This window comes from Pan paniscus, chromosome 16, assembly GCF_029289425.2.
Source record: "Pan paniscus chromosome 16, NHGRI_mPanPan1-v2.0_pri, whole genome shotgun sequence".
Taxonomy (NCBI): Eukaryota; Metazoa; Chordata; class Mammalia; order Primates; family Hominidae; genus Pan; species Pan paniscus.
In genome coordinates, this window is record NC_073265.2 from 19,807,120 (window position 1) to 19,951,298 (window position 144,179).

General features: G+C 43.3%; 1 protein-coding gene across 1 annotated transcript; it reads right to left on the reverse strand.

Annotated features, from left to right (window-relative positions):
• Positions 1–1,117: 1,117 nt before the first annotated feature.
• On the reverse strand, positions 1,118–79,015 carry TRPM1 (transient receptor potential cation channel subfamily M member 1). Its single transcript, XM_063596969.1, has 26 exons — positions 78,653–79,015; positions 77,587–77,666; positions 70,722–70,917; positions 68,566–68,779; positions 67,745–67,869; positions 66,758–66,929; positions 63,807–63,981; positions 63,268–63,391; positions 62,129–62,201; positions 61,228–61,328; positions 51,070–51,243; positions 50,035–50,169; positions 48,560–48,610; positions 47,782–47,922; positions 46,875–46,904; positions 42,607–42,899; positions 40,773–41,001; positions 38,707–38,829; positions 38,374–38,505; positions 36,212–36,340; positions 33,360–33,611; positions 31,643–31,835; positions 29,006–29,150; positions 27,588–27,790; positions 26,812–26,944; positions 1,118–3,743 (listed from the first exon to the last, which is right to left on the reverse strand). The coding sequence occupies exons 1-26, from the start codon at positions 79,013–79,015 to the stop codon at positions 2,495–2,497; spliced, it is 5,235 nt and encodes a 1,744-aa protein (XP_063453039.1). The 3' UTR covers positions 1,118–2,494.
• Positions 79,016–144,179: the final 65,164 nt, after the last annotated feature.

Here is a 144,179-nt window from a genome sequence, read left to right on the forward strand (position 1 = left end):
TAAAAGCCTTCTTATGTTACTATGTTTTACATAGCACAGAAATATAATTCTTATTCATTTACTAAGATAGTTCTATATTAAATGATTTGACCATATGCAGTATTCTTATTTTAATGTATTAAATACCGCTAGATTTGATTAGATTGGGTATTAGTTCTCAATATTTGGTTGTCCATATTTAGACAAAATTGTAATGACATTGGGAATAATAATGTAATCATTAATAATGTAATACCAAGCGGTCTGGCATTGTGTCCTACATAGAACACTGTCAATATTTGAGTTGTGCTGGGTTGGTAAAGTACTAATCCACTATATGGTATGATTTAAGGTATACAAGAAAGGTCTCAAGAATAGTCGGCCCAGTCACAGGTTCTGAAATCACACTGTTAGAATTCATCCATTTGGATCCGTAAGACAAACATCCTTAGAAAATCCTACATCAGCTGACACCTTGGCATAAGACAGGAGTCACAGATCTTAGTGAGACTTAAGGAAATGGAACTTGAGTCCCACTCCTGAGGCACGGTGGGATGGACCTTGGTAAAGGGAGACTGTGTAATGAACAGATATGGGGAGAATTCCAAAGACAGGCTTTATCTTCTGCAGACCAGCTCTGCTGAGGTGTTATAGATTCCCCAGCTTATTCTGAGACATCTCTTTTCTAGGATATGGTAAAAGGCCGAAAGTTTTTTGACACTCAAAGGAAAGACTTAGGAGTGAGATAAAATGTAATAGGTTAAGTATTGAGTCAAATAAACAAATGTGGCAGGATAGATTAAATAGTCTTAATATAGCAATATGCATATAAGTAATAGTTTATGTTAAATAAATGTTATCACTTTTGAAATATTAAAGCCCTACCCCACAACCCAGGCAATGGTATATCAGTCTTTTTTGATAAATTCAGCCCAGTTCAAGAGTTCTAATCTGACTATTACAATCTCAGTCGTATTTTGAGGAAAAAGATGCAAAATCACATTTTGGTATTGTCACCTCTGATCACTACCTTTGGCATAACTGCAATGAGCCTCTGTTGTAGAACAGGCTACAATCTTCCTCTATCTGTTTCTGGGTCTCCCTCTGTGTGTTTCTGTCTTTCTGTCTCTTCCTGTACTCCTTTGCCAGTTTCTGGCAGTGCTACAGTCTACACCTCAGATGAGAATGGGGATGGCGGTCTCATTTTTTGTGATCATCACCCATTTCTGTCTGACACATCTCCCAACCCTACCACCACCAATTCCTGGTTACTCTACCCAGTGGTCCTTTCTGGGTATGAGGCACTTTGCTTCATGACGTATCAGCTGCCAGTAACTCGAGGCTGGCCCTCTCTCTGTGCATCAGAGACCTCCTGAGATCTGAGTACCCTGAGGTTCTCTTGGGGGATGGTGAGGGGCTAGAGTCTAACTCTAACTTCTGCTCTAGCCGGAGAAGACCTCTTTCTGCCACCTCTGTTTCTTTTTGTATAGTTAAGAGTGGTGATGGTGGGGTGGCCTTCAGGGTTCCTAGACAGTGGCCCCTCTTGGAAGCCTCGCATGGGGGTCCTGTTACTCTTGTGGGTATTTGTTTGAACTTTGAGGTGAAGCACAACACCTGGTATTCTCAGCTAAGAGCAGTCTCTGTGACTTGTGAACATATATCCTTTAGGTTTTAGCTACAGCTTTGTACAAAGCATTGCATAGACAGGTACAACTAATTTGTATTTGCTATTAAGGACTCTATGACAACAAGAAAATGCATACTGGATACTTTATTTTTGCACATTAACAAAACTCTAGGTCACCCTAAATTATTAGAGTATGATGTTTGATATAATTGTGTACTTTTTTCCCCATTGTGTAGTTTAAAATAAAACATTAAAACAGAAAACAAAGACCTCATAAAAACATATTTGTGGCTCCTTCCCACTTATCGTGCCTCATAATTTTATTTTTCTTCTTTCCACCCCTCCCTTTTTTCATGTTTGCTTTCTCTTTAGTTTCTCTTTCTTACACAGTTGCTTACTTTTTTTTTTTTTTTTTTTTAAGAGATGGGGTATCACCATGTTGCCCAGGCTGGTCTCAAACTCCTGGACTCAAGCTATCTTTCTGCCTTGGCCTCCCAAAGTGCTAGGATTACAGGCATGAGCCACTGTGCCCAGCTAGTTGCTTACTTCTTAAGTGACCTAATGGTGACTTCAGTGCTTGAGGGCACTTCCTAGGCTATTTGGTGGCCCTCAGTAATAAAGAGATTGTATAATCTTGTATACTGATTAGCCAATTTATCTTCGTTATAGTATCGTCACTTTCATTTGATACTACTCCAAGTGAAAAAACTAAGCCTACTAACATATGCTAACAAAATACTACTTTTAGTGCATTAAATTGTAAATCAAGTCTGAATTTCCAAAATTTTTTAAGGAAAATGTTTTTAGAAATTGATGATGTTTAGATGGCCAAGATGACACCCATTAGTGGTTCTGACTGTTAAAAAAAAATTAAAGAAACAAAACAGACTAGCATTCAGTTTCTGTGGAAGCTTTCTCTTTCTTAACCTTTTTTTCTTCTGCTGTCATTCTGGACACAATTACTAAGCTGCTTACACTACTGGCATGTCCAGATCTGTCTAACTTTCCCTGAATGGATTTCACATTCCTAGGATGTCCATGTAAACTTTTTGACCTGAGAGATGGGAATCCCAAAGTTTGATCTGGCTTCACAGACAGTAAGTTTTCCATCCCATTTCTGTCAGTAATGGTTAGGGACAAGCGAGGGATTCGAGGAATTGCTTCAGCGACATGGTGTTCATCTTGCATATCTGCAAACTGCTCTTTATGCTCAGCTTGCACTGCAGCTTCCGACACAATGTAAGGAATATCTGTGCTATGAGAGCGCGTGATCTTTTGAACTTGGCATTGCCATTCCGTCGTCCATTGCTGGTCCGTGATTGAACTGTACTCTACATCCTGGTTAACCCCACCGACCAGCTTTCTTCCCCGGGAATAGACGAAGCTTCTGGACTTCATTGTTTTACAAGCATTGATCGTTTCATCTGGGAAATAGCGTGTAATTTTGGTTTCTTCCAGGGGATAGGAAATAGTGCCTTCTATATTTGTCGTTTCCACTGTTAGCTGAGTGTTTTGAACATCTGATTTGTCCTGTCCATGTATCACATCTGTTTTATTTAAACTTGGGGAAATAGTTTCTTCTTTTTTAGAGTCTGTCTGTCTTTCATCATCTTCCTTTGAAATCCCAATATCTGGACCTAATTTTGACTCTTCAGCGTTCTTTAAGTCATCTACTGCAAGGTGACTGCCATCTGGGGTTGCGGATGTGCTTGTGCCCAGTGAAAGGTGAAGGCTGTTCTGACATTCTGGGACTAGGTGCGTTTTCACGTCCTTCTCTTCCTTTATACGGAAGGAACAGGTTTTTTTCCTGACTCCTGTCCCTGGTGACATGGAGAGAGATGTATCCTCAAACAATAACTCTTCTCCGTTAAAATGATATCGATACAAGCTGTAGCCATCAGCGCTATTGATGCTGCTTTGCCGGAGAAGATACGTTGCCTCACATTCAGAAGAAGCCCGGGACCGTGCCTGGATGAGGTCAGACCTGTCGATTCCTGCAAGATTTTCAAGAGCATTCACCATTCTGTTAGATAATTCTTCTAGCTGAGCAAGTCGAAGGTCAACAGTCTGCAGGGAAGTTTTCATAAAAGTTTCTCTTTCATTGATTTCTTCCAACCTCATTGACATATTTTCAACTCTGGTGAATATAAAGGGATAGATTTATTAAACTGAGATTAAGTGGATATTAAAAATCAAAAGATAATGTCATTGCTATGTGATTTTTCAGAATTTTAATACATATGGAACTGTTTGAGTATATTTACAAGCTTCACAATCCCCTAACATGACTACTCGAATTACCATGAGGAGCCACCAGAAAATAATGGAAATAAATAGTTAATGCATATAGTACTTACTGTTCAGTCATTGTTCTAAGAGCATAATGTTCTCACTAACAGGTACTTACTGAGGTTCAATCCTAGGCTTATTTAATCTTCAGAGCAGTCCTTGGAAGTAGGTCTATTATTATCATCTCCATTTTACAGGTGAGGAAATTAAGTCATGGAGCGTATAAGTAATTTCCCCAAAGGTAGGAAGCAGTGGAGCAGGAATTTGAGCACACGCAGCCTAGCTCCAGCACTCACTCCGGTGCCTGTCTCTTAGCTGGTACATCATGCTGCCTGTAGTAATAACAGAAGCTACTAGTGCTTAGTTTTTAGAGCTTTGACTATGGCTGTCAGCAGTGAATGGTTATAACAAAATAAATAAAATTAAAATCCTTATTGAGGTTCAAGGGATTCAGAAAATAAACTGTTAATAATTAAGTTCAGATTATCAGATAGTTTGCTTAAAGGATAGTAGGTGATTTAATTGTCTGAAGAATACCAAAACTTTAAATTATTCTTTATATTTAATAATTAGTATTTCCTTAAGGTTACACACAAAAAAGAGCATGGGAGATTATAAATGCCTGCTATTAGTTTTTTTTTTTTCAGTTCTTAGAAGATCAGGCAACAGCCTATGAAACCATAATGTTGCCTGGCCTAAAATCCACTGGTACAGACTTTGTTTTATATTTTACTACATACACTATGAATTATTTCAATAGGAATTTAACTCTAAGAGGCAAGGTATGCCCAGGATTGAGGATTGCTTTCTAAAAGTTGAATTTGTCCCCAGGATGGAGCTAGGAGTCCTGGCTACTCTGTTCTGGCTGGTTCATCCCTGTGTGATGGCAAACACTTAGGTCTGATTCCATTATTCTTTTATTTTCTCCCAGCTTTCTTAAAAACGTAGGGAGACTTGGCTTGCATTGCAGTCTGTATGACCTACGAAGGTCTTTGCTACCTTCTCTGCACATCCTTATACATGTCCTCACTCGTACTGCTGGCTCTCCTCTTATCCATCCATTTCATGGTGGTCAGCCACCCCGCTCTTTTGTCTTCTGAGCAGATTGCCTGCCACTGTTTGCATCGCTAAGTCAGCTCTGTGCTTGACTGCATCTCCTGAACTCCACCCCCACCCTGCTGCTTCTGTGGCTACCTTGCCCCACCTCCTCCCAGAGTTTTTTTTTTGCTAATGCCACTCTTCTGTTGGCCACATTGACAGCTGTGCTCTGATGTGTCTGTGTTTGTATGTGTGGTTCCTTGGCTTCTATTCTTAACTCTTTTCTTGGGGTGAGAACTATTTATATGTACTATAGGAAACCACATCATTTGAGCAGGAAGGGTCTGGCTTCCTGGAAGTTTGCCACCAGGGAGACCAAATTCACCATGTATGAGAAGTCCTGGCTTCCTTTTTTTAAAGCCTCTGTATCACAGGCACTGTAGGTTCTAAGGGTTCTCTCTCCTCTTGCATTTCAGAGACCAACAGAAGAATTTTTCACTATTAACTTTCCATTACTTCTGAGTAAGACTTGGTGTTCTTCATTAAAAATAATGGCTCCTGGCCGCACGCAGTGGCTCACACCAGTAATCCCAGCACTTTGGGAGGCCAAGGCGGGTGGATCACCTGAGGCCAGGAGTTCAAGACCAGCCTGGCCAATATGGTGAAACCCTGTCTCTACTGAAAACACAAAACTTAGCTGGGCACGGTGGTGTGTGCCTGTAATCCCAGCTACTTGGGAGGCTGAGGCACGAGAATTGCTTGCACCCAGGAGGCGGAGGTTGCAGTGAGCCGAGATCGCACCACTGCACTCCAGCCTGGATGACAGAGTGAGACTCCATCTCAAAAAATAAATAAATAAATAAATAAACAAATAAATAAAGGCTCCCTACTCCGTTCAGTTCTATTATCCTGATGATTCCTTTTGTATCAAAAAAAAAACCCCACATTGCCCTAGTCAAACTTGAGTTCCTTTACAAACATACAGTAAGAGATACTGCCGCTGTGCAAACTTTTCTAAATAAATACACTGGTGAAATGAAGATGAATATCTTTCCTTTCAAATCTTTTATAGTTTTACCTATTTTCCCCTTTATTACCTAATTCAGATAACAGCACTCTCAGCCACTCATATGAAAAACAAACCTCAAAGTCATTGGATTCTTTGGTCTCCCTTATACTAACTCCCTCCCCTCACTTCTCTCCTCTCCCCTCCCCTCTGCATTGAATCAGTTACCAAGCTCCTTTTTTGGTGTCTCAAATCTCCCATCCCTACTGCTGCTCCCTTCATTGAAGCTACGGAAGAAACAATGCTTAATGATGTGCCCTGGGTTCAGAGAAATTGTCAGTTGCTTGTTTGGAGCTTGTGAACAGCTACAACGTGGATACAGCAAATTTTAAACAGCTATGCCAAACGATGGGAAGCTGCATTGAGTTTTATAGTACGTATGAAAGAAGAAAGATAAAAATGAGTTTAAGTTCACTTACATCTGAAATGATTAACATAAAGGACAAATAAATGAGGATCTATCTCCTTTGTTAACCATGGTTGGTGACTTCCCATAATTATTTAAAACATGTTTCACAAACCTTGACACCCACACAAAGAGTGGTTTCCATTTCAGACAGAGAAAGGCTATCTAGGAATCAATTTGACAAGAGCCCCACATCTATTTACACATTGAATGGCATAAAAACACAAGAGAATCCATCATTCATGATAGAGCTCATAGTGAGATATGATTAATCAGCAAAGAAGTTATTTGTGTAGCTTTCTAAGTCTTAATCCAGCTTTCCTTTCAGCACAGAGTGAAAAATATTTTTCAGCACATCACAGAATACAGAAGCATTCCAGATCCAAGTAATTCACTTGGCTTTCCCTTTAATTAAGGTTGATGCTCTCTTAAAGATTTCTTTTCTTTTCTTTTTTTTTTTTTGAGACGGAGTCTTGCTCTGTTGCCCAGACTAGAGTACAGTGGCGCAATTTCCGCTCACTGCAACCTCTGTCTCCCAGGTTCAAGCAATTCTCCTGCCTCAGCCTCCCAAGTAGCTGGGATCACAGGCGCCCGCCACCATGCCTGACTAATTTTTGTATTTTTAGTAGAGACGGGGTTTTGCCATGTTGGCCAGGCTGGCCTCGAACTCCTGACCTCAGGTGATCCACCTGCCTCAGCCTCCCAAAGTGCTGGGATTACAGGCATGAGCCACCAAGCCCGGCAAAGATATATTTCTAATATGGATGTGCCACAGCACCTGTTGAAGGACATTTGGGTTGTTTCCATTATTTGGCAAGTATGAAAAGAGCTGCTATAAACATTCATGTACAGGTTTTGTGTGAACATGTTTTCATTTCTGTAGGATAAATACCTAGGAGTTAAATAGCTGAGATTGCTGATTCATAGGGTAAATGTATGTTTAACTTTATAAGCAACTGCCCAACCATTTTTCAGAGTGGCTGTACAATTTTTTATTCCTACTAGCAGTGTATGCAAATTCCAGTTGCTCAGCATCCTTCTTGGCTATTGTTATTTTTAATTTTTTTTATTTTTAGCTCTTGTATTCGGTGTGTAGATATATCTCATTCAGGTTTTAATTTTCATTTCACTGACAGCTAATGATGTTGAGCATCTTTTTATGTACATATTTAACAACCTTATGTCCTCTCTGGTGTGTCTAGTCTAATCCTTAGCTCATTTTTTTATTGGGCCATTTTTTCCCATATTATGGGTTTTAGAGTTCTTTAGATATTTTGTATAAAAGTCTTTTGTCAGATATATGATTGACATGATTATGCTTTTGGTGTTGCATTGAAGAATCCTTTGTCTATTCCCAAGTTGTGAAGATTTTCTCTTATGTTTTCTTCCAAACATTTTATAGTTTTGTGTTTTATGTTTAGATCTATGATCCATTTTAGTTAATTTTTGTATGTGGTGAGATCATTTTTTGCATAAGAATGTCCAACTGTCCTAACACCATTAGTTGAAAAGATGATCCATTCGTCGTTGAATTAGTTTTGCACCTTTGGGGAAAGAAATCAATTGTCTCTATTTGGGTAGATCTACTCCCGGACTCTTTATTCTGTTCCATTTATGTATGTGTTGGACCCTTCACCAAGACCACACTGTCTTCATTACTATAGCTTCACAGTAAGCCTTAAAACTGGATAGTTTGATTCCTCTAATGTTATTCTTCTTTTTCAAAATTGTTTTACATAGTCTAGTTCCTTGGCCTTTCCATTTAATTTTCAAAATAAGTTGACATAGCTGGGCACAGTGGCTCATGCCTACAATCCCAGTGCTTCGGGAGACTGAGGTAGGAGGATTGCTTGAGCTCAGGAGTTTGAGACCAGCCTGGGAAACATAGGGAGACCTCGTCTATAACAACAGCAGCAACAACAACAACAACAACAACAACAACAACAACAACAGTTGACCTATATCTACAAAATATCCTGCTGGGATTTTGATTGGTATTGTGTTAAATCTACAGATAAACTTGGGGAGAACTGACATCTGTGCCACGTTGAGTCTTCCAATACATGAATATGGTATATCCTCCTATTTATTTAAGTGATCTTTGATTTCTTTCATCAGCACTTTGTAGTTTTCTGCATATAGATCCCATACGTATTTTATGAGATTTATACCTAAGTATTTCATTTTTGTTGGAGCTCTGTGAGAATGGTATTATTTTAAAAATTCCAATGTTCAATTACACACTGATGGTATATAGAAATAAGATTAATTTTTGTTGGCTTTGTACTCTGTAGCCTTGTTAAATTCACTTATTAATTCTAGGATGTTTTCATTTGTTTCATTTTGTTTTTTAAAGATTTTATGTGATTTTCTACATAGATAATCATCTATAAATAGGAATGGTTTTATGTATTTATGTATTTCTCTCCAAGACAGAAGACTTTTTTTCCTTGCCTTATTGCATGGCCTAAGACTTCCAGTACACTGTTGAAGTGGTGAGAGTGGCCATCCTTCCTTGTTCCCAGTTTTAGGGAGAAAGCAGTCTGTCTTTCACCATGTTAGCTATAGATTTTATGTAAATGCCATTTGTCAGATTAAGGAGGTTCTCTTCTGTTCTTAGTTTGCTGAGAGACTTTTAGAAAATGTATTTTTATCATCATGATGTTGAATTTCATCAAATGCTTTTTCTGCACCAATTGCTAGAAACATATAGGGTTTTTTCCTTTAAATCATTAATATGGTGGATTACATTGATTGTTTTCAAATATTGACCTAGCCTTTTATTCCTGGGATAAACTACCTGATCGTGGCTAGACTCAATTTGCTAGTATTTTGTTGTGAATTTTTGTGTCTATGTTCATGAGGAATATTGGTCTGTAGTTTTCTTTTTTCAATTGTCTTTGTCTGGTTTTGGTATCATGGTGATGATGGCCTCAGGAAATGAGGTGGGAAGTGACTACAGCATTTACTATACATTTTACAGTGGTTGTTTTAGGGATTACAAATAGATAGCAACATTTCACAGTATACATAGCATCAGTATTTTACCACTTCAATTTGAATGTAGGAACATTACTACCATACAGGTCCCTTTCCCATAGCCCTTTGTGCTGCAGTTGTCATATATTGTATCCACATATATTGAAAATGCCATCAGACAGTATGGCAATTTTTGCTTTTGACTGTCAAATATACTTTAAAGAACTCAGAAAGAGAAGACTCATCTTTATGTTTATCAACATATTTATTATTTCTGATGCTCTTCTTTCATTTTTGATGTTCCAAGTTCAATTCTGGTATCATTTCCTTCTGTCTGAAGAATTTCCTATAGTTATTCTTTTAGAATTGGTCTGCTAGCAATGAATTCTTTGTCTGATTTTTTTTTTCACTTTCATTTTTGAAGAATGTTTTTGTTGAGTATGTAATTCTGGGTTGATCATTTTTTTCTTTCAGCACTTTAAAAAACATAATGCAGGCCATGGTGACCTGTGCCTGTAATCCCAGCTACTCGGGAGGTTGTGGTGGGAGGGTTGCTTGAGCCCAGGTGTTTGAGTTCAGTCTGGGCAACATAGGAGACCTCGGCTCAAAAAATAAATAAAATTGAAAATTAAAAACATAGTGCTACTTCCTTCTGACCTCCAAGGTTTCTGATGAGAAATCTGCCATCATTCAAATCACTGTTCTCCAGTAAGTAATGTATCATTTTTCTCTGGTCAATTTTTTTCTTTGCTGTCAATTTTTTTCCCTCTGTCTTTAGTTTGTGGCCCTTCATTTGATATGGATTCATTTGAGTTAGTCCTGTTTAGCATTCTCTACATTTATTTAATCTGTGGGTTTACGTCTTTGATCAAACTTGGGAGGTTTTCAGTGATTTCTTCAAGTAGTTTTTCTGCATCATGCTCTTTCTCTTCTGGGACTCTTATAATACAAATGTTATACCTTTTGTTATTGCCCCACACTTCTCTGAGGCTTTGGGCTTTTTCTTTAGCCCATTTACTCTCTTGTTCAAATTGAGTAATTTTCTGTTGAAATATCTTCAAGTTTACTCTCTCCTCTGTAATCCCTGTTTTGCTATTGAGCCTATCCAATGAATTTTTCATTACACTTACTGTATTTTTTGGTAAAATTTTCTTTGAATTTTCTTAATATCTTCTATTCTTTCTCTGAGACTTTCTAGTTTTCTATTAGTTTCCAGAGCCTTTGCAATTTTGTTAAAGCATTTTCCTAATAGCTGCTTTAAAGCCTTTGTCAGATAATTTCAACATCTGTGTTATCTTGACATTGACATTTACTGATTGTCTTTTTTTCCCAGGTGAGTTGAGATTTTCTAGATTCTGCATACTCCAAATGATTTTGGATTGTAGCCTGACATTTTGAATATTATACCACATGACTCTGAATCTTGTTTAATTTTCATGGAGAATGTTGATTTGTTTTGTTTTAGCAGGTGATCAACCTGGTTAGTTTCAGGCTGCAAGTTCTGACATGCTTTCTGTGGACTGTGATTCCAATGCCAGTTCAGTTTTCAAAGTCTTTGTAGTGCTATTGAGATCTGACCTATGTGCGTGCAGCCCAGTAGTCAGTCTGGGACCTTGGTAGCAGTCTGGTCATTACTTCAGTTCTTACTGTCTTTGAGATCTTTCTTCTTTTTACATGTGGGTCTTTATAGTTATAAATATCCTTCTGAATACTGCTTTTACTATATCCCATAAATTTTGGTATATTGTGTTTTCATTTTGTTAGCCTTGAAGTATTTTCTAATTTCTCTTGTGATTTCTTCTTTGATCTATTGATTATTTAAGAGTATATTGTTTAATTGTCACATATTTGTAAATTTTCCAAATTTTCATTTGTTATTAATTTATCGTTTTATTTTGTTGTGGCCTGAGAATACACTTTGTTTAACTTTAATCTTTTTAAAACTTATTAAGACTTGTTTTATGGCCTAACAGATGATGTATCTTGGAAAATGTTCCATATGCTTATAAAATGAATATATATTTTGCTGTCGTTGAGTGTTCTATTGATGTCTGTTACCTTGAGTTGGCATATAGTATTGGCCAAGGCTTCTATTTTCTTAATGAACTTCTGTCTAGTTCTAATATTAGTGAAAGTTGAATATTAGAGCCTACAACTATTATTTGAGAACTATTTGCTTCTCCCTTCAATTCTGTCAGTTTTTGCTTCATATCTTATGAGGCTCTGCTATTGGGTGCATATATGTTTATAATTGTTATATCTTTTTGATATCATTACCTTTTTAATCATTATATCATGTCTATCATGTCCTTCTTTGTCTCTAGTAACAATATTTGTCTTAGAGTCTATTTTACCTGATAGGTGTAGCCACTCCAACTATTTTTTTATTACTGTTTGCATGAAATGTCTTTATCCATCCTTTTACTTTAAAACTTTAAAAATCTTTGAATCTGAAGTGAGTGTCTGCAGACAGCATGTAATTACACCATATTTTAAATATTCATTGTGCTAGTCTCTGTCTTAGAGAGCTTTATCTATTTACATTTAATATAATTACTGGTAAGGAAGAACTTACCTCTGCCATACTGCTATTTATTTTCTATATGTTATGTCTTTTTTTTTGTCCCTCAACTCCATCATTACTGCTTTCTTCTGTGTTAAATAGGTATTTTCTAGTGTATCATTTTAATTCACTTAATATTTCTTTTCTTTTTTAAGATATGGGGCCCTGCTATGTTTCCTAGGCTGGCCTTGAACTCCTGGGCTTAAGTGATCTTCCTGCCTTAACCTCTTGAGTGGCTGGGACTACAGGCATGCACTACCACACCTGGCTCTTGTTCTTTCTTTTATCATATGTTTTTGAGTTATTTTCTTAGTGCTTGCCCTGGGGATTATCAGTAACATCTGAATTTATAACAGTCTACTTTAATTTAATGCCAATTACTTTTTTTTTTTTTTTTGAGATGGAGTGTCACTCTGTTGCCCAGGCTGAAGAGCAGTGGCAAGATCTCAGCTCACTGCAACCTCTGCCTCCTAGGTTCAAGTGATTCTCATGCCTCAGCCTCCTGAGTAGCTGGGATTACAGGCATGTGCCACCACACAGGCTAATTTTTGTATTTTCAATAGAGATGGGGTTTCACTATGTTGGCCAGGCTGGTCTCGAACTCTCGACCTCAGGTGATCCACCTGCCTTCGCCTCCCAAAGTGCTGGGATTAGAGGTGTGAGCCCTTGCATCTGGCCTAACACCAATTATTTTCAATAATATACACAAAGTTTACTCTTATAAAGCTCCATCCTCCCCCCAAGTTATTCTGTTATTATCACAAATTACAACTTTGCACATTGTGTACCCATCAACATAGATTTGTAATGATTGCTTTATGTGGTTGTCTTGTAAATCATGTAGAAAATAAAAAGTAGTTACAAACAAAAAATACATTTATAATGCCTTTTATATTTACCTATGTAGTTACATTTACTGGTCCTCTTTATTTCTTCATGTGGATCTTAGGTTATTGTCTTATGTCTTTTCATTTCTGCCTGAAAAACTATCTTTAGTATCCCTCGTAGTAGGTTTGCTAGTAATGAATTCTCTCAGTTCTTGGTTATCTGGGAATATCTTAATTTATCCTTCATTTTTAAAGGATAGTTTTGCTGCATATATAATTTTTAGTGGACATTGTTTTGCTTTCAGCACATTGGCTATGTCATCCCAAGGTCCTCTGGTCTTCCTGGCTGCTGATGAGAGGTCAGCTTTTTTTATCTAATTAAGCATCCTTTGCATGTGATGAGTTGCTTCTCTCTTGCTGCTTTCAAGATTCTTTTCCTTTGGCTTTTAACAGTTTGACTATAATGTTAATTGGTATGGATCTCCTTGAGTTTATCCTACTTGGAGTTCATTGAGCTTCTTGGATATGTAGATTCATATCTTTCATTAAATTTGTAAAATTTTGGCCATTATTTCTTTAAATATTGTTTCTGCCAGTTTCCCTTCTCTCCTTCTATAACTCTCATGATGCCTATGTTGTTCTGCTGGATGGTGTTCTACAGGTTTCAGACTGTTCAATTTCTCTTCATTTCTTCCCCCTGTTCCTTAGACTGGGTAATTTTTAACTGATTTATCTTCCAGTTTGCTGATTCTTTAATCTACCTGCTCAAATGTGCTATTGGGCCTCTAGAGTGAATTTTTCATTTCAGTTATTGTACTTTCCAATGTCAGAATTTCCTTCCCTTCCTTCATTTCTTTCTTTTTCTTCTCTTTCTTTTTTTTTTTTTTTTTTTTTTGACACTGTCTTGCTCTATTGTCCAGGCTGGAATGCAGTGGCAAGATCACAGCTCACTGCAGCCTTGAATTCCTGGGCTCAAGCAATCCTCCCACCTCAGCCTCCCAAGTAGCTAGGACTACCGGCACCACCATGCTCTGCCAGTTGCCATGATATGCACCACCATGCCTGTCCAGTTTTAAAAATGATTTTATGTAGATGGTGTCTTGCTCTGTTGCACAGGCTGGTCCTGAACTCCTAGCTTCAAGCAATCCTCCCTCCTTGGTCTCCCAAAGCTCTGGGATTACAGGCATGAGTCACTGTGCCTGACCTATTTTTTTAAAAAAATATATAATTTCTACCTCTTTTTTTTTGAGACCTCGTCTACTACTTGATATAATTTCCACCTCTTTATTGATAGTCCCTTATTTGGTGAAAAATCCTTCTCATACTTTCCTTTAGTTCTTTAGAGATGATTTCCTTTAGGTCTTTAAATCTATTTAAAATAGCTAAAATAGTTGAGTTAAACTCTTTGCTAAAACGTCTAATATCCAGGTTTCCTAAGGGATGGTTTTTAAGGTTGTCCTTTTTCCTGTGTGTGGACCATAGTTTCTTATTTCTTTGCATGTTTTGTCATTTTTATTTAAAAGTGGACATGTTGAGTATTATAATGTGGCAATTCTAGAAATCAGATTCTCTCCCCTCTCAGGCTTGTTGTTATTGCTTAGTGTAGTTGTTGTTTGTTTAGTGTAGTTGTTGGTTGTTGTTTGTTTAGTGATTTTTGTAGTTGTTGTTTGTTTAGTGATTTTTCTGAAATAATATTGTAAAGTCTATATTCTTTATGTTGTGTGGCCACTAAAGTTTGTATTTTATTAGCTTAGTGGTCAGTTAATACTTAGAGATTTCCTTAAATGTGTGGAACAAAAACAACAAAATCTTCTAGTCTTTTCTGAGAAGCTGTATGTGTATATAGGGGCACATCTTCAACACTCAGGCAGTTTACATCTTTGCCTTAGCTTTCACTTCCTGCTTGCACAGAGCCTCAAGATCAAGTCAGCCAGAAATGAGCTTATAGCCTTCTCAGGTCTTCCTGAGTATACACACAGCCCTATGCATGCACATAGCTTTCTAAATTCCCAGGAATGTGTTAGAGCTTTTCAAAGCTCTTATGGACATCAGTTTTTCTCCCTAGTTTTTTGGTTAGTCTATTGTTTGCCCCAGCTGTCATCTGTCACCTGAGGGAGCAAGCACTAAACCCTTTGCCTGTAAATGTTTTTGACAACCCTTCCTCCACCCCTTCTAACTAGAAGCTTTAGTACTGGGCCTGTTCCAACTCAGGTGAAATACCGACGAACCTTTCAGCTAGACTTTCAAGGAGCTGCCCTGTAATTACAAAACAAGTAATTATAATTCTTTGCATATGAGATTCTTTCTGCTCCTACTGGTACTAGGAATGCAGGTTGTTGTTTTCAAGGTGACTACTCAACTGGAGAGCAGAGGATAGGACAGGGCTAAATTAAAATGTCACAAAGCTCACTTTTCTTATCAAGATCCAGCCATTTTGTTTAAATAAGAATGCCCTAGGTTTCTTAATAAGCCATTGCTTAATTTCCAGAGTGCCACAAAATATAGACTCTGACAGTTTTTGCCAACTTTGTTGTTGCTTTTATGGTGGGGCAGAATTCCAGAGTTCCTTACTCTACCTGCTTTTGTTCATGTCACCCCATTCAATGCCTTTGGTATGTGAATAAGGAGCAGACTCCTCCACCCCTGACAGACACAGTCTGCAGGTGAGCTCTGGAGTTCATAACTTTATGGCATTACTTTTCCAAGTTCCCCCCTCTCACTATCTCCCTGATATCTCCAGTTCCTCAGAGCTTCCGTTTTCTATCCTCCAACCAGAAAGCTGGGGCTCAAATCAAAGCAAAGAGCAACGATTGACTTCACCCTCTTGAATTTTGATGCAGTGGGTAGGGACTTCACCAGACCACTGGATTTCCTGCACCTGACTTGAGGCAGGGGGTGGGGGGTGGGGCTATGGGACAATAGAAAGGGAAAAAGGTGCTCTTGGAATAAACAGATGAGATTATAAGCAGATGAGATGAGGTCAAAGAATAATTTCATTTAATATTAAAAGATATATAACCTTGGCTGGGCACGGTGGCTCATGCCTGTAATCCCAGCACTTTGGGAGGCAGAGGCAGGTGGATCACCTGAGGTCAGGAGTTCCAGACCAGTCTGAACAACGTGGCAAAACCCCATCTCTACTAAAAAATAAAAATAATAAATTAGCTGGGCATGGTGGCATGCGCCTGTAATCCCAGCCACTTGGGGGCTGAGGCAGGAGAATTGCTTGAACCCGGGAGGCGGAGGTTGCAGTGAGCCGAGATCGTGCCATTGCCCTCCAGCCTGGGTGACAGAGCGAGACTCCATCTTAAAAAAAAAAAAAAAAAAAAAAAAAGAAGAGAAAAAGAAAAAAGATATATGACCTCATGTTGTACCCCAAGCTGATAAAGCAAAAAATGTTAGTTATAAGGAACAGCCTCTTTGCCTCCAATGTCTTCTCACTCCAAAAAGATAACACAGAAACACAAGCACGTCAATCTTTGATTTAAAACAATAGCAGCTTCCCATCACACTTAAGATAAAAACACAATTTCATTGCAGTGTTGAATGCAATGAACAAACCAAAGAGTATATTAAAGGAAAACCTTATAATCTCCATTGGCAACCCTATTCTACAATTTGGACATTGACACTTCCTCATACTATGTAAAGTGCTATGAGAATGTAGCTTTAACTCTTTCCTTCCATCCATGGCAGCCCTTAATCTTAACACCCTATAGAGATTTCTGTTCCTCATATACATTCAAAGCTCTTGAGAATCTGCCCTCATCTTCCCATCCTGTCTCATCTTGTTCTTCATCCCCACATTTCCTCAAGGACCCTTTGCAAACATGCCGTCATCATCAAAATTAAAAAATAAAATAATCTTAGAACTTGAGAACCCCAAATGCCAAGGCATTTGATGACCCCAGCTGTGAGAAAACCTGTCCTAGAGCTTTCAGCTACCTCTGATGTTTGTGGAAGAACTAGATGAATGAAAGCTGTCTTGGTGATGTCAGGGACCTCAGCCATTGCATGGAAACATATGTTACTATCCTGGCTTTAGGCATGATTTAATTAGATTATCATGGCTGTGTTATTTATTATAGGGTTTGCAAAATTTTTCAAAATAATATTCACTTTACAAAATATGCCAATACCCTCAAATATTTCAAATCACATAGTGAAATAACTTATAACTATGTTTTTAGTATAACAAGTATTCAGCACTAATAAATGATTTCTTTGAATAGTGGTACTTTTGTGATGCAAAGTGTGCTTTCTTACACACGGTGACACTGATTTCTGATCAGGTTGATTATCTTCCTTTCCCTCCAATTGAAGTTTGTGGCTTCTGTAACTATTTCTGGGTTTGGATTTACTTGTAGATGCTATAAATAGCTCCACTAGGTTTTTATTTTTCACATTATGGTAGCACTGACTTCACAGAAAAAAATTCCACTTATGAATACTTTTGAAAAGGGCATTAATGAGGCCATTTTTCTAACCACCAAATACATGATTTCTTAACTGGCAGGCCTAAGAGCAATTCCTAAGGGCCACCCTCCATCCTTTTGTATCAAAAGAAACTATAAACAAATGAAATCTATAAACTGTCTGGGCCCCAATTAATCATTCTCCTGACTTTGAATAGAAATTTAAGCTGCACTTGATTTATTACAATATTTGCTCTGTCCTTAACTGCATCATGTGTACTGCTACTAAAGTCACGAGGAGCCCAGAACCGCATGTGCTTAATCAGTCATGATTAATAATAGCTGTGATCCTCCACGCCCATATTTATCTTTTGACTCACAGATTAAATCTTTGGGCTTTTCTGTTAAAAGGATACACCTGAATGCCCTAATCAGTCTCAAAACCTGGCGTACACACACACACACACACACACACACACACAAAACTTGTTTTTTAAATTAAGAAATTCGGCCGGTTGTGGTGGTTCACGCCTGTAATCCTAGCACTTTGGGAGGCTGAGGTGGGCAGATCACCTGAGGTCAGGAGTTCGAGACCAGCCTGACCAACATGGTGAAACCCCCATCTCTACTAAAACTACAAAAATTAGCCGGACATGGTGGCGTGCGTCTGTAGTCCCAGCTACTCGGGAGGCTGAGGCAGGACAAAGGTTGCTTGAACCCGGGAGGCGGAGGTTGCAGTGAGCCGAGATCACGCCACTGCACTCCAGCCTGGGCGACAGAGCAAGACTCTGTCTCAAAATACATAAATAAAATAAAGTAAAAGATTGTACCAGATTAACAACTGATATTACATGTCATGACTCTTTTTGTTTAATTTGGTTTTGAGAAAAAACAAAAGCCGTTTCCGATTAACATGTGGCCAGTGTCAGTGTTCCCTTTGAGATGTGCCCATCCACATTTGCATTCGGGATGAAGCTACTCCACCAGCCCCTCTTTATTGTACTTCTGTCCCTGGGGAGTGATTTATCAAACATTAACAACAGTTGCAGCATGATAGCAACTAAATTAAATGAATTAAATGAAACTGTGTGCTCTGTGAACTGTAAATGCTACACAAGTGTCAAAGGACATGGCTGTGTGAATATCATTGCAAATCTTCTCTATATTGGGGTATATCTATTATTAAGGATATTTGATTTTGAACATGATGCCACTAAGCCTGAAGGTGGTTAAATGAAAACATACTTTTTGTTAAGGGGTTGTACATAATGTGTTCTGTTTCATTCAAATAATAGGTATGACAATACATGAATTTGTGGAACTTTTGCATTAACTTCCAAGAGAATACCTATGTATGGCATAACTTTATTGGACTTTGCATAGACTCTTGTCTATTAAACATAAGGTCCAAACTCATGTCCCTGTGGTAAGAGTCCCTGTGTGTCTTTCCTAGGAAGGACTGAAACATCTGGAGTTCTGTAGTAAGCCAGTTGTTAAAAACTGTTTTATTTAATTTTATTTATTTATTTATTTATTTATTATTTTATTTTATTTTTGAGATGGAGTTTCGCTCTATCGCCCAGGCTGGAGTGCAGTGGTGCGATCTCAGCTCACTGCAACCTCTGCCTCTCGAGTTCAAGCAACTCTCCTGCCTCAGCCTCCCAAATAGCTGGGACTTCAGGCATGTGCCACCACGCCCGGCAATTTTTGAATTTTTAGTAGAGATGGAGTTTCACCATGTTGGTCAGGCTGGTCTCGAACTCCTGACCTCAGGTGATCTGCCCGCCTCGGCCTCCCAAAGTGCTGGGATTACAGGCGTGAGCCACCACACTTGGCCTTTTAAATTTTAGATTTATTTTATTTTTCATTTTATTTTTGAGACAGACTTTCACTTTTGTTGCCCAGGCTGGAGTGCAATGGTGCAATCTCGGTTCACTGCAACCTATGCCTCCTGGGTTCAAACAATTCTCCTGCCTCAGCCTCCCAAGTAGCTGGGATTACAGGCATGCGCCACCATGCCCAGCTAATTTTTTGTATTTAGTAGAGACGGGGTTTCACCATGTTGGTCAGGCTGCTCTCTAACTCCTGACCTCAGGTGATCCACCTGCCTCAGCACCCAAAGTGCTGGATTACAGGGATGAACCACCACACCTGGCCTTTTTAAATTTTTGAGACAGAGTCTCACTCTGTTGCCCAGGCTGGAGTGCAGGGGTGCAATCTTGGCTCACTGCAAACTCCGCCTCTCCGGTTCAAGTGATTCTCGTGCCTCAGTAGCTGGGATTACTGGCATGTGCCACTACACCCGGCTAATTTTGTAATTTTAGTAGAGATGGAGTTTTGCCATGTTGGCCAAGCTGAACTCGAACTCCTGGCCCCAAGCAGTCAGCCCACCTTGGCCTCCCAAAGTGCTGAGATTACAGGCGTGAGCCACTGTGCCCAGCCTAAAACTTGTTTTATATGCAGTTATCTTTTCATGGGAAACAGTTGCCCTTCACCTGCAAGGAATCTCATAAATTATATGGGAACATTTCCTTAATGATAGAGTTAAATGTTAACATAAAGACATGATGTTAGTGGAGCTAGGTCCAGTTCATACTTGAAGAAACCCCTGTTTCAAGATCCCATGGTATTCTATACTTGAGTTCTAAAACTATTCCTACCCTATAATTTAATTCCAGAACTACTGATCATAAAGTTATCTTATCCACTCTAAATTTTACATCCAGCTATTTTAATTTCCATCCACTTCTTCATACAGGGCTGGCTGCCTTTTACATTTAGTAGTTACAGGAAGAACACCAGGATAGAACCTTGTTGTGCTTACTTACAGAGTTTTTATGTGTGAAAGACTAAATGAAGACTAATCATAAAAGAACAAGACTCACGTCTTTCTTTTTTTTGTTTGTTTTTGAGAGGGAGTCTCTGTCACCCAGGCTGGAGTGCAATCAGTGGCACTATCTCGGCTCAGTGCAACCTTCGCCTCTCGGGTTCAAGAGATTCTCCTGCCTCAGCCTCCCGAGTGGCTGGGATTACAGATGCTTACCACCACTCCCAGTTAATTTTTGTATTTTTAGTAGAGACAGGATTTCACCATATTGGTCAGGTTGGTCTTGAACTCCTGACCTCAAGTGATCTGCCCACCTCGGCCTCCCAAAGTGCTGGGATTACAGGCTTTCGCCACCATGCCTGGCTAATTTTTGTATTTTTAGTAGAAACGGGGTTTCACCATGTTGACCAGGTTGGTCTTGAACTCCTGACCTCAAGTGATCCACCTTGGCCTCCCAAAGTGCTGGGATTACAGGCTTTTGCCGCCACGCCTGGCTAATTTTTGCATTTTTAGTAGAAAAGGGGTTGCACCATGTTGACCAGGTTGGTCTTGAACTCCTGACCTCAAGCGATCCGCCCACCTCGGCCTCCCAAAGTGCTAGGATTACAGGTGTGAGCCACTGCTCCCGGCCAAGACTCATGTCTTTCTTCTGGCTTTTTCATTCTCTGTAATAAACAGTATACTGAATAGTTACTAAAAGAACATTAAGCTTTCTGGGATTCTAGCTGTATGCTGCCTCATTTAAATATACCCCAGACTTCCTGGGTTTATAGAATTCAAGTCATCTAATCATTAGCCTTTTCTGGTTATGTTCTGTTTTCTATTCAGGCCAGATTCTGTGGTTGGCCATGAAGTTAAGCACTCATTAATAACCTATGTTCTTTCTCCCTTACTTGCAACACGTTAGTGCCAATCCCTAACCCCCCACCTATTGCTACCAGGACTCCAGGACTAAGCAAGGATATTTGGTGCCTGGAGGCAATGTCGTATGTTTATGCTGCCATTTGCAAACACTAGCATCTTTGAGGTCTCTCCGCAGACTGGTTTTTGGGCGCATGGCCTCCTTCAGCATCCATGCCGTATGTACAGTTGTCTTTCTGTATCCCTGCCTTTCGGCTGTACGGTGTCACCGATGAAGGTCATGGGAACCACACTGACCTGGCCCAGTACAAAGCCATGTTATCTAATTTAACTTGCATCTTTGTTATTCCTGCCAAGCAATCCTGGTTATCTCCTTTCCTGCCATATTTCCCCTAAAAGTGAACTCACTTGACTTGAATCCTTCCTACTGACTTTAAGTCAGTGATGTTGATTGTTGGAGAGGTACACTTTGCCCATGCCCAGTTTTTCTTTCTATGTGTGTGGACTTTTCATTAGTAATGCTCTGACATCATTCCAGGCCTTTATTTATTTTGGAGGAGGACTGCTCATTTGGTTGGAGATTGGGGACCAGGACACCGCATGCTTGTCTCTCTGTCTTGGTCTTCTGGTAGGCTTAGCGCGCAGGCTAAACTCTGCCTGTGGGAAGCAAGGCCTGCGGTGGCTGGTGCTGCCTGTGGCTAAGTGGGTATTCCTAATTCTGGGTGAGTAGTAGGCAAGAATGAAGCCACACCCTCCAGTACAACTTTTATTACTAATAAAACTGATTTTTTTTCTCTATCCTCCTGAAGTCTGCATCTGTCTCTGAATTGGCTTTCAAAGTCAGATCAGGAACAAGGGTGTCATCCACTGGCACATCAAAATTTCAACATTTAATGCCATCTCCTTCCTATTATCCAAGCAACCTTGAACCCTATGAATTTAGAAGATTAAGGTATTCAGACAGGATCATCCCCAAACATCTTCCCCATCACTGCGCATTTGCCATTCTACAACCTTCTCTACATTCAAAGAATCCCCCACCTCCTTCCTAAGACTGATCTCTCTTTCAGTTCCTCTAGTTACTATCTTGTTTCTTCTAGGAAGGTCTCCATTACCAGCCATTTCTCTTTCTGGTCACATGGGAAGAGGATGCCAAATAAAAAGATTTCAAAGCCACAAATTGCTGATTTCCCATCAAGCCTGCAGGCAATCCAGGATGGGGCATGATGTCTCATGCCTGTAATCCCAGCACTTTGGGAGGCTAAGGTGGGAGGACTGCTTGAGGCCAGGAGTTCCAGACCAGCCTGGGCAACATAGTGAGATCCTGTATCTACAAAATATGCAAAAATTAGCTGGGTGTGGTGGTGCACGCCTGTAGCCTCAGCTACTCAGGAAGCTGAGGCAGTAGACTCACTTGAGCCCAGGAATTGGAGGCTGTAGTGAGCTATGATCATCCCACTGTACTCCAGCCTGGGCAACAAAGCAGTACCCTGTCTCTAGAATTAAAAAAAAAAAAAAAAAAAGACAAAACACTTTAATCCATATCCACAAATCTGACAAGAAACCACTTAATCCAGAAAGTTTTGGGGGAATCAGAAAATGCTATTATATGTTTAGCTCATCTAAGACCCATAGCTTCTTAAGTACAAGGCCAACTACACTTAAAATGTATAATTTATGAGTTATATCCTGCATATTGTGAAATGTCAGACATTAATAAAATGTATGTAAATGGAGGTAGACGATATAAAAAAAGCAGAGAAGAGGCAACGTACCCCACATATTTCAAAATCCTATAGTAATATATTTGATAATTTAATATTAAGTTTGGTGTTAGGCTTCCTTGAAGCCATGGAAAAAAGGAAAACACACTGGATAACATAATTCTCATTGAGAAAAGGAAGTTGGGTCTCTGACAAAATTTTGTCAGGAAAGATTCTTTCTAGCCCAATTGCTCTTGAACCTGTGAACCTGTGATAAGGGATGCTGAACCACAAAGAGAACAGTGTGCTCCGTAGTGGATGTGCAGAAGACACAGATAGCCTCAAATCTCCCAATGATAAGGACTCATGTTGCCAAATATTCTCCCGGAGCAATGAGGACAGAACACATGGGTTGACGAGGTCTACTTTGGCCATGCTGCCAGAAGTTGACCAGACATGGTGGCCCATGCCTGTAATCCCAGCATTTTGGAAGGCTGAGGCAGGAGGATAGCTTGAGCCCAGGAGCTTGAGATCAGCCTGGGCAACATAGTGAGACCTTGTTTCTACAAATAATAAAGGAGTTGTTTATAAAATGTTCTTATCCCACCAGCCCTCATGGCTCTTTGATGTTATCCCTTTGAGCAAAAAGATGGTGCCAACACCAACACTTGTTATCCTTCCTATGGCACAATCCTTTGGCTCTTGAGTCTGCTCCTACTTCCTTATAGTAAAACCAGTGTCTTGAACCTGGAGGGAGCATAGCTGGTTTCCTTTTTGATATTCCACGAGGGAACTCATTAAGGATGGGATAGAAATTTATATTCGAATCAGGAGAAAAGCTTTTAAGTCATCCATTCATTCAAAAAAATCTCGAGGCTGAGGCAGGATTGCTGAGGCCAGGAGTTTGAGACCTGCCTGGGCAACACAGTGAGACTTCCTCTCTACTAAAATAAAAAATAAAAAAAATTAGCTGGGCGTGGTGGCACATACATGTATTCCCAGCTACTTCAGAGGCTGATGCAGAAGGCTCGCTTGAGCCCAGGAGGTTAAGGCTGTGGTGAGACCTGATTGTGCCACTGCACTGGGCACAGAGCGAGACCTTGTCTCAAAAACAAAAACAAAAACAAAAACAGAAACAAAAGTCTGGCTCTTACTATGTGGAGATGTGCAGGCTCTAGGTATATCATGGTGGACCAAACCCAGACATGGCCCTGCCTTCATGCAGCTTAAGGCCTGAGGGTCCTGACCTGGTCTAAGGTGTGAAGTGGTGAAGTTTTCCATAAGGAATTGGCATTTGGGCAGAGATCCAAGGAAGAGGAGCAGGGAAGGAGGGTGAGGTGCATCAGACAGAGGGCACAGCCCATGCAGAGCCCCTGTGGCAGGAAGGAAGCAGTGCTTTGAGGAAATGAAAGAGAAATCGAATACAGAGCATGAAGGAGAAGATAGTGCATGGCAAAGCCGGAGAGAGGGCAGGGCCTTGCAGGCCTGAGGACAGTGGGGGCCACAGAGGGTTTTTCAGGAAAGCCAGTGCAGGAGGGAACAGGACCCCATGAGAGCTGACAGTGCAACATGGATTGAAACAGCAGAAACAAATATGGAGAGCTCAGGTAGGGGCAGCTACAGGAATGGAAGTAGAAAATGATGGAAGCCTGTACTAGGTGCGTTGGGGTAGGGATGAAAAAAATAAGTGGATCAGGATGTATTCACGAGGGGAAGTAAACAGAACTTGATGATTGTTAGTGAAGAATAGGGAGGTGCCACAATGATTTTCCAGTTTGCTAACTGAGCTTAAAGGTGATGCCATTCACAGAGACTGGAGTGCAAGTTTGGGAGGAGAACCCTGAGAGCAGGGCCCCTATGACATCTAAGTGGGAGTGGTTGGTAGGACTGACCCAGTGTTGTGTCAATCAATGCTGAATCGTATTGCAAATCTCGTTGCAGGACTGAATGTTGGATCTTACAAAATGTTGGAACTTTATGAGAAAAAATAAATGGTTAAATTGTTAGCATTTTATAGGTAAATTTCCAAACATTAGGAGAGAACCATGAATTTGGTTTCTGCACAGAAGCACTAAAAGCACCCTGCGTGGAGGAGAATGATTAATGGGTACCCATCCTGTGTGAACACGCCTGTAAAACTGAGTCATGAGAATCGGTAGCTCAGCTCTGAAAGCTACCAAGACAACAGGGAGACAAGGCAGGGGCTGACATGCTCCTAACCAGACCCTACAGACTGAATAGTGCTGGCGAAGACACGACCGAGAGAAGAGCAGGAAAATCATCAAATGGGAAATGGTGATGCAGAAAATAAAACTAATTTTATATAGAAAGAATATTAAAGAAATGGCAGAAATGCTTGAGTACTTCAAGTGTGATTTTTAAAGTAGTCACAGGTGCCCAAATAACTACTTTTATTTCCATCCTCCCACCTTATCCCTTGCTTCTCAGCTGGCTTGGCTAAGAGGGAAGGAAAACTCCCTTCTCCTCAAGCCTTCTCCTCTTTCTGTCTTGGGCATTCACCTGTGAGTCAGCCTGACAAGGCCAAGGGAAATGGAGGGGCAAGAATGTGCTCCCGTCGCTCCTGGGATCTCAGCCGAGGGAAACAGGAAGCAGCATGTTTTCTCTGCCCTACACACTTTCATCCCTATTACGTGTGCACAGAGCCCCCAGAGAAAAACGCAATTTGGTAGTGACCTGATAACCACATTCTTGCAGCTTTGGTCCAAGAATGGTAAAAATCCAAGGAATGCCGGGGAAGGGAGAGGGGGAGGCAGAGCAAAACAAAACACAATCTCCATTGTAAATGACTGGTTAAAATTACGTTCAAGTTAATGTCTAACTAAAAAGTGGAAATTTGATTACATGGGGTACCTTAACTTTCTCATGAAGAAATAATTTTTATACCTTGAAAGTTTAGCAATTACTGTTAAAGCATCAAAGAAACATTTCAAAGTTTTATTAAAAATTCACCTTGGTAAGGAAGAAAGGTGGTGCAGGTAACCCTAGAGTTTAGCTGGTTGGATTTGGTTGGGTCACAAGGTGACTGGGTCTAGGAGGGAACCGGGGCCAGGGACCCACAGTTGCCATCTCCCCTCCTGTGGGCTGGGGCAGAGTTTACTGGCCTCAACATGCACCAGGGAGACCTAAGGTGCATCTGTGAATTCTGTTGTAATTGTTTGGGAACTGTCAGCTGCAATATCTTTTTGAAGTCCCACCCTGTTTTTATGGCTCTCAATGTGTCTATTAGGAAACTTTAATTCTGTGTACTCAAGGATAGAAAGCAGAGCTAGGCATGGCTCCTCTGAGCTCATCCTTCTGGCCACATTGTTAGTGAAACCCTTTGGAACAGTGTGTTATCAGTCACCAAGATCTTTAGCAGGCTGAAAATGCTTTTAGTACATGATAAAGGCTCTCAAAACTTATGTGATAAAAAGTGCAGACAGTGAAGGTCTATTGCTCCTGTCTACCCTTTGCCAGTTGCTCTTTCCCAGCTTAGGGTAGAGCAATACTACGAAGTTTGGAAAATGTCACCATTTCTGTCCCTCGCGACCTGACTTCATTTACTCATTCACTGGTTCACACATCCTGCATTCATTCACTCTGCATTTATTAAGCATCACTGCGGAGATGAGGCTGACCTTGCTGGGTACTGCGGATGTGAAGGTGTCTGAAAGACACACCCTGCCCTAGTTTAGCGGATCCCACCCTCATGGGGCCAGACACCTCATCCCCCACCCTGCACCCCACCCCTCCCAGTTCCCACTCTCAGGGGAGCCCCAGGAGGGAGCCTTTTCCTCTGCCCTGTGAGGCTGGGAAAGGTGTTGCCAAGGTGCAGCAAGCAGCTAGGCCGGATGAGGACAGTCCCCTGGGGAGGACCATACTCGCAAAGGGAAGTTAGGAACAAGAGCTGGGAGAAAGATGGCTTTCTGTAGCTTCCATTAACCTTGCGGAAACACCCCCACTTTGGGGTAGGGGGTGAAGGTAGTCAAAACTGTTAGGTTTTCTTTCGGCCCAGGATAAATAAATGTCATTCCCTTCTATATCCAATGCACAGTTATTGCCTAGTAACTTTCTCACTATTTCGTGGGAACCCCGTTAAAACGTAAAGTTTAAATAAAACAGGAGAACTCGGAGTGCATGTTTAAATGAACTCTGGCATCCCCCACAGAGTGGGGCGCCCGAGTCAGCAAACCCTTGGCTCACGGGCCCGCGGTGGGGACGCTACACGTACCTCTCAGAAGTGACCCGGATGCGCTCGTCGCTGGACGACTGCTGCTCATCCTCCTTCTCCCGGAAGTGCTCCTGCACGCACTGCTCCTCGAACTCATGCAGCCTCTTTAGCTCCTCGTCGCTAAGGAAGAGCTCTGTGTGAAGGGAGAAGTGTCGGCCACGTGAAAAACAAGAAGAATCAGTTTCGTGGCGTCAATGAGAATTTCACAGCCCCACTTTAATTAAGCTCTCTTCTCCGCCACTCCTAAGGCAGTTCGCCACTACTCCAACTGATTTTTATCTAAAAAGGGGTTGTCATACGCCCCAACCCTCTATCAGTTGGAGTCAAACGGCCCGCTTTTAAACATAAAAAACAACATTACATTTACTGGGAAAGTAAAGCCAAGTAATATTTCCTGGAAAACTTTTTGCACTTATTTTTATGAATAGAGTCAAACGTATAGCATTATTTTCTCATTTTCTTTAGATGCAACAAATTAAGACGTTTTGAAAGGAGCATTGAATTTATATAGAAATTTATAGAGTAGAGTTATTTTAGAGAATTAGCTCAACTTCTGGTCTCTATGAGCTGGCTTTCCTAATATTAATTACTAACAAATTAACGAAACTAGAATAAAATGGGTACAAAATGAGAAGCCTTTTGAAAAGAACAGCAGTTGGACTGAGTGTGGTGCTTTTCTCACGAGCAAGTAGTTGAGTGAGATTTCTGTGAGGATGTCCAATTTGAACACTATTTTGAAATCAGCGCAACTTAGAAATGAAGAGCCCTGCACATACTCAATCCACGATCCCGTTCCTCTTGGTCCCCTTCTCTCTTTTTCCTGCAGCGGCCGCTGAGACGCATAATGATGATGTAGATGTGGCTTAAAATGATCATCGGTGGGGGCAGGACTGGCCTGTCATGAAATGTCATAATCAGCTGATATCGCTGGAACTTCCACACCTGGTTGGATATTGATTTTACTTCAAAGAAGGTATTGCTTTAAAAAGAAGACATTTTTTACAGTTAGTTATATTACTTTTTATAGTGATTTCCCAGAGCAGTCAAAGTTACTCACATGTAAGTGAAAATACTCAATGAGATGGCCTTTTAGTGCCCTTTAGTACTGATTCCTTGATTATCCAATCTTTTGGTTTATCCATCAATGTGGATTATCTGTGCTTAAGGACATTGTATTCATAAATAGCTAAGTGTAATAAATTGCTATGTACTGCTTTCTTGAAAAACCACACCACAATCTACTCATATACTCAGGAAATTTAATTTCCTATGTGTAGCGGTATAAGCCATTTAACTAAATGCTTTCACATGTTTAAACTTTCAATTCTGTCTAACAAGTAGATGACTACTTTTTTTTCAACTGAATTAATTAGTTATTGAACTCATTTGATTGAAGGTTCGTTATTTTGGACATGGGGTAGGTACAATCTTTGTCTTATTTTAGCTTCCAACAGGAAGCAGTAAGTGCACGATTTCATTGTCTACCAATACTGGGACCTTAGGAAAACCAGTTACCTTCCCTGACCTTAGTTTTCTCATCTCTCAAGCCAGAAGTTTGGACCAGGTTTTCTCCAATGCCCTGTTCAATTCTAAGATTGCATATTTCTGTGAAGGATTTTTCCCTCTATGTTTTTCATCTTAGAAGCTAAAATCATTTTTTCCAATATTTATTGAGCATGGTCAACATACTCAACACAACATGCCAAATAGGCAGGTTTTATAAGAAACTCGATTTAACCCTTTAAGCCATTTTTTTCTTAGGCCATTTTATCTTGTATTCTATAAATGATCAGAAAAAAATGCTTTACTTGTATTACAGTAATTGTAACAGCTTATGAAACTCATATTGCTTTTTACACCTCTGCTGATGAATAAAAAGCATGACTTAATCAAATATTCTGTACCCCAGGAGACTTTCATCTAAGAAAATATTTTCATTAGATTAAAATACACGCTAAAGTGTTAAAATACTAACCAAGATTAAATTTAAATGTATTTAAGTGTCAACTCTTGATTTATGAATACATTAAGACTGATTAAGTTTGAACAAAGAGACTGCAAAAATTGGATCTACTTAAAAACCCTAATGAAATTATCTGCAAATATATTAGTATCTTGGGAGAGTTCTGAGATTAAATGGAAAATCTGTACAGTAATAAATAATAAGCATGTGGTCATCGGCTGTGACACGTACTTGAACACAGCAATCAGCAGGTTCACCAGCAGGATGTTGGCGACCAGTAGATAGCACGCCATGAGTGCTGGAGTGAGCCAGGCGCCGGGGATACAGGGAGGAAGCCGCTTGCCCTCCTCATCATATAGGTTCTCACCACAAGGAGCTGAAAGAAAAAAATAGTTTTGTCTTTGCTTTTTACATATAATGAAAAGGATAAATATCTCTTACATATGTTTTTCAATACCTATTTCTTTTTTTAATATGATTCTTTCTTATTTCATAAGCAATATTTTTTCCATGGGAAAAAATAAACTCTGTAGCCCCAGCTACTCGGGAGGCTGAGGCAGGAGAATGGCGTGAACCCGGGAGGCAGAGCTTGCAGTGAGCCGAGATCGAGCCACTGTACTCCAGCCTGGGTGACTGAGCGAGACTCCGTCTCAAAAAAAAAAACAACTCACACAAAGAAAAAAGTCAGAAACTCATATCTGCGCTCAGAGATAGTCATTATTTGTCATATTTCTAAACATTTTCCCATTTCTTTATTGTGGCTTTCAAATATAAAAGTCTTCATTTTTAAGCAGACAAATGTATCTTTATGTTTTTTCCCTTTATCGTTATCCATTTGAAAGTCATTGTGGCTTCTAATTATTTAACATCAGCTTATGTTGTCTTCTGGTTGTTTTCTTGGTTTCATTGATACATTAAATTTGAAAATATTTTTGTTATGTTGTATGGGTTAGGGATTTCCTCTACTTCCCAAATTGTTTAATCAACTGTTTTGGTGCCATGTTTGAAAAATAATCTTTTCTCCCTCTGCTCATTTGAAATGCAACTTTTTATCATAGGGGGTCTATTTCTCCCCTAAAAAAGTTAGGGTGATCCCAACAGTGAATTTATGGTTCTCTTTACTTTTTACTGACAGCTTAAAAAGTACTGGCACCAAAAAACAAGAGAAGTATTTGAAAACAGTTTAAGACTACTAGTAATCAGCTAAGGAAAAGGTAATTGAAAAACACATTCCATAGACTAGAATAATCAATTCCATGTAAACTTACGATTAATTTCCATGGCGTAGACTACATAACGATTGGAAAGCAGGATTTTTGTTTTGTTTTGTTTTGACAGGAGGGGAGGAAAGAAAATAAGATGATGGTTGAGAGAAAAGTAAAACAAGTGGTTTAACAACATAACTGTTTTGCTGTGAAGAAATGCAAATATTTTAAGCTTGGGAAATATTGATTCACACTTAGAAACAGTGATCTATTTAGAAGAATTACATACATTAATCATTCTAGAAAATATATATCATGGATATTTATTTTACCCTGTGTCATAAGCAAGAGCAAAAGCTCACTAGTTAAAAATACTGTGAAAAAGACATGATGTTACTGGCAGATGATCAGGTTAACCAATCATGCGCTCCCTATATTCCAACACAAACACCTCATAAGCACAAATAACTACAAAATTATTAGTTAATAGATCAAGAATCAAAAACCTACATTTAATTATGTTACTGAGAATAGCACAGCCTAAAGTTTACCTCTTTACCTTCTCTCATAACCCAATTTAATTTAAAAAAAAAGAGCTCAACAATAAAAATACTACAGTTTATGCCTGGAATCCAGGAACTTTTAACGTGTACGTATATCTACCTAAACTAATATTCTTTTGAAATCAAATTAGATTTTTATGTTCTGGCTTACCAAGCTACTAACACACTTCAATAGTTGACTTTGTGATACTTGCAATAATGATATGGTCAGAATGACATTATAAAAGTTAGAAAGAAGCTACTGCATGAGCTGGTTATTGTCTAACCTAGAGGCAGTAGATATACACTGACAGCCCTACATTCTATATGAGAGGAAGATGATAAAAACTTTCTATTCCCAAATAGCAGAGCTCTGGAAGCAGCAGACATGCTATTATAGCTGATGCTTTATGATAAATCACAACATGCAAATGAAAATGTTGGTCCTGAAATGGAAATGGGACTAAAAGTGCCTCCTTCACTGGTGGAACATTTATTCAACTGTCCTGGTGAAATAGTGTACAAGAACATTTGAGCTTTACATTCCTTCAATCCAGAAGACACCAGCTCAGCCTGCAGAGGGGCTGGGCCTACATTCCCCAGAAATCTGTGCAGGATCATAGCCCATTTCCTCTACTAACATCCAGATTATTTTTGATAATACAAAATAGCACTCTAGTAGTGAAGATGAAATGGGTAGCTATGTGGAAAATGGGCTCTGATGGCTTTAAGAAGAGGATGGTGGGACGTATCAGTTACTCTGCTCTGTTCACTAGTTCATTCTACTGGAAAACACTACCAGCCTTATCCTGGGGTGGGGAGATACTGGGTTGAAGAAAAACTAGGCTATTGGCATTAGAACTGCATTCATGTGACAGGATGTCCATCAGGTCCAGCTCAAGGGAAGTGAGACTCTTTTGGAATTCTAGTGAATTATTTTTAGAATAAAAGAAATGACTGATGTCTGAAAATCCATGTTCCATAATTTGTTCTTATTTCTTTGTAAAATAATTTGATGCCTATGGTGGAGTGACAAATATTTTTTATTTCCAAATTAATACATGTTCTTCCATTAATTTGGAACTGATCATCTGCCTCAGAAGCAGGGAAGAGAATCTTACTATGAATTCTACTCTTACGGTCTATCTGGTCTGCAAACACCTCTCCATAGATCATCCAGTAGGGCATGTAGAAGATGTTTCGGGCCAGTTTCCAAGAAGGCTTCTCCTCTGGATGCAGAATGGCTTGACGGGCTACTCCGAAACTCATGAGCACGACCAGCATGATGACCACAAAGTACAGCATGTCGATCATCTGAGTAAGGAGAACATTTGTCTCTCACTGTCTTGGCTTGTGGGCCAAGTTCACCCTGGCTCATTATATTGCTCTCTCCAATTAAGCACTTCACGAGTGCTTAATTAGGATGAAGAAAGCCTCTTTCCCTTCCTTCCTTCCCATCCCTGGGAAGGCTTTTTCCTACTCCATGCAATGCTTTATGCCTAGAATGTCTTCTAGAACATTGCTATCTTCATCTGCTCTTCATCCTTCTTGCTTCTTCTCTGTTGTTGCCCATAAACACATGTCCCTTAGTAACTACAACTGCAAATGGAGAAAGGGAAGAATTATAAGAAAAGATGGGAGTTTGTAAGGGATACTAAGGAGTAAGAGGAGCAGATACCTAAGGAAATAAAACGATAATGAATTGAGAGTATAGACCAACATTTATTCATTCACTACACAAGTGCTGAGCAATGCCCTGGTTACTGTGGATACTAAACTGGTATAATTCCTAATTTTGAACATCCCTGAAGATGGAGGCCCTTGCTGGAATTTACTAAAGCATACTTCCCTTAGCTCAAAACCACTTGCCCTATAAAGAGTCCTTCCTAAATGTAGGAGGCTTGCTTTCTTCTTGTACCAGTCTAACACTGAAGCTCTTTTAGGTAATGTAAGGATGACCTGCTGGTTCATTTTCAGTTTCATATTCTCTGGCCTGTTCTGGAGTATAAGTCATCATGGTCTAATCACATGGACTTCCTGTGTTCACTCCAGGCCAGGCCAGAATAAATAAGCTGAAGATCATCTGGAGTACAGGTTGGGGATTGGCCCTGGGCTCCCTTTGTCTCCGGCTTCTACCACATGTTAGGAGGTTATAAATCAGGCGAGGTTTTTTTTTTTTTTGGCCTTATATACATTCTGAAGTGGATGTAGTCTCATAGAACATCAAATCCATGTCCCTGTACTAAAGAATGCTGAAAATATGTTTCCAGCCATCAAGAAGTAAATATTTTGAGACATCTATTTTGCTACTGAATTCCTATTGCATCAAAAATTGATGTTCTCTTATGTCTTGGGAAAGTGAAGTAAGCTCTTATAAAAAAAGAGGCTATTTTCTTTTATATTGCTGTCAAAATAGACTCATTAATAATAAATCAGAAGGAATAAAAAACAAGTGTAATTAGTCACCCTACAGTTGAAATATGGTATGGAAGAAGGGAGACAGTATATATTGAGTACCTGAAATATATTGAGAGATATATATATGTGTACGTGTGTATGTATACACACATATATACAGTGTATGTATATACACTATATATGTATATATGTTATGTATATATACACAGTAGGCCCTCAACTCATGTTTTTCTATTGGATTTTATTAAGTTATCAACATGTAGGAGAACTGTGTATCTTAAAGCAAAGAATATTTCCTTTAAAAAGCCAACTGCAAAAGAAAAACCAAATGAAATTGAAGGAAGCCATGCCCAAGGCCTGTTCTTATGTCCTAACCACAGCCAAAGTCTCTCTGGATACCCACAGGATGCCACTACTAACCATCTTTCCAATCATCATCACGTATGGCCCCAGATACTTGTTGACACCAAAGATGTCCAGGACACGGATGTACCAGAAGATGATATCCACACAGTAGATCACCCGGCCATAGCCCATGTAGGGCTGGTTCTGTAGGCGAAGAATTGCTCCAATCATGAATGTGGAAATGGCCACGAGATCTGTGATGTTCCAGTACTCCTGAAGCCAAACTTTGATTTTCTGGCTGAGTTTGCCTGGTTCTGACATGAGGATCTGAAAACAAACCCCAAAGAACAATAAACTGAGATGCCGTATTAGAAGTCTTGTCTTAGAATCTTGGAACAATAAGACTGGTGGAACATTCCAGGTCATCTGGCCCCTTTCCTACTCAAAACGTTTAAACACTCTTCTTCTCAGGCAGGGAGAGATATCTAGAAAGGGAAATTCCACGGAATCCTCCCTATTCTTAGATTCAGGGTTTTACAAACTCAGGAAATGCCTTCTAAATTATGTCCTTCTGGCTGTAATTAAAGCAGCTGCATTTTGATTTCTTTTTTAATTTTCTGGACACGTGCCTGTTACTCCACATTCCAGAGTCACACAGGATGAAAACTCTAGAGCATAGATGAGCCCCACGTGGCCCCACAGAGGGGCAGTCCACCCAGTGGAGATGGCAGAATAGCACTAGGAAATGTTTTGATTTGGCAAAATTCCTTTGCAACTTAGACATGAGAAATTAGGGGAAAGTTAGACCAGGTTTTCCCCTACTTGAGATATTATCCTTTCAAAATCACTGCTGCTTAAGGGGAGACTTCCACAGAGTAAAATGGAAGATATTTAGCAAGCAGCATGCACAGGCATGCACAGAGCCTTCCCAATGGCACAGCTGTCTGTGGTGCCACACTGGGGTGGAGGGTTGCCATGCCAGGTGGTACCCCTTCAGTTGCAGAGGTCTTGGGGATCTCTGTGGTAGGATGGGGCAGTGGCTATCTGTCAGCCCACACAGAAGGGATTCACTAGTTTAACAACCCATGCACACTAGCTGATGGCCACCCTCTCTCTCCTATAACTGGGGGCAGGTTTCTGGAATAAAGAACAGTGTCTCGGTGTATGGTGGACCCTCAGCAAGGTCAGGACAGCACAGCGATGGTAAAGCAGGCCCCTCAGGAAATACCAGTTGCAGCACCTGCAGAATTTGAATGAAGCCCAGCTAGAAAAGGAACAGTAGTAGAAGGTGGCATGTATAATTTTGGATTCAGTGCTCTTTTGGTTTTTCAGGCTCTCATTAGACCGATGCCATCAGATTCCCTCTATCTGGACTAGGTTAATAATGTTTTTCAGTTCAGTGAAAGGGTCAACAGTTACTGCAAAATAATAGTATTGGTTGTATATCAGTTGGAGAAAGGATATGAAATGATGCTGTGGGCTTTTTCAGCTCAAGTTGCTTTTTTGCTTGGATACATGCTTTCTCTTTATAAGCAAATTTAGTGAATTAAAACTTCTGAATCATATTGGAAAGGAAAGTATCCGGCCTATCTTTCCTCTGCTGTCTGCAGAGATTGCTTACTGGGAGTTACATTTTCACTCGAGCCCTCTGGGATAATGAGTCATGTGTGAGATGGTATCTGTTCTTTTGCAATACTGAGTTGAAAATCCTGTTCCCTCTGTTTGCAGCAAATGCTCTAGGCCCCTCCCATATCCCCTGGAGCTTTTCCCCAGGTGGGCTTGCCCACCCCATCTGCTGCAGGTGCTGCTGTTAGGCCCACACCTGCCCCCTTCTGGGAGGCTTGCTCTTAGACGCTTGGAGCCATGTCTCTGGTGGGTACCAATGACAAATTGAGGTGGGGCCCAAAGGTGACACAGACTCCACAGTGTCCAGTCCACTCAGAGCCCCCTACAGGATTAGGCCAAGGACAGGGTCCACCTGAAGCCACACCTCATTTAGCTCCTTTTCCTCCTGACTGGGAGCCCTCCCTTCATAAATCTCTTGCACAAGAGTCCAGAGATAAAAGAGATGACATTTTTCCTGTAACTTTGGGCTTTGGACCACACTGTGCAAGTGTCCCTTCTATCTCTCTTTCTCCCTTCTGATCCCAAATAACTAAGCCAAAATTTGTACCCAGTTGTGGTAATTGGTTTATCTCAGGTCGCTGGCAGCATTTGCTGATGCTTTCCTATGCATTCAAACCTGTTTTCATTATTAAATATCTTTATTTTGCCTAGTGGTTTGATTTGCAAGTTCAAGTTCATTCAAGATGTATACATCTTAAATAAAGAAATGGAATAAACTTGGGATTGTGATACCTCCAAAAAAAGTCCCACAGCATGTGTAATTTGTTTTTTTGTTTTTGTTTTCGAGATGGACTCTCACTCTGTCGCTCAGGCTGGAGTGCAGTGGCGCAATCTCGGCTCATTGCAACTTCTGCCTCCAGGGTTCAAGTGATCCTTCCACCTCAGCCTCCTGAGTAGCCGAAATTACAGGCAACTGCCACACGACCGGCTAATTTTTGTATTTTTAGTTGAGACAGGGTTTCACCATGTTGGCCAGGCTGGTTTCGAATTACTGATCTCAAGTGATCCTCACACCTCAGCCTCCCTAGTAGCTGGCATTACAGGCGTGCACCACCACGACTGGCTATTTTTTTTTATTTTTAGTAGAGGCAGTGTTTCACCCTGTTGGCCAGGCTGGTTTCAAATTCCTGACCTCAAGTGATCCATCCGCCTCAGCCTCCCAGAGTGCTGGGATTACAGGCATGAGCCACCACGCCTGGCCCAACATGCATAATTTGCATGAAACGTTTTTTCAGTAAGGAGCCATATCTGCATTTGCAGTCAGTGGTTAGTGGGCTGGGGGAGGCCTTTGGAGTAGCCACCTCTCGTATCTTCTCTAACGCCAGGCTCACGATGTAGGAGATGACGATCCACTCCTGGAGGGATGGCCAGCCATCCATCCGCACCAGGATGACGTAGTTAAACAGCAGCAGGTAGCCCAAGTATGATATCTGAAAGAAAGACAAGCTGTTAGCCGTGTTTGGGGGAATCACATAGCAATCAAATTTTGAAACGCTGTTTTCTTTCAGGTTGACACATCTAAAAGAATCTTTGTTTCCAACTGGACTGACTCATTGAGAGGAAACCTTCACTGCACCTCACCAGTGCAGACAGAAGACCTGGAGGCAGGACGGGAGGCATTTTATACTTCAGCACGATATGGGCCCTGACTTTTCATTTTCTACATGGAGACATATTTGTTGGTGCTGTCATCCTCATGGGGAAACTATGAAGTTGCAAACATTATGATAACGGGAAACTTTTAATAGTTTGCTGGAGTGTCTTCTACATTCCTGGAAATTGGAAAATGTTACTTACTCCTCCCTGCCTCAGAAATTTCCTTCCTGATTCTTTCCACAACTGGGAAGTTAGATGAGAGGACATGTGGACGAGTTGCCCACCCAGACATGCGAGCTGACCCTACAGTCCCCTCAGTTACTGGTGGCATGTCCAGGATTTGCTGTGGCCACAGCAGGGCCCCTATCTCTGTGGCAGGGAAAGAGGCAGAGCTGGAGGTGGCAGTGGGTGAGGCAAAAGCGGGGAGTTAAGGGGTTGGGGGAGGACGTCTGAAGTGGATCACCTGTCCCCAGTGATTCACCATGACGCCAAGGAAACTTAAGCTTCTGGGTCCCTCACTGGCACAGGCCCCTATGGAAGGCTTGGGGGAGGGGTGCTAAAAGCTGAGTATTTGTAACTGGGCAGTTTGTTTTTTTTTTCTTTTTTTTCAAGATCCTGCCTCCCAATCCTATAAGCTTTACCAGGAGAGAGGCAGGCCCCTGCCAAGATCCACTATCCACTCTTTGAAGAAAGATTAGAGCCATGTTCTCAGACTTTGGGCTGCATCCTAATCCCTGCGAAGCTGTACAATGTGTGATGACTCCACCCTCCACCCGATCCAGAGGGTCTGGGGTGAGACCCAAGGCTGAGAGGCCTCGATGGCTTCCTGGCCCCATCTCCGGCAGCAGCCTCTATGGCTGGGCTCTCCTGCAGGCTGGGTGCACCCCAGGCGCTCAGATGGTTCTAACCAGAATCGATGGGCAGCAGTGACTTCGACTGTATCATCAATCTTGGCTGCCACAAGGTTGGGTGTCCAGGCCCTCAGCTGACCCTTGAGGTGGGCCCCCACACAGAGCTTTGCTCTGCCCCCAGCCCACCCTCATTCATCGCCCAGACCACGGCCAGGGACCCAGCTCCTCATGTCCCATACCCTGCTCCCACCTCATCACCAGTGCAACCACAGCACCAAGGCCTGCCTGGCGGGGGCTGTGGCTTGATGCTTGGGATTTCATGAGAAGTCTCTCTCCTCCCGACTGACATGGTTGCACAAGCCACAGTTTGCCTGGCCACCCCCGCTGGGACCGCCTGCAGCTCGGCCATTTCCCCCAGAGGCGCTCTGATCTGCCCTCCTGCCTCCTCTCCTGCTCTTGTTAGCAGAGAGCCACACTCTGGGAGCTGTGTAGACCCAGGCCTCAGAGAGGGCTGGAGGATGGCTTGCCAGCCAAGCGGGTCAGTTTGGTGAGCACTTCAGAATGAGATGCCTTGTTTGTTTCCCTATTCCAAGAGTTTACCATCTGGATTTAGCCATGCCCTTGTAATGACCCCACCAATTTCATGAAAAATGGAATCTGTGAATTTGCTCTTTAAATCACTAGTCATCTCTGTTCATTTAAAAATAAAATTATAGTTCCTTAAGTTTGTATTGCTAAAGGCATCAGAAGAATTCATCTTAAGCAAATAGCATGTGACTATTTTGCCTTATGAGATGGTGTATTTGGGACTAGGATGGCCATATATCAATATATGACAGGATATCGAGATCCAATGTTAGCCAGAGATCTCAATTAGTCCCAGTTTTGTTCTCATAATTCATTTTAATTCAGTGAATTTTTAGATACTTTTTTAAGCCCTTGAAGTTTTTCTTGATTCCAACATATCAAAGCATTCAAAATATACTGAATGTCAAATGTTCAGGAGGAGGCCTCACTGTGTAAAACCAGAACTTGACAATAGGCGCATTATAGAATTCACAGATCTTTGTTCCGACGGGAATACTTCTCTGTTTTTTGTGCTCGTTCTCCTCATCCCCCTTTCTTGAGCCAGCATCTGCATTTGCATCCTGGAAAACAGAGCACAGCACATGACAGGCAGGTGGCTAAAGGGGAAATGCAAGGCACTCCGGCACACAGGCACCATTAGAAAAACACAATTCCAAAAATACCTTTAACCAGTGAGATTTCTCAATCTGTGGTACAAGAAATCTCAACAATTTTGAAAACAAGATTACACTGATATTCTTAGGGTCAAGTGTGTCACTGACCGTATTTTCCTCTTCTTTTTCTTTGCCATCCTCGTTTTCCTTGGATGTTTGATACGAGAAATCATCATATGTGCGAAATTCCAAAAACAAGATGGTGGGGGGTAGAAGAATCCCCATGATAACCTACAGAACATAAATTGATTTTTTAAGCTGTGGCAATTCTAGAAAAATGTCCCAGCATAGTTAAAATTTTTAAATTATGACCTTCAACATTATTCAATAACCTAGGAGCCCTGGAATGTTATCCCTGGTCTGACGTTCTGTGACATGTGCTTGGTAAATTAGTAGAATTGCAGGCAGTAAAACAATTTAAGAACATACACTAAATTTTTTAGATGAATGGCAAACAGCACTGTTGGTGATCCTAACTTTAAAAAGAAAAGTCCTGGCTGGCATGGTAGCTCACACCTGTAATCCCAGCACTTTTGGGAGGCCAAGGTTGGTGGCTCATACGAGGCCAGGAGTTTGAGACCAGCCTGGCCAACATGGTGAAACCCCATCTCTACTAAAATACAAAAATTAACTGGGCATGGTGGTGCATGTCTGTAATACCAGCTACTTGGGAGGCTGAGGCACAAGAATCACTTGAACCCAGGAGGCGGAGCTTGCAGTGAGGCGAGATCGCGCCACTGCACTCCAGCCTGGGTGACAGAGAAAGACCCTGTCTCAAAAATAAAATAAAATAAAATAAAATAAAAGTCCTTACATGAAATTTCGAGGAAGGCAAATCTTTAAATTAAAATAGAATAATATAAATAAAATATAATACCTCTAGTGAAGTAGGCCCAAAGTATTTTATATAGAAATAACTTTGATATAAATGAGATTATGTGAACTAAGAGTTGCAAGGCTAATGTGACTCACAAAAGAAGGACTAACATGGGCTCAGCCTAGACAACAAAAGGATGCCCAGATGCCCAGGCTCATAGATAGAAAACATGCTTCCCCCTTTTTTTTTTTTTTTCTTGGACTACCTGCTAAACTAATTCTTCTGCATGGGAGGTTGAAGGTGTATAGTTTGAGTCTTTGCCTGTCTTAAACAGATATTCTTTTCTCGTGCTTTTGAATAGTTGGCCTGGGTAGAAAATATTCCAGGCTCCAAATGCTTTCCCTTCAGAACCGTGAAGGCCTTACTCCAGTGCTGCCTTCTGGGTTTCAGTGTTGTTGATGAAAAGTCTGATGCCAATTTGATGTTCATCCCCATGTAGGCGATCTACTTTAGTTTCCTTAAAACCTTGAAGAGCTCTTTATTCTTGGAATTCTGAAAACTGTTTATTAATATCCTAAGTTATGTATAACATCAGCTTAGCATATTATATAGAATTAGACAGTTAAGCATAACATTCACATTTCTAAGAAACAAAGTGCCCTCTATTTGCCAGAACCATACTACACAGTGTAACTCGTATAGTCTTTTCTTTATCCTCATGGAGAGCTCTAAAATAGATATAATACTGCCATTAGATTGCTAGGTTATCTGCAGATTAGAATCTCTTCTCAAGATAACCTAGTAGTTAACAGCAGTAAACCCCAGAGTTAGGGTTTGATTGCAATATAATTTTCCCCCACTATATCTTTTTCAAACCCTTTCGTAGCTTCCTATTTTCTTGTAATTTTCTCCCATGTCATGAAAACATCACTAGTTAAAATAATACACGATTTCAGAGTTATAAGGGAATCTAGAAACAGAGTTCCAGTCCCTCCTTTAATGGTGGGTAGACGACCCAACCAGGGTGCGTGTGCATACTGAGTTATGGGGGGCTCCATTAGGAGACTCTGACTGTGGCAGGGGTTTGTGCAGCCTGGTGGGCTGGTCAGGTGGGGCTCTGGAGTTAGAGCACCTGGATGTAGGTTCTGATCCCATGCTGACCAGCTAAGATCCTAGGCATGTCACTTCATCTCAAAGCTTCAGATTCCTCATCTATAAGACAATGATTGTCATGGCATCTCTCTCAGGGGGTTGCTAGAAGGAATAAATGAAATAAGCCACAGAAAGTGCTCAGTTCAGCCTGGCAGAGTCACTTGTCACTGTCACCCTGGCCTGCCTCGCAGCACGTTGCACGCACCTTTAGGCCGGGGTTCTTCCGCATCCGCAGTCTTCCCATCCACATATCGGTCAGCAGCATCTGGCTGCAAGTGTGAGCAATGAAGTCCCGGTGTTTGGCTGCCACGGCCAGTTTGAGGCAGGTCGAGTTGCTCCAGTTTTTCAGCTCGTAGGTCAGGAGTTTCATGGCGATCTGCTCGTCGTGCTTATAGGACTGGTCTAATAACTCCAAAGCAAGCTGGCCGAAGTCTCTGGGGGGAAAGAGAAGGGACCAGGGTGAAGCCACAGTGGCCGCAAGCTGTTTCTTAGACAGGCATAACCACCAAGGACTTATGGAGCCACGGGACACAGTATCCTTCACTGGAGGGGCTCTGAGGTTCTCTGCAAGCAAGAAGCTCCAGGGATGTGTCCCCAAAGGGGGAAGGCCAGGGACAGTGGCTGGGAGCTCAGTCAGGAGGTGGGCTGACTGCTACTGCTGCAAATGGAGCTGTAGGTTGAGACCACATCTGCCCCTCAGACCCCAGGGACATAGAGACGAGAAGACAAAGTCCCTTCCCTCAAGTTGTGCACAGATCAGGGAGGCAGATAGAAAAGACAGCAAAAGTGACTTCAAATGCAGCACCTGTGGAGTTGGAGGCCACAGTAGCGGGGCTGCTGGTGGTGATAGTGGGGGGAGGTGGACACTGAAAGGAGTCACAGGAGGGCTGGTGGGTGCCGGCTAGGTTCTTAGTTGATCTGGGTGCTGGTGGTGCCGGCATGTCCCACCTGTGGACTGTCACCAGCTGGACATTTCGGATGTACGCCTTTCTCTGCCCGTGTAACACTTCACCATCACAGTGATTACAGAGAAGCCAACATTCTCAGTGCTATGACAGGGATGAGGCATAGTTGTCATAGGGCCCAGGCCAGAGGGTGTCTAATGACTGATGGGGACAGTGATAGAAGTTGGGGGGCATGGAGAAGGTGGCACAAGCTGAATTTTGAGCATAAAGTTTACTGCCTTCCCCACATGATCCAGATTCAAATATTTGGCAATAACCATAAACGTTCCAAGTTCCTTCAACTTTTTTTTTTTTTTTTTTGAGATGGAGTCTCACTCTATCACCCAGGCTGGAGTGCAGTGGGGCAATCTCGGCTCACTGCAAGTTCCACTTCCTGGGTTCACGCCATTCTCCTGCCTCAGCCTCCCGAGTAGCTGGGACTACAGGCGCCCGCCACTACGCCCGGCTAAAATACATTTTAGTAGAGACGGGGTTTCACCATGTTAGCCAGGATGGTCTCGATCTCCTGACCTTGTGATCCGCCCACCTCGGCCTCCCAAAGTGCTGGGATTACAGGCATGAGCCACCGTGCCCAGCCAGGAGAACCAATTTTACCAGAGCCTCACCTGCTGGTTTGATCAGAGCCTGACTGACCCAGGGGAAGCACGCCCAACTCCAGCCCCCTCTAGCCATCCTGTCCCACCTAAGCACGGAGCAAAATCAGAAACACCTGTGAAGGTCACAGTCCAGGTCACAGTCCAGGGCACAGGCTCATTAATGTTGTATTCCTTGTTAGTGTGTGTTTCCCTATGGAAATTAATTTCACCATCTTTGCATTAAAATTGTGTTTCAAGGAAAGGAAAAAAAATTGTGTTTCAATTTTGATGCAGAGAAGGCAGTACACGAAAACGACAGTCTAAAAAAACCTCTGAGAGACAGAAAGAAAAATGCTGACATGACAGACGAAGTGATTTGTGAACAAGCTTTAACCACCATTGTCCTTAAGTGAGAAGTACATTGGCCACCCCTCCCTGCAGAGACAAGTACTCAGGATGGTCATCTCTCCTGGCCTTTAAATCCCCACTAGACACTAACTTGGAATTGTTATCCAAGTCCTGGGAGATGTCATCCACCAGATCACTCTCGGAGGACTCGTGGGCCATGGCCTTGTAGAGCTTGCAGGCCACCAGGGCCTTGGCCATGCTCTCTTCCCCTCGCTGCCAGAGGAACACTGCCATTTTCTGGCGTTTCATCAGCACTGCCCACACCATCAGCTCGTGGAAGGGATACTGGAACCGACTCACGGCAGGGTCGTCCACATCAATGTCGATCTCTTCCTCCTTTTTCTTCTTTTTCTTTTTCTTCCCTTTAGCTGGAGGCTCATCATCCTGAGGGGAGAAACATGGATTTCATGGTTTTGCCATAAAAGTATGCAACAAAGAGTTCCAGAACTCCTGGAGAAAGGGAACCCTTTCTGTCAGAGGTAATAAAGAGACTTCTGAAGTACATCTTACATTTCCAGTCCGCATATGAATTCTTTTGAAAAGATGCACACGTTTATTATGATAAGTAAACTATCTAAAACCAAATGAACTGAGAAGGCATACTACTGTTTGGATAACTTGCACCCCTGGGTCAGCAGTTTTACTTAGAAGCCTTTAACTGAGGCGACGCTGCAAAACTAAAACAAACAAGCAAAACCTCCCCCAAAACTAAACACAAATAACATCATGGAAGAGGGAAGGTCTACAGTTTATTTCCTCAGGGAAGTCTTCCAATGTAGCAAAAATAACACTCGTTTGCCAGACGTAGCTGAACCAGAAATTAACAGGAAACATGCAAAAGGGGCTAGAGAAAAATGTTTTAGGTTTCCCTCCAGTGTTTTAAGAAAGCAAACATTCCTCTTTTAGTGAGCACTGTCCTTTTCCCCATATGGTGCAAAAAGGAAGGTCAACCTTTCCCAGTTCCTAAAGGGGTTATGAGAACTGTTCTGTGAATGGATCAGGATTCATAAGAAAGGCAGATCGTGATTGGGAAAATTGGCATGAAATATGTGGGTCTCAGACCACTCCAGGCTAATACTTTAGTATTCAATGGAATAACAGAAACAGATGTTTGTTCTTTTGCAAACAGCGTTCCCATCAATTATCTTCTTTTATTCTTACAAGGACTCTGAGAGGTTGTGAATTCCTTCCATTCCCTCAGATTAGGAAGTTGTGGCTCAGTCTGAATAACTCAGCCACATTCACAGAGTTGGAGTGGTCTGGAGCATGGGGGGTTATAGGGGGTATCATGGCTCTCCAATTCCTATCTCAGGTTGTTCACTACTGACCCAATTTTTTTTGTTTTGTTTTGTTTTTGAGACGGAGTCTCACTGTGTCGCCCAGGCTGGAGTGCAGTGGCACCATCTCGGCTCACTGCAAGCTCTGCCTCCCGGGTTCACACCATTCTCCTGCCTCACCTCTGGAGTAGCTGGGACTACAGGTGCCCGCCACCATGCCCGGCTAATTTTTTGTATTTTTAGTAGAGACGGGGTTTCACCGTGTTAGCCAGGATGGTCTCGATCTCCTGACCTCGTGGTCCTCCCGCCTCGGCCTCCCAAAGTGCTGGGATTATAGCCGTGAGCCACCACGCCCGGCCACGACTGACCCAATTTTTATAATATCATAATGAACTGTGATAACATTTTAATGGAAAATATAGTATCTTGACTCCAATTTAAATATCTTTGTTCTAATTTTCTAATTTTGTCACAGTGAAGCTACAGTCACAGTGATATGGGAAAGGTTCATCTACACAGGTTAAAAATGAACATTGTAGAAATGTTTAGATAAACATAGATTTTCAAGAATGTATAAGATAAAATAAAAATTAACTAATGACTAATGAAATGTTATAAAACAGAAGTCCTTTTAAGCCTACCTTTCAATAACATCTAATATTATTAAAATATTAATTGCATGTAAATTCTTTTTAAAAGCTGCCAGAGAGAGAATATGAGAAACAAAGAGTTAATTTTCCTAAAATGCAAAGGCCTGTCACAAATCAATGAGGAAAAGGGAAAAAAACCAATAAAATAACAAAGGATCTGAACTGGGAGTGTAAGGAAAAATTGACATATTACTATAGTTGATTAAGTAACACACCTTACTTAGCAATGAATTTGAAAAAAAATTACAGGATATTTCTATACAAGGAATAAACTTTGAAATCAATAACAGTAGTGTGACAACAACAAAAGTCTGTATCTGGGAAATTTGAAATACACTTCTAAATAACTCTTGGATTGAAAAGGAAATAATAAATGCCTTAGAAAAAACGACAGTGAAGGTTCTACTTATCCAAACCTGTAGAATACCATGAAACAATGCTCAGAACAATTTATACCTTTAATGCATTTATAGGAATACAGTGAGGATGGAAAATGAGTGAATTTTCCTTTCAAACTGAGTTAGCACAAACAATGCAATAACAGTAGGGAAAGTATATGGAAGAAACAAATACAAATAAAAGCAGACATTAATAAAATAGAAACAGAAAAAGGAAGTTGCTTGATAAAGCAAAAATACCAATAAAATATGTAGGAAAGAAAGCTAAAGAAAATAAGAGAGGAGATATAAATTTTGTTTAAAAATGGCACAAGAGGCTGGGCGTGGTGGCTCTTGCCTGTAATTCCAGCACTTTGGGAGGCCAAGATGGGTGGATCACCTGAGAATCTGAGATCAGGAGTTTGAGACCAGCCTGACCAATATGGTGAAGCCCCATCTCTACTAAAAATACAAAAATTAGCCTGGTGTGGTGGCATGCACCTGCAGTCCCAGCTACTCGGGAGGCTGAGACAGGAGAATTGCTTGAACCTGGGAGGCTAAGGTTGCAGTGAGCCAAGATTGCACCATTGCACTCCAGCCTGGGTGACAGAGGGAGACTCCTACTCAAAAAAAAAAAAAAAAAAAAAAAAAAAAAAATTGGCACAAGAAATGACACACAACTGAAGATACTGAGGAGACTGAAAAAAACTAGAATACTATGTAAAAGTTTATTCCAGGGAACTTGAAAGTCTAGATGAAATAAGTCATTTTAGGAAACTATAAATGACCAAAGTTGACTCTAGAAAATAAAAAGCCTGAAATGTACTTATATTTATAATGGCTATTATGAAGTAGTGTTATGAAATACACACTTCTAAGAAATAGGACTGGACCCGGAAATTTTACAGGTGAGTCCACCAAACCTTCATGGAATAAATAAACCCTGACCTGGAGAGTTTGAGAGAACAGGAGATCACAGAAAGCTCATAACCCTTCCAGGAGCACCGTGTTAAAGAACAGTCTTAATTGTCAACACAGAATGAAAGCCGTCTACACTGAATCCGTGAAGAATCGGGATGCTGTTTAGCTCATAAATTTATTTAAAAAGAATGTTTCCAAGAGTCAATCCTAATATTCCACAATATGGCATTTCTTCCATTCATTTAAATATTTTTAGGTCTGGGACATTGTTCTTACGGTTGCTAGTAAAGGTAATTTCTGGTACTTTTGTCCTATTGTGAGGGAACTTTAGTTGATTTTCCTGGATTTTCTAACTCCCCCCAAATTTTTTTGCTGATAATTTCTCCCTTTCTTGGGTATTCTTTTTTTAGCATTTATTTTTCCTTGTGGTTCAATTTCCAGAACACTTTTGGAGACTAGTGAAAGATGCCAATAGGTAAGAATTATAAAACAGTAGATGACGCCAACGATATTGGGCATGCTTGTCTTGTTCTTGATTCTCATGGACATGACTTCAGGGATGCACTGCTCATCATACGTTTCCCTTGCTCTAAGATATATGTGTATTTTAATCATTCCAAGAAAGTATTTTATCATTCTATTTTGAGAAAACTATATATTTTTTAACAAAGTAAGGCATATGTTTTACATGTGTTTCAAATTCTTCATTAGCACCTGCTGAGAGATGGTCATAGATATGATGCAATATATTAAAGACTAACACTGCATTGTATTTGCATTCTTGGAGGACTCTACTTTGATTTAGGACTGTGAAAATAGTCTATTGAATTCTTTTTGGTGTTATTTTTGTTTTTTTACTTATGGTTTTTGCATACGTAAGTGGTGTTCCTCTCTAGTTTTTTTGTTTGCTTAATCTTTGCTTTTGAAACTGTGGTTTTGTTAGTTCTAGAAATGGATTGTGCAGCTTTTATCCCCATTAAAGAAAATGTATATATGGTCCTTTTATATAATTTGACTAAGACATCTAGGTCAATTTTGGTGAGTAGTATCGTATATTCGCAAATACAGAACTTAAAAGGGCTATGTATATTTGACCAGGATATTATAAAACTGCTGAAAACAAGTTCTACTTACTTCCATTCCCAGAAGTTTAAGAGCTTTAGGCTGCAGGGTGAAAGAGGAAGAAAAAAAATCAATTTACTTAGATAACTAATGTTAGTAGTACATTAGCAGTATTGTTGATAGTGGACATACGAACGGATTAAAAAGCACTTTGTATCATTAACAATTAATGATAATATCCAAGCAAAAGAAGTGCTTTAATATAGAAACTCTTCTTCTGTCAGCAGAAGTTAATTGAGAAGAAAGCTCAGCAGACACGTGGCCCTTATTCCAGGTAGAAACCGACAAGTTCCCTAACAGACATGTAGAGAGCTGTGGGGCTGTAAGGTGGGTGTGAGCGGAGGGCATCATGAAAGATCAGACATTTGAGTTGGACTTTTGATAAGGGTGGGAAAGGCACTGATAGTGGGGAAAGACGTGGCAGGTACACGTCTTTGATTTGATCACAGGATTTGATTTTGGTGCAGGTATGTGGTCTCCCATGTGGGTGAGGGCCAGCTGGTGGAGGGCCTTGGCTGCTGTGATAATGAGTTTGGATACGATTCTCCAGACAGTGAGGAGCTCTGGGAGCCTTGAAGCAGGGAATGCAGGCATGTCCCTTGCCTTGGAAGATTATGGCAGGTACAGTGGTGGGATAGTAGAATAGGCTGGAGCGGGCAGACAGTAGCCCCGGAGCCCAGGAGGAAGTCTGCTGTGGATAGAAAAGGAGGGCAATTGCAATGGATGGGTGGGGCGGCCCGTGCTCAGGGGAGCTGGAGAATCCCGTGGCTCTGGCCTGAGAGCACTGTAGGAGGCAGGACAGCTGTGCTGGGGACAGGGCGAAGGGCTTGGCTCTGAACCGGCCAAGTTGCTGAAAAGCAAGCGAGGAACCACATGGTACTCGCGAACCACAGAACACTACACAGGCACTGAGTTCTACCCTCTTTGGTCCAAACAAGTTGTTGTAAAGGGTCCGAAAGTTTTTCCGAGTGTAGTTGCAGCGGTAGGCTCCTCCCATGAGGTACTCCAGCACGAGCCCGATGTCTATGAGGCTGATGTGGTAATCAGGCGGAAGGTTGCTCTGTAAAAGAAGTCTGGTCTCAGGCCCTGTGAGAATGCGTTCGCAGTGTGGACTTCATCACACGCCTAGGGGGTAAGTGGCTGTCCTGGCCCCCACTTGGGAGTTCATGTAACAGGTGGGTGGGTGGGGGATTAAACAATATTCAGGCTGGGGAAAGCATCTATCCCCTGATAACAAGGTGGCAGAAAGGGCCAAGAACAGCAGCTGCAATCAACAGGACACAGAATGACTTGAGGAACCTCCTGCCGGTGCTCCTGGAAAGAGCCACAGGCAGTGGGTGAGAGATCTCAAAGGAGGGACAGAAAGAGAGGCCGCATGGACAGACAGCGGGGCTCAGGTCAGCAGCCAGGCCACCCCCTTCCCCAACCCCACCCAGTGGCCGCCCTGGCCTGGCGCTGGCGTCAACCTATAATTCGGCTGTCACTGACAGTGTCTCTATCATGGATTCGGATGAACATGCAACTTAAAAAAGATTATCCTTTGCTTTCTTAGTTTTAAATAGACTTTTTACGAAAGAAGGAATTCATTATCTCCTGTGCCTGGAATAATAATACATTTTGCAAATTTAAAACTTGCTCTTAAGAAATGATTTTGTGAAAGATGCCAACAGGTAAGAATTATAAAACAGTAGACTGACCTTTTTCACATCCCTCACCAGCAGATGAAGTGTGTTTGGTGGACCCAGTCTCTGAAAGAGAAGCATTCATGTGTGTTAAATATGTTTTTCTTGGCCAGGCGCGGTGGCTCACGCCTGTAGTCCCAGCACTTTGGGAGGCCAAGGCAGGCAGATCACTTGAGGTCAGTAGTTTGAGGCCAGCCTGGCCAACATGGTGAAACCCCATCTCTACCAAAAATACAAAAATTAGCTGGGCGTGGTGGTGGGCACCTGTAATCCCAGCTACTAGGGAGGCTGAGGTTGGAGGATCACTTGAACCGGAGAGGCAGCTGCAGTGAGCTAAGATTGCACCACTATACTCCAGCCTAGGTGATAAAGTGAGACCTCGTCTAAGAATGAATAAATAAATAAGTTTTTTTCTTGAACTCTTCGAGCAAAATCCTGCCCTACTCTATATAATTAATGAATTGTGAGAGCTGGAGTGTAACCCACACCAGCCTTTTTCTTTTACAAAACAGAGCTGGTCATGGTTAGAAAGTATCCAACACATTTCAAAAGTTGTGAAATACGTTCTGTTGCATTTTTTTAAAGAGTATCTTAAGGTGCACAATATAGTGTTAATAATTCATCAAGTTGGCCAGAATCAGTGGCTCAAATTAGTATATTTGAGCCTATTATCCCAGCACTTTGGGAGGCCAAGGGAGGTGGATCACTTGAGGCTAGGAGTTCGAGACCAACCTGGGCAACATGTCGAAACCCTGTCTCTACAAAATTTTTAAAAATTAGCTGGGTGTGGTGGTGTGCACCTGTAGTCCCAGATACTCAGGAGGCTGGGATCGGAGGATGGCTTGAGCCTAGGAGGTTGAGGCTGCAGTGAGCTGAGATCATGTCACTACACCCCAGCCTGGGCAACAAGAGAGACTCTGTCTTAGAACAAACAAACAAAAAAATTCACCAAGTTTTAGCAAGCGGCTGCTGAGGATCATTTCTGCTACTTAAAATCTTACAATAGGGAAGGAAATGTAAATTCTCAAAACTTATATTGTAATAATATAAGCCAAGGGAATTTCATTCAAACCCTTCCAGCAGAGCTCCTGGGTGTGAAACTTAGCTCTATGTTTTCCCCCAAAGCCTCATCAAATGTGAGGGTCCCAAGGAACAATTGACTTCTCACCCTTGGTGACATTTCACTCTGCTAATGGCTTGGGGAGCTAGATTCCCTCTTTGTAGCAACAAGTACTCACACACCACCGTTAAATGCGGGACAAGAGTTAATACTGCCCGAGAAAGGAGTGACTGGTGAGGCATGGCAGGAGGTGGTGAGAATATGAACACAGGCTGTGGCCAGCAGCAGGTGAGAAGTAGCCGCCTGCCATTAAATACGGACCTCCCAGCTGAAGGAGGTCAGATGAGCACATTTATGCACAATATGCACCAGTGACAAACACATTTAGGTGGCTGCCTCCCCCTTCCTTCCCTTTTTCTAGAGCACTCACTGTGTTATAAAGCTCCTCCAGCCTCGGAATGGTCAGAAAGTGTTGCATGTTCACTCCGTTTTCAATCAGGAGCTTCACAAAGTCGACGCGATCTAAGACTAAAGCATCTAGCATCGCTTGCTCCAAAGCATTCACCTGCAGGGACCAAGGGCCGGGAGCCTGTGAGTGGCCTCTCAGAGACACAGGGGAAGGGGGGCGACTGGAAACACAGAGGAAAGGGTATTCCGAACGCCAGATTCCAGAGCACTCCAGCATGGTACTCTTTGCTCTTTATCTTGGGTAAACACTCCCCATCTCCCCTCTCCTTTCTTCTCAGTTTGGCCTCTACATGTTCCATCCATGTCTGTAAATTATTGTTTCCTTTTAAAAATAGATTGAAGAGGATTCAAAATCTCAGCCCTCCTGCCATTGGCCTGCCCAGTCTCCACCATTTGTTTCCTTGACTGAGAAGTTCTGCCAGGCGGAGCTGCATGGGCAGGCAGCATGACCAGGGTGCCGTGTGGGTGAGTGACTGTGATAAGGGCAGGCACACGTCACCACAGAGGCCTGGTCCCCTGTCTTGCCTGTGTCCTGGTGGCAACAAGACCAAGAACTGCCATGCGATGTGTGGCTCCAGCCTCCCCACCTAAACTGCTGTTACCCCACACACCCAATCATGGGCTCTGTCTGTCAAAAAAGGGCTTTTTCATGAATTGCATTTATTTGGTGACAACTGATTTGTCTGCTGTATATTCATGCATCAAGCATTGGCACGTCTGCCAGGTACAGAACCATTGCTGAACAGGATGACTCAGGGCCCCTCTGTGGGTGGCATCATTCCCCCCAAAGCAGGAACGTTTGGTGTTTTGGACAACCGACAGGCTCATTGCAGCAAATGTGCTGTTGTAGTTTGAAATGCTGACACTACCCAGTCAAGCCTTTACCCGTCCCTCCTGGGATCAGGGCCCTGGGTGGGACTGAAGCAAGGACAAGAACCATCCCTTCCCCTGGGGAAGGGTGATGCCAAGCTCGTGATCTCTGTGACCTTCCACATACCCAGTTCAGCAACTCTATCTTCCGGGGGTCAGTTTCTTCCTCCACTTCCTCTTTCACTTTTCCTTTCTTCTTGCCTTTCCCTTTTCCTCTTCCTCCCTTGGTGGTGGCCGTGGGTGGCTTCTTCTCCTTCTCCGTGGCTTTGCTGTCTGTCGGGGGTGCCAGGCTTCCCAGGGGCTGCAGTCCACAGCAATCAGAGTTGGGAAATGGTACTAAGGCTCTTTCTTGTCCCCAAACCAGCTCATTGACCCTCCCACCTCTGTACGTGCACACATGCACACCACACATGCACACAATGTACATGTGCACACCCACACAGTGCACACATATGCCCACACATATGTACAGGTGCACACGGACTCCATCCCATACACCTACACACTCAGTCGTCGCAGGCCTGGCTGTCTGAAGAAGGCTCTGATACTGGGAACCACTGTTACTCGTGTGAACAAACACACACTTGACTTGATGCAGCGGCTTTGCATACTTAAAGTGGCTGACATTTTGATCCATGTGTGCTTTTGCATGGAGGAAAGGATGCTGAAAGGAGAGTTCAAAGGCACCAAAGACATGTGTCCATAGTTGTTTAATGATGGGAAAAAGTGATTGTGACGGGGGTACAAGACAATGGATAGAACTGAGGATGCCTGCCTGGATATAAACGTAAACTGGAGCTTATCGGCGGGTAAAGAAGCTCTCCGCATGTCACTGAAATGCATGCAATGTGGTGACAGACTCATTCATCAAGGGGAGTGTGTGCTCTACTCCAGAGAACAGGAGGGACAGCAGAAGTAGGCCTGGCCCCATGGCCTTGTCTCCTGGTCTGATGGAGAATGTGGGAGTGTGTCCTGGTGCAGACACAGGGCCAGCACCTAAACAACCGGACCCTCCAGCTGGCGTCCTCTCTTGCCAGACCCACCCGCTCCTCTTACCAAACGCTCCTGGTGGGTTGCCTACCTGAGGAGCCTCCATTTCCTCTCTTCCCATCTCTCCTGCACGCACCCTGCTGCTTCTTCCATCTTTCCTGGGCTGTGGGTTTAGTTGCTGAGAACTGTGCTGGTGCCTGCCTCATGGGCATTTCATGCTGGGTTCTCAGCACATCTGACTCCACTGCCTGCTTCCTCCTAGAGTCTCTTCCCTTGGCTTCTTGGGCATCACAAGCTCCCAGCTTTCCTCTTCCCTGTCTGGCCACTACTTCTCAGTGCAGCTTTAAATGTCAAGGTTCCTCTGGGCTCTGTCCTCAGCCTTCTACCTTTCCACTCTACTCTCTTCCTTGACAACCTCATTGACCCCCACACCACCAGTCACCACTGATTGGCATACAACTTCTCCTTTCTGGCTGCGGCCCACCTCTCTCCCCAGAGTTCCTGTTGCCTGCTCAGCATCCTGCTTGCATGTCTCAAAGACACGCAGCTCCTTATGTCCCAAACCACTCTCAGGACCTCCCCTCCGACCCAGTCCTCTTCCAGGGTCCCTTATCTCAGGGAAATGGCACCACAGCTTGCAAGTTGTGCAAACCAGAGAACTGGGGAGCATTGTGACATCTCAGTCCCTCCAGTGCCGTCAATGATTCATCTACCCCTATGTGCAGCCATGTTTAATGCTAAATTTTGCTTAATTCTGATTCTTGCCTTCTTCTTTGCCTCTGCTCTAGTCCAAGGCCTGAATTATTTCAAAGGCCTATTAACAGGACTCTGCACACCTGCCATGGCACCCACCCAGTGCATTTTCCACAGTAACTCCAGAGTGACCTTTAAATATAAAAATGGAATCAAGTAACTCTCCTGCTTAAAACCCTTAAGTAGGGCTGAGGCAGAGCTTATGTCAGGGGAGGTATGCATTTATATAGTTCCTGGTCAACATACAAATATGGATGAAAAAGTGTCTTGGCTGACTCCTCATGCAGATAAAACCATTATGGTCCTGAGTGACAGAGTGACACCGCATCCAACAAATGGTGCTGGGAAAACTGGATATCCACATGCAAAAGACTGGAGTTGGACCCTTACCTTACACCATATACAAATATTAACTCAAAATGAATCAAAGACCTGAACATAAAATCGAAAACTACTAATATAAAGTGCTGCTGGGCACGGTAGTTCACGTCTGTAATCCCAGCACTTTGGGAGGCCGAGGCAGATGGATCACCTGAGGCCAGGAATTTGAGACCAGCCTGGCCAACATGGTAAAATCCCATCTCTACTAAAAATACAATAATTAGCTGGACATGGTGGTGGGTGCCTGTAATCCCAGCTACTTGGGAGGCTGAGGCAGGAGAATTCCTTGAACCCGGGAGGAAGAGGTTGCAGTGAGCTGAGATCGTGCCGTTGCACTCCAGCCTGGGTGACAAGAGTGAAACTCAATCTCAAAAATTCTGAATTAATTAAATTAAAATGCTTAGAAGAAAACATATGGCAAAAATATCACTATATTGGATTTGGGAATTCAATTCTTGAATATGACACCAAAGGCACAGGCACAAAGGGAAAAATTATTAATAACAAATCTGATGGACTTTATGAAAATTTAAAAGTTTTGTGCAGCAAAAAATACCATTAACAGAGTAAAGGTAGCAACAGAATAGGAGAATATATTTGTACATCATATATATGATAAGGGGTTCATAGCCAGAATATATAGAGAACTCCTAAAATTCAACAACAAGAAAACCCAACCTGATTCAAAAATAGGCAAGAGACTTGAATAGACATTTCTGCAAAGCAGATACACAAATGGCCAATAAACACACACAAAAATGCTCAATATCACTAATCATTAGGGAAATACAAATCAAAACTATCTGAGATATTACCTCACACCCATTAAGATGGCTATTATCTTTTTTTTTTCCTTTTATTTGAGATGGAGTTTTGCTCTTGTTGCCCAGGCTGGAGTGCAGTGGCACGATCTTGGCTCACTGCAACCTCCGCCTCCCAGGTTCAAGCGATTCTCCTACCTCAGCCTCCTCAGTAGCTGGGACTACAGGTGTGTGCCACCACTCCCGGCTCATTTTTTTTTTTTTTTTTTTTGTATTTTTAGTAGAGACGGGGTTTCGCCATGTTGGCCAGGCTGGTCTCCAATTCCTGACCTCAGGTGATCCACCTGCCTCGGCCTCCCAAAGTGCTGGGATTACAGGTATATAAGCCACTGTGCCCAGCCAAGATGGCTATTATCTAAACAACAGAAAATGACAAATGTTTGTGAAAATGAGGACAAACTGGAACCCTGTGCACTGTGGGTGGAAATGTAAAATGGTGCAACTGCTATGGGAGGAGTTTGGTGATTCTTCAAAAAATTAAAAATAGGATTACCGTGTGATCAATGGTTTCACTTCATGGCATACTCAAAAGAACTGAAAGCAAGTCTCAAAGAAGTATTTGTACACCTACATTCATAGCAGCATTATTCTAAAACATGGGAGCAACCCAAGTGTCCACTGATGGATGCTTGGATAAGCAAAATGTGGTTTATCCATATAATGGAATATTATTCAGCCTTAAAAGGAAGGAAATTCTGACACATGCTACAACACGGATGAAACTTGAGACATTGTTCTGAGTGAAATAAGCCAGTCACAAAAGGACAAATATTACATGACTCCACTTACAGGAGGTACTGACAGTAGTCATATTCATGGCAACAGAAAGTAGAATGGTGGTTGCCAGTCACAGGAGAGGGCAGGATGGGGAATTATTGTTTGATGGGCATAGAGTGTCAATTTTGCAAGATAAAAAAGCTCTTGAGATGAATGTTGGTGATGATTTTCCTTCAAAAATTGTTAGTCCAAAGTTTTTATGATTCAATATAAATAAATAAATTGCCTTTTGTTACTTGTATATATCAAACATCTCTCCTTTTCTCTCTCTTCATTATGTTTTTTGTTTGTTGGTTTATTTGTTTGTTTTTTGAGATGGAGTTTTGTTCTGTCACCCAGGCTGGAGTGCAGTGGCATGATCTCAGCTCACTGCAACCTCCGGCTCCCAGGTTCAAGCAATTCTCCTGCCTCAGCCCCCTAAGTAGCTGGGATTACAGGCATGCAACATCACACCCGGGTAATTTTTGTATTTTTAGTAGAGACGGGGTTTCACCATGTTGGCCAGGCTTGTCTCAAACTCCTGACCTCAGGTGATCCACCCGCCTCAGCCTTCCAAAGTGCTGGAATTACAGGAGTGAGCCACTGTGCCTGGCCTCTTCGTTGTGTTTAAAAGCATGTTTTAAGAAGAATTTTTTTTTGCAAAGCTTTTACTTTAATTAATTATTTTAATTAGCAAATGACAAATCGTATATATTTATGGTATACATGATGCTTAAATATATGTATACATTGTGGAACGATGAAATGAAGCTAATTAACATATCCATCACCTCACATACTTATCATTTTTGTGATGAGAACATTTAAAATCTACTCTTTTAGCAATTTTCAAGTGCACTATGCATTATTATTAATTATAGTCACTATGTTGTACAATAGGTCTCCAGAATTTATTCTTCTTAACTGAGACTTTGTACTTTTAAACCAAAATCTCCCAATCCCTCACATCCTAGCTTCTGATAACCACATCATACTCTCATGCAGCTTTTATTTTTTGCATTCAATAACAGAAAATATAGATAGAAGAATTTTGTCTAGTAATATATAGCAAATCAGACCTAAGATTGATTTACTGTGTTGGAATTCTTATGTCCTCCCTACCACGAGTTTTCTACTATATGAAGAATTCTAGATAGACTATAGATTCACAGGCACATCCTTTCTTGAGTGCTTCAACTATTAAAAGAAGATTTTGGAGACCTTATATCCCACTGTAGGGAGACAGAGAAGGACTTTTGGCTCCAGGTTACAGCCTGAGCATGTGTTTCCTGTCTTCCCTCCCTCCCCAGATACTATTTAAATGACAGCAGAGGAGTATGAAAAAGAAAAATCTATTTCAGGGAGAAGAGGTGGGCCAGAGAGTTTTTAACAAATTTCTGGAAGCATTGAAGGACCAGTTAAAACTGTGGAGAGGAAGCCAAAGCCCAAAATGTGTAATGTGGAGGTTGCTCTTGAGGTGAGACCAGATTTTCCAAGATACAAAGAAGAGGGCATGTGGTGGGCAGAAGGCATGGTGACCGGAAGATGGTCTACAGAGCAGGAGGCCACTCATCCCCTCCCGGTCTCCAGGCTGCCATTGTGGTGGGTGCAGAGCAAGCAACTGCATTCCTGGGCTTCACTCCCAGTAAAAACTGGGAGGATGTCTGCTAAAGAACAGGGAGGCCCAGAGCCCATCAGCCCTCTCCAGTCGGCACTCAGCAAAGCAGAAGGTTCAGGCGACGCTTTCCTTCCTAAGCAGGGAATTCCTGGGCAGTCCTCCCAGGGAGGAGAAAAACCTGTTGGCAAAATGGGTTTCCATACCAATTAAGCAGTTCTATCCCTCATTCTGTAGTGTGATGGACAGCCAAGGATCTAGAGCATTTGAGAAAATCAACAGCATAACAGAAAAACCCAAAATGAACAAAAAGAACAGCTGACCAGGGAGAAAATAGAGATAATCTAGGGAACAGAAGATAACTTCAAAAAATCTAATTCATATCCTTAGATATTGCATCTGTGAGATGAAAATAGGCTAATAAGAAAATAAAATTGTTAAGGAACAAAAACACTTTCTTAAATATAAAAAGCATGAGTGCCTAAACCTTTAAAAATTGTATAAAAGCTAAAGAAAAAGTTGAGATTTCCAAAAACATACAGCAAAATGATAGAGAAATAAAAAACTGAAAATGGACGGTCAATCTGGGAGAAGGGGACCAGCAGTTGCTTGACTGATAGAAAATCCAGATGAAGGGAAAGAGATAATAAAGAAAGAAATACTCAAAGAAGAGATAGTAGAAAATTTCACAGAGCTGATTCAGGTCTTCAGCATAAAGGGACCTTTGAAAGCCAGAAGAATTAAATGTCTACATGTGTGAAGATATGGCTGCTTGAGTGTATTCTCTATACACTTCTATTTTCATTTGCTTGAAATAGAAGATACATCCTTGTGAAATTTTCAAGCACTGAAAAAGCAAAGAGCAGAGAGAAAACAATGGTTCATCTATAATTGAATGAAAATCATAGGACAATCTTGAGCCTCATGTGAGGCAGACTTTTTTCAGACATGTAAAGACACAGAATGATAATTGCTGTGGTTTGAAAGTGTCCCCCAAAGTTCTTGTGTTGGAAACTGAATCCCCAGTGCAACAGTGCTGAGAGATGGGACTTTTAAAATTGTTTAGGTTATGAAATTCTGCTCTCATGAATGGATTAATGCTTTTATAGAGGGAGAGGGTTCATGATCTTGAGAGATTTGTTTTAAGAGTTCAGCCCTCTCTTGCTGTCTCTCGCTCTCTTACACTTTCACCTCCCACCATGGGATGATGTAGCAAGAAGGCCCTGACAAGATACCAGCCCCTTGATCTTGGACTTTCCAGTTTCTACAACTGTAAGAAATAAATCTCCTTTCTTTATCAGTTACCCCATCTGTGGTATTCTGTTACAGAAACACAACACAGACTCAGACAGTAATTCTCCCACATGCTTTTATGTAAAAGTTACTTGAAGATGTACTCCAGCAAAATGAAAAAGGAATCTGAAAGGGAGGAAAACATGGGGTCTAGGAGGCAATGGCCAGTCTCAGAGTGCAACGAAGGGATGTCTGATGTAGACAACTGTACAGTAGGCATTGAGAGCATCCAGGGAAGATGGGGGTAGGAACTCCTGGGGCTTTGAAAGATTCTTCAAGAAGAAATGGGACAGTAACAATTAAGAGAATAGATATGGCTGCAGCCATAAAAAAGAACAAGATTATGTCCTTCGCAGGGACATGGATGGAGATGGAGGCCATTATCCTTAGCAAACTAAGGCAGAAACAGAAAACCAAATGCTGCGTATTCTCATAAGTGGGAGCTAAATGATGAGAACACATGGACACATAGAGGGGAATAACAGACACTGGGGCCTTTTGGAGGGAGGAGAGTGGGAGGAGGGAGAGGGTCAGGAAAAACAACTAGCAGGTACTAGGCTTAATAACTGGGTGGTGAAATAATCTGTACAACAAACCCCCATGACACAAGTTTACCTACATAACAAACCTGCACTTGTACCCCTGAACTTAAAGTACAAAGTATATATTAAATATAAACTATGTATATGCAAATAAAAGTACAAAATGACATTTTTAAGGTAATATCTGTATGGCTTCATCTTGGAAAGAGTGCAATAATTTTGCCCTAGCTCCCCACAGGGTAGCCTTTGCTGCAGCCATGCTTGATATATCCACGTTGCTGACAAAAGCCTTGATATGGTTTGGCTCTGTGTCCCACCCAAATCTCATCTCCAGTTGTAATCCCCAGGTGTCAAGAGTGGGGCCTGATGTGAAGTGATTGGATCATGAGGGCCATTTCCCCCATGCTGTTCTCATGATAGTGAAAGAGTTCTTATGAGAATTGATGGTTTTAAAAATGTTTGGCAGCCCCTTGTGCTCTTCTCTCTCTCTCACGGGCTGCCGTGTAAGATGTGCCTTTGCTTCTCCTTTGCCCTCTGCCATGATTGTAAGTGTCCTGGGGTCTCCCCAGCCATTTGGAGCTGTGAGTCAATTAAACCTCCTTTCTTTACAAATTACACAGTCTCAGAAGACTGCTATTCTTTATAGCAGTGTGAAAACGGACTAGTATAAGCCTCAACATTAGCAGTGGCAAGTGTACATAGGCAGGTACCAAACTTTACATCTATTTGTTTGGAACCAAACTAAAGATACAATAAAAATACTTAAAAAAAAAAAGAATAGATACAGCAATGACATCAAGGCAAATGTTTGGAAGAAAAAAGAGAATCAATTAGAAATGTGGAGAAAAGCAAATATCTATTCAAATAAGTCATGGTCCAAATATGAAGGAAATTAAAGTGTCACCTAATTTTAAATAGTTGGTGAATGATGGCAACCTTGATGCCTGTCATATTTTCCTTTGTGTGAGCCAGATAAATGACCCAGGACTACCTTTCCTTCTCCTTGACTTCAATCCTACTATGCGGTTCAGCAGTGAACAATCTCCATGTAATCACAACAATGTCAAAGCTGCTGGTTTCTCCATTTTTTTAGAATCAACATAGAGACTAAGTACAAAAACTGAATGATGATTAAAGAGTAAGATGTAAGCAGGACCTCAATGATTAAAGAAGGATATGTACATGTTCATCATGTCAAGCACCCTGTAAAAGTGGGGCTGATTGAATTAGGAAGATGAAACTTGTCAGGAGAGGAAGGAGGAGTATAGAGTGAATTTCCTCATTTAACAAAATGGGAGTCTGAAGCGGACAGAACAAGTAGGTGGTTGCACGTACTCTTTACCGTCATAAAGGTGACCAATATAAGAATTAAACAGGGCTGGGTGCAGTGACTCATGCCTGTAATCCCAGCACTTTGGGAGGCCAAGGCGGGTGGGACACTTGAGGTCAGGAGTTTGAGACCAGCCTGGCCGACATGGTGAAACCCTGTGTCCACTAAAAATGCAAAAAAAATTTAGCTGGGTGTGGTGGGTGCCTGTAGTCCCAGCTACTTGGGAGGCTGAGGCAGAAGAATCGCTTGAATCCGGGATGCAGAGGCTGTAGTGAGCTGAGATAATACCACTGCACTCTAGCCTGGACAACAGAGTGAGACTCCATTTCAAAAAAAGAAAAAATAGAATTAAACAGGCAACTATCAAATCCAGGAGGAACAGGGGCAGTGGAAGCAGAGTGAGCAATCCACCTCCTTCTATTACCAAGTGGAGAATTGATGGATCTGTCTACACGTGATCAATCAACAAAGAGTGATAAAACGTGTTATGGCAATGTGTGGAAGCAACTTCCAGGAGACCTAAACACAGAGGCAGTTAAATGCTTTGGGAGGCAATTAAATGCTTTGGGAGACCTAAACACAGAGGCAGTTAAGTAAAATGCATTTGTGCAGCAATATGCCAGGGATGTTTTGAGAAATGGTTTTGCATTGTTTTTTGTTTTATGTTTTAGACATGAGATCTCATTCTCTCACCCAGGCTGTAGTGTAGTGGTGCAGTCACAGCTCACTGTAACCTCAGATTCCTAGGCTCAAGCAATCCTCCTGCCTCAGCCTCCAAAGTAGCTGGGACTATAGGCATGCACTCGCATGCCTGGCTAATTTTTTTTATTTTTTGTAGAGATGGTGTCTCACTATGTTGACCAGGTTGGTCTTGAACTCCTGGCCTCAAGCAATCCTCCCGAATCGGCCTCCCAAAGTGCTGGAATTACAGGTGTGAGCCACCACATCTGGCCAAGAAATGTGGTTTTTAAAACCAACATAAACCCTCTAGATATTCCTACTACCTTTCATAAGCAGCAGAGCCCTTTTGGCAAACACAAATTTATCCTGACTCCTAATCTATAAAATGGATCAAAGAAGCTGCTTCGACTGAAGAAGTAGGAGGCTTGGAGTCCTTTATCATGCAGACTTATGTGTGTTCACACACACCCACACGCTCATCCCCATGTCACACACACACATCAGTACTCAACACCCCACACACACTGCTCATCCCATATCACACACACGCAATACCCTCCCAATGACACCCACATACACACTATACCACCCATGGCCACACACATTACTCACCTACAAAAAATCATACCACATACAGGCACACCACATATCACATGCACACAGACACCCTATACACACATACAGACACACACATAGACACACACATACACACACACACACATAAACACACACACACACACACAGAGTTCTCTAGGCCTCCAGGGTTTCATGGAACATAGTTTGAAAAATCATTGCCCTGGATGGAAGCATTGCATTAAATTTTAATAAGCTATTTTATTTCTTCTTCTTTTTCTTTAAAAAGGTAAAAACCCACTTTTATCAGCAACGATAAAATATTTGGTGATTAATTTCTTCAGGAGTACTGGTTTGAATGTGGAATTACTTCTTGTTGGTTCTTTGAAGTTAAACAGCGACATCTTCTAATGAGCCTAATAGATTACATATCATATCATCAGAAACCTCACATAATTTCCTGAGTTCCATGTCACAAGGGAGAACATACTAATAGGTCACTTGTACAAAGTCATGATCAATGATATGAATCGAAAAAAAACAGTTTCACCGGCCAGTGGGGCCCAAAGACAAAGATCTGGCTTCGTGCTATGTCCACGCGGTTCCAAGCCAGTGCCAAGCTCAGCTGATCTGGAGCAGATACGTTTGTTCCTGGAAAGGCAAGAAACCAGAATGATTTTTCACTCCACGCCTGGACCGCCAGGGTTTGGCAGGTGCTGGGTGGTGAGCACAGGCTTCCCTTGGGCTGCTGGCCTAGAACTAAGCATTGCTGGCTTTGCTCTCACCCTGAATGACCACAAAGGCCCCAAGCTGAAAGAGCTTCCCTGGAGGAAGGTGGAGGCAGCCTCTTCCCATGCCAGCTGTGCATGGTCTCCTTGGGAGGGACAGAACAGGAACCCAGTGACTCGGGGACCCTGGAGATGATCTCCAGGAAGGCTGGAACCCTGGGACTGCCAGGCAGCCAGCCTGACAGTGACCCCTCCCCTCTCTCTGTCCTCCCTGCCCCCTCGTGGCACCAGGCTAACCGAGAGGCAGGGAGGAAGTGTGCATCCCAGAGCAGACCCTCCCTGCCCGGCCATGAACGCCGACCTGAAGCCTGTCATTAGAACCAAGACGGGGAAATTGGACAGAACATTGCGGAATGCAGTGATTGCAAAGGGACCCATCTGATGTTTACACTCTAGGAGCTGAAGCCCTCAATGAACCAGTTACAAATAGAAACGGTTCTGATCTCAGCCCATGATGGTCCAGGAGCACCCACAGACCTCTGCCCCACAGAAACCTTAGCGAGCCTTGTCATTCTGCCGTGGCTTCATGCTGAGACTGCTCAAGTGGCCTGGCTGGCTCAGGGTCTAGCACCAGCAGACATAGTCCATGGGAGGCCGGGAGGGAAGGATTGCCGGCCAGGCCAACATCAGAGGGACAGGAGTCACCATTTCCCGAGAGCTCACCTTTCAGCAGGGCAGTTAAAATTGCCATCTCGATGTCCTGCTGGCCCTCAGAACCCATTCTGAACACAGTGACCTGAAAATGTGAAAAGACTGAATTAAAGCCAAGTTGAAAACAAGAAGGAGATATGGGGTGTTGTTACAAAATGACCACAGAGACTGACACGTAATAAAATGATCCTGAGCACTAAACAGTTTCAAAGCAAGTGCTGTTGATTTCTTTTTTTTCTTTTCTTTTTCTTTTTTCTTTTTTTTTTTTTTTTTTGAGATGGAGTTTCTCTCTTGTCGCCCAGGCTGGAGTGCAATGGCACTATCTTGGGTCACTGCAAACTCCACCTCCCAGGTTCAAGCGATTCTCCTACCTCAGCCTCCCAAGTAGCTGGGATTACAGGTGCATGCCACCATGCCTGGCTAATTGTTTTGGTATTTTTAGTAGAGATGGGGTTTCACCATGTTGGCCAGGCTGGTCTCAAACTCCTGACCTCAGGTGATCTGCCTGTCTCAGTCCCCCAAAGTGCTGGGATTACAGGTGTGAGCCACTGTGCCCGGCTGATTTCCAGAAGTTATGGCATTGCCGTGGGGTGCCTGCCTACATACTGACTTTATAATTTTCCCCATCCCTTCTGGCACCCTCGAGAGGAGGGAGCTACACTCCAAAATCTCAGTCGCCATCGGAGATGCAAAGTCGTATCTAATCAGACAGGAGATATTTGTAGGAATTAGAATTTTGAAGAGGCCATCTTATGTGCACGACAAGAGTACCTATTCCTTGTAAACGCAACGGAAGAGGGAAGGAGTGGGAAACAAAATAACAGAACTTTGTAAACATGCCTGACAGGGTGGTATGTGGCCCTTTTCCCCAAGACTATCAATCTGAGTAATATTATGAGCCTCAGAGGGTGTTGTGTGGTGTCACGCCCCACTTGCTAAGGTTCGAAAGCACCAGGGGCCCTCCCCTGCGTGGGCTTGTTCAACTTCTGTCATGTGGACACAGCCACCAATTTGGTATGCATTTGTACTGTCTCTCGGAAAAGGCCGGACTAAAATATGAATAACCCTGTCATGCACACATGGGCGGAATTAGAAAAGGAAACATAATTCTCTCCACAGAGCTTGTTTGGAAATAAATTCAAGACACTTACGAGTTCTTTCTTCTTCATGCACTCCATTATAATTGCAAACAGCTGATGTGATTGTGCCTTATTATAATTAAATGTTTTCTGAATGGTAACTAGAAGCTGCTCCCTGAGGGACTCATTTATTATTCTGTTCAAAGAAAATGCAAGAGAACAAAACAAGGCAAGTTAAATCTATATATGAATGAGTCAGACATATCTCTGTCTTTGATTTGAGACTTTGCTGTGGGAGGATATCCTGACACAGGAGACAAAAAGTGACCATAGTCAAACACCGTATTCTCACTTGTCCTAAATTCCAGCTTTGTTGCAAACTTTCTAAGGGCAAATGAAGTTGGAAATGAGGGAGAGAGAATTCCATCAGGAACACCCTGCCTCTGATGGTTCCCCTGGATGCTGACCTGAGGAAATGGGAGAGGAGATCTAGCAAATCTTCCTGATTTAAACACGTTTGGAATGTCTAGGCAGACCACTTTAGATTTTCTCCTTGGCCCAACAAAGAGGGAGTTACGAACCCGCCCTTCCTCGCGCGTCAGAAATCCTACCCGCCTTCTTCACAGTATTTGTGCGCAAAGGACAGGATGTCCGAGGCACGTCCGCTGCCATCACAAATCACCACAGGGACGGGAGGCTCTTCTTGCAGGTATTCCAAGACGATGGACACCACGTTAGGGCCCCCCTCCACCACGAGACCCACGAGGGGCACGCCCTGCCCCAATCCTGCAACACAAACCACATTCGCCCATACCACCTGTGCCCTGCACTGTCCACCCAGTCGTTTTAACTCCTGAAGTATGGGGAAGAGTAAAAACATTACGACTTGGGGGATGTTCTATCTGGCTGGAAGGAATTCAGGCACGTGATAACAATTTTCTTTTTCTTTTATTTTCTTTTTTGTTTTTTGAGACAGAATCACACTATGTCCCCCAAGCTGGAGTGCAGTGGCATGATCATGGCTCACTGCAGCCTCAACCTCCCTCTCAGCTCAGGCAATCCTCCCACCTCAGCCTCCTGAGTAGCTGGGACTACGGGCACATGCCACCACACCCGGCTAATTTTTGGTAGAGATGAAGTCTTGCCATGTTGCCCAGGCTGGTCTCAAACACCTGGGCTCAAGTGATCCACCTGCCTTGGCCTCCCAAAGTGCTAGGATTACAGGTGTAAGCCACTGCGCCCAGCCCAATTATCATTCTTGCATTCTGTCACATATTATGGCCTCATTGGGAAAACCAGGACCTCAAAGTCTGAAACTTTCTGACTCACATATGGTTAAACTCCTGAATAACCCACCCACCTGATGTTGGGGCTACTTCAAGGTGACCACTGAGAAATATTGGAAGGTATTCCTGGCTGGAAAAATATTCCCCTGGCTGTCCTAGCCTATGGTCTGAAATTCCCACCCTGATGGCTGTCCCTGAAGAATGAGACGATGAAAGGGGATCTGGACCAGCCAGGGAAATTACAGTTCAATTCCTGGCTTCTCCCTTATGACATTGGGCCAATCACCAAATCACCAAGAGCCTGAGACAGCCATTTGTAAAAGGTGAACAATCACAGTGCTTCCTTTAACTCCTGCAGTTGTAAAAATATCAGAATATGTGTTTGGCTAGCAAATAATTTTGTAAACGTTAAGTAGCATACAAATGAGGTACACTGTTCTTGACGTTTCTGTCTTCAGTGGCTGGAATAAAGCGCAGATCTTGGACGCAGCCACTTGGACCACTAGTGGCCCATCAGTTAATGACCTGTTCCCAGAGTCCTCCCTCTGTCTCTATCAGTTAATAGGACTCTTCAAGAACACAGTGGGTACCAACTAACTTTTGGTGGCAGAACCTGCAGGGATGGCTCTGGGAAGCAAGAGGTGGCAGGAAGATTCCAGGAAGTTGGGATTCTGGAATGGGAAGGAAATGGGAGTGGAGGCACATTTGCCTACTTCCTAATTTTATGCCACACTGGCCATGACAGATCACACTCTGAGCCTATTTCACCAGCTGTCCATTAGTTGTGATGGGAATTAGTTGATCGATATTAACTAAAGGCAAGTGGAAGTATCGTTGGTCTCAGCTCTGAAGGGCTTCAGATAAAAATCTGCCAGCATTGGTTAAGAGAAGATTGGAGAATTTCAAATGAGCCATTTCAGAGTTTCTAATTTGCTTCCATGAGGTGTTTCTACAGTCAGGGACTCTTACATATGTTGAATAACTCTGCTGTGTCCACCAGAGTAATTACAGCTAAGTTCATTTCAGCAGACATGCATTGAGGGTCTGCTTTGTGTCAAGCCCTGACCAGGAGATATTGGAAAAATGAACTAAGATATCCTGGACTCTGCCTTTGAGATTTCCAACCCAAGCAAGGATTGGTATTTTCAATCTTTAGGAATATGGTGGCCAAATCACCTTCTTTTCGAGCAACAGAGTAGAACAGGTTCTTCTTGGCTTAGGTTGGAGTCCTCGAAGCTCCGTGCTGTGGGAAGTGACAACTGAGCACCCCTTTGCTGTCCCTGCCCTGCTCAGAGCCCTAGGCGAAGGATGACAAAGGGAAGCCCACAAGTCACATGGCCAGGTGAAATGGGGTGTTGTAAAAACTTACAAGTCCAGAAAAATTAGAGATGTGAGAACAAAAAACATTCAGTCATCGACCAATGTATTCTTCGAGATCTGATTCTCGGAAATCTACAACTTTTCCTAGTAGGCCATCCCCATTCTACCCACTCTGCAGCATCACAGTCCCATACATGATGCTTCCCAATGACCATTCACCAGGACTAGATGGTCTCCCACAAAAATCTTGCCAGTAATGGGAAAAACAAACTACTCTTTCAGATTGTTTAACAATTGTTTGACGTTAAGAATTACTGGAGTATAAACATGCTCCAAGAGATTATACCAGTTATTGTAATTCTAACCAGTTGTTATCATTGTTTCATCTGGTTGAGGTTTGCGTCTTTCTCTCTAGTTCGACCTCAGCTTTCGTCTGACAGTGACAGCTCCCCCTCAGGACCGGCAAGGATGATGCCCCTTCAGGAGCAGATGGCTCCTGCAGCCCTCTCCAGATATGTCCCCACCTGGCCATCTTAGTCTACATGAAAGGCCCAGCATTACAGAGATATTTAATAATCACATAATACTTATCAGCAAATAGAAGGAATCCTACTAAATCTTTGAGAAATTGTTTTCCTGTTAAAACACTTAAAAAATAACAACTAATTACAGGGAACAAGAACCACTGGGCAACAGGGTGGGCAAGGCCATCACCATGGCGAGCACTGAGGGTTATTTCGTGCTAACTTGTGAACCTGGGGCAAAGCATCCCCATGTAGCCCAGTGAATGTGATTTGGTAGGTGGCTAAGGTAAGACATCTAGGTGAGTCATTTTCTGTTGACCTAACAAGAAGCAAGGTTAATCTTCTAATCCCCTTGGGCAATCTCCTTCTCAGCCTTGTTTCCACTGTGATGGCATCAGCCCAGGAGGACTGCGTGCCTTTGCCAGCACTTACTTGTGTTGATCTTCTGCAGGGAGATGTGCTTTTCCAGCAGCCTTCGCAGCTTCACCTCGGCGCCATACTTGCCCAGGGTGCCATTGTCAGCCAGGATGAAGTGGGTGTGGGAGTTGTTGAGCACAGAGAGCTTACTTAGAGGGTTGGACATGGTCTGGTACACTCTTGTTACCTGACAAAGTGCACAGCGCAAATCAGACCTGCAGGACTTGGATGTTAAGACCAACAAGGGAAGCAAGCACAATACATATGTGTGGAGTGACTGCACTAAAACTTATTCTCACATCTCTACCCTGCCTTTTGAAGGTTTTATTTTTGCCAATTGTTACATTAAAATAGAAAGAAAGTTAATTGTTTTAGATAATGACAACCTAGCAATTGCACTCCTGGCATTTATCACAGAGAAATGAAAACCTATGTTAACCTCAAATCCTGCACTGGAATGTTTATGGCTACTTTACTTGTAACAGCCAAACTGTTCCTCAACAGACAAATGGTTAAAGAAACTGGTGCCTCCATATCATGGGATGTCATCCAGCAGTAAAAATGAATGAAGACCGATACATATGGCAACCTGGACGCGTGTTCAGAGAACTATGTGGAGTGAAAAAAAAGCCAGTCCCCAAAGGTTACATTACTGTATGATTCCATTTACAGAACCTTCTTGAAATGCGGGGTGGTGCAGATTAGTTGTTTCCAGGGGTTAAGGAAGAGGTGGGGGTAGGAAGGAGTGAGGTATATGTATATGAAAGGGCAACAGGAGGGATCCTCGTGTTGATGGAAACATTCTGCACCTTGACCTTATCAATGACAGTATCCGGGTTGTGATCTTGCATTATGGTTTTGCAAGATGTTACCATTGGAGGAATGGGAAAGGCTGCAAGGGAGCTCTCTTATTATTCTTACAACTGCATCTGAATCAACGGTTACCTCAAAATCAATCATTAATTTTAAAAAACTGCCAACATTTGCAGAGAAAACACTTACATCCTTTCCAACCAGGTCTTCCTTATTCTCCACGATGCCCCATGGAGCAATTCCTATAGCACAAACCCGGCCTCTGGACTTGGAGGAGTGGTCTTTCAAGGCATCCCCTACGTGGCTGATAACACCTGTGAGCAGCCATTGGTCATATTTTAGGCTCTTTTACTTCCCAGCACACCATCATTCATGAAATTTAGGGACACTTGCCCTGAGTCCCTACATTCCCTACAGATCAGGGGTGAGACATACTCATCTTTATCATTAAAACAAAGTACACTGAAAGTCTGAGCTCATGATAACGAGCAATCTTGCATTAACTCTAGAAACGGGAAAACAAAAACAGGAACCAAAGCAACTGTGTAGGGATTTCCTTTACAGATGTCTAAGGCCTAAAGCTGGAAATAACTGGAGTCTTTTTGGCATTCCTTGGCTGCCTTCAGTGAAAATTGAGAGCCATACTGCCTGGTATGTTCCTTAATGTCTTTGTGCCTCAGTTTCCTGTCCTATAACAGGAAAAGGATTGTCGAGAGGTCTAATGAAGATGATGCTTGTACAGGGCTCAGTTCAAGGAATATTGCATGTCATGGGTGACCCAGAGATGTTGACCATTATGACAATCATTACTCTATTTGCTGTTTTTTTTTTTTTTAAGAGTCATATCAAAGTAAAAAACACAAGCTAGGGAATAAAGACTTCACTTTAGTCATAAATAGGATCAGGATGCAATATGTTTTGTTGTCCTTAGTTATTAGGAAGCTCTTTGGGGACCACAGTGAGTTCTGGGTGGTACATTGATTATCGGGAGGGAAAGGGCCTGCTCTTACCTGTGCTGACACCCCCGGTGAAGATCCAGGCCCCGGTGGTCATGGCAGCCTTGATCAGGCCTTTCCCAAAGACTTGTTTCAGCTTGGGCTGCATCTCAAAGTTCTGGAGGCCTCCATGCACAGATATTAAAAGCTTGGGGAGTTCCAGCTGCCAATCTTTCACCATGAGATGGAGCAGTGAGTCTGGCTTGGTGTCATAGGATACACGGATATACTGTGAAAGAGTGTGTGGCACTCAGCCTCTGTTCTTGGTTTTGCTTCTCGTGTCAAAGGGGAGTGAGGCTATTGCTCATGTCCAAGCAAGAACTGCCTGGCTTGTCTTTTCCTCAGGGCCCTGGAGCCCTCTGTGTGAGTCTGTGGCCAAGTGACTGAAGGGAACTTTGGAGAGGATTGTCAGGTTTAGCAAATACAAATAAAAGATGCCTGGTACCATGGTCTGAATGTTTGTATTCCCCTAAAATTCACGTGGAAACCTAATTCCCAATGCAATAGTGTTAAGAGGTGGGATGTTAGAAGGTGATTACGTCATGAGCATGGATCCCTCGTGAGTGGGACTAGTGTCCTTATAAAAGAGGACTCAGGGTTGGGCATGGTGGCTCATGCCTGTAATCCCAGCACTTTGGGAAGCCGAGGCAGGTGGATCACTTGAGGTCAGGAGTTCGAGACCAGCCTGACCAACATGTTGAAACCCCGTCTCTACTAAAAAAAATACAAAATTAGCCAGGTGTGGTGGTGCATACCTGTAATCCCAGCTACTTCAGAAGCTGAGGCAGGAGGATCACTTGAACCTGGGAGGCGGAGGTTGCAGTGAGCCAAGATTGAGCCATTGCATTCCAGCCTGGGCAACAAGATCGAAACTCCAACTCAAAAAAAAAAAAAAAAAAAAAAAAAAAAAAAGGACTCAGAGAGCTTGTTCTCTGCTTCTGCCATGTGAGGACACAGCAAGAAGGTGCTATCTATGAAGCAGAGGATGGGCCCTCGCCAGGCACCAAATCTGCTGGCACCTTGATCTTGGGCCTCCCAGACTCTAGAAATGTGAGCAATAAATTTCTGTTGTTTATAAATTACCCAGCCTAAGGCAATTTGTTATAGCAGCCAAACAGACCAAGACACCCAGTTAAATTTGAATTTTAGAGGAACAATGAAAAATGTTTCAGTACAACATTTTTATTAAATGCAATAAATCATGCAATATTTGGGACATACTTGTACTGAAAATTTATCCAATGTATGTCTGAAATTCAAATATAACTGGGTGTCCTGTATTTTATCTGGCAATCCTAACGTTGGAGGAATAGGTTCCAAAGCTGGCTTAGCTAGAACAGTGGCCCAAGAAGTTGGATGAGGATGTTGTTGAGTAAATGGGTCAGGGGATCATGGGCCCACACATGAACTTGACCTCTTCAAAGTGAGGAGGAGGCTAATAATGCTCAGATGCCTTGTCTCCTATAAACTGCTTCTTTGTGTCTGGGCTAATATGTAGGGTGCCATTTCAGAAGACTGTATATTGCAGCATTTGGAACACAACTAAATTTTATTTTAACAATGATGTTGGGCCAGTGAAATAAAATGAAATTGCAAAAAGTCTGTGACTGGGCATGTAGGAGTGTAATTCAGAGTGAGCTGGAACGGATCACAGAGCTGAAGCCTCCCCCACGCTGGCAGGGCTCACTGGAAGGGCAGAGGGCACTCCCTGTTTACATGCAAATGTGAGGGACCTTGGTCCTTCTCGGGCCAGCTGAGTGCAGGCCCAGGGAAGCTGTGGACAGACCTCAGAGGAAAATATTTCCAAAGACTCTCAACACATCTAAGGGGGCTGCAGGTCCACAGTTATTAGAAAAATGAATTTGTCTTTCATTACTGAAGATGGAGCAATGGAGTGTGTTTGCAGGGTTGGGCCAGAGCCTGGTTTGTGGATTCAGAGCTTTGGTATGGATTTACAGGACACTAGATGTTCTTTACAGTGGTGTCCAGTTTCCAAGCCTCATGGCTAAAAGCCATGTGCACAGATATATCTCTTGGTTTTTCAATGAAATATCTAGGAAGATTGAGCCACAGCCATGAAGAAGACCAGGTATCTGCAGTTTGGGGCTGGGAGACTGGCTGCCAATGAAAGCTGTGATCCTAGTGGCACCATGTCTGAATGCCTTTCTCACCATGGCTTTATTGGAATATCCGCCACCCTGGAATTCAAGAACTCCATAGGAATCTGTTGGGTAGCTCTGGGTGTGCTTGGCAACAGACCATTTCTCAGGCTGAGTCTCCACCTGTTTGTTTTCCTCTTCATTTTTGCTGGGTGTTGCACTTGGCAGAGGGGGGATATGCTGGTTGGTGAACTGGCCACAGCAACACCTGAAAACAAAGGCAAAGCAGGGTCTTTCTACAACAATCTCCCCCTTTCCCCTTCATTAGCAAAGATGAATTAACCTCAACAGGTGAGTTGGGCCCAAACAGGAGCCTACTAACACTTTAGTAAACCAGCGTTATTAGGGACAGAAATGCCCCATCTGATGGCCTTTTCCAGATAATCAGTGCACATCTCTTTATATGCCAGTCGATTTTAGACACATTGGAGGGTTGCTCTTTTGGAAAATATTTCAACTTTTTGATGTCTTGATAACATCAATATAAACATCAAGTACTAAACATTCTGTGACAAAGTATAGACATGCCCTCCGAACATAGAGTTGACCTTCCAGATTTTTCTTTCTCTTGTCATTCAGGTTGGAGTGTAGTGGCGCTATCACAGCTCACTGCAGGCCGGACCTCCCCCAAGCTCAGGTGATCCTCTCACCTCAGCCTCCCTAGTAACTGGGACCACAGGCACACACTACCATGCTCAGCTAGTTTTTATACTTTTAGTAGAGACAGCATTTTGCCATGTTACCCAGGCTGGTCTCGAACTCCTGGGCTCAAGCAATCCGCCTGCCTTGGCCTCCCAAAGTTCTAAAATTACTTACTTAGGTGTCAGCCAAATTTTTCCATATTGTTGAATTGTTCTGTTCCTTAGTAAAACATTTCTCCACTCAAGTAATGCTAAAAGGCTATTTCAAAAGTGACCAATATGTCTTTTTCTGCCTTGGACAGATGGCCCATTGGGCCATAACCCGCCCCAGCCTCAGGGATCTTCTAGCTCTACAGCATCTCTCCCAAAACCCAGCCAACCTCTCACGCCCTCCCTGAACTCTGGCTTTCTAGTCTTCTCTGAACATGTTCCCTGGCTTTGTGCCAGCTTCTTTTCCTAGTGTGCCTAGGATTTCATCTGTTACTCCATCATTTTTGGCTGCCACTGTTTTGAGTGGACTGGACCCACCAAAAACTTGAAAAGTTTGTTAGGAAGAACTGCAGTAGCCTGGAGTGATGCCTTGGTGGAGATGGAATCCAGGGAAGGCATGGAGGGAGGTCTGTTCCTGGACCCAGCAGGAGCCTGTGTGGGCAGCCATGCACCCTAGCAAATGGGGTGGGAGAGCTGGGGATGGAGTCGGCTTGAGGACTAGAGAGGATGTCTTTACTGGGCTAGATGTGCGAGTGCGTGCACGTGTGTAATGCACATGTGCAGGGCCCTTGCCAGAAGGCTTTCTGTGCTCCCATGGGGCCAGCCTTGGGGCTTCCTCCCTGCCTTGTCTTTCCTTTTGTTTTCCTTTTTCTTTTCCCTCCCCCCTTCCCCATTCTCTCCCTCCCACCCTCCTTCTGATGGCCTTCCATCTTCCTTCCCTCACTCCCTCCCTCTTTCTCTTTCTCTCTCTTTTTTCCTTTTATTGAGATATAATTCATGTAATACATAATCAACCCATTTCAAGTATGTGATTCAGGCCAGGAGCAGTGGCTCACGCCTGTAATCCCAACACTTTGAGAGGCCGTGGCATGTGGATCATTTGAGGTCAGGAGTTCGAGACCAGCCTGGTCAATATTGTGAAACCCCGTCTCCACCATAAACACAAAAATTAGCTGAGTGTGGTGGCGCGCATCTGTAATTCCAGCTACTTGGGAGGCTGAGGCAGGAGAATCGTTTGAACCCCGGAGGCAGAGGTTGCAATGAGCCGGGATCGTGGCACTGCACTCCAGCGTGGGTGACAGAGTGCGACTCCGTCTCAAAAAAAAAAAAAAAAACCATACATATATATATATATATATATATCGAGAGAGAGAGAGAGAGAGGGAGATTAAATGGTTTTTAGTGTTGACAGATATGTGCAACCATCATCACAGTTAATTTTCGAACATTTTCATCACCTCAAAAAGAAACTTGGCATGGCATATTTTAAGTTATCTTCCTTCTCACCACCATCTATCTACCTGTGCACCACTCCCCAAGCCATAAGCAACCTCAAGTCTACTTTTTATCTCTGTGGATTTCCTTGTTCTAGACACTTCATATGAATGCAGTCCTGTAATATCTGGTCTTTGGAGATCAGCTTCTTAGCATGTTTTCAAGGTTCATCCATATTGTAGCATGTGTTGGTACTTCACTCCCTTTTATGGCTTAATAATATTCTCGTATGAATGGATGAACATTTTGTTTATCTATTTATCATTTAATGGACATTTGGGCTATTCGCACTCTTCGGCTGTTATGAATAATGCTGCTATGAATATTTATGTAACAAGTTTTTGAGTGGATGAATGTTTTCATTTTTCTTGGGTATACACTAGGCATGGGATTGCTGGGTCATACGGTTACTCTATGTTTAATCTTCTGAAGAACCACCAAACTGTTCTCCAAGGTGGCTGTATCATGGTACATTTCCACCAGCAGTGTCTGAGGGTTCTGATTTCTCCATACCCTCTCCCACACACTATCTTACATTTTCATTCTAGTCTTCCTTCTGAGTGTGAAGCAGTTTATCATCATGGTTTTGATTTGCATTTCCCTGAAGAATAAGGACATTGAGCATTTTTCATGTGCTTATTGACTATTTGTGCATCTTCTTTGGAAAGATGTCTATTTATTTCCTTTGCCCATTTAAAAAACTTGGGTTATTTATTTTTTTTTAATTATTGGATCTCTTTCTGTATTCTGGATACAAGTCCCTTATCAGAGACATAATTCACAAATATTTTCTCCCATTCTGTGGGTTGTCTTTCCACTTTCTTGATAGCGTCCCTTGAAGCACAGTGTTTAATTTTGGTAAAGACCATTTTTTTGTTGTTTTTGTTGTCCATGTTTTTGGTGTAATATCTCAGAATCATTTGCCAAATCTCAGGTCATGATTTACCCTTACATTTTCTTCTAAGAGTTTTATAGTTTTAGCTCTGACATTTAGGTGTTTGGTCCATTTTAACTTTTATAGATAGCATGAGGTAAGGGTCCAAGACTATTCTTTTGCATGTGGCTATCCAGTTATTCCAGTACCATTTGCTGAAGAGACGACTACTATTTCCCCATTGAAAGTACTTTTCACCCTTGCCAAAAATCAATTTGCCATAGGTGTATGGGTTTATTTCTGGACTGTCAATTCTGTTCCATTTGTCTATATGTCTATCCTATGCCAGTATCATTGTCCTTTTATTACTGTAGCTTTGTATTAAGTTTTGAAATCAGAAAATGTGAGTCCTCCTGTTATTCTTTTTGATGCAGTTATAGATAAATTATGTTGCCAGTTTCATTTCCATATAGTTCATTGCAAGTGTATAGAAACACATTTGATTTTTGTGTATTGATCTTATATGCCACAATCTTGCTGAACTCATTTATTAGTTCTAATATTTTTTGGTGGATTCCTTAGGATTTTTCTATGTATAAGATTATGTCATCTGCAAATAGAGAGTTTTACTTCTCTCTTTCCAATCTCGATACTTTTTCTTTCTTTCTTTCTCTTACCTAATTGCTTTGGCTTGTACTTCCATTAAAATGTTGAATAGAAGTAGTGAGAGAGGACATCCTTATCTTGTTCCTAATCTTAGGAGGAAAGCATTCAATCTTTCACCATTAAGTCTGATGTTAACTGTGGATTCTTTATAGCTGTTCTTTATCGGGTTGAGGAAGTTTCCTTCTATTCCTGGTTTTCCGAGTGATTTTTTATAAAGAGTGTTGAGTTTTATCCAAGTCTTTTGCTGTGCCTATTGAAAAGATCATGTGATTTTTGTTTCTACTATATTGACATGCTATATTACATTAATTATTTTTCTAATGTAAACCAACTTTACATTCCTGGGATAAACCCTGCTTGGTCATGGTGTATCATTATTTTTATATGTTGCTGGATTTGGTTTGATAGTATTTTGTTCAGAATTTCTGCACCCATGTTCATAATAGATATTGATCTATAGTTTTCTATCTTGTGATGTCTTTGTCTAGTTTGGTATCTGGGTAGTACTGGCCTCATTAAATGAGTTGGGAAATGTTCCCTTCTCTGCTATTTTCTTGAAGAGTTTGTGAAGAATTGGTATTAACTCTTCCTTAAATGTTTTTTAGAATTCATCGAAAAAGCCATGTGGGCCTGGGCTTTTCTTTGGGCAGTTTTTTTTATTACTAATCCTATCTCTTTACTCCTTATAGATCTGTTCAGATTGTACATTTTTTCTTGAGTCAGTTTTGGCAGATTGTATATTTCTCGGAATTTTCCCATTTCATCTAAGTTATCTAATTTGTTTGCATATAAGTCATAGTATTCTTTCATACTCATTTCTATAAGGTTGGTAGTAATGTCCCCTCTTTCATTTCTGAGTCTAGTCATTTGAGTCTTATCTTTCTCTTCTTTTATGACTCTAGCTAAAGATATGTGAATTTTGTTGAAGTTTTTAAAGAAGAGCTTTTAATTTCATTGAATTTCTCTACTTTTCTATTCTCTTTTCCATTAATTCCACTTTAATCATTATTTCCTTCCCTCTACTTGCTTTAGGTTTAGTTTACTCTTCTTTTTCCAGTGTCTTAAGGTAGAAAGTTATATTACTTATTAAATATCTTTCTTAATATAGGTATTTACAGGTATAAATTTCCCTGTCCGCACTACTTTACCTGCATCCCCTAAGTTTTGGTTTGTTATGTCTTCATTTTCATTTACCTAAAAGTATTTTCTAATTAACCTTCGACATTTTCTTTAACCTAGTGGTTATCTGGTAGTGTATTAATTTTCACATATTTATGAGTTTCCAATTTTTTTCCTCCTATTGGTTTCTTATTTCTAATTTTATTTCATTGTGGTTGGAGGACAGTTTGTATTATTTCTATCGTTTTAGATATTTTGAGACTTTTTAATGGACTAACACATGGTCTATGCTGGAGAATGTTCCATATGCACTTGAGAAGAATATGTTTTCTATTGTTACTGGGTGGTGTGCTCTATAGTTATCTGTTAAGCCTAATTGGTTTATGATGTTGTTCAAGCTTTCTATTCCCTTGTTGGTCTTCTGTTTAGGTGATCTATCCATTATTGAAAGTGGGGTATTGAAGTCTCCAACTGTCATGTTGAATTGTCTACTTCTCCCTTTGTTTATGTCAGTTTTGCTTCATGCATTTTGGTGCTGTTTTAGGTACATATATGTTTATATTTGTTGTAACTTCCTGATGGATTGTCCCATTTATCATTATAAAATGTCCTTAATATCTCTAGTTACATTTTCTTGCTTTAAAGTATGTTTTGTCTGAATCCATTATAACCACTCTCACTTTCTGTGGTTGCTGCTTACATGAGTGGGGCACGGGTGGAAGAAGGGAGCCTCTATCTCTCAACTGCATTCATTCAGGACTTAGCCTCAGCAACAGGTGGTAGGGGACAGGATGAGAAATGCTGAAATCCTGCTCCTCCCTGAAAGAAAGCCCCCTGACTGGGAGCTGGTGGAGAGGGAGCTCTGTGTTCTTGGCTGCAGCACTCTGGAGTAGAGTCTCTATCTTGCTGAGCTGGGCAGAGGGAGGGAGGAAACTCTTGGTTCAAATCCCACAGACTCTAGCCTTTCTTACTGAATTTTTGCTGGCTTTCTCTAAAGATATTCCTTTACTTGCTGTTTGTCTTTGGGATCATTTCCAAGGGTTTAAACGGTTGGTTTTTTCATTCTAGTTTTTTTTTTTTTTTTAATCCATGCTGGGGACTGCATGGAGTGCATCAAGGAGGCTTGTATGTGAGCCCAGAAGCACTTTTTGCCCTCTATTGCCTGGGCATCTGGCTTCATGGAGGACTGCAGTGCTGGCACAGAGAGTTCCCAGGATGGCCTATGTGCCATTGAAATAAGAAGGGACATGTAGATGCAACAAAGGGGAGACTTTTGTGACCGTTGGCATTGTTTCATAATGGCATTTCTTACCTCAGGGGGCAATCACGGGGGTTTAAGCAGGGAGGAGAATCTGCAGGGTGGTGTGGGGCAAGGGGCAGCTTGGGGATGTGGAGGGACTGTGATTGCATGTGTGAAACAAATTTGAAGCAGGTGATCTTGAAGAGTGTGTACTTCTGTGTCATTATTCTATCTGCATGAATTTCATATTGCACGAATGTATGGATAAATTGTTCCCTTTCCCCCAGACTCAGCCTCATAGCTTTTGCCCTTAGAGATGAGACATTTTAGTTAAATTAATCTCTACTTGCATGACTTTACAAGGCCTCTGTTCAGCTTATAACAGATGCATTTTAATGTAGGTGAATAAAATTGTTTGATGTTTTGTGTACAAGCCAAATCCTTTAATAAAGTTATAGCTAGTTCATTCAACCGCTCAGATCTTTCCTGTGATGGAAATTCCTTTTCATCTAAATACATTATGAAACTCTATTGAAGAGGCCTGGAAAATATCCTGGAAACCTGTTGAAAGCCCTCAACTCCTTGATCTTGCTGAGACTAAGAGGAATGATGTGGGCCCATTTGGCTATGAGAGCTCGCATTAGGGTGGGTGGTGGACAGAAACTCTTTTCTGAAGCCATTTGCATGTTAATGGAGTAACAAGGAGCCCCAGTGACTCCCTTGTTAGTGACTCCCATGGGGAATGGATTCTGGCCACCCTTCTGGACTCCTCTTTCTGCCTCTTACAAACATGAGAATAGTGGCAGACAAGCACTGGTTTGGATAATGTCTTAATCGTGGATTTCAATTTACCTGTTAGAGTCTTTCGTGCTAGGAATTACAAAGATACATTCCCGTTTGCAAAAGGTTTTCTCTATCCAAGATTTCTGACCCTGGAAGAGAGAGAGAAGTGGATATTGGACCAATATATTCCCAAGCCATCATCAGAGTCCATTCTTATACTTTTATAAAACAATATGTCTGCCCACAACATCTGAATAGTCATCTGCAATAATGGTGGATGCAAGTCTTTAAGGATCTTAGCTCTAGTACCTTTTAAGAGAAATGGCTTGCAAGTATGTATTTAATGGTTCTCATTTTGCACCTTAATTCATCCATATCCACCTGTTGAAGATATTTTTTGTGCACGGTTCTGGGGTGGGAGCTGTGGGGATTTCCAAGGAGATAAACTGCAGTGCAAGTGTTGTTTACCATCTGGAAATGGCACGTTAGGGGTGTGGCTCAGGGAGGCCACCTGGAGCAGAAGGAGGTGGGAGGGAAATCCCCTGTGGAGGCCCTGCTGGTGCTGGATGCTCAGCGATTTCTGCTGGCTTTATCCCACATGGCCTCTTGTTCTCAGTCACCAGGGACATCTCACACAGAGGCTGGGCACTGGGAAGTGAACCGGCCTGCATCTGAAGGGCCCCACTGGGTCTGCTTCCCAGGGTTGGTGGAGTCAGTTGGCAGAGAGAGCTGGGGAGAGCTCTTCATGCAGGTGGGAGGGAGGTGCAGGCAGGCTGTGGGGCAGGGGCCTCGGGGTTCCCTGGAAGGGCTCGTGGGAGGCAGGGAGAGAGCCAGCACCCTTCGCTGGATCTCCATGAGGCCTGGCTCAGTGCGTATTTGTGCTATTTGTGGATGTATGATGTGTGTGTGTGTGTGCTATGTTTGTGTATGTGTCTGATGGATGTGTGTTGTATGAGTGCAGAGTGTGTCGTGATGCATGTGTGTGTGTGATGAGTCTGTATGTGAGTGGGTGTGCGCGCACGCATGTGTGGTGTTTGTGATGTGTGTGTGGTGTTATGTGTGTGGTATGTGTGCAGTGTAGTGTGTTGTGTGCATGACTATGACCTGTGTAGTGTGGCGTGTGCATGACTATGACCTGTGTAGTGTGTATGTCTGTGGGGAGCTTGTGGGGTGCTTGCAGGCACGGGGAAGAGGAACGCTTAGCATGTGACAATCCTGAGTCAGATCTTAGAGAAACCATGGCCGGCGGGAGCCTTGTGTCCTTGGCCACTTTCCCACAACTGCCATGAGGAGTGCCCCATGTGCCTGTGACCAGGATGGGACTGAGGTATCTGCGGGGTGAGGCTTGGAGCTGGCCTCCTGGCTGTCCCCATTTACCTAGGCAGCAGTGCTGCTCTGGGAGGTCCCTTGTCTCTGGGGAGGTCACCTCTGCAGAGGTCTGCAGTGACAACTGCATGTCAGACAGGCCCTCCGCAGAGAGGTCATGCCGATGCCCCATTTGTTACTCTAGGAGAGCCCCAGCCCTAGTCCCAGCTGTGCGGACTAGGGCGTGCAAGTACCCCCCAAACTCAGCCTTTCTGGGAAGATCCAAGTCGGCTTGTTACTTGGCTTTTTGAATAATAGAAATGATGAAAATTCAAACCTTCCTCAGTAGCCTTCAAAAAGCAACACCGTACACTTTTCTCTGTAAATAATTTAATGACTGTTTAAAAACAACATCGCTGGCCTCAGAGGTTGGTGCTTTTGTGCTAATGCAAGGGAGGCAGGCAGTGTGGGCTCAGGGGAGAAAGAAAGCATGGAGCGGGAGCCTCTGAAGCCCCGCCCTGCCCTTCTCTGAAGCCCCGCCCTGCCCTTCTGTTTTGCACTTTTCCCGTCTGTTTCGCACTTCTCCAGCGCAAGACAGCGAAGCCCAGCACCTGCTGCCTGGAAAGAAACTGTGCTTTTCCCCTTTGCATCTCATGCCTTACTTCCCAGAGAAGCTGGGAAGCCCTTGTTTTTTATAACATAGGGATTGCAGTATTTGGACTATATGACAACAAAAGACAAGAACTCTAAACAAAGATTGAACTCCCATGAGTAGGTTACTTTTTCTGGAACATAGGATAGCAATTCTGAAGCTGTTTTTGTGTCCTCTAGGACTGAACAAATAAATTAATACATTGCAGATGATTGGAGCTGGGTTTCTCACTGCTGGAGAAAGGAGTTACAAATATGGAAAGTGGGGAAGGTCACAATGAACCTTGTAGCACTGAGCTAAAATTAAAGTTATCAGTGTGAACTCATGGTTTGTAATATATAGAGACAGGTATAAAAACAGATATAAATGTATGTGTGGTCCCTGTCTATACATATACACATATATAGAGATATAACATATTGCATTAATTAACTATGGAGTAACAAAACAAATTGCCCCAAAACTTAGTTGCTTAGAATAACAAACAATTATTATCTCCCAGTTTCTATGGACCAGGAGTTGAATGTGGCTTAGCTGGGTGCTTCTGACTCTGGTTTCTCACAAGGATTTGACTGAGCTATGGGTGGGGGCTGTGGTCTTAAGGGAAGGAAGGAAACCCGGAAGGATCCGTTTCCAGGCTCACTCATGTGGTTGTTGGCCCAGGCCTCCCTTAACTCCTTGCCAGGGGAACTGCTCTCCAGGGCAGCTCACGAAGGGGCAGCTGACCACCCTCTGAGTGCGCAAGCAAAAGAGTGCATGCAAAACAGAAGCCAGGTCTCTTTATAACCTGGTGTCCAAAGTGATAGCCCATGGCTTTTGCCGTAGCCCATTCATTAGCATTGAGTCACTCAGTCCATCCCACACTCAAGGGAGGGGGTTACACAAAGCATGCATATCAGCAGGCAGGGACCTTGGGGCCATATGCCTACATACATATGCACATATGCATGCATGCCTGTATGCTTACACACTCATACATTCCCTGGCTCCCTTAATGGGCTTCACAATAACACCTCAATAGCAATGAGCATACCCATGCTCCAATACTGGTTTCCAAATACCATTCTCCACTAAAAGGAATCCAGGGCTGGGGCGGGGAAGTATAAGAAGAGCCTGGAACATCTTACTGTACCAGCAAGTGAGAAACTTTACTTTTGACATGGGAACATGCCAAAAGAACACAGTGGCTGCTTGAAGGGGCTCCCAGTGGCTTTCTCTGGGGTCCCTTCAGCATGAAAATAAATGACTACAATGAAGAATTATAACCTTTAGACTTAAATAAAGACCCATGAGTCCACACTGATATAAATACATATGTAAATAAACGCACAGGGGAGGGAGAAAGCTCTTTCTTCCAGTGGAAAGTCCCTATTAAATGTGGAAGGAATGATGGAATCCGAAAATCACCATTTGGCAACCATCAAGAATCTCTGATGAATGCTAAAAGTAGTGGGTAAAAGTCTGAAGAGTAACAACGTATTTACATAATCTCAAAGTATTTCCCATGGATACTTATTAATTACAAAGGAGAAATTAGTAACTTGACAGTGGAGAATTCTGGGGAGAACCACCTAAAACAAAGTGCACATCGCCTGTCATGGAACAAATATTTATTATGAGGCTCTGGATAAAACGCACCAAGAGGAACAAAAGTGCCCAAAGTACATCATCTGAACCTGATCTGGAGGAAGGATCATCAGACAGCCCGAACTGAGGGCCATCCTACGAAATAACCCAGCTGCGTTCCTCAAAAACGTCAAGGCCACGAAAGACAAGGAAGAACTGAGGGAAGATTCCAGAGGCTGGACACAAGATCTGGCACTGTCCTTCCCTAGCCCCCCAGGCCCCGCCCCCAAGTCCGCCCCCACCGTCCTCGACCCCGCCCCCTCACCCCGCCCCCTGTTCCCTCTCACGGCCCCGCCCTCTCAGCCCTGTCCTCCAGGCCCCGCCCCCAGCCCCGCTCCCTCTCATAGTCCCGCCCCTCGTCCTTTCCCACACTTTCCCTGGCAGCCCCTCTCACCGCCCTAGGATAAGAAACCCGGGCTGGGGCGCTGCCCAGGAAACCTGTGCCAGCACAGCGTGGGGAATCAGAAACTAAAGCCCAGGCTCTGAGCGCTTAGGCTCAGGCCCCTCATCGTGAAAGGGGGAAACGCAGCCTGCCCTACAGGACTTAATGCCACCGGCGGATGAGGGAGCAACAACGTGCCCCTCGCTGGCTTTTGTGGCTAAGTCTGTTCCATCACAAGGGGTGTTTAGATGCCTCCTTCAAGGCAGGGCCCCCGGTCCCCCCCTTATCGTGCCAGTGAAGGTCATCTGTGATGACTCTGGGGCATCGGCCTTGCATTTTGTCTCCCAGATTCCGAAAAGGAGGGCTTTTCATGGTGCCGAGTGCCAGCCCTTGCTGTGGCTCGGCACCAGGGCAAGTGCAACTGGCGCCATGGCCCGAGCCAGGCTCAATCCACTTCCCTCTGCTTCACTGGAAATCCGTCTTTTCCTAATAAAAACGCTAGCATGTGACTAACGTACTTTCTCGGGGGGGGGAGGGGGGGAAGGTGGAAGTGCTTTACTTAGGTATTAACCATGAGTTTTCAAAAAGTTGATATAAGGAAATATCCTCAGTCCAGCACTGCAAGTTACTGCTGAGTCCTCAGAAATCTTCTAGAACCTACGAGGATAAACAAGAGGAGTAAGAGTCACTTTCCCTGCAGCCTCTTTCTTGGGAAGCAAGATGAACAAATCCTGCCCTCCCTTTGTTCCAGTCTCTGCTCTAATGTGGCCTCTTCACCAGGGCTCCCTGACTCCCCATCTACCCCAACCCCTGCACTCTGTTCTCCATAAACCTTCTCCCCCACCTCCTGCCTGTCCCCTCCTCCCCAACCTCGCACCAAAGCCACAGAGGCAGCAGCCCCCTTCAGTTCTCTGCTGTATCCCCTGTGCCTCCAGGAGGGCCTGGTGAGAGCTCAACATCTCCTAATGACTCAGTGATTTACTCAACCTCCCGGTGGAGCAGCGCCACCTGCTCAGCCCTTGCTAATGCCACTTACAGCAGCAGAGCTCTTGCCAGCAGGGCACACATGAAGTAAGCCAGGTCACCCCAGGAGAGGCATGGCTCACCTGGGGAGGAGCTTGGTCTCCTGAATCTGCTCAGAGGCAGTGTGCAGGTGAAAGGCAATGGGTGGAGGCCCCTCAGTCAAACTTTCCTCCTTCCCCTCCTGCCAGGCTCTGGGGCTGAACGATGCCAAGGTCATAACAAACGGCTGAACCCACCCTGACTCCTTACAGATTGGTCATGCAAGTTTCAGTGCAACGATAACGCCAATGCAGGGGAGACCCTGCAGGTGCCACCTGTCCTTGTGAAAGGAGAAAGCAGGGCTTCCTGTGGTTTGTTCACAAACCCTTCATAACCTCCCCAACCCCATTAGGTGAGATACTGCCCACTTGTGCAAAATATTCCAGTCCATCAGAAATGGTTATTTTGAATGCCTCTGTGCCGGATGATAGGAGCACTGGCACTGGAGATTGAAATCCCACTGAGATTTTAGGAGTGCTTGTCCCAGCTGGGAAGTCTGTCTACCCCGGCTGAGTGAAGGGACAGTGGAGGTCATACTGGAGGCGGACTGCTGGCACTGCCACCACGCCCCCAACCCCTCTGAGCTGTGATTTTCTCATCTCTGAAATGGAAATGGCTTTGAGTGGTTTTGAGCCTTAGCTGGGATCTTATCTGTACAGTATCTGGGAGGTACTAGATTTAAATGCAATCCTGGTCATTATCAAATATGACTGCCCTGCTGAGGACCCAGCGATTTTTCATCTGTAGCCAGGACCATGTGTCCATGAAGGGCCACGGGGAGGCTGCGGGAAGAAAGTCCAAGAGGAGTGGGCTGAAGGGCAATGGGAAATGTTCTGCCAGCTCTGTACTTATTTATTTTTTAAAGAAAGAAATATCTGCTACAAACATGGCCAAGGAAACCTTTGTACCATCTGGGTGGGGGTTGCTCAGGTGCACGTTGTCATGTTATTCTCTGGGCGTTTACGTAGTTTTAGAGTGAGGGGGCTGAGGAAGTGTAGACAGCAAGTGTCAACCCCGAGGAGAAGTCTTCCCCTGAAGGGGAGCCCAGAAATGGTGGGAGCTGGAGTGGAATGAAGGGTCATGGGGGGCTTTAACAATGTGACCTTCTAGAAGGTGTTTACACACACAGGTGGGGGCGACCCACAAGGAGGGGTACAGGAAGGTGCAGGGGGATACCTTGAGAAGGCTGGACGGAGACAAGGAGGAAGGCTGCAAAGACACAGTGTGACTTTGGTCTGGGAGGACATGGCTCGGGGAAGTGGCTTCTGAATGTAAGAGCTGGTGTACTGCCGGGCGAGGCTCTGTTTACTCAAAGCCCTGTGTCTTGGGCCAAAATTAACAAGCAAACCCCGCAATGAAATGAATGATGTGTGGACCAGTTTATCCAGAAGAAACTGCTTGTTTTGTGTATATATTTAGAGCAGACGACTCAAACTCTCATTCCCACAGCTACATGTGGCCCACATATGGGCTTGGTTGGAAACTTTTGTGAAAAGTACATTTAGCTGCCATTATTAACCAAGAGGGAGATTATACTTATGGCTTCTCTTGAAAGCCCTCAGGATGTGGGAATGCTGGCTGGTGTCCTGGCACAGCTGCAGGTGGCGGCGGGTTCCCACATGTGCCCTGACAGCTCCCTGGGACCTGCCTTTGCCCGGCTCCTAGGGGCACCTGTGGGCCCCACCTGGGGCGGCACCTGCATGCCTGAAACTCTCCATGCAGGAGAATCAAACAAGCCTGCCAGCCAAAGCACAAGCTGCCCAGCCTTATATGCAGAAAGGATTAAAAGCCACAATCACTCCTTCCTGCTCCACCCTCCCACCCCCTCGCTCCACTGCCACTGGAGGTCCTGGCCTGGGTCCAACTGGCCATTTCTGGGTGGTTCAGCTGAGAGTCCTGCTCTGGCTTCTCAGGGATACTCTCAGGTCAGATGCAGCCTCCTGCCCCTAGCTGCAGAGAGCACAGGTAGGAGGGCCCAGCTGAGGGTCACCTCAGTCCCATCTTGTGGAGCGTCACCTGCAAAATGAGGACAATGATACCCCTCGCATCTGCCCCACAGGCTGGTGTGAGAGCCTAGTGACACCATGCTTGGAAGAGCTTTGAAACCTAGTGTCCTCTGCTTCATCATCACTGTCCGCAGGAAGGTGACAGGGCTGGCTTGCAGGAAATGCTGGAGGTCGTCACAGCCGACCCCTCTCCTGGGCCAGGGTTCCCTTTCCTCCGGGTTTCTAGCCTTCTTCTCTCCCAGGGGCTCTCCTTTGGGGACACTGAGAGATCCTCCTCTAGACTAGAGTCCAGGAAACAGAGCTGGATCTTTAAAGACAGTGATATTTTTCTTTGTACTTTCTTTTTTAAAAATCGAGATATAATCCACATACCCTAAAATTCACCTATTAAAGTCTGCAGTTCAGTGTTTTACATATAGTTCCAAGACTGTGAAACCATCACCACTACCTAATTCCAGAGCACTTTGATCACTCCTAAAAAAAGCCTGTACCCATTAGCAGTCACTCCTCATTCCTCCCTGACCCCGCCCAGCTCCTGGCAACCACAAATCCACTTTCCGTCTCTATGGATTTGCCTATTCTGGGCACTCCATATGAATGTAATCATTCAACGTGTGGCCTTTTGTGTCCAGCTCCTTTTGCTCGGCGTCATGTTTTCAAGGGTCATCCAGGTAGCGCAGATCAGGACTTTACTCTTTTCTATGCCTCTGTAATATTCCATTACATGAATTCATCAGTTGATGAATTTGGGTTGTTTCCACTTTTGGCTATTGTGAATAGTGCTATCAGTAAGACATTTTTTCTCTCTTTCTTTCTTTTTTCTTTTCTTTTTTTTTTTTTGAGACAGAGTCTCACTCTGTCGCCTAGGCTGGAGTGCAGCGGCGCGATCTTGGCTCACTGCAAACTCCACCTCCTGGGTTCAAGTGATTCCCCGCCTCAGCCTCCTGCATAGCTGGAACTACAGGCGCCCGCCACCACGCCTGGCTAATTTTTTTTTTTTTTTTTTTTTTTGGTATTTTTTAGTAGAGATGGGTGTTTCACCATGTTGACCAGGCTGGTCTCGAACTCCCGACCTCAGGTGATCCACCTGCCTCAGCCTCCCAAAGTGCTGGGATTACAGGTATGAGCTGCCGTGCCCAGCCAACATTTTTTCTTTTTAAAGTGAATACAAAATAAGGCTAGGAAAAAAGGAAAGAAATTCATTAACTTGTTCATTTTGTGTTTGTAGGAGGGGATACAGACTTTTTCTTTAATTTCTTCATTGTCCATGTTGTGTTTTTAATTTTCTAAAGACCAACATAGCTTATTTTAAAAAAGAGAAAAAGGAGAATGTGCCCAGGGTCACCCAGCCAATACCAGGGTGCCTCAGTCCAAGGCCTCCCCAGCTATGGCCAGTTCCAAGAGTCCAGCCTCATGGTTACATCCTTGGCATTTCTGCAGCATCACTAATATTTTCATTTTCCAATGGCACTGCTGGTTATCATTCCATCATTTAGGACATATGCATATTTAAGCTGCAATTGCAAATAATGGAATCATAGGGTATGTCTCTAATGCTAACCATTGTAATTAAGAGCAATAAAAAGATCACAAAATGGAAGAAAGTCGTATCAGAATTCAAACAGTGGATTTTGTCAACATTGTCGGGGCTTTACTGTGAAAATGTGAGCACATGCCCATTTGTTTTTAGAGTTGTCATTGCAGTTGTCATTACATGATTTATAGTCCAGTCGCATGTGTTGATGTCCTAATTCAAGGTGGTGCTGGTCAGATACCAGGAACGCTTGTCGCTTTTGCCTCCTGCCAGGCCACCCTCATCACGGGTCATGGGGTTGCTGATTTTTTGTGCAGAATGCAGGGTGATACTAGTTAGCCCTGACCTGGTTAGTGCAAATAGTCAATTAGGAGAACAAAACCAAACAAAAACAGAAGAGCTGCAATGCAGACCCTGAATTATCCTGGCTGGCCACACAGACAGCAGCCAGGGTCAGGCTTTTGAATCTTTTGATATTTGCTTCTCATTTTTTACCACTGGCAGAAAAGATACCCTGGACCCACAGCCACAGGCCTCACACTTGGAGAAAGACCTCAGGCCCAGACTGATGGGTGTAGGATGTCCTGGAAGGAAGACCTGTGGGACTAACTTGTACGATCACTGATCTCTGACCGTTCCGAGGAGAAAAGCAAAGGAAAAATGGGCTGGGTATTGGATTATCTAATTCTCTCACCCTTCAGAGAATTACCTTCACACTGGTCATAAACAAGGGCTGTCACAAGCAGATAACTCCAGCTAAGGCATCTGCTGGACCTGAAGAAAAGGGTGGGACCACTGGGGAACACCTGGGGGCTGTGGGGAGAACCATGGGGCATCAGACCAGGCTGGGAGGAAGGGATGGGAGGAGAGGGGAAGCGGCAAGGTTGGTCTCTAGCCCCTCAGGTGGAGCTAGCAGAGCAGGGAGCTCCTGCGAGGCATCAGACTGGATGCCTGGAGCACCTGCTGGTATCAGACTCCACTGCTCCCCATTTACAGAGTCACATGGAGATAAGCCAGGCAGATGCTTCTAACACAAGCTGCGCCTTGCAGATGTGTGCAGCCCCCTGCCCCATTGCAGAGGGGACCCAGGCACAGCCCGGGCTTTTTGGCATCATGCTCTTTCGAGGGGTGGTGACCACGGACATGATGTGCCCTGTAAATGGGGGAGGCCCTGGCTTCTGGGTGCCTGTGGGTGCCTAGGTCAGCATCCCCACCTCTCCCAGCAGGGGCTCCGGGGTCTGAGTGGAGCCAGCACTCCTCCCTGTCTCCTCCCCTTGGGCCCTGCTCCTAGGTGGAACCTGGCCCAGAAACTTGCTTCTAGAAAGGGGCCCACAGATCCTGTGCCAGGTTCTTCAAAGCATTTCTCCCCTGGTCTAAGGGAGGTTGTTAAAAGTGTATATATCTGACAACCTATGCAATGTGGGGAAATATTTGCAAATCATATATCTGATAAGCAATTAATATTTAAAATATATTAATATTTACAATACCTTACAACCCAATAACAGCAAACAAATGAACAAACTGATTAAAAAAAGGACTTTACACATTTCTCCAAGGAAGATGTATGAATGGCCAACAAACATGAAAAGATACTCAACATCACTCATCTTAACTAGGGAACTAAAAATTAAAACCACAATGAGATACTATCTCATGCCCATTAGGATGGATACTCTGAGAAAACAGGAAATAACAAGTGCTGGTGAGGATGTGGAGAAATCGGAAAACTTGTTCATTGCTGGCAGGAATGTAAAAGAGTACAGCCACTGTGGAAACCAGTATGGCAGTTCCTCAAAAATGAAACACAGGATTATCCTATGATCCAGCAGTTAAGCAGGTCTCAATAGGGATTTTTTTTTTTTTTTTTTTTTTTTTTTGAGACGGAGGCTTGCTCTGTGCCCCAGGCTGGAGTGCAGTGGTGCAATCTTGGCTCACAGCAAGCTCCGCCTCCCGGGTTCACGCCATTCTCCTGCTTCAGCCTCCATGTAGTCCTGTAGCTAGGACTACAGGCCCCCATCACCACGCCCCGCTAATTTTTTTGTGTATTTTTAGTAGAGACGGGGTTTCACCATGTTAGCCAGGATGGTCTCAATCTCCTGACCTCATGATCTGCCCGCCTCGGCCTCCCAAAGTGCTGGGATTGCAGGAGTGGGCCACCGTGCCCGGCCTCAATAGGGACTTTTACACTTGTGTTCATAGCAGCATTATTCACAATAGCCAAGAGGTAGGAGTAAGCCAGGTTTTCATCGACAGATGAGTGGATAAACAAAATGTGATCTATCCACACAATGAAATATGATTCAGCAGGAAGGGCATTCAGACACATACCACAACAGGGATGGACTTTGAGGACATGGTGCTAAGTGAAATAAGTCCGTCACAAAAGGACAATTGCTGTGTGATGTGCCGTACCTAGAGCAGTCAAACTGATAGAGACAGGAAATGGAATGGTGGCCGCCAGGAGCTGGTGGGAGGGAGGAATGGGTAGTTTTTCCATTTTCTAAGATTTAAAGAGTTCTGGGGATTGGTTGCACAACAATGTGAATGTACTTAACACAACCTGTACATTTAAAAATTGGTAAGATGGTAAAATTTATGTTATGTGTATTTTACCACAATTAAAACAACTTTTTAAGAAATGCAGCTATCTGGGCTTCACTCTAGTCCTTGTGAGAGGTGAAGCCGACTGGGCTTCTGGGTCGGGTGGGGACATGGGGAACTTTTCTGTCTAGCTAAAGGATTGTAAATGCACCAATCAGCACTCTGTGTCTAGCTAAAGGTTTGTAACGCAGCAATCAGCACTCTGTAAAAACGGACCAATCAGCACTCTCTAAAATGGACTAATCTGCTCTCTGTAAAATGGACCAATCAGCAGGATGTGGGTGGGGCCAAATAAGGGAATAAAAGCTGGTCACCAGCGCCAGCCCTGGCAATCCGCTCGGGTCTCCTTACTGGTTGTGGAAGCTTTCTTCTTTTTGTTCTTTCTCTCTTGGCAATAAATGTTATTGCTGCAAGCACAAAGTGTCTGGGTTGGCACCACCTTTAAGAGCTGTAACACTGACTGCACGGTATGTGGCTTCACTCCTGAAGTCAGCGAGCCCACGAACACACCTGGAAAAACTAACAACTCTGGATGCGCCACCTTTAAGAGCTGTAACACTCACTGCAAAAGTCTGCGGCTTCACTGCTGAAGTGAGCAAGACCAAGAACCTATCGGAAGGAAGAAACGTAGGAAACATCTGAAGGAACAAACTGCGGACACGCCAGACTCACGGACTAGGATGGGCATTTCATACTAAGCCTTTGTGGGATTTGGGGGCAGTTGTGTGAGATTGACTGAAGCGGCGGTATTCGTCTTCCTGCTACCTGTGGGAACCTTCCCAACAATGGTTTCAAAAAACTGAAAGTTCTTTCTGCTGCGGGGATGCGTCGGAGGAGGCCTTTGTACTGGGGGGATGCGATAGGCCCTGATGCGGGTATTGACACTTGGCCCCCACGAGCGGGAGATCAGCGTTTGCCTACCAGAAGTCTGTTGGCAGAATTGCGTGGAAGCTGCTGCGCGTCTGTGATGCAGTTGGGCTCCCAGCACTTTCTTGGTTGATGGGCAGTTCTAGATTTAGGGTGAGGCAAGTGAGGCACTCAAATGGGGGTATCAGAAATCCAGTAATTAGGATAAGTAACATTTAATGCCATATTTTTAAAAAACAAAAATCAATACAGAAAATTCGTGATGAGTACAGTGTGGAAACTGAAGACAGGCTGCTGCTGTTTGCCTTCTGGTGTTGCATTATTGTGCAACAGGAGTGGTCATTTCTAGGTAGTTCGTAATTCTCTGACCAGGTGGCCAGCGTGTCCCCCACTGGGTGGGTTTCTGAGGGTTGGCAATGGTGGGCCAACATGTTGGGTAAAGGGAGGCTTTATATATAATCATGTTTTTTTGGTTGTTAACTTTTCCACTTGGTTCAAAATCCGGGAGGCTATCTTGGTAAGTATCTATGAAGTATACGTTGTTTCTTCCCCACAGAGTCCAGTAGGATTTGGCTTGATGCCTATGACAGGTCATTGGTGACCATGGCCTGCTGACCTTAGTGCTGGCCCACAACACTGCTGGAGAACAGTGGGGAGGCCTGTGTGCAATAGCACATTCCCGGGCAGCGGTGGATGGGGGGCCGAGACAGGCCTGAGCGGCACCGTTTGCTCTGTAACTCGAGGAGGCCCAGGGTCACTGGCTCGGGAGAGTTTGTAATTGAAGAGAAGGGTCCAGGCCCAGCTACCCTGGGACGGTTCACCCTATGGTTGAGGAAGCGTCAGCTCCAGGGTCGACACTTGGATGACCTTTCCAAAGCCTGGAGCTTGCTTTAGACTTGTAATAGGTTAGTATCATTTTCCTCAACATGGTGTCCCCAAAGTGCATAAGCTTTTGGGCCCCAGAACACCGCGGAAGGCACTTCTGCCTGCCCTTGTGAGTAAGGGGATAACTGTGCCATGTGGCGCACAGGGAGCTGATGTCACTTGGGGCAGAGGATCCTGGGTTGGCCGGGAGCACCGTGTCGGGGTGGGAAGTGACTACGGTGTGTGTGTGTTTGGTTTTTCTTTGCTTAAAATTTAAAACAAATGAAAAAACCCTAAACTAGTATGTGCTCAATGGAACAAATTAAAAGTATACGGAAATATTGAAACAAAAAAGTGATTATCTTTTTTTCCCCTGCAACCCTAGCCCCCAGCAGTAACCCCCATGAACACTGGTGCGTTCCCTTCAGCTATTTCTTCCTGGTTCTCAACACACATGCTCTCGTAAAGGACTTTTTAAAAGAAAACTTTAGCAACATTTATGGGAGTCTTTTTGAGCCATTACACAGAGAGCTTCCTCACCCTTCAACCAGCTGCATGGTGTTCTCCGGTGTGGCTGTCCCCGGGATTCTTGCTTTCTAGAAATGATTCCATGTGGTATTTTCCATATGAAACTGCATCCTGGGGCTGGGCGCGGTGGCTCATGCCTGTACTCCTAGCACTTTGGGAAGCCGAGGCAGGCCGGTCACAAGGTCAGGGATTCAAGACCAGCCTGGCCAACATGGTGAAATGCCATCTTTACTAAAAATACAAAAATTAGCCAGGTGTGGTGGTGGGCACCTGTAATCCCAGCTACTCGGGAGGCTGAGGCAGGAGAATCACCTGAACCTGGGAGGCAGAGGTTACGGTGACCTCAGATTGTGCCACTGCACTCTAGCCTGGGCAACAGAGTGAGACTCCATCTCAAAAACAAAAAAGAAAAAAAAAAAAGAAACTGCACCCTGGAAAAAAATCTTCCCAACAAGTCTGAATGGTGCTGGAAAGCTTTACTATTAAGGCCATTTCTTCGAGTTTAAGCTTTGAAAGTGGCTCTTTTTAAAAAAAAATACAGTGGTGGAAGGAGAACTTGGGCTTTAGACGTACCTGAGTCAGCTCCCAGATCCACCATTTCTTATCTTTATGACCTTGGCCAACTTACTTAACTTTCCTGAGTCTTGATTAGCTTGTCTATGACATGGAGTAATGAGGCTGATTTCTCATGGTTTCTGTAAGGATTAAGTGTGATTAAATGTGTAAAACTTCAAGCCCAATGTCTAGCAGCGATTGTATTCAGTAAACAGTTTTCAAGTTTCTTAAGCATTAGCTGATAAAAAAAAGTGCAACGAGGGTAATAGTTCTGCTTCTGTTTCAATGCCTGGGATCTGTTGGGTAGGTTGGGTGGACTGATGACATTGTCTGCAATTCCCTCATCCATGGCCGAGGAAGCAGCAGGCCAGTGGGATGGCAGAGCTGAGAGTGAAACCCAGGCCTCGCCCGCTGTCCTGGAGATCGGACACAATGAGACAGAGACCCTTCACTCCAGAACTCACAGCCCTAACAGTGCTGGATGTAAATCTTGATTTGTGTTTTTCCAAGGCTTTTGCAAGTATTTGCCCACTCTGCCCTTTGTGGACGATGTCACTATCCATGTTAAATGGACTTCTGGGGCTGCTGGGGACCAGCGTGCACATGTTAAGACAGTAAGCGCCTCTCAGATCTCAGCACCACCTGTTTAGCAGGTTGGCCAGTTAGCTGCAGTCGGCTCTGAGGGATGGAGACCCAGGATGGGGCAGATCCGAAAGGCAGGGAAGGGCACGGAGGGGCACTCCTGAAGGGCTGGGCTTGGGAGCAGCAGGGGTTGTTCCTGGGAGGCCGACCGGGTGGGAGTGGTCCTACAGAGAAGGATAAGGAGTGGCACTTGGTGGCGAGGGCGGGAGAACCCCCCAAAGAGGTTCACATGTGCGCTATGTTCCTCTGGGGCTGTCCTGACCCAGTGTGGTCTGCGGTGACCAGTGACTCATGGTCAGTGTCTGGGCTGCTCATATATTTATAGATGAACGTTCCCACACATCTCACAACTCAGCTTGTAAAACTTGGGAGGATTATGGGAAAACAAAACAAAACAAAACAAAACAAAAAACACCTTCTTCAAAAGTTCAGTGGGGCCTTTGTAACCTGGACCACTTTGAATGTCACACAAAAAGCCCAGCATGCGTGTGGCTCAACTGTTAGCTTGCAAAGCCCTCTTATGAGGTGGGCTCTGCTGGCTCCAGATATGTCAAGGGGACTCAGCCCCTCAGAGCTCCCAGGTGGGCCCAAGCCCCCATAAAGTGGTCTAGGAGGGGCCGGGATGAGGGAGAAAGTTTTTCTCTCTGGACTGAGGAGGCTCTTGAGGGGTAGGGTGGGGTGGGGTGGGACACTGGCTTAGCCCTGAAGGATGAGAGGATTGGTCCAGGCAGGAGCTCTGGGGAAAATGCTCTTGGGAGTGGGAACAGCAGGGGCAAGGCAGAGTGCAGGGTCTCATTTCTTAACTGTGGTGACCACCGTGACGGTCCCACAGAATAAAGGTGTGGTGTCGGTGCGTTGTAAGTCTGCAGAGACCACCAGTTCTCCTGGTTTTACGAACGAAGAAACTGAGGCTGTGGAGGAGTTAGGGTTTTGGTAGGGGCTCTGGGAGGTGAGTGGCACCAAAAGAGGAGATGGAGGGTCACAGTGGAGCCACCAGCCCAGGCCGACCACGCGGCCAGGCAGCCGGACCTGGACCCCCAGCTCTGTCCCTCATTACTCAGGGTCTCCTTTGGCAGATTCAAAATGTTTTCTCCAAAATGGGCATTTGCTTTTGAGCCTCCCCCTTTCAGGAGGACAGAAAACGATTTCTCATTGTCTCAGGAAGTGGAGCAGGCATATCCTCCACAGCTCAGCACTTCCACACTGAGGTTTACTCCAAATATACTTGTGCATGTATGTATCTTCCAGGAGACCGCACTGTTCATAAGCACTCAACACAGAGCCGTCTAGATGCCCAGCCGCGGTAGCATGTACAAGTACATTGCCGTATAGTCCCGCAGGAATATCACACAGCAGCGAGAACAGACAAACTGCAGCTACCATATGGGTGACTCTCCAAACACAGCACAGAAGAAAAGAAATGAGTCATCAAAGATACACACAGTGTGATTCAATTTGTATAAAGTTCAAAAGCAGGTGAAGCTCAACAATGCATTATTTAGAAATACAGATGAAGTTCAAAATAAAACAATAAGGGGCCGGGCACAGTGGTTCATGCCTGTAATCCCAGCACTTTGGGAGGCTGAGGCAGGTAGATCACCTGAGGTCAGGAGTTCGAGACCAGCCTGGCCAACATGGTGAAACCCTGTCTTTACTAAAAATAAAAAAAATTAGCTGGGTGTGGTGACACACACGTGTAGTCCCAGCTGCTCAGGAGACTGAGGCAGGAGAATTGCTTTACCCTGGGAGGCAGAGGTCGCAGTAAGCTGAGATTATGACACTGCACTCCAGCCTGGGCGACAGAGTGAGACTTTGTCTCAAAAAAAAAAAAAAAAAAAAAAAAAGCTCCCAAAGAATCCACAAAAAAAGCTACTAGAGCTAATAAACTAATATAGCAGAAGTGGAGGGTGAAAGATCACCATACAAAAATTGGATGTATTTCTGTACAGCAAAAACAATTCAATTTATAATAACATCAAAAATCAGAAAGTATCTAGAAATAAATTTAACCAAAGAGGTGAAGGCCTTGTACACTGAAAGTGACAAGACCTTGCTGAAAGAAATTAAAGAAGGCATAAATAAATAAATGGAAAGACATCCTGTATTCATGAATTGCAATGGGCTAAATGGACAGAGCAATCTGGTTTTTTTTTTTTTTTTTTTTTTTGAGATGGAGTCTTGCTCTGTTGCCCAGGCTGGAGTGCAGTGGCATGATCTCGGCTCACTGCAGCCTCTGCCTCCCAGGTTCAAGTGATTCTTGTGCCTCAGCCTCTGGAGTAGCTGGGACTATAGACATGTGCCACTATGCCTGGCTAATTTTTTTTATTTTTAGTAGAGATAGAGTTTCACCATGTTGGCCAGGCTGGCCTCCGACTCCTGACCTCAAGTGATCTGCCTGCCTCAGCCTCCCAAAGTGCTGGGATTACAAGCATGATCCCCGCACATGGCCGACAAAGCAATCTTGAAAAAAAGAACAAAGTTAGAGGACTCATATTTTCTGATTTCAGAATTTCAAAGCGTCAGTAATAAAAGAAGTATGGTACTAGCATAAGGACAGACATGCAGGCCAGTGGAATAAGATTGAGATTTCAGAAATAAGTCCATATATCTATGTCCAAGTGATTTTTAGCAAAGGTGCTAAGACCATTCAATGGGGGAAAAGACAGTCTTGTCAACTAATAGTGCTTGGAAAATTGGATATCCACATGCAAAAGAATGAATTTGGACCCCTACTTCACACTAGCTATAAATATTAACTCAAAATGGATCAGACTAAATTGTAAGACCTAAAACCATAAAACTCTTAAAAGAAAATATATGTGTGAATTTTCATTATCTTCATGATCGATGGATTTATAGATATGATACCATAAGCATGAACAAGAAAAGAAAAAGCAGGTAAGTTGAACTTCATTAAAATGAAAAACTGTTCATCAAATTCATCAGAGGACATTATTAAGAAAGGAAAAAACCCCATAACCTATAGAATGGAATACGATATTTGCAAATCAAAATCTGACAAGGGTCTAATATCCAGAATATATAAAAGAACTCTTCCAACTCAACAACAAAAAGACAACCCAATTAAAAACTGGGCAAAGGACTTGAATAGACAATTCTCCAATGAAGATAAACAAATGGCCAACAAACACATGAAAAGATACCCAACATCTTTAGACATTAGGGAAAAGCAAGTCAAAACCATGATGAGGTGCCGCTTTATTCCTACTAGGATGATTATAATTAAAAACATCCCAAAATAAAAAAAATAGTAACCAGTGTTTGCAAGGATGTGGAGGAGCTGGAATCTTCAGACATTGCTGGTGGAAATGTAAAATGGTACAGTCACTTTGGAAAATGATTTGGCAGTTCCTCAGTTAAATGTAGAATTACCATATGACCCAGCAATTTTACTGCTAGGTATATACCCAAGAGAAATGAAAACAGAGACTCAAATAAACATGTAGCATTGCAGCACTATTCGTAACAGCCAAATGGTGGCCATAGCCCACAGGTCCATCAGTGGATAGATGGATAAACAAATTCTGGTATATGTTATACAAACAAAAGAATATTATTTAGCCACATAAATGAATGAAGTTCTGAAGCATGCCACATGGGTGAACCTTGGAAACGTGATGCTAACTGATAGAAGCCAGGCATAAAAGGTGACATATGTATGATTCCATTTAGATGAAACATCCAGAATAGATAAATCCATACAAAGCACAAACTAGTGGTTTCCAGGGGCAAGGCCACAGGGAGAGGAAATGGGGAGGAACTGCTTAATGGGTAGGGGGTTTCACTTTGTAGTGTTGGAAGTAAGGACAGAGAGACAAGGTAGTTGCATGACCTCATGACTGTACTAAATACCACTGAATTGGTCACTTGAAAATGGTCCATTTTATGTGATACAAATTTCATCTCAATAAATTATTTAAAAATATGGCTGGGCATGGTGGCTCATGCCTGTAATCCCAGCACTTTGGGAGGCCGAGGTGGGTGGCTCACCTGAGGTCAGGAGTTCGAGACCAGCCTGGCCAACATGGTGAAACCTCGTCTCTACTAAAAATACAAAAATTAGCCAGGCATGGTGACGGGCGCCTGTAATCCCAGCTACTCGGGAGGCTGAGGCAGGAGAATCGCTTGAACCCAGGAGGCAGAGGTTGCAGTGAGCTGAGATCACGCCACTGCACTCCAGCCTGAGCGACAGAGTGAGACTCCATCTCAAAATAAATAAATAAATAAATATAAAAAATATGTAAACCTCAAAACTAAACTAAATGAAACATAAAGAAAAGCCAGGGGCCAGGCGCAGTGGCTCACACCTGTAATCCCAGCACTTTGGGAGGCCAAGGTGGGTGGATCTCCGGAGGTCAGGAGTTCGAGACCCCCCTGGCCAACATGGTGAAACCCCATCGCTACTAAAAATACAAAAAAATTAGCCAGGCGTGGTGGCAGTTGCCTGTAATCCCAACTATTTGGGAGGCTGAGGCAGGAGAATCGCTTGAACCTGGGAGGTGGAGGTTGCAGTGAGCCGAGATAGCACCACTGCACTTCAGCCTAGGTGACAAGAGCAAAACTCTGTCTCAAAAAAATAAAAATAAAAATAGAAAAGAAAAGAAAAGAAAGAAGGAAGGAAGGAAAGAAAAGAAAGAAGAAACGAAGGGAAGGGAAGAAGGAAGGGAGGGAGGAAGGGAGGGAAAAAGAGAGAAAGAAAGAAAGAGCAAAGGCAGGAACGGGCCAGGCAGAAGTCAGGCAGTGCTGCCTCTGGGAGGGAAGGAGTGTAGTGGGAAAGGGCCCCATGGTAAAACACAAGGATCTGCTTTATCATTCTCTAAACTATGTGCAGACATCTTATACACTTTTTTAAATGCTTTATTTAGCAATAAAACATCTTAAAAGAATAAACAAAAACAGGAGAGAGAAGCAGAATCTCGTAGCTTCGGATCCATGTGTGTCCCCATCTCCTTCTCCCATCACCGGGTCTACCCTGATTGTCTGGGAACCTGAGGATTCCAGCAAGGATCTTGGGGCACCTCAACAGCTCCCCTTCCTGCTTTGGCCAACATCACCTGGCCAGCTCACTCCGAAAAGCACAGCAGTTGGGAAGGTGTTGTGTTAAGGAGCTCCCCTCATTGCCTGAGTGCCTGGTCTGGGTTTCAGGAGCTAGGCAGGTGCAGCCAGTGTCTGCAGGAGAGATGCGCAGAGGCTCAGGGCCAGCCTCTTGTGCCTGCCTGGTTCCCACAGGTAGTACCCTCTCCTTTCCAGATGTTCTCTGTCCTTTGCTACCCATCCAGGTCCCTGCCCTCGAGCCTCCTCTGGCAGTGCTCCCACAGTCCAGGAAAGTCCCTCACCAGAGTGCTCAGGCACTTGGCCTGTCAGGTGTGGGCATCTGGGGACCCAAGCCTCCTGGCCCTCAGGGACTGTGATGTTTGCTGGGGCCACCAGGGTGGGGAAAGGGTGCACGCCAGCAGGAGTGAGGGGTAGGCGGGTGAAACCCTAGGCATTCACCACAGCTCAGCGTGACGGTGGAGGCTGCCAGCACGGGAATCAGACTGCCGGGCCCCTTTGTTGCTCTGCTCTTTTTCTATGATAACATTTAATGAATGATCCACATTCATGAAAATTAGCCAAAGAGCAATTTTACAAATAAAAGAATTGGGGTCTTTTCTGAGTGTTTTCTGCTTATCTAGACAAGGCGTGTGTGGTTGATTTGCTTATCTGCCCAATCCAGGCCTGCCCTCCAGCGGGAGCAGGTAGCTGTCACCCACCACCCACCCAAGACTACGTCCACCAAAGGCATTGGCAGGAATCACCACCCTTTGGGCCACGGAACTGAGCATTTAGGAACTATGGAGGGTATCCAGCCCAACTCTTTGCTTTTACCTCTAAGGGAACAAGGTCCAAACCCCAAGGCAAATTGGTGGCTGGCTTGGCTGAGTACTGGCTTGCCTCTCAGAGCAAAGGGTGCATGCCTGTCTTTGACCCAACACTTTCACTTCCATGGATCGATCACCTGGAAATACTTTTGCATGTAAATAGGCAATGTATGGATGTTTGTTGCAGTGTATTTTAAGCTAAGTGAAAAATTGGAAACCTCCACTTTTTTGTTAGTCTACCTTGGGGACTGATTAAACCCATTAACGACGTACCAAATCATGGACTATGCAACCATGAACAAGACTAACACAGAACTCTAAAGTGTAAACGTCTCCATTATGAATTGAAAAAAAAAGCGTAGTAAAATATTTCCGATGTGATCCAGCTCTACAAGAACAAACTTCCCGATATTCAAGAGCAGAGCTGTCCCGCATGGTAGACCCTGGCTACCTGGGGCTGTTGCGCACCTGAGATGTGGCCAGGGTGAATGGAGACATGCTGTGAGTGTGAGATGGCACGCTAATGTTCACTGTGACATGAGAGCTGAAAACGAGGTGTGTGGCAGGATTTCAAAGACTTAGAACAATAAAGAAAGACATAAAATACCTCATTAGTATGTGTTTGGTATTGACTACATGTTGAAACAATCATATTTTAGATATATTGTGTTAAATGAATTATAGAATTAAAGTTAATTTCACTTATTTGTTTTTACTTTTCCTTTTTAAGTGGCTACTACACAGTTTGAAATTATGTCTGTGGTGCTATGTGCTATTTCTATTAGGCAGCAGAGGTCTAGAATAATACACATCAGGCCAGGCGTGGTGGCTCACGCCTGTAATCCCAGCCCAGCATTTTGGGAGGCTGAGGTGGGTGGATCACCTGAGGTCAGGAGTTTGAGACCAGCCTGATCAACATGGTGAAGCCTTGTCTCTACTAAAAATACAAAATTAGCTGGGCGTGGTGGCGGGCACCTGTAATCCCAGCTACTTGGCAGGAGAATCGCTTGAATCTGGGAGGCGGAGGTTGCAGTGAGCCGAGATCATGCCATTGCACTCCAGCCTGAGCAACAGAGCAAGACTCTGTCACACACACACAAAAATAATAATAATACACATCAAACACTAAGCATGGTCCACAGCACGGGAGAGTAGGGATCAGGAGGAGTGTGTAAGCAGGACTTCACTTGGCTCTTCTGTGGGGTTTTCCAACTTTATATATTCATGTAGTATGCTTTTTAATGATTAACAAACAAAAAAGGGCACTGTGGCCATGATTCCCGAGGAGCAAGCTTTCCACCTCACCAAGCCTGAAGAATTTGCCCATTCCTGTGCCCTGTCTCCAGGAGAGCCAGGGCCACCTGCCATGAGCATTACCCCTACCTTAAGGCACTTCAGGCATTACCCACCCTGGGGGAGCAGACACAGGATGGATAAGTTGTGATGAGGGAGGAGGATACCTGTGCTTGCCACTTTAATGGCAGGGGCAGACAGGGGGCCAGAGGTTGGGGGAGTGGGAGCCAGAAGCCCTGAGGGAGGGGACAAGGTGCACAGCGACAAGGTCTCAGCAGCGGGGGAGGGGAGTGCTGTGGCCTGATGTTAACTTGTTTTCTTAAAGTCAGCTCTAGCATTGTAAATGCATTTTTCCCCACTTAGCAATTGAAGATACAGTTTCTGAAAAGCAGTGAGATAGATACTAATAGGTGCTTTCTACAAGAGGCTGGGAAAATTGCTCCTGGCATGATGGGCATATGAGGTAACAGAAAAATCTCTTTCCTGGACTCTGCCTGCTCCCAATGGATGCTGTAATTCCTTCACCCATGGCTGAGTCTAACCTCAGAGCTTGCAGAAGAGGAGGATGGCAGATACTGACCCATCAGATATGCCTTTGCATATCACTGAGGGCAACATGTCTCTTGCTACTGTCTACTTAATGGAGGTTTTAAGACGTTAAATCCCCTTAATCTCTAGGTCATGGAAGGCTTGGGGGTATTGTGTCCTCTTATTCTCCTGGCTGAGGGCTTCCATCTTCCCAGGTCCAGCATTTACACACACACACCCAGACACACACACATACACTCTCAAATTATAGGACATCTTCCAAACATTTTCAATCAAAGCCAAAGCCAATTTTCTAAAAACATCTACTGCCCCCAGTAGGAGGATTTTAGGTTGATAGAAAATCTGTTTTGTTTTCACTTAGTTCAGAATGAAGATGACTAGCATCTTAAAATGCCTGAGTGTCATTTCACTTCTTGTGCTTATCAGCTTTACAGAGCAAATAAATGAGGTTGCACAGAGCCAAACCAAACACAACTCCAAACTTCTCCCAGAAAATAATCAATAAAACATAAACAGGTACAGCAAACACATTCAACATGAGTTGATATTTCCAATTACGTTTTCTGGGGGAGGGGGGCTAAAAAATACACTGCAGAGAATAGACAATTTATGCTATAAATATAATTGCAAATGCCATGAATTAAAACTGCTGCTGGATAGTTCAAAACAATGGTGTTTTGAGAACCTGACCAAAGGCAGTATTTCCCAGAATCAATCCCGTATTCATCAAGTGCACTCATAGAGAGGCAGGGCTCCGTTCTTAATTCCTCCCTAAATATCTGATTCAGACAGAGAAAATGTGTCTCATCTTCCTTCCCCATTCTCAGTTCCTATCCCTTGTCAACGCAAACACAATTTATGCAAATATTCTTTCTTTGTTTCTTTCTTCTTTCTTTCTTTCCTTCTTTTTTTTTTTTTTTTTTTTTTGATGGAGTCTCACTCTGTCGCCCAGGCTGGAGTGCAGTGGCGCAGTCTCGGCTCACTGCAACCTCCACCTCCCGGGTTCAACCTCTCCTGCCTCAGCCTCCCGAGTAGCTGGGACTACAGGCACACACTACCACGCCCAGCTAATTTTTGTATTTTTAGTAGAGACAGGGTTTCACCATGTTGGCTAGGATGGTCTCTATCTCTTGACCTCGTGATCTGCCTGCCTCAGCCTCCCGAAGTGCTGGGATTACAGCCATGAGCCATCGCGCCCCCTGCAAATATTTTCATTCCTCCCTACCTCCCCCACTACTTTTGCTAATTTTTGCTAAGGTTTAAAAAAAATACACATTGTATACATGCACCAAAATATCACATGTACCCCCACAATATGCACAACTATGATGTACTAATAAAAAGTACAAAAGATATATTTTCTGGGAAAAAAAGGAAAATGAATTTGTGATAGAAAATGATTAAAGAAGACAAAAATGTAGAAATGTACAAAAGAATAAATAAACACCACCCATAAGGCCTCCATCCTAAAACAACTGATATTTCCTTGTATTTCTAGGCTTTTTCTGTGAATAGATTAGACAGGTGCATGTGTGTGTAATGAAAAACACAATAATTCTGCACGGTTATTATGCCTTTTTCTCTGTCATTTTAAAAATGACTGCGTGATGTTTCATCCTATGGACAGACCATGATTTATGTGTCCAGCCCTCTGCTTCTGGGCGTTTGGGTTGTTTGCTGTGCTTCCCGGTAGCACACAAAGCTGTGTCAATGTTGGCATCCCTTCAGGATTCGCTCCTCAGGATGGGTTCCTAGGTGTGGACTTGCAGGGCTTTGCTGCATGTTGTTGAACTGCCTTCCAGAAACTAGTTTCCACTCCTCCCAGCAGTGAGAGGGAGCAGTAATCTCCCCTCCTGATCCTGTTCCGTGTAACCAGTCTCTTCCCCAAGGCTTTCACAGGTGAAATATCAGCTGATAAAGGCTTACAAGTAGAAACCCTGTTTCTCCTAGAACTTCAGCATTTTCTGGGGTTCTAAGGAAGGTGCACCTTTTCCCCGAAGTAAAGTAAGATGCTAAGGAATGACAGGCAAGAGGTTGAGGCCTGGAGCCGGGGCTCCTGAGCAGATCCCTGGCACCTGGATTTAGAAGCTGGCCCTGAGGGAGGCTCAGAGGGTTTCAGCCTCTTTGAGACCAGCTGACAGAGTACTTATCCCCTCTGTGAATCAACTTGGTGGGTCCCTTCTGCTGAGACAGCCTCTTGGAACCCAGGCTGAACACAGGTTCACCAGCTGCTCCATAGGGTCCTGTCCAGCCAGCCTCAAGAGGAGGTGAGTAACAGGCCCCAGAAAGCACACCTGAGCTTGCCTGCACCTGCTCTTACTTGCACCTGAGCCTACCTGCACCTGAGGTTACCAGCACCTGAGCTTAACTGCATCTGTGGTTATCTGCACCTGAGTTTGTCCATGCTTCAGTTTACCCACACCTGAGGATACCTGCACCTGACCTCCCTTCACCTGTGCTTACCCGCATCTGAGCTTACCTGCCACAGCAGTGGAATGGAGAGGGCACAGCTCAGGCTCTTTCAGCCTCCTCCTTGGCCAGGGCAGGGAGCTGGGTGAGGAGGGCCCACCCTTTAAGAGGAGCAGTCCCCATGAGGAGCATGTGAGCACTTGGGCCTGGGCCCTCATGATCGCTGTGAAGCGATGGCCCCATGACCTGACTCCCAGGCCAGAAAAGGAAGCCAGGGCCCCAAGCTTCCAGGCTGTTCTGTGTGGAATCCCACAAAGGCAGCCTTAGGATGTGAGAGAGGTAGGGGAGCTAGAGCTTTTCCTTTGAAGTGGCCCCGCCATGGCCCCCTCCCACCCAGCCAGCCCTTCCCTGGCTGGAAATGTCAGCAGGGTTTGCATAATCGAGACAATTGGACATAATGGTTCTTTCAGAATCCCCTCATCAGCTGGGCAGTGTTCGTGCCCCGGGGAGCTGGGAGAAGGCGGCACATGGCATTAATTACTGCTAATCCTTCCTCATCTAAGTTGGGCCTGAGGTCAGTGTGAACCCTGCTGCAAATGCAGTGTGAGCCCCACATGACTCTCAGCCCCTTCTGAGTGCTTCTAATCCCTGCTCTCCCCGCTTCACCAGGAGCTTGCCTGCCTGGCATCCACAGTCACCTGAAAACCACCACGGTGGGAGCTCTGTTGGATTTGCTGTAACAGTATGCGTGGTTATTCCAGCTTTCCATGAGCTTTCCTAGCCCAGGAGGAAAGAAAAAACCCAAACCCTGAACTATCCCTCTCTGCAGAGGGGCTGGGTCTTCCCCAGCATCTGAGGCTCTTGGGCATTGTCCGCCTCCCGCTTCTCACAGAGGAGCAGACAGGTTGGACGTAAGGGCAATTAGGGGTGTTCCCATTTTACAGATGAGGACTCTGAGTCATGTGAGAGGGTGGCTTGCCCAGAGAGCAGGTGGGGTGGAGTGGGAGTGCCCAGGTTGTCATGTTCTGCCCATATGTAGAGTCCTGAAGCTGGAGGCTGGGCTCACTCCCCTACCCAATGCCTGGCAGACAGCCTGGGGCTCAGGGAGTCTCTGAACTTCTGACGGAAGCACATGTGCCAGGCCATTTTCTGGGTCTGTCTTTGCTTTCATTCGTTTCTCTCAGGGTCTGTCACCGCAGAGTGGGCGTGCAAAGGGTCTGGTGAGTGGCTCCCACGTGCTTTGCTGGAGCGCGCACAGCCCCTGAGCGCGCAATGACCGCAGCAGCCTCCCTGGCCTGGCTCCCGAGTCTTCTTTCTTGAACTGGTATTGGCTCCTGAGGCCTGAGAGAGTCACGGCTTCAGCGGGAGCCCTTCCGGGGGCTGAGGGAGGGTGCTACGTGGCCGGAATTCTGAAGGCACAGTCAGGGCAATCCGGGGCATCTGAAATCAGTCTGGGAGCAGTGGGGAAAGACCACATGGGGAAGTGAGCTGATGGCCGGCACTGCCACAGCTGGGAGGTGTGGAGGCTCTGTGGTCAGCGCCAATGGCCAGCCCGACCGGCTGCCAGTCAGTGGCTCTCCAGGCAGTGGGCCCTTCACTAGACAAATAAGCTCTTTTTCAGGTTCAGATAAGATGGAAACAATGGGAGCCCCATCCTTCCCCAAGAGAACACCCCTCCTCCCCAGGGTCCATGCAGTGTGGCCTGCAACTGGGAGCTGAGATGTCTCACACAGTGGCCACAGGCCACGCGTGGCTATGGAGTGCTGGAAACAGAGCCAGTCAGAATTGAGATATGCTCCGAATGTAAAATATACACGGGATTGCCAAGACTTGTGATAATAATCGATTGCACATTGAAATATTTAGAACATGTTGGGTTGAATAGAATGTTATTAATTTTTTTCACCTGCTTCTATTTACTTTTCAAAACTGACTACTAGAAAATTTTAAATTGGCCCAGCTCACGCCTGCAATTCCAGCACTGTGGGAGGCTGAGGCAGGTGGATCACCTGAGGTCAGGAGTTCGAGACCAGCCTGGCCAACATGGTGAAACCTCATCTCTACTAAAAATATAAAAAATAACCGGCCATGGTGGTGGGTGCCTGTAATCCCAGCTACTCGGGAGGCTGAGGCAGGAGAATCACTTGAACCCTGGAGGCGGAAGTTGCAGTGAGCTGAGATCACACCACTGCACTCCAGCCTGGGTGACAGAGTGAGACTCTGTATCCAAAAAAAAAAAAAAAAGAGACAAAGAAAAAGAAAAAAAAAGAAAATTTAAAATTGCCTCTGCTCTGTGGCTCACAGCTATGGCTCACCTTGTATTTCTGTTGGGCGGTGTTGAGCTGCAGCTGTGGGGAAAAGGGGTTCTCACCAGATTGTCCACTCTCCAGAGGCATCCTCCCCCATGAAGTCACTTGGATGACCTGGTGCATGGACACAGTGTGTGAGGACTGTGGAGAGACGCTGTAAGGTCTGAGAATCATTATGTGTCTGTGGAGCTGTCTGAGGACACAAGAACACCACCGTGAAGGGTGGATACTGACCACTCACTCCTCACCCAGCTGCGGGGGTGCAGTCCTTCTCCTCATGGGTGAGCCATGAGGACACATTCCTCAGAGGGAATAAGAGGCCGGCTGGCGGTCACAGTTGGTGAGAGTGTGGGGACAGTGACCTGTATGCTCACCTGTGTGGGGCCCTGATGAGGTCATGGGAGATCCCCAGGCTAGCAGGGGACACCCCAGGTGGAGGCCCAAGGGTCCTGGTTGGACTCTGAGATGAGACAGCAATATTGTTTCTCATGCTCCTTTGTTCCCTGCACTTCCTGACCAATAGTTAGTCTCAAAACCTGTTCAGATTCAAGGTGGACTTTTGCAACAAGACTTTTTGGTGGTGGTGTGTCCTTCCGTTAGGAGACATCTCTTTTGCAATGCTGGTGGACTTTGGTGATGACTGTCTAGGGCCATGATATCCCTAGGACTTGCAAAATGGTGATCTTCCATTTTTTTTTTTTTTTGAGGCAGAGTCTTGCTCTGTTGCCCAGGCTGGAGTGCAGTGGCGCCATCTCGGCTCACTGCAAGCTCCGCCTCCTGGGTTCACACCATTCTCCTGCCTCAGCCTCCCGAGTAGCTGGGACTACAGGTGCCCGCCACCAGGCCCGGCCAATTTTTTTGTATTTTTAGTAGAGACTGGGTTTCACTGTGTTGGCCAGGATGGTCTCAATCTCCTGACCTTGTGATCCACCCACCCTGGCCTCCCAAAGTGCTGGGATTACAGGTGTGAGCCACCATGCCCAGCTGCAAAATGGTGATCTTCTAATTAGGTCAACTCTTCTTTATTTGTTAGCTGGAATTCATCCATAAATAGAAACTTTCCCTGGGCAGATTTGGTCACCCTGAGGCACAGCTTGCAGAGGAAAGGCAGGAAAAAGGTTTCCATCTCCCGTGGAATTGGTTGCTTCCTTGGCCTCATTCCAATGTGACTAATGCATTCCTTTTCTTCAGAGTGTCAGTATAAATTCATGGATTTGAACATATTTGATGCATTTAAATCCACAGCAGTTATTTTTCTTACTATTGTTCACATGGTCCCAGTTTCACAAAGCCTCCTGAATCCTTCTGATGCCACCCCAGGAATCTCTGAGAGCTTCTTTGCTATCTGGAATGCAAAGATGTTTGGGATCATCTTGTACATTTCTTGCCGCAGATCTGGGCTCAGACACTTCTCCAAGGAGCCCTGGTTCCTTTGAGTGAGAAACAATATTCAGAAACTAGGATCTGCTTCTGAACTGAATTGTTTCTGAGCCTTTTCAGCAGGCGGAACTATGAAGCTGTGTGTCTCTGTGTGTGTGTGTGTGTGTGTGTGTATGTGCGCGCGCGCGCGTGCATCTGTAAAGAAAATGCGTCATGATAATTTTCAATTCAAATTTAGAAACAGAGGGATTTTACTTAACTTCCTTGATTTCATGTTTGTGTCTCTTTTTGCTTATGCTAAAAGCCCTATTCCTAATGACATTAAAAGCTTTCTCTTTTGCTTTATCCTGAATATAGTTTCAAGTAACACACCCATATTGCTAACAGTACTGGAAGCAGTTTAAAACACTGTTTTGTTGTTCTTTTTCACCTTGCATATGTCCTATTAGGTTTTTTCAAGAACTTAAAGTTATTATTCTCTGTGTGGTTATTCTACACACTTGATACACAGCGAGTTCGGGGAACACAGTATCCGAGGACTGTGGGGAGACGCTGGCAATGTCTGAGAATTATTATGTGTCCAGTGAGCTGTCTGAGCAAATAACAATAGCACTAACACTAAAGGCAGATTTCCAGTAAGATTCACTCATTGAATTTTCCATTGGATTTCCATGCATTGTTTTAGGAATTAGTTTTTAAATATAAGTCTGTTTTATAATTAAGTGAAACGTTTGCATTTTGGCAAAGTCCAATCTGCAAACAAGATTCTTTCAGAGTAGTCTGGCTATGGCATCTGTCTTTCTCCCTCATTCTTCTTTCCCCACAAGTAAACCTTTTTCTTTTTCTTTTTTTTTTTTTGAGATGGAGTTTTGCTCTTGTTGCCCAGGCTGGAGTGCAGTGGTGCAATCTCAGCTCACTGCAACCTCTGTCTCCTGGGTTCAAGGGATTCTCCTGCCTTAGCCTTGCAAATAGCTGGGACTACAGGCATGTGCCACCATGCCTGGCTAATTTTGTATTTTTAGTAGAGACAGAGTTTCACCATGTTGGTCAGGCTGGTCTCAAACTCCTGACCTCAGGTGATCCACCCGCCTCGGCTGCCCAAAGTGCTGAGATTACAGGTGTGAGCCACCACACCTGGCCGCCACAAGTAAACTTAAAAAAAAAATTATTGTTTTATCCTTTCACTTTTTAAGTATAAATATATACGTATTGTTTCTCTCCGCCTCTTTCTCACAAAGATGGTAGAGGACTTTACACACTTTTCTCTGCTTTGCCTTTGGCACTTCACTTCTCCACTTTTCTTGGAGATGACATGGCTGCCCCTCATTTCTTTTGACAGCTGTGTGGCCCGAATCCCTGAGTGGATGCATGAGAGTTGATTCCACCAGACCCGTGTCAATGGGCACTTGAGTGGCTCTTGGTCTCTACAAATCACACAGCAACAAAAAGTCTTGCCACATGTCCTTTTGCATTTGTCTGTAATCTTTAGGCTAGATTCCGAGAACTGAGATTGCTGGGATTAAGGGTATAAATATGAAATTTGCCTTTATTGCAAAACTTCCCTTCATAGAGATTGTAGCATTTTGCATTTCCAGTGGGATTTTATGAGTCCTTGTTTTCCCACAGCCTCACCAACAAAATACGTTGTTAAACTTTTAGAATTTTGCCAATCTTATTAAGAAACGGTTTCTCAATATAGTTTTGCAATATAGTTGTCTTCATTTTTTTGGATATTGTTGTCTGGTTTTGATATCTGGGTAAAACTGGCCTCATAAAATGAGTTGGGCAATGACTCCCCGCCACTTATATTTTCTGTAAGAGTTTGTGAAAGATTGGTCTTCATTCTTCTTTACAAGTTTGGTAGAATTTACCAGTGAAGCCATCTGGACCTGTGGTTTTCTTTATGGGAAATTTAAATATTACTACTCCAATGTCTTTATTTTTTATAGGTCTGTTCAGATTTTTCTGTTTCTCCTTGAGTCAGTTTCAGTAATTTGTCTTTGCAGGAATTTGTCCATTTCTCCAGGTTTTAAAATCTGTTGGCATCCAGTTATTCATGGTATTCCCTTATGATCCTTTGTATTAATATGTCTAGAAAATCATTAGTGATGCCCCTTTTTCATTCCTGATTTTAGCAATTTGAGTCTTCTCTGTTGTTTAGATGGCCAGTCTAGCTAAAGGTTTTTCAATTTTGTTGACCTTTCCAGGGAATCAACTTTTGGTTTCATTAATTTCTTCTATTGTTTTTCTACGCTTTATTTTATTATTTCCATGCTAGTCTTATTTTCTTCCTTCTGCTTGATTTGGATTTAGTTTGCTTGTCTTTTTCTATTTTCTAAAGTTGAAGGTTAGGTTATTTATTTGAGATCTTTCATTCTTAATATGGGTGTTTACAGCTATAAATTTCCCTCTGAGCACTATTTTAGCTGCATCCAATATAGTTTTTCATATTTGTTCATCTTAAGATATTTTATAACTTTTCTTGTGACTTTTTTAGCCCACTGGTTACTTAGAAGTATGTAATTTAATGTCCACTTACTTTTGAATTTGTCAATTTCTTTTCTTTTCTTTTCTTTTTTTTTTTTTGAGACTGAGTCTTGCTCTGTTGCCCAGGCTGGAGTGCACTGGCATGATCTCAGCTCACTGCAACCTCCGCCTCCAGGGTTCAAGTGATTCTCCTGCCTCAGCCTCTCAAGTAGCTGGGATTATAGGTGTGTGACCCCATGCCTAGCTAATTTTTGTATTTTTTAGTAGAGATGGGGTTTCACCATATTGGCCAGGCTGGTCTCGAACTCCTGGCCTCAGGTGATCCACCCACCTCGGCCTCCCAAATTGTTGGGTTTACAGGCGTGAGCCACCACGCCTGTCCAATTTTTTTTCTATTATTGATTTCTAATTTAATTCCACTGTGGTTGGAGAACATACTTTGCATGCCTTTAAAAATCCTTTTACACTTATGAAGGCTTGTTTTATGGCCTAGCATATGGTCTGTCCTAGAGAATGGTCCATGTGCACATGATAAGAATGTGTATTTTGTTGTTGGGTGTAGTATACTCTTAGATGTCTGTTAGGTCAATGTAGTTTTAATTTGCATTTATCTTACTATGAGTAAGGTTGGCATCTTTTCATGTGTAAGGGCCATCTGTATTTCTGTTTCTGTGAACTTTCCACATCTCTTGCTCATTTTTCTAGAGACCCTTTTTCTTTATTTTATTTTATTTTATTTGAGATGGAGTTTTGCTCTTGTTGCCCAGGCTGGAGTGCAACGGCACGATCTCAGCTCACTGCAACCTCTGCGTCCCGGGTTCAAGTGATTCTCTGGCCTCAGCCTCCCGAGTAGCTGGGATTACAGGCATGTGCCACCATGCTCAGCTAATTTTGTATATTTTAGTGGAGACAGGGTTGCTCTGTGTTAGTCTGGCTGGTCTCGAACTCCCGACCTCAGGTGATCCATCTGCCTTGGCCTCCCAAAGTACTGGGATTACAGGCATGAGCCACCGTGCCCAGCCTTTTTTATTTTTAAAGCTTGTTCCTACATACCAAATATGGTGAAATTTTGACTGTAATAAAGTGGAAAATATTTTTTCCAGCTTGTCACTTGTCTTTTGACTTTACCTACTTGCCCTGGCTTCTTGCTTCCTTGATATCCACAGTCTATTTAATTGAATTTATCATTGAGATCACCTCTCCCATGCTCCAGACACTGCTGGTACTGTGTGGAGATATGGGAATGACTCAGAAATGACTTTTGAGGATTTGTAGGCTAGTGGGGGAGCCAGTGCTCATATAAACACATTTGAAATACAAGGCAGACTATAGGAAGCACTGCAATCAGCTTTGACACGCAAGAGGAAAGCATAAAGGGAGAGGGAGCTTTCAAAAGAAAGGGGAGTAATGGGCCAGGTGAGGTGGCTCACACCTGTAATCCCAGCTATTATGGAGGCCGAAGCAGGAGAATCACTTGAACCTGGGAAGCAGAGGTTGCAGTGACCTGAAATCACGCCACTGCACTCCAGCCTGGGCAACAGAGTGAGACTCTGTCTCAAAAAAAAAAAAAAAAAAAAAAAAAAAAAAAAAAAAAAAGATAAAAAGAAAAGAAAGGAAGAGAAAAGAAAAAAGGAAAAAAAAAAAGAAAGAGGAGGCCAGGTGCAGTGGCTCACGCCTGTAATCCCAGTACTTTGGGAGGCCGAGGCAGTTGGATCACCTGAGGTCTGGAGTTCGAGATCAACCTGGCCAACATGATGAAACCCCATTTCTACTAAAAATACATAAAATTAGCTGGGCGTGGTGGTGGGTACCTGTAATCCCAGCTATTATGGAGGCTGAGGCAGCAGAATCTCTTGAACCTGGGAGGCAAAGGTTGCAGTGACCCAAGATCATGCCACTGCACTCCAGCCTGAGCAACAGAGTGAGACTCTGTCTAAAAAAAAAAAAAAAAAAAAAAAGAGGAGTAATGGGGCTTCAAACTGAGCATATAGTTTGGATGGGAGTCCTGGCAGCAGACTTGAGGAAAGGGGGCACTTTAGAGTTGGAGATGACAGACAGTAGGGCATCAGGGAAACATCCTGTGAGCTGGAGCTTGGTTCCCAGGCTGGAGACGGGTGATGGGCAAAGAAAGAGGACAATAATGCTGGGGACAGAGGGCAGGTGTGGGGCAGAATGGGAGTCCAAGGGCTCAGGCCAGCACTGGCCAAGCAAAAGTTTTGTGAATCCTGATCTGAAAGCCCTGAACCAAAAGCCTTCCTTTTCAAAGTCTTATTTGAAGTAAGGCTTATATTGGTTCAAAAAATTACATTGCTCCTGGCATTGGCTGCAGAGGTGGGCTTCCACTTTGCATGCTGTTGAATTTTTTACATATATTTAAAATAAGTTAGCACTACTACTACTGACTTAGTACTACTGATTCTCAGTTGGCAGAATCTCTGAAATAAAGAAATAAAAGTGTAGGTTAAAAATATCTTCATTTGTAAATTAAATTTCTATTTCATTGAACAATGTCTGTATGAATTAAGAAGGCTAGAAGGTAATTTAAAATCTTTGGTCTCGTTGTAAAAGATAATTACAAAAATAAACAAATGGATAACTAGATTAGGCAAAGACATAGAGGTCTATCAATACTTTTGATTACCGTAAACTCTGCTTCCATTTCTCCACTGACTGACGAAAAAAATAAAGTAGGTTTCCCCACTTGGAGGAAAATAAGGTCGTCGGATATTTGGAACGTGGGTCTTGGAAACTCCTCTCTTTGTCTGGAAGGCAGAGGGTCTTCTTGGTGAGCCTTAAGATCCAAGTTGGCCAAAATATGCTGGCCGTTCTCCGTAGGCCGCCCAGCCTCGTCAACAGGTGAACGTTGGCAGCAGTCTTTTTGCACCACTCTTCTGCACCCCACGGCTCAGGGTTCAGGAAGTGAGAGCTCCTGAGGCCCCTCTATTGCTCCCCATCCTCCATTGGAGGACACAGGCCTGTGAGGACCGGCCATGGAGTTATCAGTGGGAGGATCGAAATTGGACAGTTATTTCCTGTCTGATTCTAAGAACCTTCTTTTCGTTTTTTTCTCCTTTCTGTTTTCTTTCTCTCTCTCTCACTTTTTCTTTTCTTTCTTCTTTCTTTCTCTTTCTTTCTCTCTCTCCCCCCCCCTTCCCTCCCTCCCTTCTGCTTTTTCTGCTCCTCAGTGGGTTGTGTTGCAGTGCTGGCAGATGATATGTGCTAGAATAACAAACACACGGTTAAAAACCTGCCAAGCATTTAATGGTTTTTTGTTTCTTTGTTTTAATCTTCAGAATACTCTACAATCAAAATAAAACCAGTGACTCTGTAGTGGAGATAATCCATTGTGTTACAGCTTTGTAGCTGTAAACCTGGTTGGTCCTGGATCCTGCCATGAGTAAAGGTTGCAGCTGGAGCTTCCGGAAATTCCTAGCAGAGAGCATTATCTGAGCTGGCTTTCCTTCTCATCAAACTCCTAACATCTCATTAATCCGCAACTCCACTAACTGCATGTAAGAAGCCCGAGTGTGTCACTGTGCTGGCATCCCTGAGAGTCTTTGAGGGTAACGTTCTGCCCTCTGCTGGGACCTAATGGAGGACTTTCAAATCCCAACACCATGGCTAACACTTCTGAAGTCTTCACTCTGGAGTGATGGCAAAATTCCCAAAATGTGGGTCCAATTATATGGAAGTTGATTCGACCTTTTCTTCCTTCAAGATGTCTGTGTTTCTGAGAAGAAATGTGGGCAGGAATAATGGCAAGAGATGATTTTGCCTCAATCTGACTTCAAGCTTCTTTTGTGGATAGCAGCAGACTGCATAAAAACAGGATCTTTGGGGACAAAATGATGCTCCTGAGCCCCATGTAGGCAGCTGTGGCTCCTCACAGTCCACACGGGAAGACGTCTCAGTGTTTAGAAGAGCTCAACGCATGGCACCCCTCTTCAACACCTGGCGCCCAGGGCGTTATTTCTATCTCCTGTGTCCTCATGCCCTCTTGGAACGGGAGAGCTCGTAACAGTCTTCAAGTTGATTTCCTGTTAGTGTCATGTCCTTAAGTAATGCTTTATCGCTTCTAAAATCTGAATTTTACCCCATCGGTTACAATAACCCATAAAGCAAAACAAAGCACCCCCCCCAAAAAAAATTTGGCTGTACCTAGTAAATCGCAGTGAAACTTTTGTTCTGGGAATAGAGTATTGTTACCCGAAACTTTTGTTTAAATAAGCACAAAGACTTCGCATTTTTATCTTTTGAAAAAATCTTTGGAAAAGTCTGAAACACAGGCCAAGGCAAGGCTGCTAAGAGAAAGGTAGAAAGTGTGGGCACACAGAGCTTGGGTAGGACAAGTGCTGGAAAGTGTGGCAACAGAAGAAGGGATGTGGCATTCTACTTTTTAAAGCTCATTCCTTCTTCCCAAGTTGATTCAGAAATTGAGTGGCTGGGAGCTGTGGCTCATGCCTGTAATCCCTTTAGGAGGCCGAGGTGGGTGGATCACCTGAGGTTGGGAGTTTGAGATCAGCCTGACCAACATAGAGAAACCCCATCACTACTAAAAATACAAAATTAGCCATGCATGGTGGTGCATGCCGGTAATCCCAGCTACTCAGGAGGCTGAAGCAGGAGAATTGCTTGAACCTGGGAGGTGGAGGTTGTGGTGAGCCGAGATCGCGCCGCTGCACTCCAGTCTGGGTTCTTGAGCAAATAACACCCTAGTTAAGGGTTGCTAACAATTAGTCCCAAATGCTCCCCAGTCCTGGGAAACTTTGCTTAGCAGAGGTTTCTCCATCTCATGGTGCCCACCTCCTTCCTCCCAAGGGGCCAATTAAACTCTTTTTTTTTAATTGGCTGAGATGAAAAGGAGTGGTGTCCACTTTGAGGGGTTCCTCTCTCAGAGATAGTTCTTAGAGTACTGCGTCTGCCCAAAGGTGATATTCTCTAAACTCGGCCTCTTAGAGCTCAGGCATTCTCAACAAAAAAGATTCCACGTGAACTAAATTTGGGCAACTCTGCTTCCTATATTTTCCTCTTGGAGATTCACAATGCATATTAGGATATTAAAACTCTGAGAAGTCCTGCCACAAAGAACCCCCTTTTCTTTCATGTAACCCAGCATTCCTCAAACTCATTTGCCCCTAGGATCTTTTTTCTTCTGAAATACCTCTTAATATTTCACATAACGAAAGTATCACAACAGAGGACTTGGGAAAAATTCGATTAATACAAGCTTAACTATCTGAGGTGCCGGTAAGTGTTCCGTGTTGGAGCAATCTGCTTCCTGAAGTCCCATTCAGAAGGCTGGAGCAGGTTCCTGACAGTAGGACCCCTGTCCAGGGCTGCTGTCTTGGCTTTAGGTAGCTAAGATCACCTCCCACTGTGTCTTCTGCCTGAATCACCCCCTTCAAAACTCACCCTGGCCCACCTTCTCCAGCTGGTGAATGGTATCTCACAGGAGTGAATCTCCCAGCCAAACCAGCAAGAATGGGAGGGCTCCACAGGACAGGACCCCTGATTCTGCCTGCTCCTAACTCTCCAGGAAGAGTGCTGCCTCTGAGCCCCTCACTGGGAAAGAGCCAGGGCCACCACGGACTGTCACAACCAACGGGGTTTTCCAAAGGGTCACCTATGCATACAGAATGCAATACCGAGCTTTCACAGTGTTTTTTCAAAATCTCTAAGGAATAGAGATAAAATGGGTCAAACAATATCTTAAAAACAGCGAGAATTTCCCAAACTGTCCAAAAAATTTTTCTTTGTACTCTTAAAATGTTCTTTTTTAAGTTGCAGCATACAACTGCAGGTTTGTCATACAAGTAAACTTGTGTCATAGCACTTTACTGTACAAATTGTTTCATCAGCTAGTTTTTTTCCCCCCCATCACCCACGTTTTAAGACTACTGTGCCCGTAGTTAGTTCATTCCGGTGGATTTCTTGTCCCACTGCCTTTAAGAATGAAGCTGCGGACCTTCCCGGTGAGTGTTACAGCTCTTAAAGGTGGCAAAGACCCACAGTCAGCAACAGCCAGATTTATTGTGAAGATGTGAACTGCAAAACAACAACGCTCCCACAGCCTGGAAAGGTACTGAGCAAATTGACTTTGCTGGCTAAGGGGTGGGCAGCTTTTATTCCCTTATTTGGCCCTGCCCATGTCCTGCAGATTGGTCCATTTTACAGAGTGCTGATTGGTCCATTTTACAGAGTGCTGATTGGTCCATTTTACAGAGTGCTGATTGGTCCATTTTTACAGAATGCTGATTGGTGCATTTACAATCCTCTAGCGAGACAGAAAAGTTCTCCAAGTCTCCACTGGACACAGAAGCCCAGCTGGCTTCACCTCTCACTAGTACCCTTATTTTTTTTCTGATCTTTTCTCTCCTCCCACTGTCCATCCTCCAAAAGGCCCCAGTGTGTGTTGTTCCCCTCTATGTGTCCAAGTGTTCTCATCATTTAGCTCCCATTTATAAGTGAGGACATGTGGTATTTGGTTTTCTGTTCCTGTGTTAATTTGCTAAGTATAATGCCCTCCAGCTTCATCCATGTCCCTGCAAAGGACATGATCTTGTTCTTTTTTATGGCTGCCTAGTATTCCATGGTGTATATGTACCACATGTTTTATCCAGTCTATTATTGATGGGCATTTAGGTTGATTCCATATCTTGCTGAAAGATGTTAATCCACAATTTAGGAATCCCAATGAACTCCAAGCATAATAAACACAAAGAAATACACATCTAGTCAAACGATAGTGAAATTGTTGAAAACCAAAGACAAAGGTACAATTTTAAGACATTGCAAAAGAAAAAGATTATCTTCTATACAGCAGACAGCTACTAAAAAGGCAGCTGACCTCTCAACAGAAGCAATGAAGGGCAGAAGTAACAAAATTATATATTCAGAGTGCTAAAAGGAAATAATTGCCAACCTAGAATTTTATGTCCAGAAAAAATATTCTTCCACAACAAAAGAAAAATGGAGACATTTTTAGACAAACTGAGTTAATTTGTAATAGACTTAACAAAGAACTTTCTTCAGACAGAAGTAAAAATATCACAAATAAAAGCATAGCACAAAAAGGAGTAAAGAACAATGAAAATAGTAAATATGTGTGTACATCTAAATGGATACCAATTGTATAACAGAATAGCAATAATATCTTGCAGGAGTTAAAATAGATCTGAGGCTGGGCATTGTGGCTCATGCCTGTAATCCCAGCACTTTGGGAGGCCAAGGCAGGCGGATCACCTGAGGTTAGGAGTTCAAGACCAGCCTGGCCAAAATGGTGACATCCTGTCTCTACTAAAAATACAAAAAAAATTAGTCAAGCATGGTGGCGGGTGCCTGTCATCCCAGCTACTCAGGAGGCTGAGGCAGAAGAATCGTCTGAACCCAGGAGGGGACCATGTCAGTGAGCCAAGATCGCGCCGCTGCATTCCAGCCTGGGCAACAGAGCAAGACTCTGTCTAAAAAATAATAATAATAGATAAGTAAAAAGTAAAATAAAACAGATTCAGAATTAAATAAATGAAAAAAAACTTCTGGTTTCGGCTTGTATGTGTAAAAAGCCATCACTTTCATTCTCACAGCACGAAAAAGCTGTTTAGATCAATCAGACAGTTGAGGTCACAGGGGCAAACTGACACCCTGAAAAATGAAGAGAAAGGGAAATAGAATTATAGCTTCTAGAGTCGGAGAAAATGCTAGAGCCAGAAATGGGTAGGACTGAAGCTGTAATTGATGAATTTCTGGAGGCTGACTGTGGACTAGCTTAGATGGTAAAGGTTCCAGAGATGGCCAATCTTAGGGTACCCCTCACACTTTTGTGAGTTTTACCTCCAAGCACTCCAGCAGATTCTCACAGTGAATACCACAGAAAAATCCCTTCCTGTTTCCAGCAGGGGATGGAGAAAAGTAACCTTGTTGAGACACACCCAGAGCCCTCTTCTGCTTGCCATCAAGGGAAACTACATTATCAGAGCCTGTCTTAGTCCATTCAAGCTGCTAAAACAAAAAATGTCATAAGCTGCCTGGCTTATAAACAACAAACATTTATTTCTCACAGTTCTGGAGGCTGGGAAGTCCAAAATCAAAGTGTAGGCAGATTTGGGGCCTGGTAAGAGCTTGTGTCTTCATAGACACACCTTTCAGCTATGTCCTCACATGGTGGAAGGAGCGAGATAGCTCTCCGGGGCCTCTTTTATGAGGGCACTAATCTCATCCCTGAGAACTCTGCCTCTTGATCTAATCATCTCCCTAATGCCCCAGTTCTTAATACCGTCACATTTGGGGTTGCATTTCAATAATTTTGGCAGGGACACAAACATTGAAGCCATAGCAGAGCCTAACCAATGTGGGGGAGGAAAAATACCAAACTCCAGCCCCCTCTAGTCTTCCCAGTGTTGGAAGGGAAATACCACACTCCAGCTCTCTCCAGCCCTCCTGTCTCACATAAGTTGGGGAAAAGCTGCTGAGAAGCACTTGTAGAAGTCACAGCCCAAGAACACAGGCTGAAGTCTAATTACAGCGTTCTAAAGTGCCCGGCGCCGTGGCTCACGCCTGCAGTCCCAGCACTTTGGGAGGCTGAGGCAGGTGGATCACCTGAGGCTAGGAGTTTGAGAGCGGTCTGGCCAACACGGCGAAACCCCATCTCTACTAAAAATACAAGAATTAGCTGGGTGTGGTGGCATGAGCCTGTAATCCCAGCTATTTGGGAGGCAGGAGAATCACTTGAACCCAGGAGGCAGAGGCTGCAGTGAACCAAGATCATGCCACTGCACTCCAGCCTGGCCAACGAGAGCGAAACTCCATCTGAAATAAATAAATAAATAAATAAATAAATAAATAAATAAAGTGCTTCCCTACTCCCACACCTTACCGCCATCACCAGAGGCTTCTGTATAATTCCAGAGGGTCACAGCTGAAAAACTGCAAGGCTTAGACTATTTAAGAATTTCCTAGGGAACCCAAAGATAACAGAGAGAGAGAAAAAAAAAGATGTTGGAGGAAAGTGAAGCCAGAAACACCCACACCTATGGTAAACAGTGTAATCCCTGGCCAGATAAACATAAACCCTCACATTAAAGGCCTATTTACCTCATTTCTTCTTATGCAATGCATCATGTCTGGCTTTCAATAAAATAATTACAAGGTATGCCAAAACGCAAGAAAAAGCAGTGTGAAGAGAGAAAGCAAGCAAGGGAACTAGACTCAGATACAGCAGAGAGTTTGGAATCACCAGGCTGGGAATTTTAAATAACTACGATGAATATACTAAGGGTTCTGGCTGGGTGCGGTGGTTTACGCCTGTAATCCCAACACTTTGGGAGGCCGAGGTGGGTGGATCATCTGAGGTCAGGAGTTCAAGAGCAGCCTGGCCAACATGGCAAAACCCCATCTCTACTAAAAATACAAAAATTAGGCCGGGCATGGTGGCTCATGCCTGTAATACCAGCACTTTGGGAGGCCAAGGTGGGTGGATCACCTGAGGTCAGGAGTTCGAGACCAGCCTGGCCAACATGGCGAAACCACGTCTCTACTAAAAATACAAAAATTAGCTGGGCATGGTGGCACGAGCCTGTAATCCCAGCTACTCAGGATGCTGAGGCAGGAGAATTGCTTGAACCCAGGAGGCAGAGGTTGCAGAGAGCCGAGATCGCGCCACTGCACTCCAGCCTGGGCAACAAGATCGAAACTCTGTCTCAGGAAAAAAAAAAATAGCTGAGCATGGAGGTGCAAGCCTGTAGTCCCAGCTATCTGGGAGGCTGAGGCAGGAGACTTGCTTGAACCCGGTAGGTGGAGGTTGCAGTGAGCCGAGATCACTTCACTGCACTCCAGCCTGGACAACAGAGTGAGATTCTGTCTCAAAGAAAAAAAAAAATACACACACACACACACACACACACACACACACTAAGGGCTCTAATGAACAAAGTGGACAGCATGCAAGAACAGCTGTGTAATATTATCAAAGAGAAACTCTAAGACATAATCAAAAGGAAAAACTAAAGATCAAAAACACCTACAGCAGTAAAAATGCCATTGATCAAGAGGCTAGACATTACCAAGAAAATAATTAATGAGTTTGAAGATGCTAATAGAAACTTCCAAAACTGGAATGCAAATTAAAATAAGAATTAAGAGAAGGAACATAGTATCCAAAGATTGTGGAACAGTTAAAAAAGCTGTATCAGGCTGGGCGCAGTGGCTCACGCCTGTAATCCCAGCACTTTGGGAGGCCGAGGTGGGAGGATCACTTGAGGTCAGGAGTTCAAGACCAGCCTGGCCAACGTGGTGAAACCCCATCTCTACTAAAAATACAAAAAATTAGCTAGGTGTGGTGCATGGCTGTAATCTCACTACTCGGGCAGCTGAGGCATGAGAATCCCTTGAACCCAGGAGGCAGAGGTTGCAATGAGCTGAGATTGCACCATTGCACTCCAGCCTGGGTGACAGAGCCAGATCCTGTCTCAAAAACTATATAATAAAAATAAATAAATAAAAAGCTGTATCGTACATGTAATATGAATACCAGAGGGAGAAGAAAGAGGGAAAGGAGCAGGAGACATATTTGTAGTAACAATGTCTGAGAATTTTCCAAATTAAGGGCGGACACCAAACCACTGAACCAGAAATGTTGAAAAACATTAAGCATGATAAATACCAAAATATGTGGACCTATCGTGTTCAAACTATAGAAAACCAAAGACAAAGAGAAAACTTCGGGAAAAAAAACAAGATGTCTTAGTCAGTTTGGGCTGCTATAAGAGAATATTGTAGAATGAGTGGCAACAGAAATTTATTTCTCACAGTTCTCAGGCTGAAGGTCCAAGATCAGGGTGCCCCATGGTTGGGTTAGAACTCTCTTCTGGGTTGAAGATTGCCAACTTCTCACTTGATCTTACCCAAAAGGCCAAGAAGCTGAGAAGACTGATTGCCAGCTTCTCATTGTATCCTCACATAGTGGAAAGCAAGCTAGCTGGCTCTCCAGTCTTTTCTGATAAGGGCATGAATCCCATTCATGAAGGTTCTGTCTTCACGACCCAATCACTCCCCAAAGATCTCACCTATAATTACCATCACATTGGGATTAGGGTTTCAACACATGAATTTGATGGGGAAGGGACACAAGCATTCAGTCCGTTGCATGACAGATTAAAAAATACCTTACCGGCCGGGCGCAGTGGTTCATGCCTGTAATCCCAGCACTTTGGGAGGCCGAGGTGGGCGGATCACCTGAGGTCAGGAGTTCGAGACCAGCCTGACCAACATGGAGAAAACCCGTCTCTACTAAAAATACAAAAAATTAGCTGGGCATGATGGTGCATGCCTGTAATCCCAGCTACTCAGGAGGCTGAGGCAGGAGAATTGCTTGAACCCAGGAGGCAGAGGTTGTGGTGAGCTGAAATCGCACCATCGCACTCCAGCCTGGGCAACAAGAGTGAAAATCCATCTCAAAAATAAATAAATAAATAAATAAACTTATCTATAGAGGAACAAGGGTAAAACCTGTATCAGCATTCTTGTCAGAAACCATGAAGGCAAGAAGAAATGAGAAGAAATATTTCAAGTGTTGAAAGAAACAAATCAACAACCTAGATTCTGTATCCAGAAATTATCCTTCAGATGTGAAAAAGAGATAAAGATATTTTCAGACAAACAGAATTGAGGAAATTTGTCACCAGTACATCTACTTTGTGAAAAATGCTAAAAGAAGTTATTCAAGAGAAGGAAAAGATATGGGTCAGAAACTCAAATCTACATAAATGAAGAGTGTTAGAGAAGAAATAAATAAAGGCAAAGTAAAACCTTTTATTTTTTCTTAATTTATCTAACAGATAACTGTTTGTACAAAAATAATAACAACAATGTATTTGGTGATTATAACATATATAAGGAAAATAAATGACAATGATGTTATAAGGAACAGGAGTGTAAAATTGGAAATACTCTGCCATAAACTACTTGCACTACTCATGAAGTGATATAGTGTTAATTGAAAGTGGGTTTAGGTTAGTTTTAAATGTATACTGCAAACTCTAGAGCAACCACTAAAAAGATAATTAATATGGTAAGAGAAGAGAGAACGTGGAATTTTATAAAATGCTCAATTGAAACTAGAGAAGGCAGAAAAAGAAGGGAAGAAAAGACAAATGTAATACATAGAAAATGGTTACAAATATGATAGATATTAATCTGACTATATTAATAATTACTATAAATGTAAATGGCCTAAATACACCAACTAAAAAACAGAGTCTGTCAAGAGTGGATAATAAAAATAAGACCCAACTATATGTTGTTCACTTTATTTTACATTTTTTCTTTTTTCTTTTTTTTACCCATTGTTTAGCTCCCATTTATAATGTCCACTTTAAATATAAAGATATAGCAAATTAAAAGTTAAAATATAGGGAAAGATATACCATGCTATAATTAGTCAAAAGAAAGCTGGAGTAGCTATATTAATTCCAGGTAAAGCAGAAAAAGGGAACTTATTGGGATAAATAGGACATTACATAATAATAATAAAGGGGTCAGTTCTCCAAGAAGATGTAAGAATTTTTGATGTGTATGTGTCTAACAATGATGTCAATTTGCAAAAGGCAAAAACTTACAGAACTGCAAGGAGAAATATAAAAATCCACTGTTGTAGTAGGAGACTCCAAAACACATCTATCAGTAATTTATGGATCCAACACAAGGAAAATTAGTAAGGATATAGTTGCATTTAACAGTACTATCTATTAATCTAATTGACATTTACAGTATAATTCATCCAACTACAGCAGAATACACATTCTTCTCAAACTCACATGAAACATTCACCAAGAAAGACAACATTCTGAGACAAAACACACCCCAGCAAAATTAAAGAATAAAAATCACGCGAAGTATGCTCTCAGACCACAATGGAATTAGACCAAAAAAAAAAAAAAAATTACTGAAAGATATCTGGGAAATCCTTAAATAGTTGGAGAGTAAACAATACCCTTCTAAATAACAGGAGTCAAAGAAAAATTTTAAAACATTTTGAACTAAATGAAAATGAAAACACAATTTACCAAAATGTGTGGGAATGCAGTGAAAGCAGTGCTTAGAGAGAAATTTGTAGTATTGAATGTATGTATTAGAAAAAAAGAAAGATCTCCTTGGTGCAGGGGCTCACGCCTGTAATCCCAGCACTTTGGGAGGTCAAGGTGGGCAGATCATGAGGTCAGAAGTTCAAGACCAGCCTGGCCAAGATGGTGAAACCCTGTCTCTACTAAAAACACAAAAATTAGCCAGGCATGGTGGTGGGTGCCTATAATCCCAGCTACTTGGGAGGCCGAGGCAGAGAATTGCTTTAACCCAGGAGGCAGATGTTGCAGTGAACCAAGATGTGCCACTACACTCTGACCTGGGCGCAGAGCAAGACTCCATCTCAAAAAAAAAAAAAAGAAAGAAAGAAAGATCTAAAACCGGTAATCTAAGTTTTCACCTTAGAAAAGTAGAAAGAAGAACAAATTAAAACTAATATAAGCAGGAAAAAGAAATAAAAATCAATGCAGAAATCAATGAAATTAAAAACAGGAAATCAGTAGAGAAAACTAAAGCTGATTCTTTGAAAAGATCAATAAAATTGATGAATCTCTAGTCAAGTTAACCAAAGAGATCAGATGCAGTCACTGATATGAGAAATCAAAGAAAGGCCATCACTGCTGATCCAATGGACATTAAAAGGATAATAAAGGAATAACATGAACAAATTTGTGTCCACAAATTTAATAGCTTAGATGAAATGAACAAATTCCTTGAAACACACAATCTTTCAAAACTCATACAATGAGAAATAGGTCGCCTGAATAGGCAATATCTATTAAAAATTAAGTCAATAACTAATAAGCTACCCCTACAGAAAGCACCAGGCCTAGATGTTTCACTGGTGAATTATACCATACGTCTGAGGAAGAAAATATACCAATTCTCCACCATCTTTTCCACAAAATGGAAGCAGAAGGAATAGTTCCTAACATTATATGAGGCCAGCATTTCCCTAATATCAAAACCAAACCAAGACATTATAAGAAAAAAAAGAAACTATAGCCAATATTTCTCATGAACATAAATGCAAAAATTCCTCAACAAAATATTAGTAAATCAAACTAGTGTATGAAATGTATAAAGAACAATACATATAGTTATACAGCATGACCAAATTAGATTTATCCCAGATATGCAAGGCTGATTCAATGTCTAAAAATCGATCATTGTAATTCATCACATCCACAGGATGAAGAAAAATCACATGATCATATTAATAGATGTAGAAGAGCATTTGAGAAAATCCAATACCTGTATATAATAAAAACTCTCAGCAAACTAAGAATAGACGGTTACTTCCACAACTTGATAAAGAACAACTACAACAAAACCTACAGCTAACACCATACTTAATGGTGAGAAACTAGAAGCTTTCCCACTAAAATAAGGAATAAGGTAAGAATGTCCCCTCCTACTACTCCTTTTCAACATCATACTGAAAATTATGGCTAATGCAATAAGATAAGAAAAAGAAATAAAAGTTATGCAAGATTGGAAAGGAAGGAATAAAGCTGTCTTTGCTCACAGATGACTTGATGGTTTATCTAGAAAATTCCAAAGAATCAACCAAAAAACTCTTGGAACTAATAAGTGATAACAGCAAGTTTGTTGGATACAAGGTTAATAGATTTAAGTCAGTTGTTTTCCTATATACCAGATATGAACAACTGGAATTTCAAATAAAAACATATCTTTTACACTAGTACCAAAGAATAGAGTACTTAGTAATAAATTTAACAAAATATGTCCAAGATAAACATGAGGAAAACTATAAAACTGTGATGAAAGAAATCAAATAAGTTATAAATAAATGAAGAGATATTTCATGTTCATAGATAGGAAAACTCAATATTGTTAAGATGTCAGCTCTTCCCAACTTGATCTATAGATGCAATGAACCCCAGTCAAAACCCCAGCAAGTAAGTTATTTGGGTCAGGGGGGATACTGACAAACTCATTCAAAGGTTTATACGGAAAGGTAAAAGACCCAAAATAAGCAACATAATACTGAAGAAGAACAAACTCAGAGGACTGACCTTACCCAACCTCAAGATTTACTATAAAGCTATAATAATTAAGACAGTGTGGTATTGGTGAAATAATACACACACACAAAAATTTAATGCAACAGAGCAGACAGCCCAGAAATAGGCCTGCACTAATGCAATAAACTGATCTTTGACAAAGGAGCAAAGGCAATCCAATAGAGAAAGGATGGTCTTTTCAACAAATGATGCTGGGACAACTGAGATCCACATGGAAATAAATGAATCTAGACACTGACCTTACACCGTTCACAAAAATTAAAGTGGCTCACAGGCCTAAATGTAAAACATAAAATTATAAAACATCTAGAAGATATCATAGGAGAAAATCCAGGAGACCTAGAGTTTGGCGATGACTTTTCAGATGCAATGTCAAAAGAATGGCTTAGGAAAGAAAAAAATTGATAAACTTTACTAAAATGAAAAACTTCTGCTCTGTAAAAGACATGGCTATGTACATTTAAAAAACAGAGACTAGGAGAAAATATTTGCAAAACACACATTTGATAAAGGACTTGTATCCAAAATATACGTTGAACTCCTAAAACTCAACAATAAGAAAACAAATAGCCCAATTAAAAATATGGGCAAAAGATTTGGACACCTCACCGAAGAAGATATACAGATGGTAAATAAGCATATGAAAATATGCTCAATATCATTTTTTATCAGGAATAGTGGGAATTGTAACATCATTTGTTATTGGGAATATAAGGAACAATGGGATACTACTACGCATCTATTTGAATGGCTAAAACCCAAAAAACTGACAATTTCAAATGCTAGGAGAATGCAGAGCAGCAGAAACTGATTCATTGCTGGTTGGAGTGCCACTTTGTAAGACAGTCTGGCAGTTTCTTATAAAACTAAACATAGACTTATCTTATGATCCAGAAAATGGGCTCCTAGGCATTTACTCAAACAAATTCAAAATGTATGTCCACACCAAAACCTGCACACAAATGTCTATGACAGCTTTATTCATAATTGCTAAAAATGTGAAGCAAGCAAGATGTCCTTCAGTGGGTACATGCAGTACCTCCAGACAATGGAGCATTATTCAGTGCTAAAAAGAAATAAGCCATCGGGGCTTGGTGTGGTGCCCAGTACTTTGGGAGGCCAAGGTGGGCATGTCGTCTGAGGTTAGGAGTTTGAGACTAGCCTGACCCACATGGTAAAACCTCATCTCTAGTAAAAAATACAAAAGTTAGCTGGGCGTGGTGGTGCACACCTGCAATCCCAGCTACTTGGGAGGCTGAAGCAGGAGAATCACTTGAACCTGGAAGGCAGAGGTTGCGGTGAGCCGAGATCGTGCCATCGCACTCTAGCAGGGATGACAGAGTGAGACTCCGTCTATAAATAAATAAATAAATAAGCCATCAGGCCCCAAGATTTGCAGGACCTTAAATGATATTGCTTAGTCAAAGAAATCAATCTGAGGCCAGGCACAGTGGCTCATGCCTATAATCCCACCACTTTGGGAGGCGAAGTCAGGCAGATCACATGAGGCCAGGAGTTCAAGACCAGATTGGCTGACATGGTGAAATCTTCTCTCTACTAAAAATTCAAAAATTAGTCAGGCGTGGTGGTGCACACCTGTAATCCCAGCTACTTGGGAGGCTGAGGCAGGATAATAGATGGAACCCGGGAGGCGGAGGTTGCAGTGACCCAAGATTGCACCATTGTACTCCAGCCTGGATGACAGAGTTAAGACTCTGTCTCAAACAAAAAAAAAAAAAAAAAGTCAATCTGAGAAGGCTACATACTGTATGATTCCAATTCTGGAAAGGGCGAAATTATAGAGACATTAAAAAGATCAGTGAATATCAGGGTTTCGGGGGAAGACAGGGCGGGATGAACAGTTGGAGTACAGGGGATTTTTAGGGCAGTGAAACTATTCTGTATGATATGGTAATGGTGGGTGGATACCTGACATTAAGTTTTGTCAAAACTAAGAATGGGCTGGGCGCAGTGGCTTATGCCTGTAATCCCAACACTTTGGGAGGCCGAGGTGGGCGGATCACCTGAGGTTAGGAGTTCGAGACCAGCCTGGCCAACATGGTGAAACCCTGTCTCTTTCAAAAATACAAAAAATTAGCCGGGTGTGGTGGCGCATGCTTGTAATCCCAGCTACTTGGGAGACTGAGGTAGGAGAATTGCTTGAACCTGGGAGGCAGAGGAGGTTGCAGTGAACCAAGAACGTGTCACTGTACTCCAGCCTGGGTGACAGAGGGAGACTGTGTCTCAAAAAACAAAATAAAACAAAAAACAAAAAAACTCAGAATGTACAACACAAAGAGTAAATTACAATGTAAACTCTGGGCTTCGGTTAATAATAATGTGTCAATATTGGCGCATCAGTTATAACAAATATGGACCGTGCAAGATGTTGCTAACTGGGACAGCTGTGAGGGGGAGACAGGAAGTACATGGGAGCTCTCTGTACTACATGCTCAATTTTCTGCAAACCTAAAACTACTCTGAAAAAGAAATTCTAGCCATTAAAAGAATACATGCAACAATAGCACATATGCTGAAAGGGGATAAATGGAGTTAGAATTCTAAGGTCTTTATATTGACTGGAAAGGGTAAAAATCCTAATTAACAGTGACTTTGATAAGCCAAGAATGCCGCTACAATCCCAAGCAAACAATACAATTATAGGAGAAGAATGTGTAACTTTCAATTCAATAGAGAGACAAACATAGTAATAAAAATATTCAATCAATATAAAAGAAGACAGAAAATGAGAGAAATAGGGATGTAGAACAGGTGGGAAAAAAAGAAAGCACATGCATAGTAAATGGTGGATTTCTATAACAATGTTAGAATTTAAATTCTATGTAAATAGAATAAATGCTCTTGAAAAAAGGCCAAAATTTTCATGCTTTATATACAAAAAAGAAAACCTGAGAGCTAACATATTCTATTTACAAAAGACCAACATAAATACAAGGATATAGCAGGTTTAAAACCAAAAGGATGGAAAGAGATAGAACTAATCTCAGGCAAAGTTGACTTTAAGGCAAAGAGAATGACTAAGATAAAGAGAAAAGGTAGTAAGAAATGATTCAATTGACCAGAGCATTATAAGAATTTTAGGCCGGGCTCGGTGGCTCACGCCTGTAACCCCAGCACTTCGGGAGGCTGAAGTGGGTGGACCCCTTGAGCCCAGGAGTTCAAAACAAGCCTGAGCAACATAGCGAGACCTCATCTCAAAAAAATTATTAAAAAATTAAAATTAAAATGTGTATGCACCTAATAATATAACTAAAAAACAGCACCTAATAATACAAATTAAAATCACACAGAGTATGGCCGGGTGCAGTGGCTGACGCTTGTAATCCCAGCACTTTGGCAGGCTGATGCAGGCGGATCACTTGAGGTGAGGAGTTCGAGACTAGCCTGGCCAACATGGTGAAACCCCATCTCTACTAAAAATACAAAAAAAATAGCCGGGCATGGTGGCGGGCACCCGTAATCCCAGCTACTCGGGAGGCTGAGGCAGGAGAATTACTTGAACCCGGGAGGCAGAGATTGCAGTGAGCCAAGATCACACCGCTGCACTCCAGCCTGGGGGACAGAGTGAAACTTCGTCTCAAAAAACAAACAAAAAGAAAGAAACAAACAAACAAAACAAAATAAAAAGAGTAAAAATTGGCATAATCACAATAAGAAATCATAATAAGAAATTTAAACACATCTTTCACAGTAATTGATAATAAAACAGATAACAAATTCAAGAAGGATACAGATTTGAAGAATGCAGTTAACAAAACTGACCAAAGAGCATTCATAGAAGACTGCATCCAACAACTGCAGGAAGCCACTGCGAAACTCCCGTGGGGATGTGTGGCTCTCTCTTATGGATACCTCCTGTGATCAATGCATGTGCACACAGAACCCAGTTTGGTAGATGTTCCCTTCTCTTCCCCACTCCTCTTCCTTTCACAACTCTCCCATCCTTGGCAGGGTTAGAAGCACCTATGGTCTCTTAGAGTGGGTCCAGTGTCCTAGGAGGTGGTGGCCAGGAGCTGGGAGGATGGAGCTGATGCTGGCAGTGTAGGCTGGGTGAGTTGCCAGAAGATTTTTTTATTAGGCATTTGAGAAATGGCTTGCTTTTCAAAGCACTTTAGAAATGCATTTGCCGGCCAGGTGCAGTGGTTCAAGCCTGTAATCCCAGCACTTTGGGAGGCCAAGGCAGACAGATCACTTGAAGTTAGGAGTTCGAGACCAGCCTGGCCAACATGGTGAAACCCCGTCTCTACTAAAGGAAATACAAGAGTTAGCCAGGTGTGGTGGCGAACGCCTGCAATTCTAGCTACTCAGGAGGCTGAGGCACGAGAATTGCTTGAACCCGGGAGGTGGAGGTTGCAGTGAGCTGAGATCGTGCCACTGCATTCCGGCCTAGACGACAGAGTGAGATCCTGTCTCAAAACAAACAAACAAACGAAAAGAAATGCATTTGCCTTATGATATTCATAACTGTAGAAGTTAATGGAAAGGGTGCTAGTATCCCCATTTCTCAGCTGGAGAAATCAAGGTGTTAAGCAATTTGCCCCATGAAGCTGGTTTGTGAAGGCCCCAGGCTGAAGTCTTGAGATTTCTCATTCCTTCTGCGTTTCTAGGTGATTCCTGACCTTGACTGTGGAGAAGAGGCCATTGCAAAGCTTATCTCGTGGCATCTCCAAGGATGCCCAGTCAGTTTGTGTATGTTTCTCATTCTCTGCTACTTGGGGCCTCTTGTGGGTAGCTGCCATCTGGGTGCAATTCAGAGTGGCCAAAGGCCTACCAGTCCCCAGGGGCAGGTGGCCTTTAGTTTACCAGAAAAGCATCTTAACCGCTGAGTTTCTGCAGAAGGCAGAATTCTGAGGAGAAGGGCTCAGACAGGGGAATTCAAAACAAAGCCAAATAACACAAGAGAATTCAAAATTCCACAAGAGAAAAATGTGGTGAAAGTGGGAAGGTGGCCCTGTGGCAGCTGAGGGCAGCCCAGGACAGGGAGGTGGTGAGGCTAACATTCCGTTTGGGTTCCACAGTCGTTCTCAAACCTTCACTACAACTTGACCTCACACAACTTCCTCAGCTAAGTCTTGTTTTGTGGAGTCACAAAGAGCTCAGTTCCATACTTGGGTGGGACAGGGTGGCGAGAAGGCAGAGCTACCAGAGCTTCAAGAGGCGCTGGGTGGAAGGGGTGGAGGGTGAGCATCTAGATCTCACAGGAACCAGCAGTGACTGTGAAACGAGGGCAGCCAGGGAGCCCCAGAAATGAGGCAGGCGCTCGGCTCCCAGAGGATGAGAAACAAGGACGCGAACCAGTGGGGTTTAAGTGTTAAAGCGATGCCAAGGGGCCTGGAAGTGGAGGTCCCTGTAGCTCGTGGGGTCTGTGCCTGGAGTCCAGGAGAAAGCGCTGGCATTCTTTCCCTCAGACTCAGAGAGGTGGTAACTTGGCTGACATAGCAGAGCTGGTCCAAGGCAGAGCCAGGGCTGAAACCAGATCTTTATTATCTGGACTGGATCTTTATTATCTGCAGACCCTGACCTGTGCCTCCCCTCCCCGCTCTGCTGACCAGTGCGTTAACCATGGCACACAGGGTAAGGGCTCCCCTATTCCCATGAGCTCAGGATTGGTGACTGTCTCTGGGGGCAACCAACCCACTGGCACCCAGGAGCAATATTTACAGTATTCAACAATCACTATCAATCAATGTTCAATAGTTAATGACTGTGGGGTGAGAACGCCATCCCCCTGTCCTGGGCTGTGCCCACCGGCTGCCGTGGAGCTCTGGCCCCTCCCACATTTTCTAGCCTGCCCGTCTCTTTCGCTTGTGGGCTGCATCGTCTGTCTTTGTTCTGAATTCTTCTCTCTGAGCCCTGCTCCTGACTCATGAACCATAAGGGATGCTGGTCACCTGGTCGGCTGTACAGGTGCACACCCCATATCGCCAGGAGGGTGCCCAACACCACCCCCAAGCCTCAGGAGCTCTTTGCATTCTTATTTCAGGTGCCACAACCCCCTTCCTGCTCACAACTGGGGGAGACGGTGCTGGATGGGGATGTGCCAGGGATTCTCTCTTTCCAGAGCCATGAAGCCACCGCATCACTGACGGGCATAGGCAGACATGCAGAGGCAGCCCCAACACACCCCATACCACTCCAGACAGGCTCTCCACTCAAGACAAATGCCAGGGCTGGCCCCTTGGGTGGGCGACCTGTGCAGGCTCATGGGGCCCTGCCGTCAGAAACCTGCATTTGGTTTTATACTTTGCTGTTGCCATCTTGAAATTCTTTACAATTTTTGAACAGAGGGCCAGCATTTTTATTTTGCATAGAACTCAGCAAATTTTGTAGCTAATTCAGATGAAAGCCCCCCGGCTTCCAGTCAGAGGTGGCTGCATCACTGCACTGGTTGAGAGTGCCTCATCAGCGCTTCCAGCCAGTGCTGATGGCCACATGCCATTCCGGTGGCAGCCTCCTCGGGAGCTTGCAGGAGGGGAAAGGAAGCCTGCTGGAGGCTCACGAGTCAAAGGCTCAGTCACAGAGAATGGCACGTGGATCAGCCTTTGGAGCTTCGTGCAGCGCTGTTTTTGGACAAGTGCTGTGTCATTTCGCCACTGTGGGCTGTGGTCAGGAGGAGCTGGAGCTGGGCAGGTCCCTTGTCCTGGAAGCTCTGTCTTGAAGGTTGGCAGGACTAGACATGGCAGGTGATCCTAGGTCAAGTACTGATGGTGCCAGTGCCACAGCAACAGTGCTGACTTGTGCTTACTGCGCAGATCTGTTCAGCTAAGGCACCCGGGCCGCCTGGCCCTTTCCACTTTGGGTCATTTGGTGGGACCCTGCAGGGTTACTTCTCTTGCAGCTCCGTTGACAGAACCTCACCGCCTATGAGCCCCGGTTTCTGCCCGCTCAGCTCTCTGCTGCCCCCACCTGGCCGCCTCCAGTGCCGACCTGATACTCAGCTGTAGTTTGTCAACTTCCTGAAAAATACATGAAATTGCTGCTATCTGACTATTTTGACCTACAAAGATGGCCATTTTAAGTGGTTCAACATAATACCATTGCTTAGAATGGTCTTATAAATGGGAGCAGAGGGATAGAAAGGAGTAAAGGGTGTGTGTATTACGGAGAATCCTGGCATACAACCGTAGTATATGCTAAACATAGCCCAGATGTTCGTGTCAGCTGTCTGTGGTCACTTTGGGGGCATCTGACACCCGTGTGTGGTTCCCTCCTTGCCCAGGTATTACAGAACACTGGACAGTGAGTGAAAGCCCACTGTGGGCCAATGGCCATGGGTTCCGGTAGGCCACCTTGGCAGAGAAGAGAGAATATGTGAAATTCAACCAGTGGCTGACTCTGTCAGGGACATTCTGCAGACTCCATACGCTCTCTGAGCCTTAGTTTTCCCATCTGTGATTTGGAACCAAAGCATCCACTTCCTCCATGTCCTGGGCAGGGCTGGTCTTCAGCAGGGATGCTCTTCCAGGACAAAGACATCAGGGTGTTCCATACAGATCGGGAAGTAGCCACTGCTCAGAGCTGCCTGGGTGGTGTGGCTCCCCTGAAACTCCTGGACACATCTTCACGGCCCAGCAACTGAAGGGTTAATGCCGGGCGCATTGGGACCTCCAGGACCTGCCCAGTGTCTTACCTGGCATCTGACCTTTGTGCACCCCACCCTGCTATTTACAGGGTCAAAATGAGAAGCAAAAGAGATCATAAAACCACCTTTGCAAAATTTGTAACTGAGGAAGTGATGACAGTGAAAGAGACCTGACCTAACCAACTCCATCTTGCTTCTAACCTCCAAACTGTCCTTGTTCATTCCTGGGTGTAGGCTGAACTAACTTTGGGAGGAACTTAGTTTATAGTTTAACTTTGAAACAAAGATGATAACAGCCCTTTTCGAAAACAAATCCTCTTCTTCCCTAGGGACCAATCTGCTTTTGTAGGACTAACAAATTAGCTACAAGATTAGAAATAAGGTTCAGGAGTCATGAAGCCAGAGGCTGCAAGATTCCAAACCTCCTCAAATTGCTTCTGGAAATAACACCACTGTTGTAAAACCTAAGATGAGTGCTTGAGATATTTTGTAGACCCTGCATTCTGATGCACCAGCTGATGCCACCCAGACTGGTGGTAATCAGGTTCATCTGGTCTTATGGCCCCCACCCAGGAACTGCAGTGTGGGAGGACAGCTTTGCCCCTCTATGATTTCATCTCCAGTCCAACCAATCAATGCTCCGCGCTCCCGGGCCCGCTACCTGCCAAATTATCCTTAAAAGACCCTAGTCTCCGAATGTTCAGGGAGACTGATTTGAGTAATAATAAAACTCCCGTCTCCCGTACGGCCAGCTCTGCGTGAATTAAACTCTCTCCATTGCAATTCTCCTGTCTTGATAAATTGGCTCTGTCTAGGCAGAGGGCAAGGAGAATCCGTTGGGCAACGGTTACAATCAGGCACAGAAAAAAGATGTGCAAATCAGTAGTCCTTCTTATCTGCAGTTTCACTTTCTGGGGTGTTATCCAGAGTCAAATAGAAAACTCTAGAAATGGACAATTCATAGGTTTTAAATTGCATGCTGCTCTGCCCTGTCTTGGGCATGAATCCTCCCTTCATCCAGCCTATCTGTGTTGTTTACACCAACCATCAGCCACTTAGAGCGACTGTCGCGGCAGCACAGTGCTTGTGTTCAGGTCACCCTTATGCTACTTAATCACAGCCCCAACGCGCAAAAGTAGTGATGCTAGCAATTCAGATATGCCCAAGAGACGAGCGCAGTGCTTCCTTTCAGTGAAAAGGTAAAAGTCCTCAACTGAAGGGAAAAAAGCATATGCTTAGTTTGCTAAGATCTACGGTAAGAACGAATCTTCTATGTGTGAAATTATGAAGAAGGAAAAAAAATGTGTGCAAGTTTTGCTGTCGCACTTCAAACTGCCAAAGTTTCGGCCACCATGTGCGATAAGAGCTTAGTTAAGATGGAAAAGGCATTACGTTTGTGGGTGGAAGACATGGACAGCGATGTGTTCTGATTGACAGCCGTCAGGTTCAGTACCAGCTACCCTTTCAGGCATCCCCTGTGGATGAAGGGGGGACTGCTGTAGTGGCAGAAACATCCTCTGATCACTGGTTAGACTGGAGGGGTCAGAGAGGGGTCCGGGGAGATAGTGTGAACCCAAGGGAGGTGAGAGTGGGTGGAAGCAGTGAGTGGGTGGCCAGGGGAGTCAGGGCACTTGGGCCCCCAGCTGTTTTCACACTTCCAGCACCAGGCTCGCCCCCATCCCCCTGCTGCCCCCTCTCTGGGCTCTCTGTGAGTGTAGTTCCTACCACTTTTATTTTTTTTCCTCACATACTAAAATGACAGCTTGGTTAAAATGAAAATCGCCAAAATGACTTGGGCTCCCAGCATAACCAAAGTGGTGCTCTTGGCTAGGCTTAGCCGCTGGGCCTGCTTTCCTGGGATCAAGGTTTTATCCACAGCCATTAATCACATAAAAGCAGATATTGAGGAGCATTAGCCACAGCCAGCTGTTACGCCGTGTTCTGGGCCATTACGCGGATTACCCCTCCACAGTGCCTTCCTGATGGCCCACTGTTTTGGGTTTGCATGGGCCCATTGGCAGCCGGCTTGACCCCAAGGTTGGGCACAAGCTCTGCCTCCCCTGGCCCCTCTGTGACCCCAAAAGCAGCTCCTCTTTCTTGCACCTCCCGACTGAGGGGCCTCCATCCCCCCGAGGAGGTCCATGGCCCGTTTCCCACAGGCCCTGCACCCTGAAAGCTCAAGTGCTCGGCTCCTGATTCAGGGCTCCAGCCCCAGCTGCAGTCCACACATGGCTGGACATAATCTATTTCTTACAGTTACTACCCAAGGAGCCCTAGTCCTGCAACAGAGTAGCCACTGGCTACCCAGTGAAATGAGGGCTCCGAGTACCACTGCCTGATGTCTCTTTTGTTTGTCGCTGTGATAACGCATATGAAAAAGTATATTTGCTTCAGAGGACGTGAGGGCATGTAAGACACAAGGGAAGGAAGCCACACTGTGGTGGGTTCTGGACTCTCCTTCTGGGTGAAGACCTCTGGCATCTTTACTTTGAGCATCACTAGTTCCCGACAGGGCGCCAGTGATATGGTTCAGCTGTGTCCCCACCCAAATCTCATCTTAAATTGTAGCTCCCATAATCCCCATGTGTCATGGGAGGAACCCAGTGGGAGGTAATTGAATCATGCGGGTGGGTTTTTCCTGCGCTGTTCCCGTGGTAGTGAATACATCTCATGAGACCTGATGGTTTTATAAAGGGCAGTTCCCCTGCACTCTCTCTTGCCTGCTGCTATGTAAGACAGCTTTGCTTCTCCTTCGCCTTCTGCCATGATTATGAGGCCTCCCCAGCCATGTGGAAATGTAAGTCCATTAAATGTCTTTCCTTTTAAAATTACCTAGTCTCAGGGATGTCTTTATTAGCAGCGTGAGAACAGACTAATACAGTAAAACTGGATTGCAGATGCATTTCACTCATTTTGTCATGAATCCTCTTCAGACAGTCTCTGTGACCCCTGAGGAATTTAGAGACACTGACCCTGGGAGTCAGGCTGCAATAAGGAAACTGAAGTGGCCAAGCGTGGTGGCTCACACCTGTAATCCTAGCACTTTGGGAGGCTGAGGTGGGCGGATCACTTGAGGTCAGGAGTTCAAGACCCAGGCTGGCCAAAGTGGCAAAAACCTGTCTCTACTAAAAATACAAAAAATTAGCCAGTGGCGTGTTCCTGTAGTCCCAGTACTTTGGGAGGCTGAGGTAGGTGGATCACTTGAAGTCAGGAGTTGGAGAACAGCATGATCCACATGGTGAAACTCCATCTCTACCAAAAGTAAAAAAAATTAGCCGATGGTGCACACCTGTAGTCAACACTTTGGGAGGGTAAGGCAGGCAGATCACTTGAGGTCAGGAGTTCAAGACCAGCTTGGCCAACATGGTGAAACCCCATCTCTACTAAAAATACAAAAAATTAGCCCATGGCACGTGCCTGTAGTCCCAGCTAGTCAGGAGGCTGAGGCAGGAGAAGTGCTTGAACCTGGGAGGCGGAGGTTACAGTGAGCCAAGATTGTACCACGACACTCCAGCCTAGGTGACAGAGCGAGACTGTCTCAAAAACAAAACAAAACAAAAAATTGGGAGGGGGTGGGAAACTGAAGGAAAAGGACACAATAGACAATGGAGAGGCCCCATCCAGCCTAGAGCTTCTCCAGACAAGATCCCCTTGGCTCTCGAGATGGCAGATGGAAAGTATTTGTGGGGCTAAGACATAGAGACAGAGCCTGCCCTCTGGAGCTTTTCCTCAAGTGGGCCTGGGGATGCATAAACAAGTAGATAATCATATAGGGCAGTGATAAGGGCTGGGAGGGGAGAAAAAGGGAAGGGAAGTCCATGGGAGTAGCTCTTTAGGACAGAGGTGACCCAAGTAATTGAGCAAGTAAGCGGCCCTCTGGGAAGAGGATGCCCTGGCAGTCCATGCAAAGGCCCCCTCTCTGGACGGGTGGATGGAAGCCGCCGGAGGCCCGTGTGGCTGGAGTGTTGAGAAGGAAGGGGAATGGGACAGGCTCAGGTTGGGCTGGGCTCAGCCAAGTTCAGCAGGTCACCCCTTTCTGGATTTCAGTTTCCTCAAATGAAGGGATTGGACTGCTTCTAAGAATCTTAATCATCTATGTTCTAAAATGCAGAGAAGCATATTAGTTATGATGCTAATGGGGTTCAGGACATGCCAACCCAAAATATGACTATAGGAGACCAGAATATGCCACCCCACATATGCCTCTTTGGCATAAGGGTTATTTTGAGCTGGCTATTTCAAGAAACTGCAGGCACAGGGAAAGCTTTGAAAAACACCATAGAAGTTACCCTTTTGCAAGGGAAATTTAAATCTATAAAGGAAATCTCCATTTGTAAGGGTGTCTGCCTCTCTGCACCAGGAAAAGAAGAGTAACTAAATCACCAGAGACTCAGTCAATGCAGAAGGCACCTACTTCAATCTGTGTAACAAACCTAACCTCTGGTTTTCCAGTGATTTTCCTGGGCCATCATCTCATTTTAACCAAGTCTTTCCCCACACCCATCCTTCTTGGTTTCAGAAAAAGTTGGTATTTAAACCTGAAGTCTAAGACCACTCTTTGAGATCTACTAAAGAGACTGACTCGGCTGGGCAAGGTGGCTCATACCTGTAATCCCAGCACTTTGGGAGGCCAAGGTGGGCAGATCACCTGTGGTTGGGAGTTTGAGACCAGCCTGACCAACATGGAGAAACCCCATCTCTACTAAAAATACAAAAAATTAGCTGGGTGTGATGGCCCATGCCTGTAATCCCAGCTACTTGGGAGGCTGAGGCAGGAGAATCACTTGAATCTGGGAGGCAGCGGAGGTTGCAGTGAGCCAAGATTGTGCCGTTGCACTCCAGCCTGGGCAACAAGAGTGAAACTCCATCTCAAAAGGAAAAAAAAAAAAGAGATTGGCTCAACTCCCTGGTTATCCCCCATATATACAGGAAGGATACATATGATTAAACTTTTGTTTGTTTCTCTTCTTATCTGTCTTTTGTTACAAGAAGTCCCGGTAAGAACTCATGAAGGGTGAAGGAGAAAATTATTTTTCCTTCCCTATGATGCCATCTTTAGAAGTAAACACTGACGAAAACCCTAGATATGTGCACACATTCTGTATCCATACACATTAGTACATGTGCACTCAAGCAGAGAATTATGGAAGGTTACACACCACCATAGCCAATATGGGCTTCCTAGGAAGAAAGGAGAAGGCCAAATAAAATAAACACCTTATTAAAATATTTCTAAACATCATCATGTTGAACATGATAAATGCATACAATTTTTACTTGTCAATTAAAAAAATTAAAAATAAATAAAAATTTTAAATTAAAGAGAATGATCCATCCTACCCAAGTACATGCATATGGATGAAATAATTAGAAATGCAAGATAGAATTAGATCTAAATCTACTAAGTTTGTAGGGATACCCATTGCTATAGTGTGGCTATTTTCCCCTCCAAATCTCATGCTGTAATTTTATCTCCAGTGTTGGAGGTGGGGCCTAGTGGGAGGTGTTTGTGTCATGGGGGCAAGTCCCTCAAGAATATCTTGGTGCCGTCATCCTTGCAGTAATGAGTGAACTCTCACTCTGTTGGTTTCTACAACAGTGTATTGTGAAGAAGAGCCTGGCACCTCTCTCCTTTACTTCCTCTCGCCACATGATCTCTGCACACACCGGCTCCTCTTCCTCTTCCACCATGAGTGGAGGCAGCCTGAAGCCCTCACGAGAAGCAGACGCTGGCTCCATGCTTCCTATACAGCCTGCAGAACTGTGAGCTTTCTTTATAAATTACCCAGCCTCAGGTATTCCTTTACAGTAATACAAAATGGACAAAGACACCCTTGAAAAAGTAAGTGGAGCAGTAATAAAGTTGCATAGTGATGAGAATTGTGTAATTTTAGTTCAGTAAAAACAAATCTGTCAACAAACCCCTGAACGTGTATACGCGTTTTGGTCTGTGTGTGTAGAACTCCCAGGAAGGCGTGGCCATGGTCATGTTGGCCATCTCCTTGTTATCTCTGGGAGAGTGGGAGGAGGGGGTGGGAGGAGGTTGCAGCGCCTCCTCTGGATGGGTGGTAGGAATGGGGAGAGCATCGGATCCAGGCTCCATGGGGTCACCAAGGCAGCAGGAGGTGTCTGGAGGCGGAGACATTAGCTCTGTGTTTCCATGTGCCTGTCTCTCCCACACCAGCCCCTGCCGTGCTTGCTGTTTGAGCATGGGGACTCTTGTGGTCCACCACAAGGTGGATGTCACAGCACCATTTATAATCGGAAGGCATTTGTAGCACTTTATTGTTCAAACAAGCATCTCTTTCAAGCACATGGAATGCCATGTGTGGTAAATCCAGTTCCCACCCTCTACGAGGTAACTGATCTGCCATCATCACAGATTGGGTTAGGCTGCTACTGAAACAGACAATGTTGCCATTGTGGGGGCCAAGGCCCTAATTCACCAAATGGGCAACCTTCAGTCTTCAATCAGCATGATAATAAAGTTCCCTCTGTTTTAATCCTTAACCCGAAGTTCCATCTCCCTGTCCTTGTCTCATAAGGAAAGTCACTTAGAAATGACCAATCTGCCTTTTGCTGTTTGTTTCTGCTTTCCTCAGCCGCCCCCACCCTTTTTTTTTTTTTTTTTTTGCCTATAAAGCCAACCTCCTCTGCTCAGCTCATTGGAACACTAATTCTTTTTTATGGAATAAAGTATTGCCCAATTCTAGAATTGCAAATAAAGCCAACTGAGGTATTTAAACTAAGTTTGCTGTAATTTCTTCTTTTGACAGATCTGGCAACCAAGGAAGGAACCTGAAAGAGACAGATCTGACAACCCTGAGACCCCTGCAGGAGCACAGGGAAGGCCCTGCTCGCTCTACCTTTTGGGGAGGTCCCTGTCTTCCTCATGGAGTCCTGAGAAGTTCTGCTCTCTTTTGCATTAGTGCTCTCTGATATTTTTGGCATTTGGAGTACCAAGGTTAATTTGTGCTGTGGCAGGGCACACCACCTTTCGGTTTGCAGTGACTGAGAAGTCACTGTGGCAACTAAACTGTCATTTCTAAGGTAACTGATAACAGTGGCAGCAAGTGGTTATTACTGGAGGGATCCTCTTTATTTCTTCTCTTCTCAATGGTGAGGTCTCAGAGCAAAAGTCATCGTGGCTCTGAGATACCCAAGAGCCAACATAAACATGGGATCTCTAATTTCTAAAGATCTTAGTACTCTGCCTTCTGATATGCCTGCCTTTTTCATGGACAAGAATTATGGCCCTAGAAGCTGCAGATATTCTCAAAAGTGGCAAAGTCTTACTAAAGATAATTCAGAATGACAATGGCTGTTATATGGAATGTTCCAGGTGAACACAAAACTGGTTATCTAAGAAGTGCACTTGAGTCTCAAGCCCCTTGAATTAGGCAGGGAGAATGGGATTATTATTCTAATAGGAATTCAGAAGTCTCAAAGAGACAACAAGATTCTAAAATTGCTTTTTAAAAAATTCACTGTGAAGAACTAATAAAAAGCTAAAAGTGCAAGGCATCACCCATACCAAGGACAGTAAAACTGACATGACCCCTACTGCTCCTCTCTATCCTATTTTGCCTAAATATTCACAATCTATTAACTTTCTGTCGGAATTGCCTATATTCTCAGAAGAAAACAGTTAAGCAGTTTTCTTACAAGAGAAAACCACCCCAAACTCCAGGAAATAATACTCAAGTGACTTATATTCCCTGGATAAAAATAGAGCTCAGAGCCATAGTTTAAAATTTTCCTAAACCTAGAAAAAACCTACGGAAGTTTTCTGAAGAATTTGGGATCTCAACTAGAACTTGTGACCCTGGGTTATCTGATCTCTACCAACTAACCCGCATGTGTGTGGGAACTGGGGAAGCCCAAACATGGAAGAAAGAGGCAGAATGATATTACCTCACAAGCCCTAACTTATGGGCCAAGCAAAGCCTGAAAAATGACCATTGAAAGCCACTCTTGAAGAGCCTCAGCTCCATGGCAACCAACAACCTAGGGTGGCCTTTGGGCCCCTGAAACAATGGTTTCCAGAAAATTGTTGTCATTGGTGCAAACAACCAGGGCACTGGAAAGGGGGCCGCCCTCACAAAGATTTTGAGGGAAGCTCATAAAAAGAGCCTGCCAGCTTTCTGACAATCTTCGTATTAACCACCAAGACTGATGGGCCTCCAAGGGAAGCTCTGATAAGCTTCCTCCAGTTATCCAGTCTGAGTAGACACCAGAGCCCCTATTTCTACTTTAAACCCCACTCTTACAGGACAACCTCTCTCTTGGAATAAAAAAGAAAAATTCAATTGTGAGGGATATCAAATTGAGTTCTAGGAATGAGTCCAGGAATAGAAAATGCCTTCTTTGCCCTATTTATTCAAGGGCTGTGTCACGAAGTCAGTTGTCTAATTAACAAACAGGTTGAGTTGAAAAGACCAGGCTGAGTGTAGTGGCTCACACCTGTAATCCCAGCACTTTGGGAGTCCGAGGCAGGAGGATTACTTGAGCCCAGAAGTTCAAGAGCAGCCTGGGTGACATAGTGGGACTTCATCTCTATTTACAAATAAATAAATAAATAAATGAAAATTTAAAAAAGAAAAGACTATGTATCAACTAAATGATTTCCAAAACACAACTTCTTGGCACTTAGCTGACTTTTTAAAAAAATTCTTTGTAAAAGAAATTTATATCTACGAAGAAAATCTATTTTTAAGGGTGCTTCCCTTTCTATATGTAAATAATTAGGAACTTTTACAATGGGGAATAAATTGGCTTGAAGTTTACATTAAAAAAAAAAACGACTTACCTTTGTATAAGGTGCTTTGGCTGGCCATTTTGCCTGAACTAGGCCTTTACCTATGACCTTTTTTGTCTTGGCAAATAATGGCAAATGGCACTTGAGACTCAAGTGCACTTCTTACATAACCAGTTTTGTGTTCACCTGGAACATTCCATATAACAGCCATTGTCATTCTGAATTATCTTTAGTAAGACTTTGCCACTTTTGAGAATATTTGCGGCTTCTGGGGCCATAATTCTTGTCCCATGAAAAAGGCAGGCATATCAGAAGGCACAGTACTCAGATTTTTAGAAATTAGAGATTTCTAAATTCTGTGCCTTTGACATGTAAATTTTCTACCTCTTTCCACTCTTTTCTACCTTTTTAAGAGTCCTGCCTTTGGATGTACAAATTTGGTGTTGCCTAGATAACAACTGTTTAGGCCAATAGAACAGGTAATCAGGACATTAATAGTCTAAACAGGGGAGAGAAACTATTTGAAAACCTACAAATGAATAATCTTATTAAAACTATAAGATCTGCCTCTGTCTGTGTGTCTGTATGTCTATATGTGTTATGTATATGTGATGTGTCTCTACCAAAATATAAGAAAGAGTCATAATGAATTGGCTTAAAGAAAAAGTTAGCACTTAAATATTTTATCAGAAAAAAGAAACTAACCTCAATGCCTTTTTGTTCATGTGACTTGGGTAAATCTTTGGTAAGTAAGACTAGTTTAATATTGTTGGTTTAATAAAAACAGCTGTGTCTTCTGATCAGCAAAATACTAATGTATTGAACTTTAGCATTCTTGCTTAGGTGGCAACTGTCTATCACTTGCGTGCTGTAAAATGGTTAGCAGGAAAATCATTGAGATGATGGCTAACTTTGTGTAACCAGCAATGTAAGCATAATTGCTAAGAATGAGTAAATTATGTGGATGTAAATGGGATACAAATACATAAATAGCATTCTCATAATTTAAAAATATTTTCCAGTAACTTAATCTTAAAGTCATGTTATGATTAATAGATATTCACAAAATGTTTAAGGCATTTCTAAGTTAAAACACTGAAACATTAATTGCTGAACATAAGTTTAAGGTATGTATGCTTTGTGCTACAGTTTGGATATTTGGCCCTCCAAACCTCATGTTGAAATTTGATTCTCGGCTGGGCACGGTGGCTCATGCCTGTAATCCTAGCACTCTGGGAGGCCGTGGTGGGTGGATCACCTGAGGACAGGAGTTTGAGACCAGCCTGACCAATATGGTGAAACTCTGTCTCTACTAAAAATACAAAAAAAAAAAAAAGAAAAAAAATTAGCCGGGCATGGTGGCAGGAGCCTGTAGACCCAGCTACTTGGGAGGCTGAGGCATGAGAATCACTTGAACCCAGGAAGCGGAGCTTGCAGTGAGCCGAGATCATGCCACTGCACTCCAGCCTGGGCGACAGAGAGAGAATCCGTTTAAAAAAAAAATAATAAACAATAGAAAAGAAAAGAAATGTGATTATCAGTGTTGGAAGTGGGGCCTAATGGGAGGTGTTTGGGTCTGGGGTGGGACCCCTCATGAATGACTTTCCCCCGCCCCAGTGGTAATGAGTGAGTTCTTGCTTAATTAGCTCCTGTGAGAGTTCCCTCACGAGTTGGTTGTTAGAAAGAGTCTGGTACCTTCTCCATCCTTCTTGCTTCTTCTCTTCCATGTGATCTGCACATACTGGATAACCTTTACCTTCCTCCATGAATGGAAGCAGGCTGAAGCCCTCACCAGAAGCAGATGCTGGCATTATGCTTTTCATACAGTCTGCAGAACTGTGCACCAAACAAACCTCTTTTCTTTATAAATTACTCGGCCTCATATATTCCTTTATAGCAACACTAAACAGAATAAGACATTTTATAATCTTTGTTTGTTTGTTTGTTTGTTTTTTGAGACAGAGTCTTGCTCTGTTGCCTAGGCTGGAGTGTGGTGGTGCCATCTCAGCTCACTGCAACCTCCGACTCCTGGGTTCAAGTGATTCTCCTGCCTCAGCCTGCCAAGTAGCTTGGATAACAGGTGCGTACCACCGCATCCAGCTAATTTTTTTTTTTGTGTGTATTTTTAGTAGAGACGGGGTTTCACCATGTTGGCCGGGCTAGCCTGGAACTCCTAGCCTCAAGCGATCTGCCCCCCTCAGCCTCCCAAAGTGCTGGGATTACAGGCATGAGCCACCATACCTGGCCTCTAATCTTGTTTTTATATGGTATGGTGAAGCTAAATATGTTTGGGTCTGTTAGTAAACATAAAAAATTGTTCTATGAGGAATCACATATTTTTATAAATTATAACATGCATGTTTATAAAATGTTAGTATATGACAGTTCAAAATTTATTTCCTAGGCTTTCACTAGAAATTAAGATTATTACATATTAAAATTTTTAATTAATATAGGTAATTCTGTACACAAAGTGTATTAAAAAAGTAAGATGTGTTTTTGGTGAGAAAATTGTAGAAGGACATGAGGATATACCTTTGTTAAAGAAAAGACTAATTTCATCTAACTTGGAGGTTATTTAGAAGATGTCTCAAAATATGGACTAAGGAAGAAAATAGAAGCAAGGCAGACAGAAACCAGTAAGTAGGAGAAAGTGGTGCAAAAAAATCTATAAATATAAGTGTGTATTTTTGATAGAAAAATGTTGAAAAGAGAAAGTAATTTTTTTTTGTATGAGAGAGAATTTTGTGTGGTCATAATGACAGGGAAAAAAAAGTATATTTTTGTCCTTAGGTAGAATGATTGGTTACTGTAATATGAAGAAAGAAATTTAGGACAACAAGGTTTAAGCAAGTTGTAGAAGATTTGTGGAAGTAAAAAGAAATTTTGTGTGTGATCAAGTTGGTTAAAATTGGTTGTGAGGGATATCAAATTGAGTTCTATTAATGAGTCCAGGAATAGAAAATACCTTCTTTGCCCTATTTATTCAAGGCCAGTGCCCTGAAGCCAGTTGTCTAATTAAGAAACAGGTTAAGTTGAAAAGACCAGACTGGGTAGAGTGGCTCACACTTGTAATCCCAGCACTCTGGGAGTCTGAGGCAGGAGGATCTCTTGAGCCCAGGGGTTCAAGACCAGCCCAGGCAATTTAGTGGGACTTCATCTTGATCTACAAATCAATAAATAAATGAAAAATTTTAAAAAGTAGAAAAGAGTATCTATCAACTAAATGATTTCCAAAACACAATTTCTTGGCACTTAGCTGTCTTTTTTTGAAATTCTTTGTAAAAGAAATTCTATTTTTAAGGGTGTCTCCCTCTCTGCATCTAAATCATTAGGAACTTTTACAATGGGGAAGACATTGGCTTGAAGTTTACATAACAAACCTTACCTTTGTATAGGTTTTTCTAAAAATTAATGTTTAATATCAAAAAAGTACACTGATGCAAAACTGAAATTTGATTTATTATGTTAAAACAACAAGGTTTTTTTTAAAGTATTCATCTGCTCTTAGTAAATTATTGTGAGATCTTGTAGGTAATTGGCCTAGAAAACAATGATTCTGTTTAATCAAAATAATTTCCTATGCTTCATGTTTTCTTTATTAGGTCATTGATTACTTAGGAAAATGGACACTCATCTCTATTAAAGAGTTGAGGTTTTTGACAATTATGTTACTTCCTGTATTTGCTTTTGAAGTCTTTTAATTATCACTCTGGCTAAATGAATGACTATTATTTCACAGTGACTTGTAATCTTATTTTTGATCAAGTCTTTTGAACTTTTATTTTTGACAAACTTCCCAAAATCAAATTCAAAATTAATTTTTGACCTCAAACTAACTTTTGGACACTCCAGAAGAGCCCCTGGAAGTTCAAAAGAGAAATATTAAACCAATTAGACTTATTTGATATGTTAAATTATGTGGAAAACATTGTCAAATAAGAAATGGTGTTAAATTTTCTTTGAGTTATATTTGTATACATTACTAAGGTGTGCCACAATTGTATGAGATTTCTAGAAATCTGATGTGTTATCAAGTCATAATGTCAGTTATTATGTTAAAATGTTGTACTTTGCAGAAATAACCAAATTTTCCTGTCAACTGCATCCTTTCTATAATGGACTCTCAAAGGCTTTTAACCATTGCCACCTTAAGTCTGGTTGTCTACAGTTAATTGCTTTATTCTGATGCCTTTCTGAAAGCTTTTTGCAGGCAACTATAATTCTAAAGTATTGTGTCTTC

What these genes read in the sequence shown, in the direction of transcription:
- TRPM1 (XM_063596969.1), bottom strand. Translation starts at nt 79,015, where the DNA reads ATGGGGCATCGGCATGACCTCTCTGCGGAGGGCCTGTCTGACATGCAG. An exon ending in CACCGGGGGTGTCAGCACAG is followed by an intron (nt 67,870 to 68,565) that starts GTAAGAGCAGGC and finishes GGCTGCTCACAG; the next exon opens with GTGTTATCAGCCACGTAGGG. An exon ending in CTGCTGATTGCTGTGTTCAA is followed by an intron (nt 27,791 to 29,005) that starts GTACGTGTCACA and finishes TTCTTTTTAAAG; the next exon opens with CAATACCTTCTTTGAAGTAA.